Source organism: Apodemus sylvaticus, chromosome X (genome assembly GCF_947179515.1).
Source record: "Apodemus sylvaticus chromosome X, mApoSyl1.1, whole genome shotgun sequence".
Taxonomy (NCBI): Eukaryota; Metazoa; Chordata; class Mammalia; order Rodentia; family Muridae; genus Apodemus; species Apodemus sylvaticus.
Window position 1 is genome coordinate 32,385,242 of NC_067495.1, and position 144,179 is coordinate 32,529,420.

A 144,179-nucleotide genomic window follows, 5' to 3' on the forward strand; every position below is an offset into this window, starting at 1 on the left:
TGGTTCTCCAGCCCCTCCCCTCTTTCATACCATCAACAGCTTAGAAGATAGGCTATTTGTTTTTTTAGACCATTCTTTAGATTTGTTGAGTGAATGAATGGTTACGAATGTAATCTTTAAATTCCTTCTATGGTCTTAAACTGGACTTACATGAATATCCATAAAAACTGTAGAGGTGGGAGGCTGAACATGCACCTCACTGCTATAGTGAGGTTGCTCTTTACCTGTTCAGAGGCCCTGGGATGGCTTGCTGGCAACACCCCACCCCCACGGGTGCATTTCCTCTATACTCCTCAACACTTTTATATTAGGATAAAACGGATGTCCAAATACTTACCTTTTTTCTCAATTTCCCTCTGATGTGGCACAGCCTCTTTACACCATCGAAACACATGGCTTCTAATCGTCCATTTCCCAACATTTTGATTACTTGAGCATATTCTAAGGGGGAAAAATGCAAGAAATATTGCCTACTTTTTTTGATTAAAAACAACTCTATAATAGTCCACTGAAGATAAAGAAGAACATGTGGTTTCATTTATAAGGAATAAATATACAAAGGGCAAATATGGAATAAACGGAGGGAGTTAAACACTTGGCTAGTTAATGGTTGAACGAGAAATAAGACTTTGTAATATAATAACCTGGGCCTGTTATTAGATGCTTTAATTATACGGCTCTTGTGACTGTGTTCTACTTCTAGAGATCAAAGGTGTCAGTATATACACCATACCTCCTCAGAAATCTCAGACTCAGATCTTTACTTGTTTTATGCCCTTACTTTTCCCTCTTTGAATCTTAGAGAAATCTCATTGACCTTTTCAGTGCAAGTATCTTAAATGTTAGTGGTATACTTGCTGAATTAGTATGTCAATACTTATTCTTGGAAAGCCAGAATCTTCTTTCACTTGGGTCAAATGCCAAACTATTTATTCATTTTCTTGTCATATAGCCTTGGTTAGTCTGGAAGTCAATAGATCCCCCGGCCCGTCTCTCTGCCTCTTTGCCTCTTGAGTGTCTGAGTGTCGAGATTAAAGGTGTATATTATTATGCCTGGCTTAAAATGCCGAATTCTTTTAAGAAAAGGTAATACCCAAATGTCGGTGTAAATAAATTCAAACATAATCCGAGGCAGCCAGAAACTGTTCCCAACAAAGGAAAACAAACAGGAAAGTCGAACCGGAGCCCAGCTTCCCCAGCATCCTACCTTGTCCATCCTCCTTGAACACAAGCTCTCGCTTTTCCGATTCATTCTCATTCTTCCCTCTACGTCTGTTCTTACCTCCTTTTCCTAGTGGTTTTGATAAGAAAGAAAAGGAATCAGTTATCTGCAAAACACTATGAAAAGAAAAATGTTAGACAAACATTGTTTAACAGACTCAAGAAACTGTTGTTTGTTTGTTTATTTTGGAGACAGGGTTTCTCTGTGTAGACCAGACTGGCCTGGAACTCCTAGAGATCCATTCACCTGCCTCTGCCTCCCATGTGTTGGGCTTGAAAGGTGTACACTAGCACCACCCAGCTAGAAATGCATCTTTATAAAGTCAGGTAAATTTAAAAATTGATGCAATCCAGTTAATCATGTTAAACTTACTATGTTCAGGTGTGTATGGTTAGTCTATTGACGCCTCATGGAATTTCCTAAGGAATACCCTTTTTTCCTCATATATTCTGTGTCTCAGGAGAAAATAAAAGCATCTAAGGAATAATACAAGTAAAGACACAATAACAAATAGGAATGACAAAACAACCAAGTTGCATCTAGACAAAGAGCCAGTCAGGAGTGCTGCAGAAGCCCAGCCCAGACCCAGAAGCCCTAAGATTCAAGCAAAAGGAACTGTTAGGTAGGTCAGAAGATACCCCTCCCAAGACTCCGGAGTTCCTTTTGTGTTGGCAATGCTGCTGGACATGGAGCTGCCCTTGAGATGGTTAGATGAGTGTGGTGGCCATGCTCTTACCTGCTATTTCAGAGTGCCACCCACTTGTCACAATCAACTTGAATATTATGTCATCTAGTCCCAGTTTACCAATAAGTTCACTAAAGTTCAGGGATTAAATAAGTCACTCAAAAGTGTAGTCAGGGAGTGTGGGATCCCAGACCCAGTGTCAGGGGTCCTCTGTCCTACCAGGGCTCTCACAGTAAGACTCCTTTCCAGAGAATTTGGTTCCATGATTGTAACCACACAGGCTTCAGCGTCCTTCTTCTTCTAGACAGGGTCTCTCACTATAGCCCATGCTAGCTTTGAAACTGGGGCAATCCTTCTGTCTCAGTCTCCCGAATGCTGGGAGTACAAGTATGTGCCGCCATACTGGCTCCTGAACCCCCCCCCCCCATGATGGCGAGAGGAAAATGAAGTTGTTGCTTCTAGAATGGAACATACTGATTTCATAACAGCAGCAGGCTAGTAAGCCCATGAATCTAAACTTTATCTTGTGAAGTGAACCATAACCGAGATATTGTAAGTTTAAAAGCAAGGTGTTAATTGCCTCTAGAGCCTCTTTTTTTTGCATGTCTGTTTGTCTATTGGGGGCATTCCTGGAGCCTAAGGAGGCATGGAAGAAGACATTGGATGCCCTACAAATGGAGTTACAGACAGTTGTAAGCTGCCATGTGCATGCTGGGAGCTGAACAAAGGACCTCTGAAGAGAAGCTAGCGCTCTTAACTGCTGAGCCATCTTTCTGTCTAGCCCTACATATCTTAAGGGTAAGCATATTGACAGTGGTGCCATACAATGGAATAGTATACAGGGATAGAAAGAAACAAGCAAGACAGGTATAGTGGTGCTTGCCTGAAATCCCAAGAGTCCTCACTGTCCCCCCCCTTCTATTTTACTGCCATGAAATCAAAGTGCTTTTTCACATTCTCTTTGAAAGAATGAAGGCCAGTGTATCATTAATCCCAGAAGCAGGTGGATCTCTGCTTTGGGGCCAGCCTGATCTACAGAGTGAGGTCCAGGACAATAAGGGTCACACATAAAATTCTGGTTTTTCTTTTCTTTTGATTTTTGGATTTGGTTTTTTTGAGACAGGGTTTCTCTCTGTAGCCCCCGCTGTCCTGGAACTCGCTCTGTAGACCAGGCTGGCCTCAAACTCAGAAATCTGCCTGCCTCTGCCTCCCAGGTGCTGGGATTAAAGGTGTGTGCCACTGCCGCCCAGCTGAAAATCCTGTTTCAAACAAAGAATGAAAAGAGACCAAGCCTGAGTATGACAGAGCAGCAACAAAAAGAATAACCGCTCTTTTCTTTTGAATGCTACTCTCTTTCTAAAGGACTTGCCTAGTTCTTAAACTCAATTACAATTCTAAAATCCTTTCTTTAAAGTAGAGGTGTTTCAGAGAAATGAGCTCAGGTAGGATACTTCTTAAAACACACCAGAATGTGATTTAGTGTAGAAGTTCTGTCTCCTTGGAGCCAAGTGGGAATCTACTATTCACCTATGGGTGGAGCCGCCAGAATGGAGGTGAGTAAGTCCAACAAATATTTATTGAGCATCTTTTAGGCTAAGTACGACTGAGCCAGTGTGATTATGATTGACACCATTCCCATCCACTTAGGGCTTACAACTAGAGTGACAACTGGAAATCTAGTCACTAGAATTAGGGTGAGATTAAGACCCCTCACCTATTGAGGTGGTCCAGCTGCCATCTCGGAATAACGACATCATCTACAGGAAGGGATTTTAAAACTTTGAACATATTGTGCTTATAATCACACCTTTCTCAGGACATTCAGCACCAATTCTTGCACAAAGACTGGCATCCTTCACTTATGAGGCTCAGTAGTGAAATGGAGGCAACTTCAAAGTCAGCCGGGGCCGTAGAACAAGACTATCCTTTTTTCCCCTGGCCTAACTTAATTTTTTTTATTTATTAATTTTTATTTACATCCCCAATGTTTCCATTCCTAGTCCCGCCTCTGAGAGGGTTTCCCCGCCCCCACCATCTCCTCTCCCAGGCACATCCTGTCCTTCTGAAGTCAGACAAGTCAGTCCTCTGCCACATTTGTGGGAAGAGTTAGGGGAAAGACTTCAAGACTATCTTAAATCAACTTGTTCACAAAACTGTGACCAAGGACTCGGAGGGCTAGTGTAAACGGGTGACAGGCACAGAGAGTAATTAAGTAAGACTTCTTGGAGCCAACTTTCAGGGAGAAGAGAGAATACTAGTGGGTGTGGGGCAAAGGAGAAGGTCCCAAAGACTTAGTTTTTTTTAATGTGTGTGTGATTATGGAGGGGGGGGCTGGCAGAGGGCATAGGATCCCCTAGAGCTGGAGTTACAGGCAGTCATGAGCAGCCCTATGTGGGTGTGAAACCTATCTCTGGTTCTCATAACCAGGAAGATGTGCATCTCTTCTGCCCAAAGACTTTATTATTTTTTTTCTAAAGAGGGAGTTTTTCTGTGAAGTCCTGGCACTCACTCTGTAGACCAGAACTCGGAGATCCACCTCCTGCCTCTGCCTTCCAAGTACTGGGACTAAAGATGCACAACCCCTCCCCTATCCAAGTTCTTAAGGGCCTTGTGTTTGTTCCTCTCCTGTAGGAAGTGAAAGCTTTTCACTCCTTTTTGCTTTATATTTTTTGAGAAATTACGAGGACAATGAATATAGCAAGCCTGCAATTCCAGCTACTCGGGAAGCTGAAGCAGGAAAATCCCAAGTTCCAGGTTAGTTTGGGGTAAAGTGGATTCTGGGTCAGCCTGGGGGCAGACAAGAGCAAAGCGCTGGTAGGTGTGGATTTGATCCTATTTAAAAAATACTGTAAATATATAAAAATGAGAATGACCTCAGGAACGCTGCACTTCTGCTTAGAATTTGTAATCAGTATTTTTTCCATCAAAACATATACAACGATCTGAAGCAAAAGTGGAAAAGTTGGCTAAAAATGGGTCAAGTGTTCTGGAAAAAGTTAAGCCAGGTAAAACTATGGAGCAAAGTGATTCTCTAGGGATGAACTTTAAGACTGCATCAAAGTACTGGCCACTGGCTACATGGGAGCGGCCTCAACAGTACCAACTAAGTGTCCATAAAGAATCCTAGGGAGGAGGTGCCAGATGGGCACGAAAGCAAGCAAGGCATCACCCTTTTTTCAAAGTTCAGGCTGGCTCCCAGGGCTTAACTCCCCAGGTGTTGGAAGCCCAAGAAGTGCGAGGCAGGTGTTCCCACTGGTCCCCGCGGCGCCGCGGTCAGTGTGGCGCGAATCGGGGGCACGAGCCCACATTCTCACACAGGAGGCCCTACAAAAAATGGCGTCGGCTCCACCCCAATGTGGCCAAACTGGGAGCCAGGAGTAACTTCCCTGCGCTTCTGCTGAGCTCCGGGTAGGACGCGGAGAATGCAGCCCGAGGAGAGGCAAGGAAAGATGGCAGGAAGGTCACTGCGGCCTGGGCTGACCTCGAAGCCGCGAGTAGAGCCCAGGGAGCCGAGCCCCGGTCCAGCGTCGTCCTTACCTTTATTCTTGGGCATGGCGGCAAAGACTGGCTGGCTGTGTGCGGGACCTTGATCAGGCTGGCGGCAGGAATGGTGGGTGACTCCGGCGGGCGACGCTCAGAAGTGCGCGGGATGAAGACTGTGTGGTAGATCGAGAAGCGCACTCGGGAGAGGTTGGTCACCGGAGCTTGCAAGGGCTGCCCGTACCCACGCTCGGCAGTGGCAAATGGCGTCGCGGCAGCAGGCGGTGCTTCTCCCCGCCCTCCTCCTCCCCCGCCCGCGGGGCCCAGCCTCCCACCCTCCCTCGGCTCTAAGGCGCAGGCGTGGCCAAGGGGCAGCCCTGTGGTGGGAGCCGAGGGAGAAGCCTGCCAGGGAGGGGTTCACTGCTGCCAGTGGGCACACAGTGGGTGGAGCCGGGCCCCAGCGTCCGGAAGGGGCCCTGCGTCACAGTGGAGGAGTGGAGGAGAGGAGGGGAAATTGAGGTGGTGCAGGCTGCTGGCTTGGGCATCATCTCTGCTTCCTAGCCAAGTGAGTCCCAGGCTTGACAAGCTGCTGACTCACTAACCTCATAGTTGAGGTTTAATGGGGCCCTTTCACCAGCCCAACCGAGCTGGAGATCTAAGGGGAAGGAGAGAAGGCACGCTTGCCATCTCTTTCCAAACTTTAATCGAATATTTGCATGGTCCTTAAAAATAAATCTCGTCTTTAACTCACTGTAGCCAGGTCTGTTTGTAACACTTAACAGAATGTCTGCACATGGTAGGTTACTCAGCATACACAGGATAAAAGGGATAGACTAAAGTCGATGATAGGGTCCAAATCTCCCAATATTCATGGTGAAGTTCTAACACATATGTATATTGCTGTGTTTGGATATAAGGTCATTAAAGAAGCTATATTGAAATGAGATCCTTAGACTTGATGCCAAGACTTGACATTAAGCTGGGCATGGTGACAGGCCTTTAATCCCAGTACGAAGAAAGCAGAGGAAAGTAAGCTATGAGTTACAGGCCAGCCAAGGCTATGGAGTGAGACCCTATCTAAAACCAAAACCAAAACGAATGTAATTAGCAACCAGGCATAATGATGCATAAAGAAGAACAAACAGTTCCCGAGCCAGTAATCATCTGAAAGCCATGGCGACCTCAGAAGAAACCAGATTTGTCTCTGCCTTGACCTTAGACTTGGAGTCTTTGAAACTGGGAAAAGTTTTCAATTAGCAATAATCGCGCCTCAGATAAACCTCATTGGCTACGATACTGCCACTGCGCAAAGCTGGAGTCTTTGAAACTTAATAAAAGTACTAGGCAGGCCTGGGAGTTCATGCCTATAATCCTAGCACCTGTGAAACTGAGGCAGGAAGATTGCTGCAAAATTAGGAGAAAGCTGGGCTACGTAGTGAGTTCCAGGCTAGCCTGGGTTACATAGACCCTGACCTCAAAACAAATAACAGTCAACAGAACGTACTTTTTTTTTTTTTTTTTTTTTTAGTATAGAATAGAGTTTATTCAGGGCATCGGGAGGGGAGTTAAGAGGATAGGAAAGGCAGAGAGAAGGAGTGGAGAAGTAGAGGCCGGCCATGACCACATAGAGAGGGGAGGGGAGGGGAGGAAGAGAGGGGGGGAGCTGCGGGGCAAGAGGCAAGAGAGAGAGTAGGAACAGAAGGTACATTTTTGATGTTTAAACAACTCACTCTCCCAGTCTTTGTTCTGGTGGTTCCTGCAAAGGAATACTGCACTCCTCAGAGCAGATCACTTCACTTCAAACTAGGGTTTATTCAGGCCAGCAAGATGGCTCAGTAGGGAAATGCACTTCCCAGGAAAACCCAGCAAGCTGAGTTCAGTTTCTGGAACCCATGGAAGCAGAGAAGCAACTCTACAAAGTTGTCCTCTGCCCGCCACACATAGCCCTCCATTCTGGCAATAATATAAATGTACAGGTAGGCTTATTTTAAATGACCTTTTTGGAAACATCCGCATTTTAGCATTCTATAGGGAAGGAGACTAAATGAGAGAGAAAGAAGGTCTAATGATCTAACAGTACTTCTCCACTGTGGACATTTGGCACTGTCTGGAGGCATTTCTGCTTGTCAGGAGTGGAGGAAGGAAGGGATGATGTTGATGCCTGAATAGAGGCCAGAGCTGCTGGAAAACATCCTACAGCTCCTGCCCCGCTGAGAAACTCAGCGGCAGATAGATTTCTCAGAGTATAATTAAAAGATGACAGGGAAAGCAGGCATGTTACTACACACCTTTAACCCAGCACTCCGAGTCTGAGGCAGCAGGAGACTCTGAGTTTACATATACATATACAGTGAGACCAGCTCTCAAGAAATGAAAAACGACAGGGGAACCAAAAGGTTCCAGTGTTCTCTTTTCATTTGTATTTTTTCAACCTACAGGCTTTTGGGGGGCAGGCAGGGCTCGCTGTGTAGCTCACGCCTCCTCCATCTCTACGGTGTGGAGATGGCCCAAACTCCAGACGCCCCTAAGATTGGGCTTTGGAGTTTATAGAGACCCAAGTTAAAACAGATTTTACAAAACTTCTTACTCTATGATCCGAGACAACTAGCTCATCTTTGTCAGCCTCAGTTTTCTCATCACAGGAATTAATGCAATATGCCAGGTGTTTAGCCTAGAACACAAGTAACCAGACCCGAAGTGTACAACTGTATGTTTAAAAGTCAAGTACTTAATGTAAAGTCTCATAGGAGAAAATACAAATCAGCTTTTTTTTTTTGGTCTCCTTTAGCGAGATCCCTACATGTGTTTATCAGAATAACTGAGGAGGAGGATGTCATGTGTATATTGGTCAGAAATGTGTAGGTAGGTGTAGTGGCTATTCCTGGTTGTCAACTTGACTATATCTGGAATGAACTACAATCTAGAATTGGAAGGCTCACCTATGATCCTAATCTGGAGGCTCAGAGATATAAGTTTCTGACCTGGATCTTGGCATGGAGATCTTGAAGCATAGTGGCTATGAATTCCAGAAGATTAAGACAAGGAGATCTCCGAGTTCAAGATCATCTGGGATTAAAGGTGTGGCCTTTAATCTGGGCCACACCCTCTGATGGAGATCTATAAGGACATTGGAAGAAGGAAGATTTACTCACTCTTCCTTGCCTGCTTGCCTTGTGGGACTGAGCAACTGCTAGATCCTTGGACTTCCATCCACAGCTGCTGCTGCCCATTTTTGGGGAGTTGGACTATAGACTGTAAGTCATCGACAAATTCCCTAACTATATAGAGACTGCCCATACATTCTGTGACTCTAGAGAACCCAAACTACTACAGCAGGGGAAACAGGAAGGGCAAGGGCCCCGTGTACAGCACCTACACTTATGGTCAAGAACGACCCAGGCCAGTGTGCTGCTTAGTTTTTGCCAACTTAGCACAAACTGGAGCTACAGGGGAAGGGAGAATCTCAACGGAGGAATTACCTTCATGAGGATGTCTTTGTGGGGCATTTTGATTACTGTTTGTTGTGTGATGTCCAGCCCACTGTGGGCTGCTCCTGGGCTGGTGGACTTTGGCTGTGTATGAAAGCAGGCTGAGCAAGCCATAGAGAGGGCAAGTCAGCAAGGAGCATTCTTCAGTGCCCTCAGCTTCAGTTCCTGCCCTAAGTTCCCTCTAGGACTATGATCAGGAAGCCAAAGAAATCCTCTCCTCCCCAACTTGCTCCCCAAGTGTTTATGGTGTTTATCACAACAGACAACAAATTAGAACAGATGGCATGACGATGAATGCAGCGAGCCAGGGAGCAGTTTGGGAGAGAAGACCAGGATTAGAGATGTAAGGATACCAGATCACTTGTAACCCTTGGTAGCTTTAAACAGATCATTTGGCTCATGTGTTAAGAATGACGGTAGGGGACAAAGATAGAAACGAAAACTATCTATGAGGTATTGCAATTGTCCACGAACAACAGCTGTGCTAGTTTAGGATACAAATTTTCTTTGGGGATGATGACATGTTCTAAAACTATGCTATCATGATGGCCCTGCAACTCTGCAAATGTGCTAAAAAGACTGAATTGTAAGTTTTAAATAGGCAAACTGTGATATATATGAATTATATCTCAACAAAAATATTTTGAAAACAAATGGGCCTCAGAGGGGTGGTGCATGCCTGGAATCCCAGCACTCTGGAAGCCGAGTCAGGACTGCTGCAAGTTTGAGGCTAGGCTAGTATATATGCTCAGTTGCAGACTGAGATTTACTGTGTGAAATCCTGTCTCTAAAGTCCAAAACCAAAGGAAACCAAAACACCTCTCTACCCCTCCCCAACAAACTTATTTAAAAAAGAAAATGAAATAGGAGAGCTGATTTCAATAAGGAAAACATGATGGACAAATACTGTAAGGACTTAAGTGCAATTAAAAACCAGAAACTTGCAGTGCCATTTGCATACTTGTATAGTTTCATGCAACACCTAGAGATGCAGATAGACTTAACCAAGAAGCAAAGACTTGAGTTTTGTTCCATAGGTACATTACAAAAGCAAGGAGGTTTGGGTGATCAATTCTGAGGTTACCAGGTTCACTATGGATAGAATAGAAAACCCAAAGGAGAACTGAGATAACAAAGGAGTAGGGGAATTTTTAGGGCCAAGTCTGGTAGTTGTGGACTCCTAGAAAAAGATTTTTCTAGATTTTTCATTTGTGCCTGGCCTAATGTTGGGGAAGATGTTCTGCCCACATAATTCTAAGATGATGCATAGCAAAATTATTTTGCACTTATTAAATTAGAAATATTCCTGATTTAAATTCTATCAATACAATTTTATAAAAACAATTTGGATAGAAAATTTTATATTGTAGAGTTCTAATCACATAGCTAAAATAATTAGATAAAATGGACGTACATGCTTTACTTGAAACTTTATTATATAAATTTCCATTTCTTTTAAAGATTACAAAACCTGTTCTGTGACAGGATTACAAGCAATATTGTTCCAGGATTATTCATGGATACATTGGAAAGAGATTAGATTACACATTAATAGTATGATTTGCAAACTTCCCAGATTAAACTCTTAAGTAAAACAAATTAGTATTCAGTGAAATCTGATCCTCACAAGCACTTCATAACTATGGCCACAATGCCAAGCATCTGATGCGATTTACCCACCAATGAAAGGTACAGCACGTAAGAACCCTTGATATGGTACCTTGCTTGGGCTTCTGGCATGCCTTACTGGAGATAAACTAGTATAAAGGAAGATCATATATAATAGTAGAAAAATATTTCTGATTTTTTTCTTTTTTAAAAACTGCTCAAGTAGATACCCACCCCATTCCCACCCATGGCCAAAAATGCAAAATAATTACATCTTTTAGGTGTACACCTTCCCTTTTATTTAGGGCAAAAAGTTAAGATAAACTAATACATGTATATGATTTCAAGTTACACACTCATCACTCATAATCATTAAGGGTGCTAATGAATGGCAATACTTTGAAACCATTTTTTAAAACTTAAGAAACAAAGCTTTATATGGTAAAATACACTTACAGAAACACAACCCAAAGTCTTTATCCTCATGCCCTTGCTCTGTACTTAAAAGTTCTACTTTAAATACTTGTTTGAAAAACTCAGTATACAGTTCATCCAGTACTATAATAATATAGGAATAAAGATGTTCACTTTCATTGGACATTGAACTAATCTACTTAGAGAGAACTATTATAGTGACTCTCTGCTCAAATACATTTCCATATATTGTACTTAAATGGTATGTGTGTTTAGAAGACATTTTTTGAGGTTCATACATCTGGACTTAAACCTCTAAATTTTCCTTCCCACTAATCTCTAGCCAAAATTTCATATACCTTGCTAGTTGCTCTGGGAAAAGTCATGGATATTTCAACAGCTTATCATGCAGTTCAAGGTTATATGGCAAAACAATGAGGAAAGTGCCTTAAGAGGTAGGAAGTAGGCTCTCACTCCAACCCTTGCTATGCCCATTATGAACAGTTAAAGACTGGAATAAAAGTGGTATTGTGAGACCTATAGTGACACCATGTTTTACAAAAATTTAAGTTGACTTAATCACTAGAAATTTTAAAGAACGGTCACTTTGGAACCAGTTACAAGTCACTTGGCAACACAAAATACAGCAGTGTCAAAAACACACAAAGCACACTGTAGATACAGATTCTTCTTGGCCATCCATATTTCGGTATTATTGTGTAGATTCTTCACTGGAAAAAGTGGTTAGGTGTGGCTCTGTAGAATACCACAGTTTTAAGAAACTGAATTCACTCCTTCATTAATTGGTCTCCACCAATGATCTCTTGGGGGAGATCAGCAAAATGTAATAAGTAACCTGGGGTTGAAAGAGGACTGTTTTCATTGAAATAAAAACACTGAATTAAGTCAACTTCTCTGAATTAAATAAGGCTCAAAGTATACATCCAGGTTAGTCACAGGAGTTGGATCTTGCAGAGGAACAGATAGAGTTAGACTGGACCTTCCTGGTTTAAGCACCAAGATCAGCCATGAAATCCATTGTTTTTGTGAGTCACAGAAAAGAGAGCCGTTTTGATCCTTTGCATTCCAGAGCTCTCTGAATACTTTCCCAAGTCTCAAATTTTCAACACCATAGTAAGATAGAAATTATTTTATAAAATACAGAAAAACAACCTGAAAGTGTAGGTAATTCATAAAGCCAGGGAATGGAGACTACCAAAGTCATGTTGAAATGTGTGTTACTGGCCCCCACAGTAATTAAGGACATCTTATACCAAGGCCCCAAAGTCTAGAAAGCCTTTTGCAATTATCATTCCAGGATTCACCAACCCTGGTCCTTTCCCTATCAAACACATGCCTTCTTTTGAAGCTTCTGTACCTACTCTCTGTTCAAATTCTTCCTAGGCTGACAGTATGTGCACAGCTTAGAGGACAACCCCCATTTCTCTTGATGTCTTCTGATCCCAACAAAAGCCACATCTAAAGAACAGATGGGAAATTGTTGACCCCCCGCTCCTGCTCCCACCCTGTTCTTTGGCGTGCAATGTATGTGAAATGTGGAAACTACTGCAAATACCCAACATCCTCCCTCCAGACACTCAGAACTGACTCTTCCATATGCCAGCCTCACAGCTTCTTGACTTTGGGTCTTGCTAAAATTATTTTTAGACTTTTGGGTGGCTTGTGAGAATAAGATTTACTTCACATCTGTTAAATTTAAGGGAATATGCACTTAGAAGATACCCTTTTAAACAGAAGGAGCTGAAATGATTCATAAAGAGTAAAAAAAAAAACTTACCTTAATTTAATATCATCACTTGAAAGGGAAGATGCAAAACACACAGTATTGTAACTCATCGTTTCCAGTGTGTGCTTGACTATGTTAAAATGCATTTCTATTGTCTGGGATATTATTTTGCATCGTAAACCAAGAGATGTCTATAAAGAGGCCTGTTAGTTTAGTTCCTTCCTTCAGTGAAATATAAAATCTGGACCAACAACTCTAGGATAAGTCCTAGAAACTGGCAGGGATGGCTGAAAGGTGGAAGACTTCAGGAGCCATTAAGTACAGTGGCCAGTGACAAATGGACTTTGTGAAGGGAAAGGAAAGGCTAACCCAGCACAAGCACTACATTGTCAGCTGCATCTGCCCAAAGACAATGTGAACATGAAAGCCACAGATGCAATCACTTATGCTCCTAACCAGCTTTGTCAGTAGGAAGCCTTCAGATTTATGAATGTATTGCTTTTCTCCAATAAAACTGCAGTTTGACTAGATAAAGGAGGCAATTCTTCTTAAAGGAAATCAACTTCGCAATATAATATAGTAGAAGACTGCCATGAAGAAATAATGACTTTAGCTCCTGCTTGGGTGATAATATGAAGGAAAGGCAGCATGGTGTTATGAGGAAAAATTAAATGGGAGATACAATAAATAGAAGAACTGGACACATTGACTAGAGGAGGGGGGAAAGGCTTTCTTGCTGGGTGATGGAAAGCAACCTTGAATAGTTAGCATCCATATACTCAAGAAATTAAATAGATGGTATGTAGAACTTCTTTCCAGTTAGAAAAGGAGCATACATTTGGTTTCTATGCAATCATCATTTTGTGTTGCTTGGGCAAAGGGGGAATTAAGAGATTTTCTCTTTCTCTTTAGTAGCAGAGAAAATAAGGACTGCTTTTTATGAACTGCAAAAAGCAGTAAAGGACTCACATGTTTTGGGGCACATGCCTGATGAGTGAAGTTAAGTCACTTTTTCTTTGCTCATGTTTATCACATCACATATTAATGTACACTGTGTAGTGTGTCAAAGATATGGGTAATGATGGATAGAGGCTTTTTGTTGTTGTTAAATGAAACCAGAAACTACCAAGTTAGATGTAAATACTGAATAGTGCACTTGAAGTGCAGCTAGGGGCCATTATGAAATCTGGTGACTACTGTAGTCAAAGGAAAAATCGTATGGCTATAAATCATCAACAGGGATTCAGAAAACAGTGCTGATCATTCAGCCTTCCACGGCTATGACTTTAGGTTACAACAGATATTGTTTGATGAAGAATATTTTATTCCCTAAAATAAGAAAGTTTAATCCAATTTTATATGGAGGCCTGTGGCCTTTATTACATTCAAATCAGTGTTTAATATAGAATATCTATTTAAACATGAAATATCCAATAAGGCTTTTATTACCAATTGCTAAGATTTCCTTCTCTAATTTCTTTACTATGATTCTTTTAAAGGCCTTTGATGTATAAAGGCAATTTTTCAAATTATATGCCAAATACTAATTATGAGGGCTACATAAGGTTAAAAGTGCAAGGACTACTTTTTTTAATTAGGGGAAAGAAACCCTAAGAAATCAAAGTCTATGGACTGACTTCATAGGTATATTACTGATTTCGTGCCACGTACACACACCAACTTCCTCTCCTATTAACAGCTCTCTAGTTAGTCTGACAGAGCACCTGACTTGAAGAACAAATGGATCAACCTGTGAAACAGATGGGGCGATATGTACAATTTGAAAGAATTACATTCAATAGCTGTTCAATCAATCTGGCCATCTTTAAGGTTTTCCAACAATACTGTTAATCCAGGTGAACTATTTATCCAGATTTAATAGTCAATTGATTAGTAGACTCCAAGTTAAACAAGGCATGTATACATTAAAGAAAGCAGTACAGAAATGTACTGTATATGAACTGTTTACAAAAACATACAAAATGTTGGATGGCACAAGGGATACAGTGCTAATATAAATGAATTGTTTAAGCTAAGTGCTTAACATAAACTGTCCATCCCTATAACTAACAAAGAATATTTAGGGGACATGAAATATTTCCTATAAAAATAATGCTATATGGTGTAGAGTACTTTTATTCAGTGTATTTTAGGTGGTATTCATGTGTTCATTATTTTTATTGATTCAGTGAATAGATCTTCATCATGTTTCCATTTTCATTTCGGAGCTCCAGGAAAATCTAACTTGCTAACAATCAATTAAAGCGAGAAGAGATGAAGCAGGAGCAGCAGGAGCAGCAGCATTGTGGGTACCAGCTGGGACAGTGTGTGCTTGCAGGTGTCTCTCAGGTATGTGCTACCTGTCGCCAGAACTTGTGCTATCAGCTTACATCATGGTACCAAACATCTCACTGAGGTCACTTCACAGGGCTGTTGAGGTGATTTTTTTAATCCCTCTCCGCTGAGCAAGAGTAGAGCGGCCCACCGGTTCCAACACTGGTGACTGATTGCGGTTTAAAGCAGAGTATGTAGCTGCCATGGCACCCTGGGAAAAGGAAAGGAAGGTTACAACGAAAATGCCAGGGACGCAAATATAAAATAAAGGTTTGCCCCTAGGAATTGTTCTTATGTAAACGAATATAGATCTTTACCAGTCTCATAATGAGAATGACATTTGGTGAATATTTCAGATTTAACTAAAACTGAGGCCCACGTGAGAGGTTGAAATTTTATATGAGAAAGAACAGAGAGGGGCTCAAGTAGAGCACTCCTCATTTTTCTTAGGGCCATTTGATTTGTCTTTATAATCCTGTAATATGAGAGGCTATAAACCATGATATTTCAGTTGGAAAAATTCACAGATTCTGTCCTTACTGATAGTGAACATCTGTGGACAGAATGACAGAAAGCAAACATTTTCTTTAGTTAGCTTAATTACTGACATTCTGGTAGGCCTTGTGTCCCCACCCCGACATGTTAGACACTCATGGATTTGACTCCCACACTAGAACTTAGGAACAAGATGAAAGAGAAAGTTTCTCAGGCATGGACAAAGGATCCTTGGAGGCTTAGCTGGCCTTGCCCACCCTGGAGGCCACACAGAAAGCAATGACTGGGTATACATAGGGCTGTTCACCTTTACGAGATGCGGTGCATCCTGTCTGTTTAGTTGGTATTGTGGTAGTTGGTCCCAGTGGACAATCCAAGGATGTCTGAGCACCAGAGCAGCAGTCAGTCTCTGATGAGGATCTACATGAAGCATCTTTGACACCAGGTCCTATCAGGTGAAGGAGAAGAATAAGACAAGGTTAAGTTTCCTTTTCTTCTCCCATATCTCTGGCATCAGCACTTTTCTTCAGCTTTTATGATGCTGTGTTTCCTGGAGGCAGTCCTTTGGCCATAAAGCATTTTTTGCAATAGGTTTGTGAGAAAAACAAAACTTCAATCTCTCCTCTCTTTTCCCTGAGTACCATAATGTTGTGGTGCAAAGGATCAGTTTACTCTGGTTTTTCTTAGCTCTGCTCTAATTCTAGAGGTTTATAACATTTAGAGAACTCTGGACTTAGGGAGCTGTACTGGCCGGTTTCGTGTGTCAAGTTATCACAGAGAAAGGAGCCTCAGTTGGGGAAGTGCCTCCATGAGATCCAGCTGTAAGGCATTTTCTCAATTAGTGATCAAGGCTGGGAGGGCCCCTTGTGGGTGGTGCCATCTCTGGGCTGGTAGTCCTGGCTTCTATAAGAGAGCAGGCTGACCAGTCCAGGGGAAGCAAGCCAGTAAGAAACATCCCTCCATGGCCTCTGCATCAGCTCCTGCTTCCTGACCTGCTTGAGTTCCAGTCCTGACCTCCTTTGGTGATGAACTGCAATGTGGAAGTGTAAGCAGAATAAACCCTTTCCTCCACAACTTGCTTCTTGGTCACGATGTTTTGTGCAGGAATAGAAACCCTAAGTCAGGAGCATTAGTTCAGTGAAGGAGAGACAAAGAATCAGTTAGAAAGCAAGGGACAAACAGGTGCCAATTGCAGCTAGAAGAACATAAACCAGGAGATGGCTTTAAAAATGTCAAGTTTAGATCTTCCTGAAGACCCAGCTATACCACTCTTGGGAATATACCCAAAAGATGCCCCACCATGCCACAGGGGCACATGTTATAATATGTTCATAGCAGCCTTATTGGTGATAGCCAGAAGCTGGAAACAACCTAGATGTCCCACGACAGAAGAATGGTTCATTTACACAATGGAATACTACTTAGCTATTAAGAACGAGGACATCCTGAGTTTTGCAGGCAAATGGATGGAATTAGAAAATATCATCCTGAGTGAAGCAACTCAGACCAAAAAGAACATGCATGGTGTGTACTCACTAATAAGTGGATATTAGCCAAAACAAAACAACCCCCCCCCAAAAAAAAACCCAGTACAGACTACCTGAGATACATTCCACAGAACTCAAAAAGGTCAACAAACTGAAGTGCTCAAGTGAGGACACCTCAGTCCTACATCGGAGGGAGAAGAAAGCAATCACAAGTAGGGAGGGAGGGAGGGACTTGGGAGGGAAAGTAGATGGGGGCTGGGGAGAAGGAGGAGAGGAGAACCTGATCTGACATTGGGGGAGGGAAAAGGACTGAAGCCCTGAGGGCCAGCAGAAAGAAGGGAAACAGGCAACCTCAGGAGATAGGAGGTTGGGGGACCCTCCAGAATGCACTAGAGACTCTCAGGACTCAAAGGGAGGGTCCTTAGATGAAATACCCTACAGTGGGGAAAGGGAAATTGTAGAGTCCACCTCCAGCAGGAAGACAGGGCATCAAATGAGGGAGAGGGGGAGCCATCCCACAGTCACAACTCTGACCCATAATTGTTCCTGTCTGAAAGAATTACAGGGATGGAAATGGAGAGGAGCCTGAGGAAAAGAAGGTCCAGCAACAGGCCCAAAGTGGGATCCAGCTCAAGGGAGGTCCCAAGGCCTGACACTATTACTGAGGCTATGGAGCAGTCACAAAAAGGGTCCTAGCATGACTGCACTCTGGACAACCCTACAAGCAGACGAAAGAGTCAGATGCAGATATCTGCACCCAACCAATGGACAGAAGCAGCTGACCCCTGCTGTTGAATTAGGGAAGGCTAAATGAAGCTGAGGGTGGCGACCCTGTTAAGAGGACCAGCAGTCTCAATTAATCTGGACCCCTGGGATCTCTTAAATACTGGCCCACCAAACAGGCAACATACACCAGCTGATGCGAGGCCCCTAGCACACATACAACAGAAGACTGCTGGGTCTTTCAGAGATGATGTACCTAACCCTCAAGAGTCTGGAGGCCCCAGGGAGTTTAGGTCAGGTGGGGTGGTGGGTGGGAACATCCACATGGAGACGGGGAGGGGGAGGAGGTATGGGATGTGAAACAGTCGGAAGATGGACAGGGGTTGGCAGGGCGGGGAATAAAATATGGAGTGTATAAAAGTAATTAATAAAAATATTTATTAAAAAAGGATTAAAAAATATCAATTTTGATTGTTACTTTTTTTGAGATAGTTTTGTCATGTACTTTCAAGTGACCTGGTACTCTTAGCTTAGCCTCAAACTTGAGGCAATCATCCTGCTCCAGCCTCCTGAATGCTGGTAAAAGTGATTCTTTTTTTTCCCGTGTTTTTTTTTTTTTTTTTTTTTTTTTTTGATTTTGGTTTTTTGAGACAGGGTTTCTCTGTGTAGCCCTGGCTGTCCTGGAACTCACTCTGTAGATCAGGCTGGCCTCGATCTCAGAAATCCGCCTGCCTCTGCCTCTCAAGTGCTGGGATTGCAGGCATGCGCCACCACCGCCCAGCACAAGTGATTCTAAAGAGGAAGGTAAGACCTGAAGAATAGGCAGGAGCTCGGTTTGAGAAGGTATGGAGGAAGCAGAACATCTCAGGTAGACACAAGAAGAAAGCCCTAAGATACAAGAGAACATGTCTGTGGTGCTTTGAATGAGAACGGCCCCCATAAGTTCCTATGTTCCAATACTTGGTCCCCAGCTGGTAGAATGTTTGGGAAGGATTAGGACGTGTGCTCTTGGAGGAAGTGTGCTCTTGGGGGACAGGCTCTGAGGTTTCAAGTTAGCACCCTCTGCCTCCCTGCTTGCAGTTTGTGAGCTGCTACCCCTGTCAGCATGCTTCTTCCATCATGGATTCTAAGCCTCCAAAGCTCAAACACCTTCTAAGTTGCCTTGATATAGGGTTTTGTCATAGCATTAAGAAGTAACTAATACAACATCACAGTTGAGGAGCTCACTAGAGTGCAATGTGGACACAGGAGAAATCTGTTGTCAAGAAGAGCATGGCAGTCGTTAAAGTGGAAGTGTGAGAAGAGACATGAGGAAGGTCTTTGCAAGCCATATTAACAAACATAGACTTATTCTAGAGCAGAAAACCACTAACACAGGATGGTAAGGCGGTCAAGTTTGTAATTTGGATACTCCTTGTGTATGGAGGAAAAATAATTGGAAGGGGCAAAAGCCTGGAGATTTACATTGCTTGTTTGTTTTGAAGACAAGATCTCACACAGGGCAAGCTTCAAAATCAGTAAGCAGCCACTGATGACCTTGAACATCAAATCTTCCTGCTTCAGCTTCTCAAGTGCTAAGATCTTAGGAATGCACCGCCCCTCCTGGGTGGAAAAAAATGCCCTGACAGCCCCTGGTGGCTGACTAGATACTGGGAATTAGGGAGCTACTGCTCTGGCTACTCTTCAGTTTTAGACACTTGCGGGCTCTTTTGGCTATTATTATTATTATTACTAGTACTACTATTGCTGCTGCTGCTGCTACTATTACTATTCTAAGAACAGAAATACCCTCTTGAACAGAATTAGAAATAATGAATGAACCATGTGTAGTGGCACATGCCTGAAGTTCTTGACACTTGAGAAGTTGGAGGATTCATTAAACCCAGTAGTTTGCCTGTAGCTTAGGCAACACTTGTGACACTCTGTATCAAAAATGAATAAGTATAAATAAAAATAGGTAAAAAAATTAAAAAATTAAAAAAAGACCTTTCCTATCAAATTCTGAAAATGGACCAAAGAGCTTAAAGTAAATATAAAAGTTCCAGGGGCAAAATAAAATTCAATTATAATTTTAATAACATCTCTGTGTTTGGGCCGAGTCATTTCAAACTTTTCTTTCTTTTACTGATAGCAGTGATTAAGTAGAAACCAGCATCACTGAGGTGAAATCTTCTGGGAAGTGTTTTCTGAGAGCACAAAGAAGCTATGTTCCAGAGATAGCCAAGGTTGTACCTCATGCTGCAGCAGTACTTGATACTGTAAGAATCACCCAGGTGGCACTGATTTTGAAGGTATAAAGGGGTCATGAAGAACAGCTGAGGCTCGGCACTGTGAGAGGCCATGGAAGGCCACTGGTGAAGGTGCAGCCTCAGTTGCAGTTGTTGGCCCAGGACTGAAGGGGTCATGCAGAGGAGTTGAGGCTTGGCACAATGAGGAGAGCTTATGAGAGGCTATGGATGAAGCCTAGTTGCAGTGGAAGACACCAGCGTACTGGAGATGTCAGTACCATGGGCTGATCACCAAGGACAACAGCAGTGGAGTGGAGTCAACCAGATTCCACTAGAATGTTAGGGTGTTAGAGAGGGCAGAGTAGAGAAGTGGTCCCAGCTCCAGAAGGAGCCCAGATCATGTGTGGATCCCAGCTGTGAAGCTGAAGTTGACTTGAAGATACCAACAGGTTAGAGCTATCAGAGCTGTGGGGTACCTGCTTAACAGGTAGTGAAACCAGCCCATGAGAAAGAAGTTTGTTGCAATCTTCAGATGAAAAAGGAGTGGAGATCTGAAGACTGCTTTGACATCAGACATGAAGATGCAGAGTTTAGATGGTTCTTTTTGGAGTTCAAGATATTTTGTAGTATCACTTCAACATACTACTTTATAGACAAAACCTTCTGTTAGTGTTTCTTCTCCTCCTTAATTATGATACATAATTTTTCTCAACAGTTTGTAAGAGGGGCTAGGGAGATAGTTCAGTCAGTATATTTGTAAACTTGACATAAACTAGAGTCATATGGAAAGAGGGAATCCTTTTGTGTTTTTTTGTTTTTGTTTTTTCCTTTGGATTTGGTTTTTTCAAGACAAGGTTTCTCTGTATAGCCCTGGCTGTCCTGGAACTCACTCTGTAGACCAGACCGAACTCAGAAATTCACCTGCCTCTGCCTCCCAGAGTGCTGGGATAACAGGAGTGTGCCACCACCGCCCGGCAAAAGAGGGAATCCTAAGGATTTGCTTCCATTAGACTAGCCTGTGGACATGTCCATGGAACAGTTTTTTTTTTTAAAGAACTAATGTTTTAGATTTACTTAATTTATGTCTATGAATATTTGGACTATATACATGTATGTACACCACATGTGTGCCTGGAACTGGTAGAGCTCAGAAGTCATTGGGTCCTTTGTAACCAGAGTTACAGACTGTTTTGAACTACCATTGGTGTCGGGAACTGAGCCCAGGTCCTCAACAAGAATAGCAAAGTACACTCAACCACTAATCAATCACTCTAGCCCCCACATCTTCCTGCTTAATGATTGGTGTGGGAGGCCCCAGCCTATTGTTTTCAGTGCTATCCATATAAGAAATCAGATTGACTCCTGCTCAGGGGCAGGCCACACCAGCCAGAAGAAAAGCTAGATGCTTAGCCTAATTGTCATTAGAGAGCTTTCATCTAGCGACTGATGGGACCAGATGCAGAAACCTGTAGAACATTAGACAGAGCTTGGGGAACCCCACAGAAATGCGGGAGGTGGTAGAAGTACAGAAAAATTCTGCAGAAGCCAGAGGGGTCAAGAATACCAGGAGATTTTAACCTAGGTACATGGTATCTTTCTAAAATGTTGTCCATTTCATCTAGATTTTCCAGTTTTGTTGAGCAAAGGCTTTTGTAGTTAAGAGTTGATGACTTTTTGAATGTCCTCAGTTTCTGTTGTTATATCTCCCTTTTCATTTCTGATTTTGTTAATTTGGATATTGTCTTTGAGCCCTCTAGTTAGTATGGCTAAGGATTTATCTATCTTGTTGAGTCTCTCAAAGAACCAGCTTTTGGTTTTATTGATTCTGTGTATTGTTCTCTTTGTTTCTAATTGGTCGATTTCAGCCCTGAGTTTGACTATTTCCTGCCTTCTATTCCTCTTGGGTGTGTTTGCTTCTTTTTGTTCTAGAGTGCTCAGGTGTGCTGTTAAGTTGTTAGTGTAGGATCTCTGCAGTTTCTTTATCAGGGTACATAGTGCTATGAACTTTTCTCTTAGCACTGCTTTCATTGTGTCCTATAAGGACCCAAAAGGACATACATGGTATATACTCCCTAATAAGTGGATATTAGCTAAAAAGTACAGAATACCTAGGATACAACACACAGAATTGAAGAACTTTAACAAGCAGAAAGGCCAAATGAGGATGCTTCAATCTCATGTAGAAGGGAGAAGGTAAGGGCTGTGGTGGCGCATTCCTGTAATCCCAGCACTCTGGGAGGCAGAGGCAGGCGGACTTCTGAGTTCGAGGTCAGCCTGGTCTACAGAGTGAGTTCCAGGACAGCCAGGGCTACATAGAGAAACCCTGTCTCAAAAAAAAAAAAAAAAAAGGAAGGAAGAGAAAAAAAGGGAGAAGGTAATGATCTTGGGAGGCAGAGGGAGGGAGGGTCTTGGGTGGGAGAGGGGAGGGGAACAGGGGAACAGGATCAGGTAAGGGGTGGGGGTGGGGGTGGGGGGGACAGTAGAATGAATGGAAATACACAGCCTCAGTAGGTGGGAGGTAGAGAGATCCTCTAGAACCTACCAGAGACCTGGGAGGTAACTCCTAGAGCTCAATGGAAGTAACCTTAGATGAAGTCCCTAACAGGGGGAGAGGGAACTCAAAGAGTTCACCTCCACCAGTAGATAGATAGGGCATCAAGTGGAGGGATGGTCTTACCAACCTATAATCAAAATTTCTGACCCATAAGTTTTCCTGTCTAAGAGAAATGCAGGGGCAAAAATGGAGAAGAGATTGAGGGAAAGGTGGTCCATTGTCAGGCCCAACTTGGATCCAACTCACGGGGAGACACCAGGGCCTGACACTATTACTGATGCCATGATATGCTTACAGATGGGAGTCTGGCATGGCTGTCATCTGAGAGACCCAACTGCCAGCTGACTGAGACAGATGCATATACTTGCACCCAACCACTGAACTGAAGATGGGGGCTGCTGTGGTTGAATTAGGGAAAGGATAGAAGAAGCAGATGAGTTGGACGACCCCACAGGAAGACCAGCGTTCTCTACTTAACTGAACCCTTGGAAGCTCCCAGACACTGAGCCACCAACCAGGCAGCATACATAAGTTGGTTAAGGGTCCCCAACACATATATACAGCAGAGAACTGCCTGGTCTGGCCTCAGTGATCCAAGTCCTAGAGAGATTTGAGGCCCTAGGGAGGGCGGAGGTCTGGTGGTGCGGGAGGTCTTTTGGGGATAGAGGGAGGATAAATGGGGTGAGGAATTGTGGGAGGCTGGATTTAAATAGCTAGCTAGCTAGACAAACAAATAATACTAGGAGAACATGGCCCACAGAATCAACTAAGCAGGGCTCATCAAAGTGGCTCTCTCTCTGGCAACCACAGAGACTGGTAATGGCTGGATTTAAATAACCAACCAACCAACTAAACAAATAAATAAGAATACCAGGAAGACATGGCCCACAGAATTGACTAAGCAGGGCTCAAAATGGCTCTCTCTGGCAACCACACTGACTGTATGGGTCTTCCTCTGCATACATGTTATGGTTGTGTATCTTTGTGTTCTTGTGGGACTCCTAACAGTGGTAGTGGGAATTGTCTTTGGCTCTTTCACCTGCTCCTGGGACCCTTTTCCTCCTACCAGGTTGCCTCATGTAGCCTTGATATAATGGTTTGTATCTAGTCTTCTTGTAACTTGTTACGCCATGCTTGGTTTACAGCCCTGGGAGGCCTGCTCATTTCTGAAGAGAGATGAAGGAGGGGTAGGTCTGCTGGAGAGGGGAACTGGAGGAGAGGCTGGGAGGAGTGGAGGGAGGGGAAACTCTGGCAAGGATGAGAGAATTAAAAGAAAAGAGAGATTAGCATACCACCACAACAAAAAAGAAAAAAAGAAAGCAGGTTGAGAATTTATGCTTATCATAGATGATGTCCTGAGTCCAATTCCAACCCTTAATAATAAAACAATGAGACAGCCATGTAATCGGAAGTCACACGTACCTTTGCTGTGTCTGAAACAGAATTCCAGTAACCACCACTGAGTGAGAATTTTCCACTACCTATTCGTGCCAGTATTTCCTCTGGAGTATCATCAGGACCATTTGCAAATGGAGTGTAACTAGATTATAATAAAGTTAAAATATCAGTGAATAAAATTTCTCTCATGGTTGGTAATATTTAAATTTACTTGTATTTTTTAAAAGTATTCTGAGTGATTCAGTTAATGTAATACTTTATTGGAGTCTATCAAGTGTAATACTTTATTGGAGTCTATCAAAATGAATAAAAGACAGTAAAATGAAGTTTCATTGACCAAATAATAGGCTCTTTTAATTAGACTTAATATATAATATTATATGTGTTTTAAATTATGACAAGTCTCTGATATTAAAGCAGTATATGCTTATTACATAATCAGAATAAAAGTTTAAAAAATTAATTTAAGACCATAAGACATTAAACACAGCTATAGTCAGGTTTGATGGTGGATCCCTATAATCCCCTAGCACTGGGAGGCAGAAGCAAACAGACCTTTGTGAGTCAGAGGCCAGCCTGGTACACATAAGGAGTTCCAGGCCAGTCATGACAACACAGTGAGACCTTCTCTCAAAAAGGGCAAAAAAAGGAAAGCTAATTTTTAAAAAAAGGATACAGCTATAATTATTATAGGGCTATATACTATATACACATATTATATACATATAATATATACTGTATATGTATATTATATATGGTATATAGTAATATGAAAAACATGAAAAATATTCCAATATAGGTATTAAAAAGCCTCCATCATATAACTTTATTGGTGAATAAATGTTTATGGTACACACTTACCCAGTAAGCATTGTATAAAGGAGGACCCCGAGACTCCATATATCACAGGCAGCATCATAACCTTGTCGTTTTAAAACCTAGAAAAGTAAAAGATGAGTATTACCATCCTTTTATTTATATATTTGTGTATGTATGCCAGCTTGTCTGTATATACACACCACAAAGGCCAGAAGAGGGCCAGTTAGCTGCTGGTCCTTTGCAAAAACAAGTGCTCTTAACTGAAATCATCTCTCCAGCTTCACCACACTGCATTTTTTGGTATGTATTTGGACATTAAACAGAATTACATTTTCCAAATCAATACACATATGAAAAACTTCCATAAAACAAGATTAATAAGACCTTATAGTAATCCAGTATTAGAATATTCTGCTTTTGTTAATTTACACACACACACATATACACACACACATTTAACATTGGTACTTGAATATTTATTGTGTACTACTGTACGTAGAGAGAGGATACAGAACAAATCAATGATAATTATTTTTGTCTGTTTCTTCTTGAGACATAGTTTCACTATGCTGTTCTGGCTGGCTTGGAAGTCGCTATGGAGACCAGGCTGGTCTAGAACTAACAGAGATCTATGTACCCGCTTCTGCTTTAGTGCTGTGACTAAAAGTGCCTGTGCCACTACACCAGGTAAGTTCCTTATTTTAATGAATATCGATTTTGCATGGGGCTATAGAAATTACTATAAATAATACTTTTGTGAGAGGATCTCACATTCTAGCCCAGGCTTGCCTCAAGCTTCTTATACTGTAGGGGCGGGCTGTGAACTCTTGATCCTATTATTCAGTTTCCTTAGTGCTAGGATTACAGGTACACCTCTCATGCTTGGCAATTAACAATACTTTTAAGAACATATGTAACCTCATACAAATGATACCGTGTTAAGACTACAAATTCATATACAATATGAGTCACTCAAATATTTGCTCATAATCATTATCAGTCATGAGCTATAATAAACTTTGAAAAAGGATCAATTTCTTTAAAGACTCTGATATTGAGATGAATGTTTATTCATTTTTGTGGAGATGAGGATCAAATTCAGGGTTTCCTATTGGTTAGGAATGTATTCTCTAATGGAGGTATACTTTGAGTTCCAATTTATTCATGATATGTGGAGAGAGTTAGCTAGTTTATATCCTAGTAAGATGTCTGTAGACAAAGAAAGAACAAAGCTCGCTGTGGTGATTCACATTTTTAATCCTAGCACTTGGGAGGCTAAGGGAATTACAGCAAATTCAAGGCCAGGCTGGGGAGAGAATAAAACAGGAGGCCAGAACACAACAGGAGGCCAGAACACAACAGGGGGCCAGAACACAACAGGAGGCCAGAACAGTCTCAATGATAGGCAAGGAAGTGTGAAGTGACTAAAACTTCAGGTAGAGGATATTAAAGAAACTCAAGAGCTTTTGTAATATTTTAAGGAATTTAGATTTTTCCCCCTAGATAATCTGATGACATTGAAGTATTGAGCAGAAAAACAAAGGGCTAACATTTTATTTAAATGATCAGTTATGTCAATTAAACAATAATTAACTATTTTATGGTAAAGATAACCAAAGAGTTCCTAAATATAACCAAATACTGTAATCATACTCTATCACAATTACCTCTGGTGCAACAAAATTTGCAGTATAACAAGGAGTCATGAGAAGACCATTTTCTGCTCTCAGTTGTTTTGCAAAGCCAAAATCACAGATTCGAATAGATTCTGGATTACCAGACTCATCCACATAGAGGATGTTGCTAGGTTTCAAGTCTCTGTGAACCACCTAGATGAAATAAGAATTATAAATTTATGTTAATAATATATTTCCCCAGTGAAATTTCTTTATTCTTATACTGCCAAACAACACACCTAACAAGCTGATAAGTACAGACCTTTAAATTATTCCAACATTATAAAATGCTTAAAATAAGCAGAGCTTTCTACAGAAACTGTGTAAGACCCATAAGATCTTGACTGTTTCATAGTAGCTGCTTGCAGTGTAGTGGAAAGGACTATGACAGACACGTTCAGATGACTCATTTTAAAGTATAGGAGAGTTTCGAGAGGAAAGCACATCTTCTCTAAGGTCTAAATTAGACAAGCCATGAAAACAGTCGGATAAAGCAATTCTAAAGTGAGGGAAAAGTATGTGTGTGTGTGTACATACACACATATATACATGTATGTACACACACAACAAAGTAGAAACAAAATTAATATATGCACTGGCATGTTATTTATATGAGTAAAAGTAAAAATTCAAATCCAAACCCAAACAAAATATTATTTATTTGATATACAAATCAAGATGTCACACATGCAAAACCATTTTCTTTTTAAAAAGAGAGTTCTGACTTGATTCCCTTTTCTTTTTTAAAGATTTATTTATTAAATGTATATGAGTACACTGATCTTCAGACACTCCAGGAGAGGGTGCCAGATCTCCTTAAAAGTGGCTGTGAGCCACCATGTGGTTGTTGAGAATTAAACTAAAGACCTCTGGAAGAACTGTCAGTGCTCTCAACCTCTTGGCCATCTCCCCAACCCCCTGATTCTATTTTCAATCACCAAACTTGGAGCCTATGCTTTAATCACCTTAGTTTTAGTTCCTAACATCCAGAAAATTAATTCTATTTTACTAATTAAGTGATAAGGCATGGGGAAAAATAACACAAAAAATTTAAGATAACTGTAAAGCTATCAATTGTTCAGTAATATTGTGTCTTCTACATATTTCAAATTACAGTTCTAGACAAATCTTGACTAGTTCACAAGCAGGGAGCTGTAGATCTAACTCATTCCATTTGTTAGGGTTTAAGAACTAAACAAATGAACAAGCAATCCACCCCCCAAATGAGCAAACAATCAAGATGAGAGTACTGCACTGAAATGAGCTCCTTTTTTCACATTGTTTATTAGATATTTTCTTTATTTACATTTTAAATGCTATCCCCTTTCCTGGTTTCCCCTCCGAAAGCCCCCTATCTCATCCCCCTCCCACTGCTCCCTAACCACCCACTCACTCCCTGCTTCTCTGACCTGGGCAATGAGCCTTCCCAGGACCAAGGGCCTCTCCTTTGATGTTCTGCAAGGCCATCCTCTGCTACCCATGTGGCCGGAGTCATGGGTCCCTCCATGTGTACTCTCTGATTAAGAAGTATTTTTTTTTTTGTATTCACAATAACAAAACCAAGAGCACCTGGAGGTTGGCTTAGTTGGTAAAGTGCTTGCCTTGAAAGCACAAGGACCTGAACTCAATCCCCAGAAACCATATAACCACGCCAGGCATGGTGCTGTGTGTCTGCAATCCCAGGGCTGTGAAGGCAGATGAGGGGATTCCTGGGGCTCATCAGCCGTGGGTTTAGAATTAATTGGTGAGGTTCCGGCCAATGAGAGACCCTGGTCCAAGAGAGATAGTGTTCCTGAGGATGATGCTAACGTTGTCCTCCATGTTCCATATGCAAGTGCACACACATTCAAGAAATGGGTGCAAGTGCTTAAAAATCCTTAATATATACTACAAATGTATTTCTGTCAATTAAAAAATGTTAAAAAATTAAGCAAAACTCCCCCTGATATTCTTTCCTCGTACATTCTCCTTATTATGTCCTCTCCCCTGTTCTTCCATAGACCACATTCTTTTTGAAAATATTAGTGTTTTTTTTTTCACTTATTAAAATACATATGCAGGAGGAAATAATAAGACCATTCAGGTGACTACTTGATTTTACTTGTGCACATGGACACAAACCAGCATTCTCCTTTTCTGCTTCTAACTTGAAGTGGGCCTAGTTGCCAAGGATACAGAGAGTTTAACAGGTCTGAAGATGAACTTTTCTTGGAAAGCATAACATATAAGCATGCTAAGATCTCAAAGTACTTAAGACTTAATGAAGATTTGTGTAAAGGAAGAACAGTAAGATAATGAAGCTCATCATGGTTTTCCCATTACTTTTACACTTCTAATTTTAGTCTGAGTATTAATAAAAATGTGCATACACATATGTGTGTGCATAATTTACATTCAAAAACTTACCCCTTGTGCATGAAGATACTCAACAGTTTTGGTTATAGTAAACAGGACAGCACTGGCCTCTCGCTCTGAGAAAAACTTCTGTCTAAGAATTTTATCCAGCAGTTCACCTCCTTTCATAAGCTCTGTTACTACATACACATATTTTCCATCATCATACACCTATAAAATGTAATATCAAAACAAAAACATTGAAGCTTTGTATGTCCCTAAATTACTACTTAACACACTAAAGGTAAGTAAATATATTAAAAGAAATATAAAAATTGCACATTCAATAAAACTTTTGTGAAAAACCAATGTAGGACATGTGGATATTGTGTTAAAGAGTCGTTTACAGTAAATAGTTTCATATTTAATGTGACTAAGTCAGTATTCTTTATCTAAGGCAAATTAGTCTGAGAAAATTATGTTTTGACCATAGCTAGATAGACTTTGAGCCTATGTGAGCACCAGCAGCAAGAAAGAGCTGACTACTCACCTGGGAAGTGGATATTTATTACTCAGTTATAATAAAAGCTATGGGAGATGGAGGTATCAGGACAGCCCTGGGAGTGGTAATGGTCAAGAAAGGTTTCCTGGGAGAAGCAGCCTGTAGCGAAATCTTAGTTGTGGTAGTGCATCAGGCAAAGAAGGGAAATGATATTCCCACTTAAGGATCTACACACTCAAAGAGCATTTGGAGAAAATAAGGTATGTTTGCTTCAAAAAAATCTACATTCCAAATAAAGCATGGGCAGAACACGTATAATAAAGTATGAAGAACTACTACAGAGGAAGGCAGGTGGAAAGAGAGTTTGGGAGCCTTTAGAGAAACGAATCAATCTTGAATATTAACATTAACATTTTATATGTTCAAATTCATATACTATAAGCAATTATGTTAAAATAGTTTTTAAAGCAAAACCAGAAAACTAATTAAATTATTTTAAGGTTTTATTTTTATTAATTTTTAAGATTTATTTGTGTGTGTGTGTGTGTGTATGTGCACATGCATGTAAATGTGAGTATTAGTGTCTGTAGAAGCCAGAATCATCAGATCATCATCAGATCATTGGTGCTAGGAAGTAGGCTCAGGTCCCTTAGAAGAGCAACAAGTACTCTTAACTACTGAGCTGTCTCTCTAGCCACCTATATTTTTCTTTTTTTTTCTTTTTTTTGGTTATTTTGTTTTTGTTGTTTTTTTCTAGACAGGGTTTCTCTGTGTAGCCCTAGCTGTCCTGGAGCTCACTCTATAGACCAGGCTGGCCTCGAACTCAGAAATCTGCCTGCCTCTGCCTCCCAGAGTGCTGGGATTACAGGCGTGCGCCACCACAGCCCGGTTTACATTTTTCTTTATGAATTAGGTCATCAATATTATTCTCAAATCTACCATATATATACATACATACATACATACATATATATGTTAGTATACAAATTATTGAGTTTCATCATGGGATTTTCACATATATTGCTTTGTTTTTTAAAATCAATCCTTTTCTTCCACTATATTCCCCTCCAATCTCCTATCTCTGTCCTGCTGGCTCCCTCCTTCCTACTCTCAGTTCCCTGTTATTTTTTTCTTGGATATTTTCTTCGTTTACATTTCAAATGTTATCTCCTTTCCTGCCTCTTATGATCTCATTCCCTTCTCAAACTTCCCTTAAGATATGTTTATTACCTCTCATAGTCACCTTTCTAGTTTCATGACCTATACCCCTCATTTGTACACACACACACACACACACACACACATGTAGGATATTCTTATGAAACTATGCAGCATTTGTCATTCAAAATCTGGGATACTTTGCTTAAGATAATAATTTCCACATTCATTCATTCTAAGTTATTTTCTAAGCTGATTATTCTGAAGTAGCCTTTGTCTACATCAGAGTATTGAATATTGAAAAATATCTCCAACATGAGCTTGTTAAACAATCTACTTACATCCTTTAGGGTAATAATGTTTGGATGCTGTCCATAACGAAGAAGAATTTCAATCTCTTCTGTTGGGTCTCTCTTGCTTTTATCAATAATCTAAAATGAAGATATTTACATAAAATTTTACAAACATAAACCTTAAATGTTTATAGTTACAGACCTTAGGTATCATCACATGTAAAGATTATACATACAAATAATGTATCAGTCAGTTGTAGTTGACAATTTGCCAGATTATTTAATTAGAAAGCTAGTCTCCATACAGTTGGCAAAGCTAATAAGGCTAATCATATGACACATTCCTATCAGGTCACTCCAAAGTAAGTTTGTAGCACAATTGTGTCTTACTAAAAATTCAGAAGCCTCAGAAAAAGCTATCAAAAACAAAGTTATTATAACATTTTTTTCATCTTTGAATTTCTCAAACATTTGAGAATTCAGTTAGTTTCCAATCCCCTATCAATACAGATGACTTTGAGATAAATGTGTCCGAAATACCAGCATTAGCATCTGTTTGAATTGACTTCTTTTAATTATTTTAATGGACTATCACATTGGCTGTAAACTACTTATAAAATTAATTAAGTAAACAAGCTTATTTTTGAAGTATATATAAGCTCTATATAAAATCACCCCAATTACTTGACTATGTTTTATTATAATAAAGCTCTTTAAAATACTAATATAGCTTTTAAACTTATATGTCAGTTGCTTAACATTTTTTAATGTTTTAATATTTTCAAGTACTATACAATACATACATACATACACATGTACTTCTAAATTTAATTTCATGTGTATAGGTGTTTTGCCTAGATGAGTATATCCCCATACCGCATGCATGTCTTGTATCCAATGAGGCCAGAAAAAGGCACTGAAGCCTTTAGAATTGGAGTTACAGATGGTTGTAAGCTCCCATGTGGGTTCTAGGGAAAAAACCTGGATCTGCTAGAAGAATTGCTCTCTTTCTATAATTTTTTCTAAAAAATTTTTTTATGTGTATACCACGTGTGTACAGAAGCCCTCAAAAGGTCAGAAGTTGGTGCTAGATCCCCTGGAAATGGAGTTACAGACTGCTACAAGCGACCATGTGAGTGCTGGGAAACAATCCCAGATCCTCTGCAAGAGCAGCGTGTGCTCTTAACTCCTAAGCTCTCTTTCCAGCCCTAAGAAACACATTTTATGAAGACAGTTGGGCTTCGTTTTCTGAGACAGGGTCTCCTGTCAAGTTTCTCTTTAGCTGAGGATTAATTCCTCTTGATTTCTGCCTCCATTCCCAAGTGCTGGGATGCCAGGCATGTGCTACCACATTTGCTCAATCCTGGCTTTTGATTCACTCAAAGAGTAGTCTGAAACAAATTTTGTGGTCTTTATGTTCAATTTTATTTCATTAGCTTCAATTTTTAAATGTTTTGTAGACAGATTCTTATTTTGTAGTCCAGATAAGCCTCAAAATTCCCACACAGCTCAGGCCTCATAGCCTCCTGCTGGCAGCAGTCTTTCTCAAATGGGCCCTCAGGGCATGTCTACTGTTGTTTATGGAGGCATGATGCATTCTTCAACTGCCTACAAGTACACCATTCCCCCTTTCTCCTTGCATATTACAAATATGAAATTTCTGGTGACTCCAGATTTCAATAGAACAATGTATGGCAGAAGAGCAAGTTGAATACATTTCTATGGTTCATTTTTGTATTTGCCAGAAAGCCTCTGTGACACTGGTGTCTCTTTAAAGCAATTATATCCAGTTTGACACAGTAATAATAATCTGCTACTTTCTTGTTAGCTAAACATGAACTACTCATTCTTATAAACTACTGTGAAAGTTATAAGGTTAGTTGGAAGCTCTAGGCATTACTTCAATTACTTGAACTGGGAAAGAAGAGATTACTATCATAAACAGTGAAAAGGCAGATAATTTTAATATAATGCTTGTTCATTAACAGCTAGTGGTTTGAAACTCAAACTTCACAAAGTTTTTGTGCCCAGATTTTAGCTTGGACAGTTTTGTCTTAAAATATTTTATAAAATTAAAATGAGTAATGCTAAGAAATGATCATGGTTCTTATTCTCTTAGTGATTCAAAGATTCATTTTAGATATAAAGAAAGGTATGGACATTTTCAGCAGAAATAATACAAAACTTATACACAGTTGAGGAATTCCCTAACACTCCGATCATAAAGTAGGGACTAGTATAGAGTATCCTATTAAAAATCATGAGGAATAAACTAGCATCTCCCTGGCTTAACTGGCTATAATATCTTGTTGTTTATTTCATGGGAATCCATGATTCTGCATTAAGATCTCTGAAGATCACTAACACAGATATTTAAATTTACCTTCAATTTATTTTATAACAGAAAGCACTTTTGCCAAAGAGAATGTATTTTGTCTTAGGGAGAGTCTTGCCATACTGGCTATGTTAACTTCTAACTCATCATTCTCCTGCCTCAGCTTTCTGAGTAGCTACATTGTAGTCACATGCTACTTATGTGCATCTGGGTTAGAAATAACCTATAGACATGTATGACTGAGACTGCTAGAGTTGCATTTTAAATATAAAAATATTTACCTTCACAGCAAACTCCATGTTTGTGGCTTTATGTATACATCTCTTACAAACAGAGTATGAGCCAACGCCAATATCCTCTTTTACTTCATATCCATCAGTAAACTGAATACTGTTCCTGTGTAATTGCTACAAGCAAAAATCATAGGTTGAAAAAGAGTTCTGTACTGTCTTTGATGCATTTTATAATGGGAACTATTTTACTGAGCACATATTGATGATGTTATCTACTAATAAAACTATTAATAATAAAATGAGTAAAAATAGTATTCATAGTATATATTCTTCATGCACATATTAATAACAAGAAATAGGCCCTTTAAAATGGTTATATTAATAAGAGAAATACCTTCATTTGTTTTTCTATTTTTTCTTTTTTTTAATTCTTTAATCTTTTTTTACAGTCCAGTCTTTATCCCCCTCCCAGTCTGTCCTCTGACTGTTCCACATCCCATACCCCCCAGACCCCACCTCCAAGAGGATGTCCCCACCTCCCACCTCCACCTGTGTTAGGAAATTAAGTTAGAGAGTTTAAAATTGTCACATTCATGGCTTTAGAAAATAAGAGACAGACTACTGCAATGTAAGTTTTATTTAAAACATGCTGTTTTAAACTGGTGTTCTTGAAAACCGAATGATAACTAATTAAAAAAACATTTCAGAGTAGGGCTGAGGGTGTAATTCAGAGATAGACAAATTGCCTATCATTGACTGAGGACTTGGGTTCAATTCCTAAACAACACACTACACCATTATTCCACACTACACACACACACACACACACACACACACACCCATAAAACAAGACAATTAGAAAAAAACAATTTATCTATCAAGGAAGTTTAACAAATTCAATCATCAGCAATATCCTAAAAGCAATTTAACTTTTACAAACAAACCTTTACTCTTCAAATTTAATTCTAATTTGAATCTATAAAGTAAAAGATGAATTAAAAAGTTTCAATGTACTTTTATTTTTTGACACAGTAATTGCATATTTATGATGTCTACCATATCTCAATAAACGTATGCAATGGGCAATGATCACACAGGGTGAATTACAATTATCTTCCCACAGTGCTGTAACAAAAAGAACAAAATTTCATAGATTATACTCCCCTTTAGCAATTATTTATCAGTTTAGTTTTCTGTTGCAAACACTCTCACACACATGTACTTAGAAATCTAATTCTATGTCCTTTACCTACTTTTTCTTAATATGTAATAATCAGATAATATGAAGGGTTAAACGTACAATGCTAGATATTTTTATTTTTGTCAACTTGACAAAAACCTCAACTGAAAAAAACCCTGCCTCCATGAGATTGGTCTATGGCACGCTTGTGGGACATTTTCTTGATTAATGGTTGATGTGATAGGGTGCAGCCCATTGTGGACAATGCCACTTCTGAGTAGGTATTGGATTCTATGAGAAAGCAGTCCAAGCAAGCCGGCTTCTACTTCATTCCCACCTCCAGGTTCCTGCCTTGAGTTCATTTACTACTTGTTTTTATAAATGAAGTTTTAGTGGCACCCAAGAATGTTGGTTTGTATATGAATTATCTATGACTGTATTTTTTGTGAGTTTTGTTTTTTTAAGTTGGTCTTGATAAGCAGCCCAGGCTGGCCTTGATCTTACTTTGTAGGCCCCCACTAACACTGAAATGTTAGCATCCTAAATGGATTACCCAGGTACATCACATATGGCACCAGGGCTGCGTTTTTGCAACAATAGCAGTGTTGAGTAATTGTGAGAATAATTCACAAAGCTTCATATGTCATCTTGCTTTTTATAAAGTCTCCTAAGCAGGTATAATGAAACTTGCAAACCTCAATCTGTCATAGCTGACCTGACAGAGGCAAGCGATGAAATATACTAGGCCTAAGAAACATTCTGAGGTATAGAAGATCGGGTAACAAAATAGTGATGCTTATCTCAATTCTCTTAGCATTTCACTTTCAAACCACAAATATGATTTTGATTCATGCGACCGTTGCAATGATATATGAAATAAATTTCTCTGATGTAAATGATCTAAAAATATATGTTAAGGGGTTCGCTTAAAAGTCAGCACATAAAATCTAATCTTACTATTCACACAGTAAAATATATATTAACATTTCAAATTCTAAGTTATTGATGTGTTACTTACCTGAACAATTGAATGCACACCAACTGTCTGCATAGCTTGGCTTTCATCATCTGAGGTAATAGCAACAAAACTAAACCCCCGAAAAAGCTGATGTGCATTAGCACTTGGTGGAATGCCAGGTGAATCTAAAAAGAATGAGGAATTAGTAAGAAGAGTCTCTGGATGATATTTAAGGGAAAAACTGTTGACATTTTGAACATTCTTACTTATTCTGGAGTTCTCAGTTACCTAGTATGTGTACATGTATAAACACATACCTATGTACCTCTTCCTATGTAAGATAAATCAGTGAGCAGTGTATTACCTCTGTCCTGATCACTTATTGTAATCATCAGCCTACTAATTTAGTCTCACAGCTTAGAAAATAGTTAATGTTTGAAGATCATAATAAATCAATGAATTATTGGGTTAATGGTATTTGAAATTAGTATTATACCATTTACCTTCTTAGAACAAGAAAAATTTTCTTTATCTGTGCTGTCCAATATGGTAAGTAGCCACATATAGTTACTGAATATTTGAAAGATACCTACTATGCTTAAGAAATTAAATTTTAATTAAATTCAACCAGTCATGCCTGATTATCATACTGGACATCACAGCCCTACGTGATGATCCATCAGTGCTACGGCTCCTCATGTTTACTGGGGTTGGGGATGTAAGGTTGATTGATATACAGCAAATTCAGGAGATTCAAAGAAAAGACTTTTTGATTGAACCATAAACAGAGAGCCATCGAAGCAGAAAGAGATAGCCATTGTCTTATATTTGAGTTTTCATGTTTTCTCTTTACCTTTGGGAGTTTTTGCAGTAAACTCAGGATCAAAATAAAATGTATCTTCAGGTCTGCCAGTTGCAGGCTTAAAAGGTGGGTGAATCTCTCTTCTATATAGTTTCTGGTGGAAACAAGAAAGACTTACACATGGGTTGGGTTAACTTTACAAAAGAAAAAGGAGTTCAAACTTTTCATTTAAAGTAGTACTGAGAAGCCAGAGCCTTGGAAATGCTCCCTCGATCTCCTCAAGTGTGTCTTTAGACTATACTTACATTCCAGTCTATTGTTGAGAAAAAAGAGTGTCTTTTAATTTCTTCAACTCCATCTGGTCCAGCACCTATCAGAAATTAATTGGTAATAGTTTTGATTTTTGAGGACAAATGTGCTCATATTGTTCAGTCTTTGCTTTAGATTAAGTATATGAATATATAATAGCCCCACTTAAAAAAATATCCACTTTCTACTAAAAAAAAACATAAACTCATCAAGGAAACTAATTAATTCAATGTCTTTACCTAATCTGTTTGCAGGATTCCGTTTGAAAAGCATTCGTAAAAGACTCTGGGCTTCAGGACTCAGAAACTGTGGCATCCCGAGTTTGGCTCTAAATATAAATCCATGTCACAACATTTAACTTTTGGAGGCATTTTTCATCTTTAAACATTAAACATCTTATTATGAAAACGTATAGATTCATCCTAAGTTATGAGAGATAATAGTGATCTGTGCATTATCCTGCATTTCCTACAATGACCTCAAATTATAGAACTATTATGTAGTATCATTACTGGGGTATTGACTCCGAGATAATCTACTCAGATCATTCAAATGGCTCCAGCTTTATTTGCACTTATGTTTATGTAGCTTTAATTTTATGCAATGCTCTCATATGCATGAATAATCTCCTATATGGATATACTAGTTTATTTATCTATTTACCTTCTGAAGGATACCTGAGTTGTGTTCAGTTTGGATGACGATGAATAAAGCTGCTATAAACATTCTTGTGCAGGTTTTTGAGTAAACACATTTTATACAAAATCAATACTATAAGAATAAGGTCACCTGAGACTTAGTTATGGTGATTAATTGTCTGCCTGTTAGCATTTCTTCATAAGCAAAAGCTTTAACATGAAACATAGTAAAGGACCTGCAAGTAATTTTTAAAATTAAAAAAAAATGTTATGTGTGTGACTGTTTTGCCTGAATGCACGTCTGTGTACCATGTGCAGGCAGTGCCTGAGGAGGCAGAATAGGGTACTAGATCCCCTGGAACTAGAGTTACAAGTGGTTGCATGCTGCTGTGTGGATGTCAGAAATCAGATATGGGTCTTCTGCAAGTACAAGTGCTATCAGCCAGCTAAGTCGTCTCTAGTCGCCCTTCAAATGAATTTAAAGGTTGAATTTAGTTTAAAGTTACTCATTAGGCTAGTGCTGCCCAAAATGTTACTAAATAATACCCACCTAGATATTTGGTAACAACATTAAAGAACATTCTATAACTCAGTAAGCTTATGGATTATGATTTATTATAGAACAGGGAATAAAACAGTCATAAGAGGCAGATTAAGGGAGGAAACTGGGTGGGACAGTGGATGGGGAAGGAACTGGGGGGTCAGGATCAGGTGTGGGGAGAGACAAGAGAATTGGTCAGAGGGTCAGGAGAATGAATGGAAATCTGCAGCTGTCTAGAGTGGCGGAGGGGGGTAGGGAATCTCTAGGAAGTCCCAGAGACCTGGGATAGGGGAGGCTTCCAGGAGTTAGTGCAGGTGATCTTAGCCAAGATGCCTGACAGAGGGGACATGGAACCCGAAGAGGCCACCTCCTGTATCCAGGCTGGAGCCCCAGTGGACAGATAAGGACACCAACTCACACATAAAACTGTTGACCCTATTTTTTTTTCTGTTTAAAAGAAATGCAGTGACAAAGATGGAGCAAGGACTGAAGGAATGGCCAACCAATAACCAGCCCAACTTGAGACCCATCCCTTGGGCAAATACCAATCCCTGACCTTATTAATGATACTATGTTATGCTTGCAGACAGAAACCTAGCATAACTGTCCTCTGAGAGGCTCTACCTAGCAGCTGACTGAAACAGATGCAGACACCTAACAGCTAAACACTGGACAGCAGTTGAAGATCCTTATGGAAGAGTTGGGGGGACGATTGAAGGCCCTGAAGGGGATGGGAACTCCGTAGGAAGACCAACAGAGTCAACTAACCTGGACCTCTAGGAGCTCCCAGAGACTGAGCTACCAACCCCAGAACACACATAGGCTGTACTGAAGCTCCCTGATACATATGTAGCAGACGTGCAGTTCAGTCTCCATGTGGGTCTGCCAACAACTAGAGCGGAGACTGCCCCTAAAGCTGTTATCTGTGCATGGGGTATGTTCTTCTAGCTGGGCTGCCTTGTCTGGCCTAAATAGGAGAAGATGTGCCTAACCCTGCAGACACTTGATATACCAGGTAGGGCAGATAACAAGGAGGGCCACACCCTCTCAGAGAAGGGGAAGGGTGATTGGGGAGGGACTCTGTGAGGGGGGAATTGGGGCAGTAGGGCAGGGATTGAGATATGAAAAATTTAAAAAGGCTAAGAAATCTAGAATAAATAAATCATTTTCTAAATACCTATCTCTAGCACCCCCTTTTGAGAGGGTTACTATTTGTTATAGGACGAGGGCTCTTTTGAGAAAAACCAGAAAAGCACTGTTGTATTCAGTAACTAGGAGGGTATGGCAGAGGTCTTGAAAAAGTGGTCTAGCATCACCATACTTATTTCAAGATGATGACTCAAGGGTAGCAGAGAACAATCTGGGATGGAAAGAGGCACTATACTTAGAGTGCAGATGAACAGAGTGTGAGATATTTTCCCATGGCTCGAATACTGTGAACAATGTACTGTAGAGGAAGGGCTAGAACAATGAAATAATTCTAAGATAAAACCAGAATATCTGGATATTAAAGAAGAAAGACTTATTTATTTATTATATATAAGTACACTGTAGATGTCTTCAGACACTCCAGAGGAGGGCATCAGGTATCATTAAGGATGGTTGTGAACCACCATGTGGTTGCTGGGATTTGAACCTAGGACCTTTGGAAGAGCAGTCAGTGCTCTTAACTGCTGAGCCATCTGTCCAAGAAGAATGGAGGAGTGTCCCCTGGTTCTGGAAAGGCTCAGTGTAGCAGTATAGGGAAAAACCAGAACAGGGAAGTGGGAAGGGGTGGGTGGGGGAACAGGGGGAGGGAAGGGGGCTTATGGGACTTTTGGGGAGTGGGGAGCCAGAAAAGGGGAAATCATTTGAAATGTAAATAAAAATATATCGAATAAAAAAATAAAAAAAAAATAAATAAAAAATAAAAAAAGAAAGGATAAATTCTAAATCACTTAAAAAAGAAAGAAGGAAGAACACGTTTCTGACTTGGACAATAGGATATACGGAAATGTTTACTGGGCACATAAGGATAGGAAAAAATAGCAATCAGGGACTTAGTTTAAAGACATTGAGTCATGCATACTATAAAATTGTGTGGGGAAGCCAGTTTTACTACAGGTCTTGTGCTTGGTATACTGATATAAGAACACTTTGAAGGTACAAACTAGTTTGAGAGCAGTTGAAGGAAAGGCTGAAGTCAAGGAACTGAATACAGAGAGGGAAGGGAGGAAGAAAAACACATCAGAGATGGAATCCTGGTGAGAAGATAATTTAAGGGGTAGTTAGAAAAAGAGCATTTTGAACATTAAAAATAATATACATTGGGAGCAGAGTTCCGAGGTAGGGCATATATGTTAGCATGCACAGGGCCCTAGGTTCTATTCCAGCATCAAGAACCAATCAACCAAACAACCAACCAACCAACCAACCACAACTGGTTGAATCATGCTGCTTATTTGATGAAGAAAAGTTCATCGTTTCATGAAATACCATCTAATAAGTTGAGGAAAAACATTAATAGAAAAATCACCCGTTGGAATCTTTACAATATTTTAAAGTAATGATTATTAATAGATTATATCATCAGACAATGTTTAGAGAATATTTGACAGGAAACTATGCTGGTGGGCTCAGCTGGAATCAAAGTGAGACAATCATATAAGGCCTCTGACATAAAATAGGGAGTATATACATTATAAGCCATCAAATAAGAGTACCAAGAAGTTTGAATGCTCAAGTATGATGGCACATATCTAGTACTTTTACAGGCTGAGGCAGGAGGATTGAAAGTTTGAGGCTAGTCTAGGATACTTGCATTAAGTTTCAGATCAGTCTGGACTACACAGTGAGACTGTCTGTCACAAAACTATAAAACCAAATCAAGTACTATCACAAAAACAAGAATTTAAGCAAAAACCAGGAAAGAGGGATAAATTACTAAGTTATTGGCACAGTTCTCAAAGTAGACTCATTGTTATGTAACCAAGGTAGTTAAGTAACCACAGAACTGGTTTTAAATCCATTCAGTTATCAATGACAATTTGCTTGGAAAATGTCCACGCCAACTGATCATTAAGTGGTATCTCTGAAAATTAGCAAATCAGGAACAGCTTCATTCATATAAACACACCTGAAGTGCCAAATGATTGGCAGTCCTACCAAAGTAATTATACTCTTATATACGATGCCAAGACACTTTTGGACGTGAAAACCTGTTAATACTTGAATCCTACCATTCCCTAAAACATGTGTAAGAACAGTTGGGGTCTGATGCTTATATTCCCAACACTTGGGGGCTGAAGACAGAGAATAAAAATATGATCCAGTCTGAGCTACATAATGAGACACTATCTTAAAATAACACACACACACACACACACACACACCAAAAACCCAAAACCAAACCAAAAACAGAGTGAAAACAACAGTTAGAGGGGTAAGCCAAACAGATGAAAGTAGGAAAGAACTAACAAGACAGCTAGAGTGTGTGTGTACACACTAATAATGTCAAACACTCCCTGGAGAAACATTCCTTAATTCTCTCTTGTAAAATACCTCCTGATTTTTCCTTCACATTGGTCACTAACAAAGTAAGGCCACCCTAAGTAATACCCCACAGCAGCTGATATGTTTATTTAAGCATCAATTCTATACTTCCTCTACAAGAACAGAAGGTCTGCGAGACACTGAAGATCTTTTCAGTATTGTTCATTCTACATTCTCAGTATTGTAGTAAGTACTCTATTACTTGTTGAATTCATGAGTGAATAAAAGGATTAATTTCTGACAACCTGTCATGATTTAGCCACTAGAAGGGCAATCACAATCAAATGAAGAACAGTTTTAAGTGCGAGGTATGAACAAATAGGCTATGGAATAAAAGAAACTGAAGAATGGTAACAAAAATCCCCAACTACACTGAAAGAGGCTTTGTTGAAAGGATGAAAGAAGATGAAGCAGTAAATGGAAAGGAAAGCCAGGTCAAAGAAAAGGCTTGGCATTTTTTTTTTAAACACTAGAGAGTGCTAGTTGAAACTACAGGGTAGGCACTGAAATTTTGATAGTGTGAGTTCAGTGAACATTCATTTATTTAATATGTAATATGTACTTTTAAATTTTTTATTGTGTAGAATACCATGCCAAAAACCTGTCAAAACAAACAAGTGCTCACCCAAAGTACACAGCTCAATAAACAGCTACCAGGCCAAGAAACTCTCATCTAACAGAATCACCTGTTTTAGTTTGTTTCTACTTTGACCATCTGATTATAGACCTTAAAGCATAGAATTGTTTCTTTTGGTTCTAAGTCTTATTTATTCAACTTTCTTGTAAGATATCCAAATTCTTGCATGCAATTGTGGCATCTTCATTTTCTTTGCTATATGGCATAGTATGCTCATATAAAGGCCCAAACCTGATTTTATATGACTCCTGAGTAAAGACTTGTTTTAGTCAGGCATAGTGGTACATGTACACAGACCTCAGTATCGAGGAGAAGATTGAACAATCATGAATTCATGACTAGCCTGGGCTGCACAGTGAGACCTTGTCTCAAAATACAAACAAAAACAAACTGTTTATATTTGTATAATAGTGGATAAAGAAATACAACACAGAGGAATGTAATAAAGACTCAACTCTATGAATATTATCACAATCTACTCTATTATTACTAGTACAATGTCCACTATTACCAGTAACATTGTTATGAATATCTTCACATTTATTTCTTGAGTGCACTGTCATATAAACATTAAGTATATGCCTAGGAGTAAGGTAAACAGACATAGGCATGCATATGTGGTGTATGTGTATGTGTGTGTGTGTATATATATATAAAATGTGAGTACATCGCTGTCTTCAGACACACCAGAAGAGGGCATCTGATCCCATTACAGATGGTTGTGAGACACCATGTGGTTGCTGGGATTTGAACTTGGGACCTCTGGAAGAGCAGTCAGTGCTCTTAAACACTGAGCCATCTCTCCAGCCCCCTGAAGCATTTATTTTAAAGTCTTACCAAAACATATTTATTTGGGAGTACTTACTTAAGAATCATAGTCATTGTTTCCTTACGATCTTTTCCTTGGAAAGGTAGTGTACCAGTGAGCATTTCAAACTACAAAAAGGTAAAAAAGGTATTAGCCAAGAAGTATAACGTTTCAAGACTAGAGGTTAAAATTGCTAAACCATTTTCTCCTTTCTTTTGTTTAAAATTACACAAAATCATTCTATTATAGTGTTACTGAATATGCAAACTGTATCACAATAGATTAAATATACTTTTCATTTGTTTAAAGATTTATTTATTATATATAAGTATACTGTAGCTGTCTTCAGATACACCAGAAGAGGGTATCAGATCTTATTACAGATGGTTGTGAGCCATCATGTGGTTGCTGGGATTTGAACTCAGGAGATCTGGAAGAGCAGTCAGTGCACATTAAAAAAAGATTTATTTATTTTATGTATATGAGTACAGTGTAGTTGTACAGATGGTTGTGAGCCACCATGTGGTTGCTGGGAATTGAATTCTGGACCTCTGCTTGCTCCAGCCCCACTTGCTCCGGCCCAAAGATTTGTTTATTATTATATGTAAGTACACTGTAGCTGTCTTCAGAAACTCCAGAAAAGGGTGTCAGATCTCATTACAGATGGTTCTGAGCCACCATGTGGTTGCTGGGATTTGAACTCAGGACCTTTAGAAGAGCAGTCAGTGCTCTTACCCGCTGAGCCATCTCAGTAGGCCTAAATACAGTTCTTAAAATAAACATTACTTGTTTTTAAAATAAACATTAAGTTTCTATGGAGCTTTTTGAAAATTCACAAAACACAAATAACTATACAAAATATGGCAAAAATCAGCCATATTTTAAATGGCATTTGAAAAATGTAGATATGTGACTGGTCTAATAGACTTAATTTCCTATTAAGCTTTTAGAAGGGTTATTCCTAACAGACTCTAAGAGGCTTTTTGCGAAGGATAAACATTATTAATGCCTTCCAGTTTGTCTAACCTAATGACACTGTAACACAATGTTGTCACTTATAAAACTCATGCTTTGAGAACCACAAAATCAAGCAATAAGTAACATCCCCCAAACCCTAGTCTCCTAACGTTTTAGGTAAGTTTATGATTTTTGGGTTGGGGTGTATTCATCCATATTCTGGGATACATGCAGCCCATGGACTACAAGTTTGACACATATGTTAAAAAAAATCAAAGGAAATCTATTTTGGATTTACTGAATTAGGATGATATCACAGCAACCAATAGGTTCCCTAGTCCTACCCTTCAGACAACCATTTGATTTGGTTACTTAGTATTTATAACAGAAAATACTGAAAACCAAAGCACTCATTTTTCCCTCATAATATGCCCTGGTAAAACTCACTTAAAAAATAACTTCCAGCCCTTAAAAGTCAGAAATTCAAATCTTACCATCAATACACCAAAAGACCACCAGTCAGCACTCTGAGTGTGACCTCTACGGTTGACTACTTCTGGAGCCATGTATTCCACAGTGCCACAAAAAGAGTAAGCCTTCTTCTCATGGTCAATAGACTCCTTACTTAAGCCAAAATCTGCCAAAATCAATTTTGAATTAATAAATATCCAAAGTATTTTACATGAATTTTAAACTCTGAATTCCAATACTTATTTATATTTAAAAATATTAACTTAAAAATATAATAGTTGCTACTCAAAACTTTCATCATAATCAACCTTAAAGGAAACAGGAGAGAATATTTTAATAAAATGAGGATTTTTACCAGTTAACTTGATGTGACCTTCTTCATCAAGAAGTATGCTGCAAGAAAACAAAGTCAGAAAATACCTTTAAAGCACTCTACATAGGGATGTACAGAAGCAGAAATGAAAATTATTCAACTATCAGCTGACCATATTCACTCTGAATGGTTGCTTTGGCCATGAGTAATTGTAAGAAAACAATTAAACAAGCTATACTTTTTCAAGGTGCTTTAATGCTTTTCTACCTAAATCTTCTTGTCCATACATACTAGATAAGAAGTACATATTCAATCTAAACTCTCTTTTTTTGACACAATATCAGTATCTTACTTGCACTCAAGGCCTTTCTCCTGCTTCAACCTTTCAAGTGCTGGGATTACAGATTTATTTTATTATTTTATGTGTATGAGTATTTTGCTTACATCTATGTATGTGTACCATGTACATGCTTGGTGTACATGGAAACTAGAAGAGTCCATTGGATCCCCTGGGACTGGAATTACAGATGGTGTGAAGCCTCTGTGTGGGTGCTGAGAATCAAATGCAGGTCCTCTATAAGAGCTACAAGTACTTTTAACTGCTGAGCCAAATCTCCAGCCAAAGATGCTTATATTTTTTGAGATAGGTCTTGGCTATGCCATACAGGCAGGTCATGAACACCTGGACTCAAGTGATCTTCTCACCTTAACTTCTGCATACTAGGTCTACAGGTATATACTAATGTGTTTGGGTAACTTATAAAGCTATAATGGATCAGTTAAATAAATGACATGTGGCTCACACTTCAACTAATTTGTTTAAAATTATTCTTTGTATATCAGAAAAAGAAAAACAAAATAACTCCCATAGGCATGTTATATGAAATATCAGCTTCTTGATGAATGCCACTATAAGAGCTGTGGAAAGTTTGCTAAATTCACATTTAAATATTGAAAACTTAAGAATAGAATTTCTTTGAGACAGAGTTCTATGTAGTCGTGGTTTCCTAGAGCTTTCTATGTAGACCAGGATGTCCCCAGAGATCCAGCTAGTTCTGTCTCCCAAGGGCTGGGAATAAAGGTATGCATCACCAGGCCTGTCTAAGAAGAAATTTTCAATAAACAGCATTTTAGAGAAAGGATTCATTCTTCACAGAGCTAAGTAAAAGAAACAGTACAATTAGAAGAAAAATATCATCCTGAGATTGGAAAAAACTCTTCTACTAATAAGTCTTGAGACCAACTACAAAAGATTAGTTGGCCCAATGAGGAAAAAAATGTGTCTAGATTAAAACAATCTAAAAACATTTATAATGAAAAGATTTGTAATATATATGAAATGATTAAAGTTCTTTTCTTCCTTTCTGTGATAAGGATATCAATATATTTCTAGGATGACATCAGGTCTGTGCTCAAGTAATCCTCCTGCCTCAGTTTTCCTAAGAGATGTGACTATGTGAATGTTCGACTGTTCCTGGATAAATGGCTAGAATTCTTAGTTTGGGGCTGGAAACATGACTCAGCGGGTAAAGGTACTTGCCACCAATCTGATTTCAATCCCCAGGAAAACTGATTGTTGTTGGTTGTCCTCTGATTTCTACATGTACACCACTGTGTATGTGCATGCCCATACAAAATAAAGAATTGAAGATAATTTAAAACCCTTTTTAATTTGTAAAATTCTCTTTTAAATCAATGGGAAAAAAGTTGAAGCCATGAATAGGAAATCCATAAATACAAACTGCCACCCAGTAGACTTTAACTTCATTAAAAATCAACGAATGTAAGTGAAAATCAGGAGAGCTGGGCAGTGATAGTGCACTCCTTTAATCCCAGCACCCAGGAGGCAGAGATAGGCAGAGCTCAGAGTTCAAGGCTAGCCTGGTCTACATAGAGAGTTCCAGGACAGCCAGAGGTACATAGATGGATCCTGTCTCAAAACAAACAAACAAACAAAGTAAAAGAAAATAGGTTAATAAGCTGGGTGTGGTGGCCCACGCCAGTAATCCCAGCACTTGGGAGTCAGAGGCAGGTGGATTTCTGAGTTCGAGGCCAGCCTGGTCTACAGAGTGAGTTCCAGGACAACCAGGGCTACACAGAGAAACCCTGTCTCAAAAAAACCAAAAAACCAAAACACCAAAAAAAAAAAAAAAAAAGAAAGAAAGAAAATAGGTTAATAGTGTTGTTTAGTAACTAGTTTAAAAGCTTAAGATCATACAGTGTTAGCAGACATGCGAACCACAGCACTCTAATGAAGTGCTCTTGAGATCTATGGAGTTACTACATTTTATAACCTCCTTTACAACTGTATCACATTGAATTCAACTTAATAGCATGGCTCCTTACTTTTCTGGTTTTAAGTCTCTATAGATTATTCCCAGGCTATGCAGATGGTCTAAAGCAAGTGCAAGTTCAGCCAAGTAGAATTTGACATCTTCCTCTGTGAACATCACCTAAAACAAAATAATATTTCTAACTTTATTTTCTTTTTATGTCTATGATTTTTATGTAAGATCCTACATAAGACTTTAACTATTCAAACAATTTGTAAATAAGTCAATCAGATAAAGATTTAGTTACAATTTACTCATCAAAGAAATTTGCAAAATGATTAATCAGTCAAGTATAGTCACATGCTAAATGTTAACTATGCCCCATAGGAAATTTTTTTTAGCATATTAACATTTTTGTATGAGAAATGAACTTGAGAATAAATGCTAGATTGATAGTACCAATGATTAAGGGCAGTTATTGATCTATTATCAATTCCAAAAAATATGAAAGCAGCAGATTTAAAGTAAGTTTTTCATGTAAAGCACTGCTTTCAGTATAAATTCAACAGATAGGGATATAATTCTTTATGACTCAGTTTCTTGAATGACAGAATTTTGTACTACAAGAGAAATTATGATACATGCAACACTGAAATAAAATTTTAATTGAATGAGAAATAAATTAAAAAATATACATTAATTATATACCTCTTTGGATAAGCGTGTAAACAAATCTCCTCCCCTGAGAAAATCCAAAATAAGATACAACTTCCCTTCAGTTTGAAAAGCTGAATGAAGAAACAAAGTTTCTGTTTAAACCATTGTAGTTTACTTTTACAGCTTATATTAAGTCAATTCATTCACAAATAAATATTTTTAGTAAGTAAATAATACCAGAAATCTATGCTTATTTCTCCATGCTTAATTCTACACGAAAGAAAATGTTGATTCTCTTAGTTTCCATGAGAAAACATCAAATACAGTGTCTTAATATGGACCAAAGTTTTCTACTGGTAAGAGCTCCTCAAAAATGCTACCATTTTATAGATATTATCAGTAAGAAAAACTTATGCTAGAAAGTTTCTTTTTTTTTTTTACTTTTTTATTAATTGTTTTATTTATTCAGAAAGATTTCTTTAACCATGATCTAAAATACAAAACTATGCCACAGCATGGGTTGGCTATATTCAATCACATAGTATATGGATTCTATGCTTTTACACACTAAGAAGTAGCACTTGACTTTCAGAGAAAAAGAAAGGTAGGTGGTAGAATGCTGATACCGGATCTCTTCCTTGTTTTCACTTTGGGCCAACACAAATGGAATATAAAAACTGCTGCAGTGTTATTTATTTTAGTATATCTGAATATACTCAGAAGGGAAAGAAAGGGATGAGAGGTGGTTCAAAACTTACCATAATGCAATTTGACAATGAAAGGATGATTGACTTCTACCAAGATATCACGTTCCATTTTTGTTCGAACACGGTCTCGAACTATAAAAGATTACACACATGATACAATATAAGTATTTTTAAAGATAATATTAAAACAAATTATTTTTAGATCCCATTTTAAATTCAAATTTTCTTATGTGCATAAAACATGAATTTTTATTGCTGTTGAATTTTTAAAATCTTTAAAAATAACTTTTACTATATTACATAATCAAAAGCAACTGTGTATTTAAAAACTCTATGCTTTAAGTTAAAAATATATAAAGATATATTAGGTATTGGGTTTACAAACATTTTAGTTGGAGTTGTGGAAAATGATATAAAGCATGAGAGTTCTTTAAAAATAAGGCATTTCATGAAATATTCAAACAAAATCCTGAAAGAGGTTTCAATACTTTTACTAACTCTATCACCTCAATAAATAAATCACCTTAAATTCATTAAGTCTCGATAAAATGTTGCAGACTTTGTAAAAGATATATATATATCTTTATATATATATAAAATCAAATCAAGAGGTCTATTTTGAGGGAGGGAGAAAAAAGGGAAGAAAGGTGTATTAGAAATGTTATACACGTGAAAGACCAAAAGCTTTTTTCTTTTTTCTTTTTGGATTTGGTTTTTTGAGACAGGGTTTCTCTGTGTAGCCCTGGTTGTCCTGGAACTCACTCTGTAGACCAGGCTGGCCTCGAACTCAGAAATCCACCTGCCTCTGCCTCCCAAGTGCTGGGATTACAGGCGTGCGCCACCACTGCCCGGCGCTTTTTTCTTTTTTAAATTAGAAAGATATGGATTCAAATTTGTATAATCATGAGTAAGTTACTTAAACTCCCTGGAATATCAGTTACCTTTCAGATATAAAATTGGGTAATTTGACTGTATGGTTGAATTTGTGATCACTTGGATAAAGTTAATAACTAAAGCCTAGTGTGTAAGAGGTATTTAAGTAATGGATACTATCATTATTATATCAAAGCAGTAGTGTGACTAGGATTAAGGAGAAGTTTATTAGCAGTGGTAACTATTCTAGGAGTTCAGAGAAAGGCAAGGTCAGTTTTATTTGTATAGAAAGACTAGAAGTCTAGAAGAAGAGGCATGGTTAGAATACAAGCTTTAAGACTCCCAGTGGGATGGGTTCTAACAGAGACCCAGTATGGAGTGCCAACACCTGATTAGACATGGAAGCATAAATGATGACTTGGAAGGAGCTCCATCAGTGTGGAAACAGAGGGTCACTGCAGGGGAGACAGCGCAAGGAGGATTCAGACTCGTGATGAATTGAAATGCTGGGAAGAATATGGGGTTGTGGCAGAACTCTTTTTCAGAAACGAACATTTCCTGAGCAAAGCCTATAAGCTGGCTCTACAGTACATCAAAGGGCTCAGAATATAGGGGAGGGGTGAGGACTTAGTAAATGATCAGAAAACATTCCGAAAGTCGGATATAGTGGTATGTGTCTGTAATCACAGCAGTTCAGAGGTAGAGGCAGAAGCATTAGGTATTCAAAGCTATTCTCAGCTCTGTGGTGAGTTTGAGACTATCCTGTGTTACACCAGACTCTTGTCTCAAAAAAACAAAAAACAAAAAAACCCCAAACTGAACCAAAACAACAAAACCTTCCAACATTTACGTTAGTGATTAAGATAAAAAAGTGATTAAGACAAAAAAGAAAGATGGGGTGGAGGAGACAAGGTGAAACTTTAGTTTTATTCTCAAATTTAAGGGAACCAGAGATATTTAAAAAGCCTGAATACCTCACTTTGGTCACTAGGAACCATACAATGGATAGAGAATCAACTCTAGCAAGTTGTCCCCTGACTTCCACACTTGACCTCTGGGACAGTCCCCATCACACACATGAAATGTACAAATAATAATAATAATAATAACGACAACAACACCCACTGCTTTCTCCATCCTATCTTCCACCCAATTGAAATTAATGAGTCAGGAATAGGAATCAATTCCTCTTCTTGGCTATGCAGCTCTGCCTTATTAATTGAAACATTCACCTAATGTATCAAATTAATTATCAATCTGTGATTTCATTATCTTGTCATCCTTATTGTATCTAACAGGCCCTGTTTATTTTCATGTGAATGAATCTTATCATAATGGCTGCCTGATAATTCTGTTCTAGCCTGGTTTAAGTCTTTTTTTCTTAATTGTGGTTAACTATATCATTTGTGATAAGTTCCCATTAAAGTTGAATTCTAAAATTCTAGCTCTTAGAGTACACAAAGTTCATGCATCATTTAAATACCACCCCTTTGCCTAATTAGTAGTAAAATCACACACCAACATATCTATTGTATGTACCCTTTTCCTTTCTTCCACAATGAAAAGCTTTTTGTTTTTTTTTCTTTCTTAATCATGGTCTTAGTATGTACCCTGTGGTAGCCTTGAAGGGGAGATACTTTCCTCTGCCTACTGAGTTCTGGAATTACAGGAAGCACCACCATGTTCAACAACAACAACAAAAAGACTCATTTAGGAGTGAAGAACTACAGCTTACTAGCTTTGAGTTATCTTGGTCATGGAGATTGTTTTGTCAGACAGAACTATAATAACACTAACCTGGTCCCTTTTTGTTATATAAAAAAATTATACTATAATCTAGAATTTTGGTTATTCACATTTTATTTTTTAAAGATTTATTTATTATTCTAAGTACACTGTAGCTGTCTTCAGACACACCAGAAGAGGGTGTCAGATCCCATTACAGATGGCTTAACCGCCGAGCCATCTTTCCTGCCCTTGTTGAAATGTTTTTTAAAAAAATTATTATTTATTTATTTGTGGTGTGTGTGTGTGTGTGTGTGTGTGTGCATGTGTGTGTGTGTGTCCGTTCTGGAGCTGGAGTTACAAGAGGGTGTGAGCTGCCAGACATGGGTTCTGGGAACCAAACTCCAGTCCTTTGGAAGAGTAGTGAGCACTCTTCATGGCTGAACCCTCTCTTTAGCCTCATGGTTTATTTTTTATTATCATATACTCACTGTATAAAATAATGGGTTTCCTTATGACATTTTATACATGTAACATATTTTTATTATGTTCATTACTCTATTACGCTCTTTTATCCCATCCTCTCCCAACCTCTTTCCAAGTAGTCTCTAGAACACATAGTACTTTTTTAATCAGATAACTTCTAAAGTGTTAATGCATATTCAACATGGCAAAGTGAGATTTCTCTAACAGTTATTAGATTTAAATCTCTTTGTCTTGAATATGAGAGTGAATAAAAAATGCTGTTTGTATTTCTAGGACTATATAGAGAAAACTGTTTTAAGTAATGATGCCTAGTCTTTTAGGCTGATAGACCAATACAACTCCCCATTAAATTGATCTAATGCCATTAACTTCTAGTTGATCGCACTCAGTATTTTAGTAGAAACTCAGAAATGTAAAGAGACTTTTGGGTAAACATGAGTTAATTATTCCTAGAGCCCCACCAAAAGGACATTAATAGAAAAATAATAGTAGCAAGCTCTTAGATATAAGGTCTACATTTTGAGACTCTTCATGGGCGCCTAGCATCACTGAAATACCAACCATACAGATACAGATGTATGGAAAGCCCCAATTTATACATTAGGCCCAGGAAAAGAGAAATAAAAACAAATAATAAAGTTCTTTGAGTGTGTTCTCATGTCAAATTTTCACTTAAAAGAAGTACTTTATGGATTCTCTTTGGCATGTCTGAATTACCAACTTCATCAATTTTGTGTTTTGGAGCAATAATTAACATATTTTTCCTTGAAATTTCCTAGAAAACAAGATAAAATCAAATATCAAAACAAAAGAAAAGCCAAAATCCCAGAAAGGATAAAATTAATAAAGCTTAGGAAATTATCCAAGAATCTCAGCATACACAAAGACTAAGTGTTATAAAATAAAGAATACATAACAAAAAACTTCCACAAAATTAGAATATATGTGTTCCTAGTTTCAAAGGAAACACACCACATACAGTATGAAATTTTACATTACACATCAAAAGATACTACTCCATAAATTTCAAGACACAAGGATAAAGAAGATTTTACCCATAGACTTCTGGAGAGAAAAAGTTGCTTACATACAAAGAACTGGCAAACATTTTATGTGTATGAGTGGTTTGCCTGTATGCCCATGTCCCACATTCATGCAGTTCTTGTGAAGGCCAGAAGATGGCAGTCGAGTCCCTTGAAACTAGAGTTATAGACAGTAGCTGAGCTATCTTGTGGATACTAGGAAATGAACCTAGCTTCTCTGGAAGAGCATCAAGTGCTCAACAACATTTATTTTAATCATATCTTCTATTAATCGTGATACATCAATTTTGTAAACATTCACTTTTCAATATCTATAACTATAAATGTTTCTGTGAATATTTTCAACTCATTTTGTGATTCTATTTCCTCAGGTTAATTTAGCAGCATTAATAACTTTGTACTTATTGCAAAACTGCTTTCTAATGATCCTATCATATGAAATAACTCATTATTATTTAGCATGTATTTAAATATGCATATTATTTAATATGTATTTCTATTTTAAGCCACTAAGTCATTTCCCCAAAGATTTAAAAATATTATTTTATTGTTTTTTAATGTGTATGGGTCTTTTGCCTGCTTATATGTCTCTGCATCACTTGTGTGTGTTTAGTGCCCACAAAGGTCAGAAGAACACAGTAGAGCCTCTGGGACTGGAGTTACAGATGGCTGTGAGCCACCATGTTAGGTGCTGAGAACTGAACTGAACCCGGGTCTTCTGGAAGAACAGCCAGCATGATTAACCACTGAACCCTCTCATTAGCCCCTCCTTAGCAACTTTTACTCAAAGTCCTTTACTTAGGTTGTAATAGTATGTCTTATCAATTACCTTTACCATTAGTTTTACATTTACTAATTGCAATTGTACTACAAGGGATTTCCTTTCTTCATTATTTATGGATTAACTACAGATTATTCTTTAGTAAACTATTACTATTATTAATTATTGTAGTAGTCAAACTATCCCAGATTTATTAAGTAGCAGTACCTTAGACAACTCTGTATGTATATTTTTTTCTGTGTAAGAGTGTGTATATATGATATATGTGTATGTGGTATGCACATACATGTGTATGTGTGTGTGTGTGTATGTGTGTGTGTGTGTATGTGCGTCTATGCATGTTAGTCAGTCAGAGGAGGCTATTGGGTGTCCTGCTCTGCCACTCACTGCCTTATTATCTTAAAATGGGAACTCTCACTGAACCTATAGCTAGAGAACCCCAGATATTCTCCACGCTCTGCCCCAAACTGCTGAGGTTCCAGGCATGCATGTCATCACACTGAGTTTTTGTGTAGGTGCTGGGATCCCAACTTGGGTCCTTATACTTTCCCACTAAGTGCTTACAAACGAATCCATCACCCCAGTACCTCAACTTTGGACATTAATACAATATTTGAGGTCTAATTTTTTTCTGTTCCCTATTCAAACTAATTTATATTATATGAAAGGTTAATTAAAATATTTATGTGCACAGCAAAATTTTGTATGCATGCCTGGGTACCACATGTGTGCCTGATATCTGAGGAGACTAGAAAGGCTATCAGATCTCCTAGGACTGGAGTTACAACTACTTATGAGCCACCATGCAGGTAATGAGAATAGAACCCAGATCCTCTGTAAGGGTAGCTACTAGTCTTAACCACTGAGTCCCTAAATTTTTTTATTGTCAAACTGCTTGTTGAAATTTGTACATCTCCTTCTAATGTTTTTTATGTTAAATAATTATGAAATTTAGATAGGATGAAGTCTGTTATGGTATAAGATTTAGAATCTAGACTAATGGTTTTTCAAATATTTAAAAATAACTTGTGAAACCATTATTTCCATTTCCCACTGTTGTACATACTGGCTTTAGCATACAGAATAGCAGGTACTCAATATTTGTGACAGATATAATAAAATTTAATATATATTTTAGTATTTTATTTGCAATATTTTTCCAAATTATCACTGCTGTAAATAAGCTTTAATATTGGAGAGAGCTGTTCCTTTCTTATTTTTCTTTTCCAAAATATTCTTTAAGGTATATTTTCAAGCAAAACTTTCCTTCATTTTGTTAAGTTTTAGGGACAAATCAACTGGAATATGGATGCTAAGCTAACTAATTAGAAAGATAAAGGGGTATATAATCAATAACTTTCTCTCATAGGACTTGGGTATTTATTTATATTAGGTTTTCAGTTTTATAATTTCCTCCATATATTATATACAACATTAATCTTTTTTTTTCCGAGACAGGGTTTCTCTGTGTAGCCCTGGCTGTCCTGGAACTCACTCACAGGCTGGCCTCGAACTCAGAAGTCTGCCTGCCTCTGCTTCCCAAGTGCTGGGATTACAGACATGCGCCACCACTGCCCGGCTAACATAAATCACGTTAACTAAAGAACAAGAAACTTCTCTTGCTTTTGTGAACTAACTGTCAGAGTTCCACCTATGTGAATATGAATTTATGACATGGGATTCAGGAGTATAAAATTTCAAAGGCAGGAATTAAAAGCTAGAATGCTGAAAACTTTAGTTACCTAGTTCTAGCAAGAGTCAAGTAAGTGGTAATGCCACAAAAGTAAAGTATATATAGGGCAGGATAAAGAACAAGAAAAATGAAAACAAAGGAGGATGATTTTTTTTAAGAACATGGTTCTGATTTAGAAATTTCTTGGCATTATATCTACACTGAATGACTGGGTACACTTGAAATAATAAATGATCAATACAGATATTTTCTTGGGTATTTTAATGTTTTATTGATTACAGGTATATTTAGGAGAAAACTCCCCTGGCATTAGGAATCAATATCTCAACTATTTAGAAACTGAAGATGTGGCAAGTAAGCAGTACTAGTATATAAAAGGAGGACTGAAGTATTGAAAATCTATGTGTATCTCTTCTAAATGTCTCCTTACCTACCAGATTCACGTCCTATATTACATTTTTTTTTTAAATCAGTCAGAAACTTGTTTGGAGACCAGAGGTCAGGACAACAAAATACTAAAAACTTAAAGCTATTTTGCATCTAGGTAATTAGTACATTTTCCAAAAATATTCAGCTAATTATTTGAAAATGAATCAAAGTTTTAATCTTTTCAACTTCTACTTGCCTAAAGCCCAAGATGAATTCATAGTCCTTCCTTTCTAACATGACAAGCCCTGCTCTTAACAGTAATATGACTCTTAGTCCAGTAGGAAAAAGCCACTAAAAGCCAGTCTAAATTTAAAGTGTTAACAAGAGCCAATTCAGAACATTAGTAAGTAGCCCCAGGGTCACGGGAGCACTCTGGAGGCCTGTCAGTTTGTTTAGGTTACATGAACATGGCGAACAGCGGCAGCACTCACCTTTCAGTGTGGCCTTCTTTAATACCTTCATGGCATAAAGCTGTCTAGCATCAGAGCCTGAGATTTTTTTAACTAAGAAAACCTGCATTTAAATGACAGAAAATAAATATTACAAAGAATTACAAGCCATATTCCTTTATTACAGCCAAGACCCCATTTATATATGTACACACATATATACACATATATATTCTACTATATCATAGATGTATTTTGTACAAAATATTGAAGTTTCAAACAGTTGTTATAGATTGATATTTCAACGTAAGTTCATCATTTTTTCTTTTTCATTTTGTTGTTTGCCAGTTCCCTAGGAGCATGTAATACGCAGAATAAGACAAATAACTCAACTATGACTATAGAAGCTAAGAATAACTCCACACACTCAAAATATACCACAGGAAGTGTTGGATATGCTTTATCAAAACAAAATTCTTCTGAGTCCCTCAATTTTTCCAGGTGCTAGGGTTGTAACTTAAGGTCTCATTCGAACTAGGCAGACACTTTCCTACCAAGCCATAGCCCGAGTTCCACATCACAATTTCTTGCTTCTTCCGTTTTTTTAAAACTCATATTCACCTCCTCCATGACCTTCTTGCCATCATGCCCTTCCTAAGCTGTCTATTTTCAAGTCTTTTTATGGTGAGCCAATGAATTTAATTAGGGTTGCTCATGGGAGCATGGACAGCTTACCAGTGGCTATGCTAGTAAAAAACAATGCCTCCCTTCCTGAGCAAACATCAATTGTCTGTGATTCCTCAGGGAGGGGCGGGCTCTCCTGAATGGCCTCTATCAAAATTCTACACTGGGGTATCTTGTGACAAACTTCTGTTGACACATTATTTACAGATGAAGAGTCTTTTCTGTGTATGAAAAGTATACACACATCTATGTCACTGCTAGAGAAAGAGTAATTTAAAACATTGCTAATGAAGAATATTAGTCAAATATTTAATATAACACTACCTTCTTACCAACAAATCATCATATACATCAAAATATGAAGAACGAGGCTTAAGATCATTATTTAGCATCTTCAATTTCTGTATATTTGAAGATATTTTTTAAAAGAGTGTAGGGTTTAGGCAAAATAAATAAGATATGCTTTAAACAGCTCATAGTTATTCTGTAATATGGTTGACACAAACACTATCAAGACATCATACTTATTTTAACTACTACATTCTTGACCATTTCCACTAAGCACTAAAGAGACCTGCAAAATAGACCTGAAATTTAGTGTGTGTGTGTGTGTGTGTGTGTGTGTGTGTGTGTGTGTGTGTATGTGTAGTATATGATAGAGAAAAATGCTGGGTGTTCTGTTCCACCTAATTCCTTTGAGACAGAAGCCAGCAAGCCCTAGTGACTTTCCTGTTTCTGCCCTTCCTAGTGCTGTGGTCACAGATACACAGGGCCACACTGGGTTTTTTACATTGGTGCTTTGGATTTGAACTGTGGGCTTCAATGCTTGTGTAGCAAGTGCTATTACTGAGTCATCTCTCCAGCTTCTGAGCCTGAATTTTAACCTATTTCCTCTACCTATTCTTTCAAATCAAGCAAAGTTCCTTTTTTTGTTTTGTTTTGCTTTTTGAGATTGGGTCTTATTCTGTATAACACTGGCTGGTGTGGAATTCAGAATAATGGGCCAGCCTCAGCTTCCCAACTGCTGGGAATTCTAGATGTGAGCCGCCACCATGCCTGACTGAAAGCAGTGTTCTCAAGCTGCTACAGTGGGAAGAAGAGAAATAATTACAAACAAGATTTAAGTTTCGGGTCAGCTTTCAATGATCTGACTTACTCTATGTGATTAACACAAAAATCTCAAAATAATTTATCTAATTGATTCTCAGGCAAGGTAAAATTTTGTTATTTTGCAAATCAGTACAAAGGCAATGAGTAATGAAATCAAAGGAAAAGCACCACATCTGACTGACACCAGACCTCCAGAGGCAGAGTGCAAACTCTTGCACTGTCTTCTCTCTGTCAGCACTAAGCCCCACCTAACAGCTCTTTTAGTCAATTATGTGAAGCTGATCTAGGAGGAGAAAAGCATTTTTTTTAATAAGGGTGGTTCTAAGGTAGACTGCTGTTCAAATGTTAAAGGTAATCAGATATTAGTAATAAGTATGAATAAAAATATATTCTAACTAGGTAAACTTAATTATGAGATTGCCCTATTAATGTCTATCCCATCCTAAAAGGAAACTTTGTATAGCTTCTAAACTTGTTACAGTTCTTTGAAAGTACCTTCTTAACTACTTTTAGCACTTCTGAACTTCCACAGTGCCTTCAAAAGCATCTGCAGTGCAGCATCATGACAATCTGGGCAAGTAGGCCCACTAAACAATGCCAGTTTATAGTTGCCCAAATCAGGGCTTAGAGCAATCAAACCATTTGCCTGGCGTCACAGTGGAACAAGATCCAGGTCAGATATCCAGTTCCGGGTTCCTGCTCAAGGAATTCTTTAACTTAAGCCAGTGAGCCTCCAGGCTCAGTGAGAGCAGCAGGGGTCCTCACTTGCCCACGCAGCTATTATAGACTCTGACAGGTCATCCTGCTTCCTTGGTTTACACTGGCCTTTAAGGATGAGTAAGAAAGAAGACACCCTATTTTAATGTTTGCTATTTATAGTGAGGCATTTAAAGTACTTTTACGGAAATAAAGGGAGAAGCATTCGAATTCCTTGGAACTTAAATATTGTGTTCCCTGAAACCTAATGTATAAAAATAAACTCATCTATTTGGGTTTGTTGAACAGTATGGCAATATGGTTAATGCCAGACATTATGTGTTTGGCCTTGTATCATTTAATTCTCACCATAACCCTGTGAGGTCAGCACTATGACTCATTAATGTTTTTCAGAATTAGATGTTAGGCGTCGTACTACTCAAGGGAGCTCTAGGCTAGTGGGAGAGATACCCAATAAGCAGTTTCACAAATGAGGAAGTGCAACTGCAGTAAGTGTCAAAAAGTAGAGGTATAGAATGTTCTTAGAGGGTATCACAAGAATGACAGGTAGGGTGGCAGGGAAGTCTTCGCTAAGATCACAGGCTCAACAGCCCACCAGGTGAAGAAAGATTAGGCCAAACTAAAGGCCAGCAGGGGTCAGAACAGAGTAGAACAGAAGTATAAAAACTGGTGTTTTAGAGGGGTCTAGGGGTTAGACTAATGAGCTCCTCTGCAATTTTAAGAAATTGTCTTTATCATAAAAACAAAGTAGGGCAGCTGAGGAAGTAAAGGGGGTACAATAGTAGTTTATGGTAGTTCTCATGTACATAATTGGGGTTAACTTTTTTTGGAAGATACTCTTAAAATACTCTTTGACTAGACCAGGGGAAGGTAGAGACCACATATTCTAGAGAGGTGGCAATGGAGGATAGAATTGTATGAATCCAAAATTATTTACTAAATCCACAGGATCTGGTGACAGATCATATTGGCTGGGGTGGTGTATGACATGGCGGGATTGGGGGTGGAGAAGGAAAGGGAGGAAGGAGCAGACTTGGAAAGCTGTTAAGAAGGCCTCTTTGGTTTCTGGCCTGTTTAACTGGTTGCCATTCATAGTGACAGAGAAAAACTGAAGTAGGATAGGTTTGGGGGTAGGAAAGATTATGAGTTTCGTCTTAGACACACCAAGCATAAAATAAAATGACTTTGAGACATAAATGGGGGTGAAGAGTAGCTATGGAACGAGTTCAGACCTTGGAGAAAAAACTTAGGTTGGAAATATAAATCTGTGACGTCAGCAGCATGTGAGTTACAATTAATACAGGAGCATGGAGAAAACCAGTTAGCGAGTAGTACAAAGAGATGGCAGTTTAGAATCCAACATCAATGAACTTCCATATCTAGTGACATAGTAGAACATGGTTTACACTTATAACATTATATTCTGCTGTCTATTGAGTCTATATTTAGATTAAAAGTATGCTATATGTTTAAAAGTGGTTAAACAACCCTAACAAATTATCTGTTAGCAAACTGCTACTAAACAGCTTCAATAAAATACACAAGTGAGATCTGCTAATGCCATTTTGATGCTTACAGGCCATGACATCTTCCAACATTTTATTAAGAGAGAGGTGTTAAGGAAGGACTGTACTGTCAAAGTTGTGTGCAATCTCAGAATATCTTTTTTTCCTGCTGAGACTCTGTCTAGAAAAATCAAGTGGGAAGTGGAGGCAGGAGTGCTGTTGGGAATTCAAAGTTAGTGTGGGCTAGAGGAGACCCTGTCTTATAACAATAATTGCAACAATAGAAACAGAAAGAGGAGACTATATGAAGGGAATAGCTTGTGATTTTTAATCATTTAGAAAACAAGAGAGCTGGGAATGCAGTTTAACAATAGCCCTGAAGCCCTAAGCCTTATCACAGACACAAAACAAAACCGACCAACCTGTCTATACATCTACCCAAGTAGGGTAACAAGAAAGGACAGTCTTAAAAGATAGAATGAGTATGAACATTGCCAATTTACTAAGGTTTCTACTGCAGTTCTGAATAATTCTATTCATCTTTTTTTTTTCTACTTAGTAAAAAATATAAAAGAAAATGTTGCTGGTAAAAAGACTGGTAGCATTTCATAAAATATTTGTTTTCCAACATGATAAAACATCCATGAATTCTAAAAACTCTTCTCTTTTTTGAGAAAGGTTCTCACTCTAGTCAAAGTTGGCCTTGGATTCACCAAATCTCCTAGGCTGGCTTCAAACGCATGCCAATCATCCAGTTTCATCCTTCTAGTTGTTGGGATTACCAACCCAAGACATTAACTCCTTTTAAATCTGAATATCTTTTAATTTGGATTCAGTTCCTTTTAACATTTTTTTGAGATAGGGTCTTATGCAGCTTAGGTTGACCTCAAATTCTCTATCATTCTTCTGCCTCTACCTCTTGAGTGCTGGGATTATAGGCTTATGACATCAGGTCCTGCTTTCCTTGTAACTTTGTTTTGTTTTTTGACATAGTCTCTCTATAGTCCCGGCTGTCCTGGAAGTTGCTATGTAGATCAGGCTGCTCCTGAAGAACTCACAGAGATCCTCCTGTCTACCTGAGTACTGGGATTTAAAGGCATGTGCCATTATGCCAGGCCTCCTTGTAACTTTTAAATCTAAATCTTATGAGCTATAGCTTTCTTTAATATGTATATTTTGTTATTTATAAAATATTTATTTTCATTTTTTATTTACATTTATCTATGTCTACAGCTGTGAATGTTTCCACAGAGGAGAGAAGAGGGTGTCTGAGCACTTGAAGCTAGTTGGAGTTACAGGTAGTTGTGAGCTGTGCTAGGAACAAAAACCTGGTCAAGACACAGTCTCAGAAAACACTCTGATGTCTGGCTCTTAGAATCTTTAACCACAGTCTTCCAAAATATTCCCTGGGCCTAAGGTTGGGGAATGTTTGTAAATTTATTCATGGGAATACATCTCTATAGCATTCTACATTTTTTATTGGCCGTGATTTTCTCTATTACTCTCCGTCTTTTACAAAGAGAAGTTTCCTTGATGAAGGGTTCAGACTTCACTATCTGTGAGAACAGCAAACATTCTTAATGACCGAATCATCTCTCCAGACCCATCTTGTACATTTTAATGGATACATAACTATTTATGGGGCATAATGTGGCAATTTGATAATTCTATACAATGTATAACGGCTACATCTGAGTAATTACTATTTTTGTATCTTTAAACATGTATAGCCAGTTGTCATGGTCCATGTCTATAATCCTTAGAACTTGGGAGACTGAAACAGGAAGACTGTATGTTCAAGACCTGCCTGGGCTATATAGTAAGATCTTATGCTCCCCAAATATTAACTTTTTTTTGCTGAGAACCTTCAAACTTCTCTTCTAATAAAACATATCATGAATTGTTATTAGCTCTAGTCATTCTACTGTGCTATAGAACACAAGATCCTATTTCTTCTCTGTATCTAATGTTGATACTCATTAGCTAGCTTCCCCCTATCCCTAGCCTTGTGTGATTAGCACTCTACTTTCTACTTTTATGGAATTTCAATAAACATTGTTTATAGCAAACATCTATGACTTACCTTTCCAAATGATCCCTGCCCTAATACTTTTAAAAGCTCAAACTGGGAAGGATCTGCCTTTTCATGTCCTTCCTTCACATGATGTGTGATTGCAATTTCTTTGATACTGCCTTCTTCCTGTTAAGGGAAATATAGAGACAACACACTGTCAGCCAGAATGACTCTCATTAGGAACCAAAAAATCTTAACTTAATATAGCATATAAGAATCTCTTGAATTAATTCACAAAACTCCTCTTTGTTGATTTATCAAGTAAACAGGAAATGTACAAGTAATTATACTTTCAAGTTAAATGCTAGAGAATATTAGACCATATCAGCTTCTATATGATATTAGCACTAATTATTTGCAAGTCTTCATTCTTTCTATTGGAGATAATTAGAATAATTTTGAACAAAAGTGTATGAGAACATTTGAGAATACCCGATTAGAGTACTGTACTGTGTCTGGTGTATGACTATATCAGGTGGACCAAATGCCATATATTAAGACATGTTTGTTAGGGAGAGGGACTAAAAACTGTTCTAGGGTAAACATGGTTCTATCCTTCACACAGCTGTCTAAGAAAGCATACTGAAGAGGAGTGGGAAAGTGGAGTGAAGTTTAAGGCTTGAAATACCTAAGTTACTTCCTGTCCTCAAAGGAGAGAAAGGGCTATTAACTGTGGTCAGAAAAAGATATAACATTTGGATATAAGGATTAAACATGGGGGTGGAGATGACTGTTTTACACAATAAAACTGAAAATTCTTTGGGCCTAGGGAGGAAGAATATTTTGAGGTAGTGTCTTTTTTATGTAGATCAGGCTGGCCTCCAATTCATAGGCAATCCCTTTGCCTTAGTTTTTCCAGTGCTGGTATTACAGGCATGTAATACCACATTCAGTCTTAAAAAGGATCTTTAAAGCCCAATGTGAATACTAGAAAATGTATAGCATATACATTGAATTTCAATTACCTATTTGTGTAGAGATAAACACATGAATTGAGACAATACTGTGTGTTAGACAAAAGTCACAACAAAAAAAATCAACAAAACCAGAAGTACAAGTCTTAAATATTGTCATTTCCATTCTATTGACTATAAATGTGGCTTTTTCTACATGCATAAGTACTGGCAGAAGAATCTAAATGTTATACAAATACTTTTGTTTTTGGAGCTAGGGCCTCACTATGTAATCCAGGCTAGCCTCAAACTCATGATCCTACTGCCCCTCGTCCTCCAGAGCACTAAGATTAGAGGCATGTGCCATTATACTTGGTCTCATTATTTTTAGGATTATAGTATTTTATTAAAACATTTCCATTAGCATTTTCTCATATATCCTTAAAAGGCTGGCAATAAGCTCAGTGGTAGAATACTTGCTTAACATGTGGGAGGCCCCAAGTTCAACCCCAGTACCATAAAAATTGACAGACTAATAAACAAACAAAAAAGCCAAAACCAAAAAAACCCAAAACAACAAAACAACAACAATAAGAGAACAACAACAACAACAACAACAACAAAAATCCCCACTACATCAAGATATCCTAATATAGTTTCTGGAAATGTTCAGCAAAAGGAAAAAGAAGCTCCAGGGTAGGAATCTAGAGACTAGGCTGTAAAGGAACCGATCCTTCCCCATTGTCCTTTCCCAGGCAGAGGCAGTGTGCAGTTGGTAGGCTAGACTAGTACTTGGCAGCATACTCATTTTGGACTGTCTTAGAATTCTAGAAACAATAACATTTTCCCCAATATTTTCATGTATTTTGTAACCTCCCAGCCATTATTCCCTTTAATTCTCATGACAATGCCAAGTGTTTGAGGTGAACCAAGCATTAACAGATTCTTAGGTGTTACCCTCATTCTGAGCAGTTACAGTAAGAAAAGCAGGAAGAGAATGATCAAATTAAAAGAGAAAAAAAACTTATGTAGGAGTGATAAGATCTAGATAAAAATACAGAAAATAGTTGTTTTTATCTTGTATCAAACGCATATTAGGTATTTTTTCACCTTATATAGTACATTTATGATTCATGACAAACCTTTGACTTTTTCTTTTTTTTTTATTCAACATATTCTTTGTTTACATTCCAAATGCCTTCCCTTTTCCCGGTCCCCCCTCCCCATAAGTCCCATAAGCCCTCTTCCCTCCGCCCATTCCCCAAAAACCCCCCTCCCACTTCTCTGTCCTGGCAATCCCATACAATGCCTTTCCAAGACCAGGGCCCTCTTCTTCCTTTTTCTTGGGAATCATTTGATATGTGAATTGTGTCTTGAATATTCAGAGCTTCTGGGCTAATATCTGCTTATCAGTGACTGCATTCCATGTGTGTTCTTTTGTGATTGGGTCACCTCACTCAAGATGATATTCTCCAGATCAATCCACTTGCCTAAGAATGTTTTTGAGGGCTGATGATAAAATAGAGTAAATTCCCTGATCAGGCAAAAGCATTTCAGAATTCATGTGTTTCCCACCCTGTGACCCCATTCACCATGAGAAATTTAGCATATCTTTTAAAGCCAAAATGCTTTGACTACTCTGTAGTCTAAAGTTTAAAGAGATTAAATGAGAGCTAAAGAGCACAGTTAGTATACTGCAGACTCAGGGCTCAATTCTAGTTTTCTACGTTCCAAACAAGGTCTAGAAGCTGGCACTCCTCTAAGGCTGGTGGATGCTCTTGGGGGTTTTCCACCTAAGAATAATGACAGAAACCTACAGGCTTATGCCCTGAGGCTTTGTGCTCTTTGTTTCTGAAACAGAGTATCACTCTCTGTTGAAGCTGGCTTTGAACCTGCCTCAGCTTCCTAAATTCTGCATTTATAGGCATGAGCCATGATGCTTGGCTTTAACTAGTCATCTATTTCTTGCTTCACTTATTCAGTAGCACAACCCTAACAACAACATGATAATCATTGAACCAGTATTTGTATGCTTAGAGATTTATAAATTATACACACATAAAAGAAGTTCTCTTTTTTCTCCATAACCAAAGTGTCATCACATTGCATTTTAAAGACTAATGATGGAGTGTAAAACTTGCCTCGTGGAGCCAAGTTTGCTGGTTAGATTCTAGGATATATCAGTTGGTTTCTATAGATTCTACAGAATCATTTATGTCTTTAAATATTATGGCCATGAAGAACTACATTCTGTAAAAATATATTTTTATAATTCTTTTTCTTTGGTAAGTGGGATGTGATTTAATTCTGTTACAATATTTTTGCATCTTATAGTCCTCAACAAATACCTACTACAATGCCTTTCACACGGATGTAATATAAACAACGAGGAGCAGCTCCTGAATAAGTATTTAGCAGATTGCAGCAAGCAAATAGGATCAAGGGTAACTGTTACAGTGCAGGCTCCAATCAGGGAAGGGATCTCAGAAAAAAACAGCAGTTACTATTCTCATCTTTGATGGTTACCCTTCCTTTCCTCTCAGGTCAATTAAGTCAGTAAAAATGCAGGCACCCTCTGATCTCTTCGGTTAATAAATATATACTGAAATACCAGCCACATATCAAGTGGAGTGCTCGGAAGACCTTTCAGCTTTACTTCTTCCATTGCCAATAGTATCATGCAGATGTAACCTTTTACTCTTTCATGTAAAAAATGAAATCAGTATGGTTATGCATAATACCTCGTCTTGCCTGTGTCTAGCTCATCTTTTCTGATACATTTTCTGAAGCATTCAGCTCTAGGTATATGACCAGATAGCTTAAACACTTCTCCAAGCTCCCGCAAATTCATGCACTACTTCATCTTAACATTTGAGGTCCTTTGCAATATGACTTCAATCTATTTCTTTATTATACAATAGTCTTTTGTGAGGCTGAAATACTTAGTTTTCTTTTTTTATTGATATATTTATTTACATTTCAAATGATTTCCCCTTTTCTGGGTCCCCACTCCCTGAAAGTCCCATAAGTCCCCTTCTTTCCCCCTGTCCTCCCACCCACCCCTTCCCACTTCCCCATTCTGTTTCACTGAGTCTTTCCAGAACCAGGGGCCACTCCTCCTTTCTTCTTGTACCTCATTTGATGTGTGGATTATGTTTTGAGTATTCCAGTTTTCTAGGTTAATATCCACTTATTAGTGAGTGCATACCATGATTGATCTTTTGAGACTAGGTTACCTCGCTTAGTATGATGTTCTCCAGGTCCATCCATTTGCCTAAGAATTTCATGAATTCATTTTCTAATGGCTGAATAGTACTCCATTGTGTACATATAGCACATTTTTTGTATCCACTCTTCTGTTGAGGGACACCTGGGTTCTTTCCAGCTTCTGGCTACTACAAATAGGGCTGCTATGAACATAGTGGAGCATGTGTCCTTATTGCATGCTGAAGAATCCCCTGGATATATGCCCAGGAGTGGTATAACAGGGTCCTCAGGAAGTTTCTATTTTTAAGATTTTTATATGTATGCGTGTGACTCTCTGCACATGAAAGAGCAAGAGTGTAGGTGCTCCGTGAGTTTCCCAGATCTCGTTACAAGCAGCTGAGAGGCGCCTGATGTGGGTACTATTTTTTTATTCCCTAAATTTTTTATTTCTAAATCAAATTTATATATGCACATGAATAAATCAGAGAGTGGAAGAACAGCTTACCTAGAAACCTGTTTCCTAGGTTTTCTTATTTATTTATATATGAGACAGAGTCCTTTGTAGCCCTGGCTGGCCTGCAACTCACTATATAGATCAGTCTGGCCCAAACTCGAGATCTGCTTGCCTCTGCATTTTTAGTCAGGGTATTAAAGGCATGGGCCGCCATGCATTGCTCAACACAGATTTTAAAAGCAATTAGTTTTGCACTTCTTTTGATAATTTATTAAGCTTAAGATGTCTAATGTCTTAAAAATAAGATAAAAGCTCACTTACATCTCTTCCTTCTTTAACAACCTTCTTTTGTACTGTTTGACAATATTACTTTTACATAAACCTTTTTATTTTCCTGTTTTAAATATAATCTTAACTCCTCACTTTGTGAAAGTCAATAATGCCCACATATTCCTTCTGTGACTCCCTCCTCCACCTATTGGTAGCTATGTTTTTACACTGTTGAGCCCAGTAAGAAAACTCAGTGCTCTGCAGCAAGTATGCTAAGCTCTAGCAAGGCTGAGGCATGAGGAGGAGCGCTTCAAAGTCATCCTGAGCCAAGGTGTGTGTGTGTGTGTGTGTGTGTGTGTGTGTTGTATATTTGTATGCTGAGAGGAACACCAATGCTCTGTTTTCTGTTTTGCAATTTAGCAAGCACTCTTTATAGCCTGGCCCTAAGTTAAAGTCCTATATAACAGTACTGGCATCACAAGTGCATAATAGGCAATATAGTAGATTTTCTTTCATATGGGCCTCCAATAGTGATTCCAAAGCCAATCCACGAGGACTTCTGCACTGGCTGAATCTACTATTTTGTGTTTTTTATGTCTCCCTCTTTTAAGATTATCCCTATAATTTCCTATGAGAAGAAAACATTTTTTTTGATTCCTAAGACAAGGTCTTCCTATGTAGCCCAGGCTGGTCTCAAAGTCACAATTCTACTTCAGCCTCCTGAGTGCTTACAAATATATAGTTATGCCCTGTTTGAAGACAATTTTCTGGACTGAATAAATCTTTTCTTTATTTTGTCTCATATTTGTAAAGTTTGGCTTGGTGTCAAATTTCAGGCTGAGAATAATTTTGTCTTAGAAATTCGATGAACTTTGTACATTGTCTTCAAGCAACTGTGTGGCTTACAATATGGGTGATGCTAGCCTAGTCAAACTTTGCAGATGACCTTTGAAAGTCACTTTTACATAGAATATATTTTGGTTATGTTTCCCTTTTCTCAACTCTTTCAGTTCCTCTCCACCTCCCTACCCCATCCAACTTAAGTTTTTCTCTTGCTCAAAAAAAAAAAAAAAAAATCACAAAACTTAAAACAAAAAAGCAAACGTCAAGACCAATAAACCAAAAAACACCAACAAGACAAAAAACAGCAAAATGAAACAAAAAGTACACATTTAAAACATGGAGTTTCTTTTTGTGTTAGCCAACTCTCCCTAGGCCTTGGACCTGCACTGGAGTGTGGTTGATGTACCTGGTACTCCACTGGAGACAACTGATTTTACCTTTCCAGCAGGCACTGATTATGGAAAGTGTCTTGGTTAGGGGTGGGACTTTGGTGGGGCTACTTCTCTGTGCTGGCTTTTTAAAAAAATATTTTATGTGTGTGCTTTCTCTGCATGTATGTCTGTACACCATGGGTACACCCAGGGAGGCCAGAAGAGGATATGTAATCCCATGGAATAGATGTCTACAAGGTGATATGTGGTTTCTGGGAATCAAACTTGAGACCTCTGGAAGAGCAGTCAGTACTCACAATCACAGAGCCATCTCTCCAGCCTTAGATGTCCTTTAAAAATGTACTTAACGCTGATTTGTGGTGTGTATGTGACAACGTGCAGAACGGATGCCAACTTCGTGGAGTCGACTGTCCCCTTCTACCATGTGGTTCTGTGGGACTGCACTCATGGAGCCAGTACTGGCAGCAAATGCCACTGAGACAGCTTGCTGGCCTTTATTATTTATTTACTTTTTTTTTTTTTTTTTGAGACACGGCCTGGAGTTCAATAAAAAGACCATTCTGGCGTCACACAGAAAACCACCATCCTCTGCCTCTTGAGTGTCCAACCCTTTTTAATTTTTTAAAACAGATTTTCCTTTGTCCTTATTTTTTTAAACTCTACACCAATTAGTCAGAGTCCAATTTTTCTCAGAATGCTAGGTGCTTAGATAACTTTTATCATCTATGAATTCTCTATCTCTACAGTGAATTCTAATACTTAATAGTTTTTCAGGGCCTTTACTTTTGCGATTTCCCTATGGGATGAGTTTGTAATTATATATTTTAATCTCTTATGTCTCTGCTTCTTGAGAAATTTTCATGACTATCTTCCCAGTTTTACACTGAAAAAAATCCTTAGACAAAGTTTCTCTGTGTAGCCCTGGCTATCCTGGAACTCTGTAGAGCACACTGGCCTTGAACTCTAGAGATCGCTTGCCTCTGCTTCCCAAGGGCTGCATGTGCTACCACCACCCAGCTTGACCTTTTCTTTGAGAAAAATTCTCTCAGTTACAAAGCCTAGGCGGGCCTTGCTCTTGAACCCATCCTCCGCCGTGAGCCTCCCAGGGCTGGCATTACAGGTGTGCACCAAGACACACCCAATCTTATGTGGTAGCCTATCCTCGTATGTGATGTTTTAAGTGATACAAAAGTACTTTTAGTCACCACAAAAAAAAATCCTTATGTTGTGCACCTAAATTCTAATGCTATTTTTGGTTTTTTACCAAATTCTCTTTATTTGTAAGCAAAGGTTTTATGATTGCCAAATGGGCTAGAAATGAATCTAAATCACAATTCTGTACATTCTTCGGCAAATCCTACCGGCATGCGCCACCACAACCGGAGGTTCTGTACATTCTTTTAAACCTCCCTGATATGTCACTCATAGCTTAAGGGTACTGAACACCTTGTACTACTATTAAAGTAGTAAGGTACTATTAAAGTAAGGACTGGGCTCATTCTCAGTCCTTAAAGCTCACTCTTCAAGTGAGAAAAAGCTAATGTTATTTCCTTTTCAAGCTAGGTGCGTTGCTCAAACTTTTCATCTCAGCACTGGGATGCAGAGGCAGGCTTATCTGCAAAGCAAGTTCCAGGATGGCCAGGGCTACAGAAGGAAGGAAACTATGTTTCAAAAAAAATCATTTTTAAGCCAGGAGGGGAAAATGTAATCTTGACCCTGAAATATAAAAAGAATTAAAAAAAAAGAGTACTTAAAGATAATTCTATCTTCTTGAGTAATTAAAAACTTAATAGCACTAAGAACACAAACTGGGTAATATTAACTGATTTTAAAGAATGATTCAATGTTTGGCATTATGCCCTACCTTGTATACATAATTTCCTTTTTCCTCCCCTCCCTTGAGTCAGGAAATGTATTCTTGAGGCATTTGTATTTTCCAAATTGTTTTGAATGCCAGAAAACATTTTTAAAGTTCAAAGAGAAGTATTTAAATGCTCCTTAGTTCAAGAACGTATAAAGTATTTAACTATGGATCTATTTCTTGGTGCAACATAAAAAAGACCTTACAAAAGAAATATACACAGCTCACCCCTTAAAGGTATTGTAGACTAAAGTCATGGAACAATCACTTCCTACAGAGATTCCTACAGTGCTATATTTATTTGAAAGGGATTCTTTAAGTTTTGTTTTTAATGTGATCTAGACAATGAGGCTGGTTACCCAAGCCATGGTAAGAAACAACATTTTAATTTATTCTAGAAAATATTTGATTAGATTTAATTTACTGCATGTGCTAATGAAATAAATGAGTTCACTATTTTTCTTAACAAAATACTTGAAGAGAATATCATGAGACAATTCTCCCATGTTTAAACGAGCATTGCTAGTTCTCCAGACCAACATTTTTAACACTGCCCACCCCCCCGCCCTCGCCTCCATCCCCTGCCCTCAACTTGGGAATCTCAACCAAGTTACTTAAATATAGAGCTGCTTGAAGTGCTCAAGTTTTTACAGGAACCAGTTTTAACCAAAACCTGACTAAGTGTTTGACGACTTAAAACAATACTCTCTTATATGCCAAAATACTACACACAGAATAATAATCTAATATTAGTTAAGGTTGCAATTCTGTTCATAACTAGTTTAATTTTGAGAGGTAATTTGTTTTATTAAATAAATTATAAATTATCATTATCAGGGAAAATTTTCTCTAGCACAAATAATTCAATATAAAATAAACTAAGAAAAAGCAGAGTCGAAACGTCTAATACAATCAACTAGCTTACTTTTAGTAAATAGAAATTTATTTCTTTAAAAGTTCATCCAAATCTTATTCTGAAGTTTTAAATGTTCCTTAAAAGAATCTAGAAAATGGAATGAGTAGCCCAATTATAGTCCATTCTGAATAAAACATCTTATCTTTTTAAAGAAGAAACTGAACAAAGCTTACCTGTATAGGGCGAACACGGAAAGACAAAAATTTAAACATGGCTACGAAATCATGCTGATGATAAAGAATTCCTGACGGTAAAACTTAAGCCCCTGCAAAGTTTTCTCCTACCAGCTGTTCCGGCAATTAGAAAATTTCCTGTCAGGCGGGTCCTGAAAATGCTAGAAAAGAGGCTGGACAGTTTTCCTGTGGTAAAAGAAAGGAGGAACCTGCCTACAGAGGCTTTTCATGTAGCTGATAGGTAGGGAGGCTAGAACAGGAAACTGCCACAGATCTGCTGATAACCAAATCCTGTTGAAGTTGTTTTTTTCCCTCCTGATTCCCAGCAGTCCTAACAACTTTTACAACCAGTAAAATGAACGCCATTTTAGAATCCTGAGAAACAGCAGCATTTCTTAACTTTGAGTCTTAAAAGCAAGTGAAACTAGTCACTGCTATTAAAATAAAAGCTGCTGATGCAAATGTGGGAATTTACCCTTTGTAATATTTATACCCATATACAAGATATGACCTCCAGATGACTTCAACGCTATATATAGACATGCCATGGGTGTTCCCTGTCAGTAAGGAAGGGTTTCATAACTATGGTTAGAAAATAAAGGCTACACGCAAAAAAGAAAAACCCAAACCTTAAAGTGAAGAATAAATTTTTTCCATCTTAAATGAATGTAAACTGAACTTAAATAAATTTACATGGATGGTAATCATTCATCTACTAGCAAACAAGCTATAGACTTCATGGCTCTAGTTACTAAAATTCAATTCCCAGTCGATAAAAATCTCAAAAAGTCCACCCTCTGGGTTTATTAGAGAGCAAAACTGAAGTCCTCATAAACTAAGCTGCAGAGGAAGGTGGAGTGCGGCTCTCATATAAGCTCTTGCTCACTTCACTTTACTGGTGTTTTACTGCAAGTGGCACTTAAAATAACCAAAGGATCAGCAGATATAAGAGCTGTGAGCTAATGTAAATCTAATCTATGTGGATTTAAGAAAAACCTCAAGTACTAATCTACATAGCTTATAAAATTTATAAAAGTAATGGAAATTTCAAACCAACAGACTGAAAATATCCAGAATGTGGGCTTTAGGGTATAGCTCAGTGATCATTTTGTGTAGCACATGTGAAATCCTCAATACAGGCAAAGTGGAAGGGAAGGGAGAGGAGGAGGAACAAGAAGAATAAACTAACTTTCTAGATGAAGAAACTGTGGCAGAAGTAGGCACATCTCTTGGTGACAGAGCTATCTATAGTTGGGGCTCAGCTGAGCATTTATTGATTGAGCATACATTATAGTGTCCATTATGTGAGAAGTAAAATGCTGGAGCACTTCTTGCTACATCAAATTTTCATGGCAAGGACTTCACGTAAATGGAGAATAATTTTTAAAAATGCTACACCACCAAATACATTAGAAATCAACTAAAATAAATGTCTCCACTACCTCTTTGAATTATACCCAGATGACTGCATACTTGTCTCAGTTAAAAATGGATGACTTTGTTTTTCAGTAGAAAAAGCACTTAGAAGCTTTTCATCAGAGCAGAATTATCTCAGAGCAGAATTATCCCAGAACTCAAAATGAATCATTTAGGTCTCCTTAAGAAGCTCCAACAGGGCAGCAAAGTTAGGAAGTCCACCTAATGCACATTGCAGTCTGAACATGAGGTGCCTCACCAGACTACACTAAAGCAAACACCATATTTAATCACGACCAGTTATGGAAAGAGTTCCTGGCACAGAACAGTCCTCTAGTTTATTCAAGAGATACTTTTCTTAAACAGGCAAACAAAGAACCACTCTTTTTCATTTGAAACAAAATCTCATGGCTGGCCTTCAACTCCCTATGTAGCTGAGACTGGCCTTGATCTTCTTATCCTACTTTGTCCATGCCCACCCCCATGTGCTGAGGGGTGAAGCCGAGTGATATGGCATTTTCATAGTGCGTGCAAGGTCTTTGGTTCAATCCTTAGAACCATGAGAAAAATAAACCCATTGGATTGGGGAGATTTTCTTTTCTGTTCTGCATATACACACTACACATTTGGACCATACTGCTTGTACCCAGTAAAAGGCCATGTTTTCAGTATAAGGCCAGATAGCAAACATTTTCAGCTTTGTAGGACAGATGGTCTCTATCCTGCCAACACAATGGAAAATGAATAGGCAAGGCTGTGGGGTTTTTTTTTGTTTGTTTGTTTTTTGTTTTGTTTTGTTTTTCAAGAAAGGATTTCTCTGTATAGCCCTGGCTGACCTGGAACTTACTCTGTAGACCAGGCTGGCCTCGAACTCAGAAATCCGCCTGCCTCTGCCTCCCAAGTGCTGGGATTAAAGGCGTGTACCACCACTGCTTGGTGAGGCTGTGTTTTAATTAAACTTCCTTTACAAAAAAAGGTAACAGACCCATAGGTATAGTTTGCTATCTTCATTTTTATTATTAGAAAACTTAAATGCATTACAAATGAACACTAAAAATTCTACAATACAAATCTACTGTGGGGCATTTGATTTTTTGTATCATTGTAATGTCCCTACCTTTCATACACATTCACACTTAAGTAGAACTCATTTTTCAAAGTAGTATTGTATTATCAAGAATACTGTTTTCATGCTTCCATTTTTCTCTATGTAGTCCTTTGGCTTTACAGTAGGCAGAATAAATCTTAAGCACAAATCATAGCCAGTTGTGGTGGAACAGGCTTCTAATTCCCACATGGGTTTGTGGGAGGCTGGAGGACCTAGACTTCAAGGCCAGTCTGGGCTATACAATGAGATATACCATATCTCGAAAAAGGATTTTGGAACATACACATAAAACTATTTATTTACCCACAGCTTCATACAGTATCCTAGATACATAAAAACAAACAACAAACAACCCAGTAATACAAACCAAACAAGTTAAAAGAGGTTATAGTCCTACCCAAAATTCTTTACTGGGTTCCAATCATATAACAAAATTAAATTTCTCCTTCAATGGAGATTAAAGTAAGTTATATCAAATGCTACTTTGATCTTGACTTTGGAAATATAGTCACTAAACTACTTAGACAAACACATTAAGTTTTCAGCCTTTTTGATGTAGTTTTTTAAAATGTTCAATTTTATTACCTTTTATTTTATATTAATATAATAAGAGCAGTATTTGATTTAATTTGATAACTTATATGAATAGATTTCTTAATACTGATCTGTACTTGTATTTTGGAGAAAATTGTCTTAATGTAATTCTGAACTTAATATGCAGATGTTTTGTTAAAATTTTTGGATTTGTACTCATATATTAAATTATCATGCTATTTTCTTTTCTGCACCAATTTGTGTTTTTATGGCCATAATTTTATAAAGAAAATCAGATGCTAACAAGAAATCTTTAGGGCCTGCATTGTGATTTTTGCTTATTTTAAATTATTTTAATGATTCCCAAGAAGAAGAAAGGAAAGGGCCCTGATCCTGGGAAGGCTTGATGCAGCATTGTAGGAGATTACCAGGACAGAGAAATGGGAGAGGGGTGATTGGGGAATAGGCAGAGGGAAGAGGGCTTATGGGATTTATGGGGAGGGGGGAACCAGGAAAAGGGAAATCATTTGGAATATAAACAAAGTATATAGAAAAGAAAAAAAAGAAAAAATTATTTTAAATTTTAAATCATTTAAAAATTTTAAATTATTTCTAAGACTATTAATGTGCTTGATTTTTCTGTTCATTTATGAATAATATACTTTAGATTTTCCTTTAAAACTATGCATTTCAGAATAAATTAATATAGTGTTATACTTAGTATTATTTCTGAGCATACCCAGAAATACAAAGACTAGTATAGTAAACTCTGTCCATCACAGAACTTCAACATTTTTCCTGGTTTTTGTTTGGTTTGTTTGGTTTTTTGAATACAGGGCCTCCTGTAGCCAAAATGGCCTCAAGTTCATGATGTAGATGATGACAGCCTTGACCCTCTGATCCTCTTTCCTTCACCTCCAGAGTCCTGGGATTGCAGGTCTGTACTATCACAATGGGGTTTATGTGGTATGGTGGAACCTAGGGCTTCCTGTATTCTAGGCAAGAGTTCTACTAACTGAGCCACCTCTCCAGGCCAGCTTTGACAATTTTCAACTCAGGACATTGCTTTATATGTTCACATCCCCTTCTCATGTAATTGTCTTGAAACAACTGCCAATCTCTTTTGTGTCTGTGGATATGGCCCATTTTGCTTTTCAACTGTTATATATTTGACCCCCTATCACCCACTTTCTATTTCACTGACTTTGAAGAAAAAAAGAATTTATATAATTCCCTCCTTTTGATTTTGATTGCTTTACTTGTTTTCTTTGTTAAGTAAATATGGGATTACTTTATTTCAATTCTCCCACTTGTTGAAACAGTTCTCAGCGATATAGCTATAATAATATTTAAGATAGTACTATATCCCACCCATCACCATTTATATTGAATTATCTCAGATAATTCTTGACATTTAACTCATGTTTAGATACTATTATCTGTATTACAGATAAAGGGCTTGAGGCTTAGAGGGCACATAGACTGCTGCTCAAGTCTACACAGTTTGAATATAGAAGTGCTGTACTTTAGTGGGCGCATACTAAGCAATTCAATGGAGGATGGAGTGGAAGTGAGCAAGCAGTACAGTAGGTCTCACCCTTCCTAACGCTGCAACTCTTTAAGACAGCACCTCATGTTGTGGTGACTCCCATGCATAAAACAGTTTTCACTGCTAATTCATAACTTTAATTTTGCTACTAGTATGAATCATAATGTAAATATCTGATATGCAGTATATCTGATATTCAACCTGAGAAAGGGCTGTTCAACCCCCAAAGGAGTTGTGGCAACAGGTTGAGAGCCACTGAACTAGTAGATAACTTAGCTTAAAAAAAAAAAAGGCTGAATAGTACTCCATTGTGTAGATATACCACATTTTTTGTATCCACTCTTCTGTTGAGGGATACCTGGGTTCTTTCCAGCATCTGGCAATTATAAATAGGGCTGCTATGAACATAGTAGAGCATGTATCCTTATTACATGGTGGGGAATCCTCTGGGTATATGCCCAGGAGTGGTATAGCAGGATCTTCTGGAAGTGAGGTGCCCAGTTTTCGGAGGAACCGCCAGACTGCTTTCCAGAGTGGTTGTACCAATTTGCAACCTCATGAAATTCTTAGGCAAATGGATGGAGCTAGAGAACATCATACTAAGTGAGGTAACCCAGACTCAAAAGGTGAATCATGGTATGCACTCACTAATAAGTGGTTATTAACCTAGAAAACTGGAATACCCAAAACATAATCCACACATCAAATGAGATACAAGAAGAAAGCAGGAGTGGTCCCTGGTTCTGGAAAGACTCAGTGAAACAGTATTTGGCAAAACCAGAACGGGGAACTGGGAAGGGGTGGGAGGGAGGACAGGGGAAGAGAAGGGGGCTTACGGGACTTTCGGGGAGTGGGGGGGGGCTAGAAAAGGGGAACTCATTTGAAATGTAAATAAATTATATCAAATAAAAAAAAAAGACAACAAAAAAAAAAAAAAAAAAAAGGAAGTTGCTAAACTTTCTGATAAAACTCTGAAGAAAGAAGGCTCGGAAGAGGGTCCAAGGCAAAACCATGAACACAGTCAAACCCAATTATCAACCATCTTCATCATCCAGTAGCAGATGAATCATTTTGGAAAACAAAACAATTTCTGTGACTAAAGCTGCAACTCAGTTGGTGGTCTGCTTGCTTGGCATTCTTAAGCCCTGGGGTTGACTGTCAGCCAGGCATAGAGTAGGGACTGGAGCACACACCTGGAACTCCAGAATTTCTGCAGTTGGAGGCAGGAGGATCAGATGTTCAAAGAAATGTAAGGCCAGTCTGGGATGAAACTCTATGAAACTCTATCTTAAAACACACACACACACACACACACACACACACACACACACACACACACACACACACACCAAAACAAAGAAACAATAAACACAACCAAATTTGTACGCTAATAATGTAAAATCATCATGTTCTTAATTTCTTTAGGATATATTTTTGTAGAGTAATCCAAGATCTTTAGACAATGAAGGGTTCAGTAGCTAAAGATTTTCCTCAAAGTATAAGAGTTTTTGTGCATATCTATCAATAACTGCTACTATAAGGTGCTAAAGGTCCAAGGTATTAAATGAAAGACAGAATACAAGCTTTGCAAAAAAAAACGGCTGACTTGAACTAAACGGTAGTGATCCCTGGACTGCTGTGAGCATTTTCTTTGAAGGCCTTGTCTAGATGAAAAGAAAGCACACTATGAAAGCTTGTCCTTGCCATGGGCTGGAAGAGAGTGAGGAGGCAGCATCAGGGTCCCAGGCAAGAGCCTGTCACCCCTCTTTGACCACATAGCTTTTTCTGCATACTCTTATGGTCCAAGTAATGCTTGTAGGAAATAGCTTAAAATATTTATTTAGATAAAGGGGCCATAGTTTTTCATATGTTAGCATTTCAGTTTGACCCAGTCAAGCATTCAATACTCGCTTTCCTTCTAGTCAACCTAAACAAATGGATTTTGTGATGAATACACTATAGCAGAAAGGTTACTTTAAATCAGAGGAGGTACTCTACCAGAGGCAAGCCATACCAGTGGCAAGCTGAGATAAAAGGAAAAGGAGTTTGGTTTTGTTTTATGCTGTGGTGAAGAAGCATTTTAAGGGGTGGAAAAAAGGGGCTCTAGGAAGTTAAATCTCTTGAAAGAATGCCAAAAATCAGCAAAAGGAAGCCCTATAAGCTTGAAAAGTTTGCTCAGTGTACGCATATCCTATTTAATGCTACCATGCCACGCTAATTACAATCCTATTTATCTCAGAAGTACTTTCCCTAAGTGGCATTCATTTAGATCAACTAGAGGATTTGCTCTCAAGTTCTGAGTGCTGAGCTCCACTTCTCAAGTCAATGAGATAGAATGACAGACAATAATAATGGAATTAGTCAATAAGGTTACTCTCTCACACCATGTATTTTCTTGCCAGTGAGCACTCGATTGGATTTTCCTGTTTTGCGTGGTTCCCTGCCTATTGTCTACTCTGCTCAAGATTCTGTAGTTTATTTTGTGCTTTAACCATGACTGCTAATGTTTTGCTGAACTGGTAGTTATGAGTGTTATTTAGGATGCTCAAATTCAAGTTTTAAGGCAGCTTGAGGGAGCCTAAATAAACATGTGAAATTCCTTGAAGAGGATCATTTATAACCTTGCAGCCTCATTAATTACTGAACAAGCAGGAGCTAAAATAACAGTGAAAGTGGAAGACATAAGAAACTTCTGCTAACTGTTAATACCCCAATATGACTTCTGGAGATCTGAAAAGAAGACTGTATTACTGCCTATGTCTTTCATAAAGGAACCTGAAATGTGCAGGCTCCTGAGTCCAATCCTTAACATGGCAAAAAAAGGTTTCAGAGTATTTTCACATGCCTAATAAATGAGGTATTTTGGGGATGGGTATATTTAAACATAAAATTCATGTATGTTTCATATCCACCTTATATAAATAGTCAGAAGCTAATTATATCCAGTATTTTCATAAGCCTTCATTTTTACTACAATCTGTCATATTGGTCTAAGTGTGTAATCTTTTTAATTGTACCATCATATCCATACTTTAAAGAGTTCTATTTTTTGGAGCACTTTGAATATGCTAATTTTCACTAGTTTTCTTTGCTTCTTAACAATCTTATAAATAACTGTAATATAAAAGCTGATCCAGGAGGTAGTAAGTAGCATATGCCTTTAATACCAGAACTCAGGAGGCAGAGGCAGATATCTTTATGAGTTCCGAGGCCAGCCTGACATACAAAGTGAGTTCCAGAACAGCCAATGCTACACAGAGAAACCCTGTCTCAGGAAAATACAGTGGTATATGACTTTGGTCCCAGCTACTACTTGGAATGCTGATCAGGAGAAAGGCTTGAGCCCAGGAGTTTGAAGCTGGTTAGCAGAAAGTACAATTCTGTGTCTTATTTACCCAGTCACAAAAGAATACATATGGAATGCAATCTCTGATAAATGGATATTAATTAGCCCAGAAGCCCTGAATATCCAAGGCACAAATCGCATAACAAATAACTCCCATGAAGAAGTATGGAGAAGGTACTGATCCTGGAAAGGATTGATCTAGCATTGGAGGGGAATATAAAGACAGAGAAAAAAAGGAGGGAGGTGATTGGAGAATGGATGGAGAGAAGAAGGTTTATGGGACATATGGGGAGGGGGGATCCGGGAAAGGGGAAATCATTTGGAATGTAAACAAAGAATATAGAAAATAAAAATATTTAAAAAAATAAATGAATGAATGGCAGAACCAATAAAGGACCAAAGGGGAAGTGAACCCATTTCACAATTTTGCCTAGGGCCAGGCCTACTTTAAGCAAAATAACAGAATAACTAGGAAAACACTGGCTACAGTGTTATTTCCTTAGTAACACATTTTATCTCTGGCAAACAATATGAGAAAGTAGGAGCAGCCTCTAGAAGGAACAATACAGTAAATGAACACTTACTAGGCTCTGATTTTGTGCTAGGCATTTAGTTCTCTCCTTCAATTTTCAGTCCTCAGAAGGACTTTTGCATAGTATTACCAGACCTGTTAAGAGAATCAATTCTCCACTAAACAGAAAATTGTTTTACATTATTCTTTAATGGATATCTTGAAGTGAAGACTTGCTAATTCTTCAGCATAGATCATGAAGAGCATGGAATTCTCTGGCCAGCTGAGAAATGTCAGAGAAGTCTGAAGTCTAGGAGGCTGTCTTTCTTTTGGGTACTATAAGGGATGTTCTATCTTCTGCTATTAAGGTAATTTCTCTTCTAAGTCCCATAGGAATGAAAGATAAAAATAACCCACTCTCATTAGCAGAGAAGACAAAAGATACCGGCTGGAGTTGTTGTGAGCTAAATTAATTATGCATAAATGTGAAATTGATAAGTCAACATATCTGGGGAAGGAAATGCTATCAGTTGATCTGGTGTTGAGAAATTTAAATTAGACAACTCTTAAAGAATTTTATGTGAATAAAAAAGGCAAAAAACCCACAACTCTTTTGGAAGATTAATAGCATTAAAACTTATAGAAGATAGAAGAGAATCTAAGACACAGGTGAGAGGAATATTGCAGGAAAAACACCAAATGGAAGAAAGGAATTAATGAGAAGTGAAAAAAGAAAAACCCAGGCAGAAGAAAGTGGTTTTATCACAAATAGAATGATATGCTTAAGATGCACACTGCGCCTAACTCTGTACACCAGGAAGGTCTGAGTGGAGATCTTTTTTTTCATATTCAGGAAAACCTAGGCTCTTCCTTACAACCATCATCTGTGAATGGGTTTGACCATCACACAGCTCATCTTCCCTCTCCTGTCTTCTGTTTATACAATTTTCCCATGAAAAACATTTCATCCCAATATTGATGTTTACTTCTCAAAATCTTGTATCTAGTCTTCAACACTCATTTTATATATTCTAAAATTTATAATTTTTAAATCTGATTACATGATACAGCTACTTAAGAATGTTTGCTTAAGTTTTTATTAAAGGTGAAAGACTCAAAAACTGCTGCCAGGCTTAACCCTTTCAGCTCTTTCACTATTCCCTCTGCTGTTGCTGACAGCCTCACACTCTAGCTCAGGCTGACCTGGCACTCAATATGTAAGCCACGCTTGCCTTCAATTCTTAGCATAGCAACCTTCCTGCTTTACTGCTGGGATCAGTGCATGAGTCACCATGTTTGGCTTTCCTGACATGTCATCTAATACAATTTCTGATAACATTAGTTATCCTCTTTTATAACTTAGCAATTGTAACATTAAACTATTGTGACTACGTAGAAACTGTTAATTTCCTAGCTGCATTTTCTTTCTTAAGCTTACATTATGACAGCTTTGTTTTAAAACTTGGTTTCATTGTATTTATTTCAGGCCTTTTCTGCTCTGTAACAGCTTCCCAAGTGAATTTTCAATGCTTAGATCTATTGGAGAACTCACTGCTTTTATACTGTTGGCGGCTTCCCTATCCTTTCTACAGGCAACATTCTTGGAGCAGTGTCTCAGTCTGGATTTGGTATTCTTTAAGCCTACTGAATAAACTAGTCTTCTAGAGATTCCTTTATTCATTATAATGAGAGGGGCCTTTCTTCAGCGACACTGTAGTGCTGGGTCCTTTGTGCTCCAAGTACCATGTCTCTTTTTCTTTATCAACAACTCTCTAGAAACTTTCCCTAATAGGTAATGTCTGAAAATATTGGCTGAAGATTAATTTCACTATTCATTTTAAATCACTGTTCTTTCTCTTCTATGATGCAATAGTATTTTTTATATCCAATCCTATATATGATTTTTAAAAATTTCTTTTAAAAGTTCTTAGAAATAAGGCCTAGTGATATATACCTATAATCCCAGTTATTTGTGAGGCTGGCCAAACCAAACGAAACCAAACCAAACCAACAAAAACAGGGGCAGGGGAAGCAATCTTTATTCCTGTTATTTTGTTATTTCATGAAAATGGCTATTTTAAGACCAGGACTTTTTGTTCTTTCTCCTACTAATAGTTTTTCTGGTGGGATGTTTTAATCCAGAAACTCATTCTTATTTGGGGAATAAATACCATATCTTACCTAATATAAGAACAAGAGGAACATTATATAAGTATGAACGAAAAATAAGACAATTAAAAGGTATCATCCCATTGTTATAGATAGCATTATGATTTCAGAGATTAAAATATGAAACAATAAATTTCTAATGTAGTAATAATTTCTTTCTATTTTTCCTTCCTCTTTTTCCTTTGTCTTTTTTTTAGAATTCTTTTTGTCACCATAAGGGTGGGGTATTATTCACTGAGACTTTCAGCTACTCAGGAGGCTGAGGCAGGAAAATTCCATGACCCTAGGAGTTCAAAGTTAGCCTAGGCATCTCTATATCAAAAAGAGGCACTAAATAGCATGGGAATTTTGAACCTCATCAGCTGACATGATTTCTTGCAGACTGCCATATTTTTAGCCCTATATCACAACTCCACTTCCCATAGTCCAAGGAGCACCTCCTCTTGACCTCTTTTGAGCTTCCAGGGTTATACACAAGGCTTGTATGCTGGAGTATTCCTCTCGAGTCACTTAGGTGGTTCTCTAACTTCCTATCATTAGGCTTCCATCTACTTTTTAATATATGTCTTGTGATTCAAGTTATATAAGTTTTCTGATTAAAAGAAACAAGTTTCTTTTTCTTATTTTCTTAATTGTATTGGGTGACACTTTTTCCAAGGAGAAGTGGGCCAAGACAGCTTTTTTTTTTTGCCTTTAAAACTACAAGTTTATCTTAAGATTATTTTGTATCTTTAACTAGGTAGCAGTGTACTTGGCACCTAACAAGACATGAATAACTCAGGTAATCAATGATTTGGGTGGGATAGATACAGATTACACTGTTGTAAGTAGAAGACCCCAAAACACAATGACTCAAGTAAGTGCCTATTTCATTTCTCTGAGAGCAGTCCACAGGTACCGGGGCAGTTTAGGGTGACGAGCTGTCATTAGATTACTATGTCTTTCTTCTTCCTCATTTTTCTACATCATCTGTATTGTCCTAATGAAAACTGTCTTATCATAACTCTGGATTCCAGACCATGGTAAGGGGACTAATCAACCAACAAAAACACATACCAGTTAATAATCTTCATACATTTAATTATCTCACAATTTCAGTGGACTAGGAATTTGAACCAGCTACTATGTAAACTTAGAAGCAGATCCTTGCCTAGTCAAATTTCAGATGAGTCTGTCAGGGGCCAGCATCGTGACTGCAGTCTATGAGTCTCTGAAACTCAAATGCTATGTTAAGCTGTGTATAGAACATTAAGATAATAATTGTGTACAGTTTTAATAGGTGATTAATATAGCATCTTAACCATCACCATATAAATTATTAGTAGATGACAAAAAGCAAACTTTTAATTGTATTTTAAAGGTAAGTACAATTTTTAAGTATAAGGCTAATATAAATTTTGGTAATCTTTTTAGATTTATTTTGTATATATGTGTAAGTAACTGCATACATGTAAGTGTGCATTTTCATGGATGTGAGTGTGAAGGCCAAGGATTGACAATGTATGATGCCCCTTTATTGCTTCCCGCTTTTGTTTCTGAGGCAGATTTTCTTACTGTTTCAGTTAGAAAGATGGGCCAGCAGCCTCCTAACCAAGAATCCAGCTGTCTTTGTAGTCCTCCACTGCTAAGGTTACCGGCTCATGTTACCATGTGCCTGGATTTGATGTGAGTCACAATGGTCCAAATTCTGGCCTTCATGCTGGCAGAGTGAACATTTTACCCACAGGGCTACTTCATCAGCTGGGTACTCTTTCGGATCTAATTACATTACAGAAATACTAAGTTTGTACCTAGTAACTGAACCTAATTCCATATTCACTAGAATATTCATCTGCACTGCTGGTAATACCATAGTTCTAAATTTCCCCAGCCTGTCTCAATAATGCAGTTCCTAGATGGGAGGGCTAGGGGTGTGGCAGGAGAAAGTACAAGCCTCATGACATCATATACTTTCATTGTAGACCACAAGTACAAACTTTGGAGGTTTTCCTTCTAAAAGAGTAGTTACACAACACAAAAGGTTCAGTGTTAATATTTACTGATATTTTTATGTTTATGGGTCAATATACATTATAGATGATGATGTTGAATACTTCAAATGGTTTGAGAGGAGTAGGAATCTACACAAAATCTAAAGATAGTCTAGCCCTAGGTTTTATGGGTGGTTTCTGCACAACTAAAACTTAATCCATGCATACAATGAACTAACAAAATATTTACTAGACAAAAGTTAAATATTATAAAACAATGAATAAGCCATATTTGGTCACTCTTCATACGGTTTACACTTTAGTAGGGAATGTAAACAAATGAATGAAGGAATATAGTGTTGTGCTTGCATAAAGAGATGCATAGACAACTATGTCAGGACAAAGGAAAAACGTGTACTTAACTCACAATGGAAGTCAAAGTGCTAGTTATGCCGGAAAGATGTCTCAGCTAAAATGAGATCTAAACTGGAACCTTGGAGATGGTTGAAAATTAAATGGAGGCCAGGTACATGCCATTAATTCTAGCACTCAGGAGGCAGAGGTAGGCGGATCTCTGAGTTGAGGCCAGCCTAGTCTACAGAGTGAGTTCCAGGGCAGCCAGGGCTATACAGAGAAACCCTATCTCAAAACAAACAAACAAACAAACAAACAAACAAACAAACCAAAATCAAAAACCAAAAGCTAAAAGGAAGGAAAAGAATTAAATGGAGGGGTGGGTGGTTAAGAACGGCAGATTAGAGTGTGTGGACTCTGAATAGAGGAGGTGTAGGAAGTGTGGAAGGCACACAGGGCATCACAGCTCATACTGCAGAATTTAGCCCTTAATTAAAGGAAGCAAAAAACTATTCTAAAATAAAATCATTCTTCCATAATTCATAACTTGTTTGATTTCTGAAAAATTAATTTTTGTAAACTGTTAAAAAGCCAATAGAAACATGTAACTAGGAAGGCATGATGGAGCATCCTGTAATTCTATCACATGGAGGCAAAGGCAGGAGGACCAGGAATTCAAGGGCATTAATACCCACACAGAGAGATGGAGGCCAGACTGGGCTACATTTAACCTTATCTCAAAACCACTCTACTTCTCTATTAAAGTAGAAGATAAAAACATACATTATCAGTAACTGGATTTAAGACAGCATAAACAGAAGACATTTACAGTAACAAAAATTAAAATGAGGTGTGGTAGTGTAGTCTTGTAATCTTAGTACTTGGGTAAGGCTGAGGCAAAAGAATTACCAATTTGGGGCCATCCTAGGCCACAAAGAAAATTCCAGACTAGCCTTGGAGGGGGAAAAAACCCAAAACAATAAAAGATCTATAAAATATACATAAATTATCTTACCTTAGTAAAAGTGTATAAAAACTGTATGTAAAAAGCCATAAAACTTGAGAAAAGATACATATACAATAAGTATATTGGAAAAAATGATTATGTCTAGATAAGTGAAAACTTAGTATTTCTAAAATAATTTTTAAGGTTAGCCTATACATTTGGCACAATTATTATTTAAAAATCCTAATATATTCTTCAGGAGTCACCAACAAACTGAATATAAGATTATTAGAAAATTAAGTTCATAAGACTAATTTATAAAAAGAAAAGGTTATACTGAATAAGACAGTCTCCCTAAGCCAATGGCCAGCATTCTGATGCAGGAATTTGAGGGAGACATTGACAGCAGTAACGTCATGTAATGGCATGATAGTGGAATGGTATGTCTACATGACAAAGTTTCAGACTCCTGGAACACCAGAAGCTGGAATAGGCAAGGAAGGATCCTACCCTAGAGCTGCCAGGGATACATAGTCTTGTGGAAACACTGACATCAGACTTTTGACTACCCCTGAAAACTTGTATGGTGTGTAAATTAAAATATTCTAAAAGTGGTATTTTAAATGAGTAAAGAATGAATTTCATTTATTGAATAAATAGGAATTAGGGCAATGGATTTATCTATTAAGTAAAGTCAAATGCAAACATCATACCACAAATTAAAACACCAAGTGGATGAGATTGAAACGCAAAAACAGAAAAATACAAACAAACAAACAAAAAAACCCCCACAAACACAAGAAAAATAAAAGATTACTAGGTCAAAATACAACCATTTGTTTTAATAACAGGAATAGGTATTCTACCCTGAAATCCAGAGGCCAGGTATGCTAATTTAAAAAAAAATATGTGTATATTTAATGCAAAGTATAAAATCAATGTTTAAAATACTGTAAAAAATATTTAGGAGACTGATAGTAAACATGAGGTTATTGTCCAGATACTGTACAAACCAAAAAGGAAATTAGTTATGCAAAAAAGATCATGCTAAACATAAAACATGGAGGCCAACAATATATGGATACTTAATCTAATAATCAAATGAGATGTAAACTCAAGTGAGAAAGTATTAAATATTTAGAGTGGCTCACAAAGACTGTTTTCTGATAACACTCCAGGGTGGGATATTAAATGGTCAAAGAGGTACTATCATAGGTTCAAACTTTAAACAAAGTTTTGGAAGGCATTTAGTAATGGCTATTGAAATGTAAATGTTCATACTTTCTAGGTCAATGTAACCTTTTATGTAGTCTAATGAAATATAATTTATGAAAAATTTGTGGAAATTATATTAAATATAAGATACACGAAGAGAATAGCGCGTAACCATTGTAAAAAGATGCAAACTTTAAAAAAGAGATACATTTATCCGTGTTACCAGATCCAGCTTTTGAAAAGATGTTTCAAGATATGTCAGTGAAAAAAATCAAGTTGCACAATTACTGTCATATGTATAAAATAATAAAATTATAGTTGAATTGCTAATAATGGATAGCTATTCAGCATAGAGCTGGGAACAACTTACTAATTCATTTATATATATTTAATGAGTACTTAATATGTGCCAAGTTCTAGGTGCTGGATATTCAATATTAAACAACAATTTAAAAAGGGAGGAAATGGTCAATACCCACTTTCTGTGTTAAACATTTCTTTAAAGTATGACCTTAATATGTACATACATACAAATGAGTATGTACACATATACATACTCATCTACACACCCACACCTCCACACACATGCACAGAAGCAGAGTGTATGTAACTCAGGTTAGCTTGGAGCTGATTTCTAACCCAGGCTAGTGCCAAACACATGCTTCTATTGCCTCAGTTTCCTGAGTGCTGGGATTACAGGCCCGTGTTACCAGATCCAGCTTTGTTATTCTTCTAAGACAAATCTTAAAGTTTTTAGAAAGGTCCCTGGCATATTTTGGTAAAATTAATGTGAATTCCTTATATTATAAAATGACTGCTTTGCTTAGTTTAAAATTAAGAATAATTTTATAGTATCTGATTTGTCTCTGTCCTCTGTGACACAATATTTTACTTACAGTTTGTGGGTTAATCTCCTCCTCTCCCATAGGTTCATCCATAATTTGCTGTCCATTCTGTGAAAAGCACAGCAAGGAGAAAGTTACCCAAACAGTTTTTATATCAGAATAATAGGAAGACAGACCAAAAGAAAATAAACCAACAAAACTATCACCCCATCATCTAGAATATCTCTATCCCTAAAGGGCTTCAGTGAAGTAGAACCACCGTTTAAGAATGCAGGTACAACTTTGCAACAAGTTTTGTTTCAAGAGTTCTTAGGTAATTTAGTTATTTGAAATATCTTAGCATTTTTCTATGGAACTAATAATGATTACCTTTCCAGGTGAGCTCTTATGCTTTATAGGTAAATGCATTACAAATGGTCTTAGTTAAGCCTTACCAAACATCATTTATAATACTTGGTACAGCAAAACACATTTGAAACTCCTATTCCATTCATCAGTTTTCTGATTAATTATTGTAGAGAAAGCTAAGCTCAATCTCTGCATCAAAATCAGTTCCAGATGAACTAAACATTCAAATGTCAGAAAAGTTAAGCCTTAGAATCTGGGTATTAGCTACAAGTAAGAGTAGAATCAAAGGAAAAAAGGGACATTTGCATCTATAAGTTATTCTGTCAGACACAAGTGATAACAAGACAAACTGATTACAAAAAACTAAAGCAACGTGACAAAGAGTTGGTATCCTTGGTACATAAAGATCTTTGTTTTACAAACCTGTAAGAAAAAACGATGAACCTCAACAGAAATGAGCAATAGGAGAAAAAAGAATTCAGCCTTAGTGCCAGTCATAGAAATTCATTTAACTCAAGATACCTTTGCCTTCCAAATCAGTAAGAGTTTACAAAAAGACTGAAAATGACATTCAGTGGGCATGGGGAAAAGCAATCTGGGTTTACTGGTTGAGAAAGTATAAATCAGCATAATCTTTCAGGAAGACAATATGAGTCTATTAAAAACAAACAAATATCACACATAAAATTTTAAAGTTTCCCATCCATTCTACTTCTGTTAAAATAGACAAGTATACAAAGATGTATATACAAGATGCTCACCATAATTTTTTCCAAAAAGAACTCCAAATTGGAAACCTAAATTCCTAACAATAGAGAACTAGTTAAATATAGTTTGATGCATCCATATAATGGAATACTATGTGGTCATTAACATGATAATAAAGATGTAAATTTATGGACATGGAAAGACAGTCACATATAATAAGTGAAAAAGCAGTTTACAAAACAATATGGATTATAACAAACCCATTTTAAACAAATATATACATTAAAACATGTATATATTTGCATGGGAAAACACTCTGAAAGAATACACATCACAATGCTAACAGTGGCTATCTCTGAATGGCAGAATTTCAGATGTCTTCAACTTTTATTTTGCTTACTTGAATTTTGTAATGTATCTACAGTATTTATAATAAATATGTATTATTTGTGTAATTGAAAAATAAAACCAGTAGGGAGTGATGGCCCATGCTTATAGATAATTCCAGAACCCAGAATCTTGAGGGAGGAGGTCTGTAAATTTGAGGCCATCCTGAGCTATATAGATTGCAAGCCCATGTCTCAAAAGAAAAAAATGAACTTATAATGAGGGAATCCAGGAATAGAAAGGGTTTTCTTTTATTCTCTCAGTGGACAAAAGCCCTCTAACTCGTTTTTGTTTCAACAACTATATCGGGATCTACATTAGCAATTTTTAGAGCATTATAAACTGGAAAGCAATAAAAGGCAGCCCCCAATATCACATAAGGCAGATCCTCTGAGTGTGAATTCCTGTTATGTAGCTCTATTTACCATTCACTCATTCATTCTTCATTGTTCAGTTATTCAAGCTCTTGGAACTGACCTGGAGATAAATGGAAACATGATTTTCATCCTAAAAGATCTACTAACTAAAACAAAGGGCACCTATATTCCTAGGTTACAGGTTGTCTAGACAACAACACAAAGGGTAAAATTGATGCCAGAATGCAGGAAAATGGAGGGGGTTGCATGTAAATAAATCTTAATTTCCAGTCACTTTCAGAAGCTACAATATCCATAATTCTGTGATAAGGGCATCTAAATTATCTCCAAGACACATCTTCCAAAAGGTATAACTTTTATTTAACTGACTACTGATTGTTTTTAATCCAATCTAGGGACTCCAAGGAAGACTTAAACTCGTTCTTAAGAACCCTGACTTAGAGCCAAGTATGTAGATTCAAATTCCTATTCTCATACTACTAATGGGAAGCCTTGGACAAGTTATTTAAACCACATAAGGTTTATTTTCTATACATGGAAAGTGACAATTTAGAAAGTATTATTCAGAGGTTTATGAAAATGAAAGATAAATTACACGAAAACCTAAACTGAGTATTTGGCATTCCATAAACAACCAGCATCAGTTATGTTTTCTTATGTCTAGATGTAATCATATTATCTATTGCCCACCAACCTGCTACCTTTCCTGTGTTTGCTCATCTAGTCATTGCATTTACCTTTCTCTATTACTTGGGTATTACAACTCTTGGTCTAATTGGAGGCACACTTATATTTTCCATGAGATAGAATCTCAGAACCCTCAGCTTCTTGTAAGCTTCGATGCATGCAAAACAACCATAACAACTCTAAATTTACTTTTAAAGCAAACTGGTACAACAGGAACAGCACTGAACTTGGAGTTTGTAAAGACAGAGACCTGGCACTCATAAGCCTTATGATTTGGGGGAATATCATTTTCTCTGTTCAAATGGGGATTATAACCTGTCTAATCAAAAGTTTATTATTCCACTCACAATTTAGATCATTCTTAAGAAAGCGCTTTGTTAACTAACCATACCAATGTAAAGCACTAGTAAGATGAAATAGCTTCATAAGGATAAAATGATACAACATAAAGTCCGTTTGACAATCAGTAAGAGATCTCAAAGTCTTGCTTCAACTGCATTTAATTTACTTAAATCCTTTATACCCTGATTTTACCTATGTTCGAATTCTATCAGGAAAAGAATATAGGCTCATCAGATAGCCCACTACTAGACTGACTGCCTTGGAAAAATATTGCTAGGCATAATTTGTCATTGTACAGTAATTTTTTCCTCAGTCATGAATTTGAATTAAGATTATTAATAAATGAAGATTAATTTGCCTTTAGAATACCCACAAAGTCATGGGAAGTAAATCTATATATCTATGATTATAAATTGCCCGTCTTATCTTTTTTCATATAACTCATTTCTTCAAATATTTAAGATAGAGGAGGCTTGAGATCCCATTTTCTGAGCATATCCAGGAGAGCAGTATATTAAGTCATATGCAACATTATAACTCTGGCTTTTAAAAATGCAGAAATAAGGGCATATCATCTCCCTTGTCCTAGATAATAAACTTTCATTAATGCTGTTTACATTTGCCATATTTTAGGTATGCCTCAACATATTGTTGACAAGTGCTAGTTTCTGTTTACTCAGTCCCTGTCTTTTTTTTAAGATTTATTTTATTTTTTGTTACATGTACCTACATGTCTGTGGGTGGGGATGTGAAGGTGTATGCAGGTGCTAATGGAGGCTAGATATGTTGCATCCCCTGGATTTATAGACAGTTGTGAACCACCTAACATAGGTCCTGGGAACTGAATATGGGTCTGCAAGAAAAACTCCGTTTAACTATTGATCTAGTTCTCTAGTCCCATCATTTATTTCAGTTGGTCTTGGTGGTAATGGGGGGATTATATATGCTATAGTGTGTGTATGAAGGTCAGAGGCAATCTGAAGGAGTTGGCTTCTCTTCTACTATGTGGGTCCCAGAGATGAAACTAAGGTCCAGCTTCCCAGAAGCTACTTTTTTCTTGAAGAACCATGCAGTGCCCTCCCCCCTTTTTTTTACTTACAATATAACTTATTATGTACCAACAGCATACATTTTCATCTTGAACCTGTTATTACTTACTCCCACAGAAAAAGAGCCTTATATTTTGACTAATCTTTTCCACCTACAACCTATTGCTACAGTTTCATAGGGCGGAATAAAAAAAAAATCCTGTAAACCACCCCACTATTTTCAACTTCATGTCACTTATAAATTTTGATAATGCATTATCTTCTCTGAGCTATTTAGCTAATTAACACTGAAAATAAGCATTTTAAGAAATTATTGAAGTAAAACATAAACTCAATGTTATCCTATTGTTTGTGTTGGGGGAATAATCCACTTCTTTCTGAATTTAGAAAGATTTAATCTTGAACTTCATTATTAAAGGAAAACATGAAAGACAATGTTGTCCTATATACCACTTTTACAAACCCACTTTTCTACTAAAAAAGAAAATGCCTGTCTCAATGAGCCTTTGGTATCATTCATCAAAACAAGATTCAAACATTATTAGAAATAAATGTTACTTTTGCAGTTAAGAAGTTCATCTCCCCTTTGAAAACTGGTCCTTAGTTATCACTAGAGTCTAGGATAAACAGATGGCCAATACGACTCAATGCTAAGCTTTTTATAGTTCCTAAAGGCAGAGGGAGAAGACCTACTAAGCAAAAAATATAGTTCTGTAATTTTAAGACAAATACAAAGGTATTCACTGAAGGCATCACAGGATAGTAAATGTTACATTTTCTTTCTTGCTTCAAATGATGGGGAAATGTTTCCATTTCTGCAGATAACTTCTAAAGATGTTATGTCGTGAGGAACAGGAGAGATGCCTCTCTCATCATTCACAGCAATCAATTTCCTGCCAAGCAGGATAGAAGAAACCATTCATATATGTGCTATTTTTCTGTACAATGTGGCTAAAGAGTAAGTATGGAAAAATAGTTTTAAAGTGAGTCAAATGTATTTATCCTCTCTCATCCTACCAAAATGCTTGCTAGCCAAAAAATAAACTAAACTAAACTACAGAGCTTGGCAGACTGTACATATGCAGATATGATATGAAATACTGGAAAAGGTTAGGAAATGCTAATCATGCTTTACTTTGTTACTTTGAAATGTGTAAAAAGTCACAAATTGGAATAACCCATAATACAGGTCTGATCAGAACAAATCAGATACTCGCTTCAGTTTCAGCACAAGTTGTTTTCAAAACAACTTTCCATGATATATCAGGGATCACTAAAGATCACCTTTGAGGTGCAATGTCAGGTGAGTCAGTCAGTAATTCTAAACTGAGGGTTTCAATACCTCTCCAGTATTCTCAACTATTTTAAAGAAAATGCTGACATGTTAAAAATAAAACTATTTTATTAATTAAAATTGTTTCACTTCTAGCAAAATTATTATAGAGATTATTTTGCTGCAATGGAATGTTATATCATATATTCCCAGGGAAAAAGATATGGTAAATTAAAAAAATTCCTTGACTTTCTAACAGGAGATCATCTGGAAGAAGTGTATGAAGACTAAGAAGTGATATGTAACAAATGAAATCTGGCCTTTACCTTTGTAGGCCATACCAACTACTTACACTCTCTTACCTAGAAATGAAATGCACATGAGAACACTGGGAGAAAAGAAGTACTCATAGAGAATAACAGTCTGAAGTAACAGGAAAGGAAGAAGAAAAGGGCCTGAAGCCACCATATTCTATTAATCTGGAGCACCAAGTTGCAGGAAGGAGCAAGGACCACACTTAAAAAAAGCAACCCAAAACCAAAATACCCTCACATTTCCACAAGTATATCTGCCTTGTGAAATCCCTGATCTCAGCAGTAGTTTTCCTGTTGAGAGTGTATGTAGCAGAAGTTTTGTCATAAAGGTGCTGTGCATGAGGTAGTAGAAACCTCTTTCCAACTTTGGTCAAGATACCATTGTATTGTTCAGAATCCAAAGAAGCTTCTATGCAATCACATTGAAACAATAAGAAACAAGCATTTTATATTCTTAATAAGGAATGTATATAATCCTTACCAATGTGACAGGATTAAGAATCAGCTCCTCATTTATCCTAAGGAAATATCAGAGATGTGCATAAAGACTTATGTACAGTGATATTCATTATACTTTAAAATAGAAAACAATCTAAATGACCAACAGGGGACTGGTTAAATAAATCACAATACATCTATTCATATGTAGGAACACTAAGCAATGGTTAAAATCAGGGCCTAATAAAAATGATGCAAAATATGCCTGTAATATATTACATTTAAAAGGATATAAAACTGATCCCAATTCTGTACCCTCCCTCCAAACATGGGAGCATTTAACTAGCAAAACAGAATCTTATCAGCAGTTACCTGGGCCATTTTCTTCTTGGTACTGTCTTTTCAAAATTATATGCATTTATTATGTATTTTTAAAGAGAAAAAACCAATAAATGTAATTAGAAAAATCAGTTTATCTTCTAGTTACAGTGCTGCTCTTCCTGCTTTATTAGCTATCTTGCTGCCAAAAACTTGCTAGTACTCAGGACTGTTCTATTTTCTAGACTAGGTAGGTATGACCTTTGGCTGTATCTACACTTTTAAGTTTATGAGGGCCCTTTCTTAAGTTATTTATTTATTTGTTCTTTTTCTTTCGTCCTGTTGTTGTGGCCTCAGAAAATAAAGTTTAGGCCTAGATCCACCTCATGTTTTTTGAAGTGTACCCCTAAGGGAAATTCTGTTTATGAAACAAGTTATGTTGGGAATAAAGAAATGAAAACACAGCAGCCAAAATTAAGTCTGTATTGTGAATAGCAAGTATCAGAACACACACTGCAGAAAACAAAATCCATGCCACAAAGGACAAACTTGAGTAAATGAAAAAAAAGAAAGAAAGAAAAAAGAAAAGATTTAAAAACTATGGAAGACAGACAGAAATAATCTATGAATAACAAATGTTCCTAAGAAAAAACAGAGCAGATTAATTAATCAAAAGTATAAGAAAACTTTCCAGTTCTGAAAAAAAATACCTGAGACTGCAGACTGAGAAGGTTCAACAGAGATCATCAACACCAAGACATGTCCTGGCAAATGTTTTTAAATTTCAAGGATAAAGATATAATCCTATAAGCATACAAGCAGAAAAATAGGTTATTTCAAAAGTACTAAAATCAAATTGACCTCAGAGTTTTCCTCAAAATAAAATGCCAGAAGATGATGAAGTAATGACCTATAGAGAGTTAAAAGGAAACAGTTAAGATCGAAGGCTTTCATACCTCATCCTAGTTGTTCAAGCTCAAAGGCTGTATAAAATTATTCTTACATCTGCAACATCTTATAAAATGTCACCATCTTGGAAGCATCTTTTAAAAACAAACTGTTCAAAGGTACACTCTAGAAGATCACCAGGGGGATAAAGAGCTCAAGAATATGAGAAGTAACATCCACAGATACCAAATTAATATCCAGGAATAGTTGACTAATATAATCCCACTAAAGGAGAATGTGGAAAAAATGAGTATATAATTGCTATAAATATATGAACAATGTAAAAAAATTATTTTATAGAGTTAAGATCTGCAACCTCGGAATAAGTTAACATAGACTCAAAAAATAGCAGGAGAAAAAACTTAATTATCCATCCTTCCTAAAAATGTTTAACAAACATTCTGCTTAATGTTTCTAATAGGTTTTGAATATTTAAAAAACACACAATAATAAAAAATAAGTATTTATTACAGTCCAAATCACTAAAGAAGGTACTATGTGGCAAATAACACATGATAGTCCTTTATGATGATATTATAATTCAAACCTAAGAATATAATTGACGGTATTTCACAGTTGACAAAAGTTTGTCAAATTAGTGAATGGCAGAAACAGGAGTCAAACACTTTTTAGCTCTTTTTAGCTCAATAGTCTTTCTTCTCTTTCAAAATTTCTCAAACAAAACATTCCATATGGAAGAAGAAAATAAACTCAAGGAAATAATACACAATGACAACAACCGTTTTAAAGGTGACGAAAAATATTTCAAGTGTCCAATTAAAACAACATGACTAAGTATTTGATGCTATTGGAGTCTTTTTATTTGAACTGCTAAAGGCAGAATCCAGGACCTCACACAAGCTAGACAAATATTTTACCACTAGGCTGTATCTGTAGTCTTCTTACTTTTCATTTGGAGACAGAGTCTCGCTAAGTAGTCAAGCCTGAACTTGAAACTCTTCTACAGCAGAGGCAAGCTTTATACCTGCAAGCCTCATTGGCTTCAGCCGCCCATGTGGCTGGGCTTACAGGTGTGAACCATCAATCCCAGACCCAGAATTATTTTCAAATGTAATAAGGGTATGACAGTAAGTATTTTAATTTATTTTTTAAGAATTATGATGCAAATATTTACACTAGAGTTGACGTACCTAGAATTAGTTTCAAAATATTTCATTAAAGATGTGATAAGGAAGTGGGTAAAGTAGTTTCGGGGAGGGGAATCAAATAATAAAATAGCAGGTCACAAGTTGGCCAGTTTTGAGGCTGTATTCTTAGAAAATGGTGCTTGATCATGCTGCTTACACAGTACTCTGTGTGAAATGCTTCCCCCACCCCACAAACTTTTAGTAGCCTTATATTTTGTAAGAAGGGGAAAAAACATTATTTACTGTCAAAGAAAAGAGGTAAGTATAGAAAACCATATAGAAAACAGAATGCATGCAAGTAAATTTTTGTGGTTCCAGGAACAGAACTCAGGCTTTCATGCATGCTAGGCAAGTGTTCTAATACAGAACTATATCATCTCCAAACTCTTCTTTGTATAATTAATACATATTTTTTAATAAAAATGGAAGTAGATGTTTGTAACATTAAAACTAAACATAAAATCTAAGACAAAGAACTTTGAAGGTGATCACAAAGGCCATCTGGTCTAAAGATCCCAGCACTGAATGAATACTAGTAATGGTTGCTATAATTTACTGAGCTCTTGTCCACTAGGCAAACGCTACTAAGTATTATTATCTCGGATACTTCTAACAACTCTGAGAGATATTATCATCAATTTACAAATAGAAAAAAATTAAGCCAAGATGGACTTGCCAATATTTTTAAGTACAGTCTCAGCAAAATGCCTGGCACATAGAACATGCTCAATAATACATGGTTAACACATGAGAATATCCAATATGTCCAAGGATAAAAGTAGGGCCCACATTTTGATTCAAATCTAAGCCTAACCCTATGTTCTTTAATCACACAAAACATTTTAATAATTCCACTGTAGCAAGAGTATGGATGTATGTTTCTTTATTTTTCAGGTCTTGAATAATTAGCATGCGCTACTTTTTTAAACACAAAAATAATCAAATAGTAAATCTGTAAATGTACTGAACATTCAGTCACAGACTAAACAAACTACAACACAAAAGCAGATGTATTAGGACTATAACATGAAATAAATGGAACAAGGGAGATATGAAAACTTTAACATATGAGTATCAACTAATATAAAAACAGAATAAGGACAATATTTTGTTCTAATTTATACTAGGATAAGTGAATACTACATTTTAGCATTAAAATGTAAAAAGATTAATGACTCTTAAATATCTATGAAAAAGTTATTAAAACTGTGTTCTAAGCCATAAAGCAAATATAACATTTTCAATATTTTTTATTTGTAATTATGTGTATATAGGTATATGAGCTGGAGTTTAAGTTGATTGTAAGCATACTAACAATGAGTGCTGTGAACTGAACTTGGGTCCTCTGAGCTGTATCTAGCCTCTAAAATTATTTTTGTAAGGATATACTTATTTTGTATATTTGTGAATCTATGTGTGTGTGTGTGTGTGTGTGTGTGTGTGTATGCACATGCTATAGCATATGTATGGAGGTCAAAGACAAACCATGGGAATTCAATTTTTCCTTCTGTCACATTGGACCCAGAGATCATACTTGGCTTGTTAGGCTTGGCCCATTTCAAGGGCCCTAAACCTAAAATAACTAAAAGCAAGAACCACATTATTTTCCCTGGTTATGACAAATTAAACTAGGAAAAACCCTATAGCATTCACCCAGAAACTAATGTTCTTCTAAATAACCATTTGGTTAAAGAAATAAATAGTAGCAACTATCACATACTCACTGTCTGTCTCCTAAGTTATAGTGTTAGCCAATGTTACATGTTCTATAATTTATTTCCAATTATTAATTAACCACTAGGTATGATATTATGTAAATTAGAGATGAAGAAAGGTTGAGATTGAGAGTATTTTAAGAACAGCTATATTTGGTAAATAAAATAACTGAGTCAAAGTCAAAATGCAAAACTTAGGCAGAAATGCTATTGTTATATGTCTATTAGAATTGATACCCAGGTATGCTCATTTATCTCTTTGAATAATATAAAATTTTATAATAAATTGGAGAAAACCAAAGATCTTTACACAAAATGTTCTGAAAATAATAACTTTAAAAGCATATTATTCTAATAGGTTATGATTCATTTTTCTAACATTTAATTGGTTCAATATATTTCAAATCATATTATCTTCTAAGAAGAGTTTCTATAATCTATCTATATTCTCAATAGGATCATGAAAAAAAGATAATGTAAAACTAGACAAGGCAAGGAATCAAAAGCAAACATTATTTGCTGTCAAATTTATTTCTAAAAACTAATGTGATCTTGGAAAAGTCACTTGGGGGAGTGCTTATCTACAATCCTCAGAGTTCTATGGAACTTTGGCCAGTATAGATTTGAGAGTCTCCTATAGACTGTGGGGAAGCCCCTAAGGCTGAGAGTTCCCTCAGCTTGAAAATGTTATAATTCTTTGATTTTAAAAATTAAGTTTTAGATTAAGATTATTTAAGCCTTTGAATGTTTTTTTTCCTCCTGTGAGGAAGCTAGCAATTCTGTGATTACAGCTATTTTATTATTTCTTTTTTTGTTGCTATTTTATATTTCTGATTTTTTCATCTGTATCTAGAATAGTTTATCTGTACCTATCAGTGATGCATTTGCTCCCCAGTGTAAAAAAAAATTCTGAGCAATGCATGGAACAGCTGTTGTCACCTAAAAAAAAAATAACATAAATATGGGTTTCTTTACATATGAAGTTCTCTAATTCCATTTTTTAATTTCCATAATCCAATCTTAACAGTATTTTACTAGTAAAGAAATTGGCATAGTGCTTAACTTTTTAATAACTCCTATAGATTCCTAATTCTATTGCTGTCTCCCAAGGCCTATTTCTTTTTAAGAATGGTATGTTTCCAATGACCAGAATTACTTTTCTGTTAACATAAAGTAGGTAGAGTGTTTGTGTAGCACTCATGAAGCCCTGCATTCAATTTCTAGCAACACAAATACAATATAAAATAAAATTATTTGGACTTCCTCCACACAGAAACAAAATCAGATTTTCAGAAGCTCCATGGCTCATTTATTTTTAAACAAGCACCTTGGATGGCTCCTATGATTGCACAACTCTGGGGAAGTGAGTAGTAGTAGTAAGTGTAGCCAAGAGTATTGGTTAAGATGTTTCAACCCCTGCCTTGCCCTTTATTACAGGTGTTTTTAGATAAGTAATTGAATAATGGGCTTCCCAATCCACGCTCAAATACTCAATTCACCAGAAGCTGTCGGTTGCAAATGCAAGATACATATGGATGTATGGAGTGTACAGTAAATTTCAGCTTCTCTTTTTCCTGTTAGGGGAAATATTATCATACAAGGAGCATTTAGAAGAATTCCCTGTCCTCAGAGTCCCCTCCCATTTTCAGAGTTAAAAGTCCAAAATTATTGTATTTATTGTTTAGGTTGACTAATTCAGAGATCTCTAGAGCAAGTATGATTTGTTTAGTCAGTTTCCAGAGGCTCATGAAGCCTTCATATCCAAATGAGAAATACCATCAATCTTGTTTCAAAGGTCAAACCTTTATTTTGGTGTGACTGTGGCAAAATCACCTGGACTTCTATTTTCACATTTATTATATTATCAATAGTTTTTTTCCAAACAATGAATTTAAATTGCTTTTTTAAAAAGTGACCTGTTTATCTGTTTAGATTTCAGGTAAGATGTTGAAGGCCAGAGGTGTTCCTCGGTATTTGATTTTTTCAGTACTGCATTTGTATCTAGTATATGCAGTTCATACTTGAAAGGCTTTTCTAGATTCTCTGCTTTCTCACAGTGATCACCGTGTTTATTCCTTTGCCAATACCACAGTATTTGATTACTGAAGGTATATAAAAAATCAAGTGGTTATTTCCACTGTTTTTCCTCTTCTTTTGTTTACCATCTTTTCTTCCTTCTTCCCTTTTTCTTTGAGACAGTCTCACTTTTTAGACCAGGCTGGCCTTGGACTCAAGAGACCCAGCTGCCTCTGTATCTTGAGTGCGGAGATTAAAGGCATCTGCCACCATGCTAGGGCATTCCACTTTTATTTAAATTCTTTACTTCTTTTAACTTTCCCCTTAATTTCTAAGATAAACTTGTGCTAAGGTTTTGAGTTGAATTGGGAGAAATTAAAATATGTTGAATCTTTCAATCTGTGAACATACCTATTCACCATGTATTTATTCAGACACTCTTAGGAACTTTTTATTTTCAGCACTTAAATACTACATATAAGTGATACTATAATGTACAGTTTCTATGCATTTGTTACACATACATACATTTATATCCATAATTTATACTTGTAGGCTACCCTTGTATTTTACAACCTTGATGGAATAATTTATTTCAAATATTTGGTAGATTTCTCAAGATTTTCACTAGAGAATAATATATGCTTGCAAACAGGGGCAGTCTTATTTCTCCCCATTTAAAAAATATTATTGTGTGTGAGTATATGGATATATTGTGTTTGGGGGGCTAACCATGGACAACATAATGGAGTTCAGAGGACAATTCTGGCAGTAGTTTCCTCCATTCTGTGTTTGAAGTAAGGTTTCTTTTGCTGTTTCTGGCATGCTGAGTATGTCAGGCTAGCTGGCCAATGTCTGTCTCCATCTCCCAACTAGGCAAATGAATTCTAGGATTACTTGCATGGTTTGGGGCCTCAAACTCACAGAGCACGGCTCTTCCAGCCAGTGCTTTTTAGCTGCAGAGCTAGTTCAGCAGCCTTACTTCTTTCTGTAAAGTTTACATGCCTCTTACCTCCTTTGCTTGTCTATTATGCTGGCAAGATCTAAAACTATGCTAAACAGTAGTGATAATGAACATCTCGGCCATATCCCTGGATTTTTAAGAAAAAGCACTGATTTTTGTTTATTTTTGTAATTACAACATGCCAACTATGGGGCTATCAACTATTCTTTATCAAGCTGAAAATGTTCCCTTCTCAGTTTGCTGAGTTTTCATCCTAAAATGTTTAATTTAGCATTTGTATTTCTGCATCAAAATATGATTTTGCTTTAATTTTTTAAACGTTTGGACTATCATCAATTCAAACTTTTCAGTCCTCAAACGCTTTTGTTTCTGGAATCATACCTGGTTGGTTATTGTACTTGAATAATTACTGATGGGCTTGAGGCTAATATTTTGTTGAGGATTCTGAATCTACATTTTTATGGTATACTGGTCTGGAATTTCTGTACTGCCTTTGAGTCTTAGTATCTAACAAGTCTCACATGAAATGTTCTTTATAGAATTTATGTTGCTTCTTTATTTTATTTTTTTTTCCATAAAGAATTTTTTTATTATTTGATATAATTTATTTACATTTCAAATGATTTCCCCTTTTCTAGCCCCCCCATTGATGTTCCAAGATTTCTTCTTTTACCATTTTCTTCCTGTTTTGAAGGAACTCCTTTAGCCAATTCTTTGAGGGTCTGATACTGACAAAACTCTTAGTTATACTGTACCTGAACCAACTATGATTTTACCTATATTTCCTAAAACTATTTTCACTGGGTTTAGAATTCTAGAGTAGAGTAACAGCTCTCCTTCAGAGTTTACACACTGCTGCACTTCCCTAGAGTCTGATGATAAATCCCTGGCACGTACATCACTCCTATAGGTAGTAGCACAATTCTCAAGAGCTGCTTTAAAGATTTTAATTTTCCACCTTGCTTTTAAATTGCTATGAATTATACATGAGACTTACTTTCTGAATCAATTTAAGTGTCGGGTTCAGCTGAGCTATATGGTATTCACATTGGTATGCGACCGATCTTGCAAAATTGAAATTCCATTCACATTTACCAGTAACTCCTTGTTTATAAAAGTTTGATTTTGATGACTCAGAGAATGGATTACTTTGGGCCTATCTTGTGATTACTAAAGACTCTAGAATCTGGAGGATTGTACCTTTTGTCTGATTGGGGTAAATTTCAACCATTATATTTCTTTAGGTAGCTCTCCTTTCTGGGACTCTCTGAAAACATGACTTTTAAGTCTTTTTTAATGTCCTGTTCATTTCCCCCAGGTTATTTGTTGTTGTTCAGACTGGTACTTTTTTTTGAGGCAAGATCTTGCCATGTAACCTAGACTAGCCTAGAACTCAGAACAATCCTTCTGCCTCAGCCTCTCAAGTGCTGGTATTATGGGTGTATGCTATCACACCCAGTTAGATGAGCTATTTCTCTTATTCTATCTTCCATATTATGATTTCCCATCATTTCTACTCTCTTATTGATTTCATATTCAGTTTATTTCACCTATATTTTTCAGTTCTAAAGTTTCCATTTGGATCTCTTTTATGTTTTCTTTTTTTTCTGAGACAAAAATTTCTTAGCTGTTTATATTTACCCACTTTTAAATTCCTGCTTAAAATTTTAAAATTTTCCTGACCAGGGAACTGTAACTTCCAAATCATCAGTACTGGTGGCTGCTGACTTTTCACATTTGCTTATTATTTTCTTCATGGTTCTTGATGGCATTTTTTAACTATATGGCAGACATTTGAACCGGTTCCTTTTTAATGTGCTTTGACAAGCATTTCCTTGTTGAGGTATAGTATGAGGGCAGGATGAGTGTGTATGTTCTCTGGACACTACCCAGACTACCTAAGCAACAGTGGAACAATGTCTCAAATGCTTCTCGCACATGTATTCAACTATACGCTTGCTTGTTTCCACAGAGTGAGCTGCTGACCTGGTTGATGCAAGGAGGAAGGTAGAAGTTCACTGTGAAGTATCCATGCTGCACACACTGTAAGTCTCATTTTGGGTTTTTTGGTAGAGGCTCAACTTACTGCTGACAATACACTGAGAAGTACACAACTTCCTTTTAAGGGTAGAATAACAAGAATCCAGCTTCCTTAACAATCTGCAAGTCACCCAGCAGAGGGAACCAAAGCACTGCCCATTATTTTTGCAAGACAAGAAATGGGTAATTAGGACCTAGTTCCCTTAGCCAACACCCTTGGCTGAAGGGGCAAAACACTGCCACTTCTTTCTTGGTGGTAAAATAAGATACAGCTATCAGCATTTGGATAGATTAGACAAGAACTGCCAAGAAGCTTTAACCTTACTGAGCTATCATTTCCCTGTTTGTCTAAAGAGAATCGAGTTTTATTTGAGCATCTTTTTTGTGCCTCGTAGTGCATCTTGTCTGTGATATATGGTAATCAGTAAGAAAGTCCTTAGACCTCATTACTTCTATTTCTTTTAGATTTCAAGGTCTTCAGGCAATTTGCCTTTTCCCCCACTGCTCCAGTGTTCCTGGTCTTATTTGTTGAATTTCAGTTGGAAGGGAAATCCTGGGAGCTGTAGGGCTCTTCCATCTTGGCAGAACCAGAGGTTTCTTCCAAGTGATATTTATATTGAAAATGACATTTGTTTTCTAGTTTGCACATCATCATTAAAATTGTACTATGGAAAGTTGTTACATTATAACAGATTATAATTTTCCTCTAAATATCCAATTACATCTGTTTGTATTCCTGGCCAAACTTAGCTCGTTTTATGTTATTTTGGCTGTCTGTCCAGAGAATTAAGTATTTTTAGACTATAATAATCCAAAGGAAAGACTTCTACTTAATTCATTATCACCTAGTACTATATTTCACACTAAAAGGAGCCAAGAGGAAAATAACATTCTAAAACTTACATGATCTTCTTTTTATTGATCTTATTTTTAACTTGCCTATAATATTTCTCTTTTTAACCAACGTCCTTTTACTGATACCAACACACACACTGTAATAGTTATTTTTTTAAATTAGATCAATTGCTAGCAAGAACTTGAAGCTAAGTAAGGACAAAAATAACAGAGATACATTCTTAAAAAGAATTCATTTAATCTGCTGATTTAACTTCAGAGACCTTTTTAAAAAAAAAAAAAAAAGATTTATTGTTCTTATTATCAATGGATTCCTACTTTTGCTTAAGAATCTATGGAGATTCTAAGACCAAGGGGACTATTTACTGCCCCCATTCTCAAGTGCTGTCTGTAGATTTCTATAACCAATCTATAGCTCCATGTTGTGTTCCTCAAGGAACTCTGCTCCTGCTCAGATAAGGTATACTAGGTAATGAGGTATCCTAAAGCATGTTTATAGGAACTAGGCCCTTATGAATCCAACTGAAAAACCACTGTTGTAGGGTACGTTTTGTATTTATTATGGCAAAAATGAAATTGAGAACAAAAACATATAGGGTACTTTCTTTTTCTCTAGGAAAAAACATCATTTAAACTCCCAAATCAGTAACAAGCACACAAATTAGGACAAAAAGCAAACGGAGCTATCCCTAACATCATTAGTTACTAGGAAAATGCAAATCGTAACAATGAGATACTTTACTAACTACAGACAGTTTCAGTAAAGAAATGTAATACGTTGGGGAGAATGTGGAGGAATCTTACTAAGGACAATGGAGAGTGGTGCAAATGAGTTGGAAAACAGTTTGGGAAATCCTCAAAACAGTGTAAGTTATGTAACTCCACAACTTCTAGATACTTAAGATAACCGAAAACATGCATTTACACAAGACCTTTACTTAAATATTCAAAATATCATTATTCATTATAATCAAAAAGTAGAAATTTGAAATAAATCAAATTCCATCAGTTGGTGAGTGAACAGGATGTGGTACTCTCACACAATGTGGGGGAAATGAGCACTGGTACATTCTACACAACATGGATGAACCCTGAAAACACCATGGCAAGGAAAGACAACACACAGAGGCCACATATTATAGGATTCCATTAATATGAAATGTCTGGAATAGGTAACTCTATAAAGATAGAAATTAGGTCACTGGTTGCCAGTGAGTGTGGGGAAAATGTGACAGTTAATGAGTAGGACATTTCTTTTTGGAGTAAGGGCAAAATTCTGTAATCAGACAGTGAGTGGTAATGGATAAGACAATATTGTGACTATAGTACAAGCAAATCACTGACTGTGTTGGTTCGTTTTTGTCAACTAGATACAAACCAGAGTCACCTGGGCAGAGAGGACTTCACTTGAGGAATCGTTTCTATCAAATTTGACTGTGAGTGTATTTTCTTGATTAATGACTGGTGTGGGAGGGTGTAGCCCATTGTGGGTGGGGCCACCCTGTAGGTGCTCCTGGATTGTATAAACAAAAAAAGATGAGCAACCGTGTTTCTCTACGGTCTCTGCTTCAGTTCTTACCTGAGTTCCTAGCCAGACTTCTCTCAATGACCAAGACTTCCCTCAATTATCAGAATGTGTAAACCAAATAAATCCTTTCTTCCCCAAGGTGGTTTTGGTCAGTGTCTTATGACAGCAACAGAAAGAAAACTAGGACTCACACTTTATAAAGGGAAATCTTGTAGTCTATAATTTCTATCTCAATGAAAAACTAAGGCCATTTGACTTATTTAAAAGTCTAAGGAAAGAATTAACTTTAATTTTTTCTTAGTACAGCAACATAACTTGTTTTTTCAACTTTTAACAGTTATTTTTAGTTAAAGCAGATCCTATATCCTGGTACATTAAAGAAGTATCTAATAAACTTTTGCTCCCCTGAAAGTAGGAGTCAACTATCAACAGGTAATGATTCATTTAAAAACTGCAAATAACAGGCCACATTTACTCAAATAGATACCTACCTAGGGGCTTCTATAAGGAGAGCTGTTAAGTAATGTTTAGACAGCCTCCTTCTTCCCCACTTCAAATACAAGACACTTTGCTTCATTGGTAACATAGCTCTTTAGAAATCTCAAAGCATTTTCCCATATAATATGAAATACTTTTACTCTGGACAGTTTAAAAAAGCTGTATGTGCAAAGCAGTATTAATTGTTATTGATTTTCCTAAGTACACTATTATTATGTAGTCTCTATTATGAATAGCATTCCTAGTTCACACCAGGATCATGCCCTCCATTGGACTCATCTGTGAGAAGACTTTACATACATGAACAGGTGCCCATCTTTCTAGGTCAGTAACCTCCTTAGATTCTCATAGATACAGCTACTTATGCAAACCACCTGGATACTCTGCAGTGCAGATGATTTCATCTAGATGGAATCACTCATCTGGATGTTCTCAACTCAAGCAGGCCAACTCAGGAGAAAGTTAACACAATCTGCAATCTGTGAGACTTGGGTTTGAAACGGTGACCCGGTTTACTATCTGTGCAATCTCATGAGCCGTTTATTTCCCCTGGGCTTCATTTTGCCCAGATTTTAAGGGAAGAATAATTATATACCTCATTCTAGTTAATATACACTAACTAATCAACACTGAGTAGATTTGAGTGTTCACATTCACCTAGGAGAGAATGAGTAATGACCTTGACATACTCCACACTATTTGATTACAGGTAACACTGGTTTGCTTCTTTACACCAAGGACTGGTTGAATTTTCCAAATTTACAAACTAAAGCAGACTGATTTTATTATTCTGACAAAGAAAACAAAGCTAAAATTAACAAAAAGAAGAGAAAAATAGCTGAATTTTTACACAGTGGCTCTCTAAAGTTCTCTATTTAAGACGGTTTGGGAATAATTACTTTTAAATTATGTATGTTGTGAATAGAAAAATGAATTTTAGTGAAATGGAATGTTCTGAACAGGTCTCAGTTTGTGTGTATGTATTTGTATATATATTCGAGGCATTGTTTCTATGTGTAAACCTGGCTGTCCTGGAACTCACTATGTGCCCAAGCTGTCCTTGAACTCAGAAATCTTGCCTCTACCTTCCTAGTGTGCACAACACATGGCTAGACCTATTTTCTTACACAGAGTAGGGCTAAATCGTTCTTAAATAAGTCTATACTAAATTAAAATGTAAAAGTTTCTAGTTCCACAAGACACTTGAGCCCACTTTCAGTTTTAAGTGGCACAGTAGAATGTAAAGAATACATTTGAAATCACCACGCAGCAGTCTTTCATTCAACAACACAGAATATAATTATGTATTTTTCTGCCCTATTTCTATTGTTTTTGCACTTTTGTCCACAAGCTCAGCCCACAAGAGGAAGCTTATAATTGCGACATTTTGGTAGCTAAATATTCTCATTGCTTCAACAGGAAATGCCACCAGGAAAGCTACTAAGGAGCAGAATGGTGAGTTGAGAGCATAAATCACTTAAGAAGGTTTAGGAAAAGCATCAATAAAGGAAACAGTTAGTCGTGAAAACCATGCATCAAATATATCTTTATTTAGAAAAATACCTTAGCCTGTTCATTTCAAAATACCAATACGTAGAAAAAAATGGAAAACTGGGCACTGAACCAGAAGGAAAAGGGGGTTCTATTTCTACAAATCCTTTAATCTATAAGTGCACTGGTCTATATAGTAGACAATAAGCACAGGAGACTATTTCAACTAAAAATTCAGCTACTAGGATGTAGCTTACTGATAGAACAATTTCCTAGCATATGTCTTGTGTTCCATCCCCAGAATGTTTTTCAGTCACAGAAGACTGTATTTCAAGTGAATATCAACCCACCGTTAATACTGAATTTAACAGTGCTGAGCTACAAGATTTAACTTTATAAAATTTTTACTTTATAAACATTTCAGTTTTTACTGAAATGGGGTGGGGCAGGCTGCAAGTGCATGTAGATGCCCACTGAAGCCAGAAGAGGGCGACAGATTCCCTGGAGTGGGAGTTACAGGTGGTTAAGTTCCCCAAGGGACATAAGGTGCTAGATACTGAAGCCCAGTCCTGTGGAAAAGCAGCAGGCACTTTTAACTGCTCAGCCATGTCCCCACCCCTTTCAGTTTATAAATATTTGTGTGTGTGTACAATGTGTATGTGTGCATGTATAATGCGTAAAGAGTGTGGGTATGTATGGACATCAAAGTGCACACTTGGAGATCAGAGGACAATCTTTGAAGGTCCTTCCCTTCTACCTTACTTGAAACTGGCTCTGTGCTTTTTCCTCTGCATAAGCCAGGCCATCTGGCCCTTGATTTTCAGGGGATTCTCTGTCTCAACCTTCTATCTCCAGCAGGACTATTAGAATTAGAAATGCTTATGCTACAAATTTGTTTTTTTTATGGGTTCTGCAAATTCAAACTTAGGTCTTCATGTTATACGGCAACTGCTTTTATTCAGATCCAGTTTTTCCTCCAGTTGAGATGAAGTCTCACACCTCCACCTGCCATGCACTAGTGTTACATGCATGTATCATTATGCCCAGCTAACTTCTTTTTAAAAGTAAATCTTATTTTATAGTGTTTTCAGCATAAAAAGTCACCTCTGTTAGCAAATGAGTAGAAATATATAACATTATTAATTGTGAGGATTTTACTGTTTTATAAGATTTCTAGAACAAAGATTTCTTCTTAACCACTGCATGTAAGATGCAGTTCAATTTATTAGTGCCAAAATGGTCTTTTGCTTTAGGCTACCATTCGATACCTGACTGAACTAAGTTTCCTATATCAAGCTCTGTAAACCAAAGGATTAGAGCTAAGTGCACAGAAAATCTAGATGACCAGGTCAGTTTTAAAGATCTTCACATATAAAATGATGATACAAAAATCAATTTATATGGTTAACGAAATGTAATCAACTCTTAAAGTAAGAGACTGTAGCTGAGATGGAGAAATTCTATTCAATTTACTTTGGCTATAACACCACTACTATATAGAAGGACGAAAACATCTAAAAGTGCCTTTGGATTGACCTCTAAGTGTAGAATAGCTAATTATTTGGGAATCCAGCAAAATCTCCTGAGAACAAAACTGAACTCACAGTGTGGAAACCTGACTCCGTGTGAGGAGATAAGCTAGCTTTCTACTTTACAGCTGCCTGGTCTACTTCCTAGCTGACATCTTTTAGAGAAGGCAACAATTGAGCCATTTTGTTATGCCATACCAAAACATAAATTATCATTTATAATTAGGTAATATGTCTAGTAAATACAGGATCTTCTATGTATGTCTACACCAACCCTCAGCTTATATATTTCCAGATAACTATGACTTATTTATAGATGATGGCAAGTTGCTTTATTAAAAGATGGATATCCCTGGGCAAAGCCTAACAAAAAATTGAGGATGTTCTTTTACATTATTTGGTGAATTTAAAAAAGAAAGTCAACATATTCCTATGTTAAAATGGTTCCATGTAAATATTATTAGCCTTAGCTTTCTACCTTCTGGTAGCTAGGTGTAAGCTAGAAGCAGTTAATTTTAAAAAGGAGAATGTGAGGTGGCAGGGAGACTGACAGAAGAATAAAGTCACATATGATAAACAAACAAAAAAAAAGTTGAACAAGGTAGGGTACATCTATAATCTAAGCACTCGGGAAGCTGAGGCAAGAGGAGCAGCAGTTCTAGGGCAGCCTAGTCACACAGCAAATTTGAGGCCAGCCTGGACTACAGTGAGACCTTATCTGAAAAACAAAAAGGAAAAAGAGGCTTGATATTAAAGAACTATATAACAAATGATTATCAAAAGTTGACTTAAAATTTTTAAATATTTTGTTAACAATTATGTTGTTTTTAACATGTATTGACTTGCTGGGGGCGAGGAGCACAAGCATGTCTCAGTGCTCACGTGCCATGGCACACACCTGTGTAGAGACAGAGGACAATTTATGTCTGCTGATTGCTATGTGGGTCCCAGGATAGAATTCAGGTCATCAGGATTGGTGAGTAAGCATCTTTACCCACTGAGACATCTTGTTGGCCTTAGTTTATATTTAAATTTTAGTTCACTACTGAGTTGGAAATTTATTGTACAACTTAAGATTTTAATTAAAAATGAAATGAAATTTGTGTTGACAAAGCCAAAAGCTTCAGAACAGTCAATTAAAATTAGGAGTTCTTTCCCGGGCAATAGTGAATCAAGTTCCAAACTAGTGGTGTTTGAGATTCCAATAGGTAGTTCATGAAAACAGGGTTCTGACATTAAGTCTCAAATACTGCTTTTGTTTTGTTCAAATACTAGTTAGTTTTATAAAGACAGGGGCTCACTATGTACCGCTGACTACTATACTGTTTTATGTCTTGTTTTTTTTCCCCCCACTGTGTATATCATCTTACACGTTCTCAGAAATTATGCAGTGAAGATATTCCACATTTTTACACTTACTAATACAATGTGCTCTTATTTTGGGGAGAGGGGTTGATTGCTGGGTCATATATCCTTTAATAACAACTCTAGAATTTTCAAATAGTGTCGCTAAAGTCTCTGCAAAGAACTCTTTAGTATTCAAAGTTTTTAAAATATCAACACCACACAGCAGACAAAATCCAAAGGGTTACATTTCTAGACAGAAAATCCCATTTATTCATGTCCTATCCAATAACCAAAATAAATGTACTTACAGTAATGGGAAAGTGTGCTAGATTAATTTCCCTAGAAGTAAAATGAACAAGAACCTATTACCCCTAAATTATGAGGAGATGTGTATACCTTGTTTTGTTATACTTGTATCTGTTGATGCTATATATTGACTTTAACCATTTCTGTAGAGGTGATCCTGTATTTCACTGATCATAAGACACCATCATGTGTAAAGTGTGTTATCATTTTATATATCTCTAAGGAAAAAACTAGTATGCAAATTCATGACATACTTTCTGATTAGAATAATTAAAAATGTGAACATACTTAGAAAATATCCTTTTCCTTACATGTCCCTCATGATACTTTTTGTTGTTTTTTATCCTTTAAAGATAATATTTGGCAAGAACAATATGAAAAGAATAAGATTATATTGAGATATTAAATGATTCTGTTTTAAAGAAGCAAAAAATTTTTATCTACTTTACACAAATCTGGAAAAAATATATTCAAGGCAGTTCTTTGAGTGAGTCATTTATAAATATTATTTAATAAATACAAATCACAGATTAAACAATTATTTTATATGTATTATTTAATTCTTACCACAACTCTAAAGTCAATATTTTTATACTTAATTTGAAGACTGAAGAATAATCAGAGTAAATAACCTTGATATCGTTAGAAAGTTAAGAGGCAAGGCCAAGACTCAAAACACAGGTCTTTATAGCTTCAAAGTATTTTGTTTTTTAAACATTTTGTCATGAAGGAAATGATGTGACAAAGGTTCCTTCTAAATTTCAAGGTGAGAAAGCTGAAATTCTTAACTGTAAATAATAACTGGTTAATTCACTTAAATAGATCAAATACCCTAAATTATCATTATATGCTACATAAGCATATTTTCTTTTGAACTTGTTTTATATGTGCATTGTATATTTTTTGTTGAATTTACTTACTTTGTTGAATTTTGACACATTTTACTTAGTAAGTAAAGTATTGTTTACATTTTTCCTTTGTGTTTATGGTTTTTGGTATTAAACTGATAAATCAGGCTGTCTAGCAGCTGATCTTTGCTAGATTCATGAGAAGTCACTGTATTAAATCTAAACAACACACTGGTGGGAGCAAGGATGTATTAATACTAGGGATTAAAATGTAATCACTTATTTTTCCCATGATTCAGAGAATGGGATTTAAACACACACACACACACACACACACACACACACACACACACACACACCTATTTTGAAGCTTAAAAATGTATTTTTATTTAAACACATTAACAATTGAACACTATTATGCTTAGGCATCATTAGAGGCACAACGAAATGTTATTATCCTTTATTACAATTTACACCACTGGGCCTAAAGCATCTAATCTGCAATGAGTGAACTAGGCCACTCTGATGTCACTCATCATTTATAGCCTGCCATTACACATGTTCTAAAACATGAAGGGTAGAACAAAGCTTGTTAATTGTGACAATAGCATGAAGTTTTTGCTACCTGATAATTAAAGGAAAACTTTACAAACAATTTTGCAATTCAGAATTCTAGATAAATAATTTGCTCTACTCCTGCTTATTTAACAACTTACCATGTCAAGTCCTTGCTTCAGGACTGCATATCTAAATTATGCCATTTTTCTTATGTAAAATTAGGATATATTTACTGTGGTTTCCAGAAATGTAATAAAGAAAAGACCAAGTGTGCCTATACTTGCTTCCTTGAATAAACACTTCGATCCCTTTATTTTAAGGCTCAAAGTAACATGGGAATTTTCACGTTTTGGATACTCTACTAATTCAGGATCTGGCTGCCAAAATAAAGCAGGTTTCTAGATTTTCAAAAACTTCTGTCTTATATCAGAATCACTGAAAATGATGAAGTATTCAGTAATGAGTCACAGTTACTTGACAGTAAACATGAAGTAGTACCTGACTTTGCCTTAGATCTTCACTTGGGTAAAATTAAAAAAACAAACAAACCCTGCAAAGTGGTAAAAATGAAACAGGAAGCAGAAAAGAACCTTATAAAACACATGTTCAAAGTCAATCATCATAGTTAAATAAAACATTTTCCCAAAAGATGAAACTTAAGAACCCTATATATCACATACTAGAAACACTGTAGAAACCCTATGGTACATTACCCTAAGGATTACTTCATAAATTTTGAGGTTTAAAATGGCTACATGTTCACCAAAGTTGATCTACAATCCAAAGTTCTTGTCTTTTGTTATCAAATATAGTAGTTTTCAGTGCCTGTTAGGTACTTGTTATTTAAAGTAAGTCAGGTGACTATTTCTATGCAAAACAACATACAAAAACATTGTTTATATTATATACAATACATTGCACTGTGACCATTTTTAAAGGGCAAAAATATCCTTCATTTTATTACTTTGTACACGGTTTCTTTAGATTAGCATTTACCCAAATTCCACTGCAATTAAAGAAAACCATATACTTTAAGTTAGGCTTGTCATGTGATATTTGTCACTGACAGCAGTGACAATGGATTTGTAGAAAAACCATAATTCCTTTATATCTCTCCCGTAAATAGTCAAATATCAAAAAAAGTACTTGCAACTTTAAGTAATCCATTAAGGATTTCTGAATTCATCTAATTATTTAGGAAGTGATTGATTTTTTTTAATCTTCTAATAACCCTCACTATGCTTATGTAGTACTTCATTATCCTAAATTTGCCTTAAATATTTGGCCTAGTTCTAGGCTATCATGCTATGACCCATGTTTGAGTTCAACCACAAGGGTTTTTTGTTTTGAACACCATGAGATTTGTGTGAGGTCTTAAAGCAGGAAGGCTGATGTGAAGGAATAAGAAACTGTCTGTATTTTTAGAGGCACTCAGGTCTTCTAAAATTGTTCATATTTCAATAAGGAATTAAAATGATAAGAACAGAGATAAGAGTCATAAGCATCCTATTCCTGACCTTCATGATTCATTTAGCAGACATTTACTGAGTTCATAATATGTATGTGCCAGGCATTGTGTTAACTGCTGAGGATTCAGAGAAATAAGTGTTTGTTTTCAAGAGCTCAGTTTAACTAGCAATGAGACCATAAATGCAATCTTATATATACAGCCCTAAAATCTTTTAGCATGGAGAGAAAATTTCTGATGCATTTGCTCAAGTAAATATTTCTTTAGAAACCCTGATGTTTCTCTGGTAAAAAACAATTATTCCCTGATGTGAATCTACTGATGAGAAGATGGCATAATAATAGGTATCAATATTAGACCTCTTTATAAAAATTCTCAACTCTTCTCTCACTGGTTTCAGTATTGGAAAATCATATCAGAAGTAATTTACTCCAAATACCTTAACAACCAAAGGAAACAGTATCCAAAAGTAATTTGTTGAAATGTACTTTTAATAAATCTAAGCAACCCTTGGCTCTAACATACCTTGTTGCCAGAATAGAAGGAAAACTTTTAGAAATAAAAAATTGTGAAATCTTATCCATCAGGCTTTGGAAAACATGACACTGATACACACATGCATATATATATACATTAATATAAACATATTAAGGCTTTGCCAAATCAGATCATATATTTGCATATAAAATACATGCTCTCTAACTATTAACATGTCTGTGCTTTAACTCTTTCCACAAATGATCTGAGGAACCTATTCTAACATAAAGCAAAGCATACAATTTGTTATCTACCTGGCTTCAAATTATGACTCTGCCATTTTCTATGTATAATCTTTGTGCTTTTAACAATTGAATTTAGTTTCCTAATCTGTAATAATGGGGACCACAATCCTCCCTGCTGGGTTACAGGGAGGATAAAATGATACAGCATGTTTAACACAGTACTTTTGGATATAGTAGATGCTAAATAAGTAGGCTTGTATTTTATCTAAATGCATACTACACAGAAAAAAAGGATAAAGTAGAATTTTAAATGATTTCTCCCTGCATATTGACACATGCCAAGGAAAACTGTGGATTAACAATAAAAAACAACCAAAGGAACAAAAACTATTCAAAGGCAATTTGTTAAGGTATAGCTTTAACAAATCATTTTTAATATATCAGTAGATTCATTTTTGGATCATAATTATTGTGTATATTTAAAAAGCAGACTCAGAGTTAGGCATGAAGGCACAAGCCTTTAAATCCCAGTTCTTCGGAGGCAGAGGCAGGTAGATCTCTGTGAGACCAAGGTCAGCCTGGTCTACATTGTAAGTTCCAGAAGAGTCTGGGCTGTTTCAAAAAACTAAGGGAAAAAACTAAAATAAAAAGCAGATTATAAACAATACAATTTCTTCGACAGGTTTAGCAATTTTAACCACCTTTATAGCTGTATTTTAAAATGCAAGCTTTCTCTTTAGGAAAAAATGAAGAGGCTCACTTGCCATACTGTTTTTCCACACTCCCCATTCAAATGATGGTTAAGCATTCTAAGTTTAACTTTATTATTACAGATTTATAGTGTCATATTGGCTCGAAATTAAAATAAATTCTTGTATTCTGCCAGCCTTAAAAACACGATTTCCTTTTTTACACCAGCCTTTCCTTTTAAAAAAAAGTAACATATACCTATATCTTTGCTATTGTAGAACAGCATTATCCAGTAGTAAATTATTAAGCATGGACTCATAAGCTTTATTACAACTCTTTCTGTATTTAAGAACATGTAAATATTTTTATATGGTAGTGGAAGTGACTGGGGAGAAAACTTTGAAAAAAAAAAAAACCCGAACTGAATGGATTGCTCCCTCCTCCCTCCCCCCTCCCGGAGAATGTCAGGGTCCCACATCTCACACCAAACTGAGCCCGAGTTTTACTGACGTAACCAGTAACCCTACCCACCTCTCATACTGCGGAGGCCGATGGGGGCAGTAGCTGCCGCCAAGTACACCACTCTTCAGAGCCTGCCCCATTCCACCCCCGCGTTTCAGTCATGCTTTCCAGAAATGGGGTCACTCGCTCAGTAACTATTACACACACCCAGACTATCATTCTGTAATCCCCTAAAGTCCGCTGTGAGGATAGAAGGCAGAAAGTCAAGAAAGAAGAATCACAGACGCGCCACCATCAGGAACTGATTTTCCACTCTCGAGAGGAGCGCCGATGCCCTGGAATGAATCTTGTCTGCATTATTTTCTTAGATCGCCAGTTGATTCTGGGACAGGGGCGGCTGAGAAAAGCTCGGTGCTGGGATATGTCCACGGAAATTCTGTTTTCCCTTGTTTGGGTATACAGTTTGGGTTTCTGACACTGGGGTGGGTATCTCAGGGACGATCACCAGATCCCGGGAGAGGAAAATCAGATAGCCCGTTTACAGCGTCCGCGGTTCTTGAATTTCACCCGCTCACCTCCATTGACTGGAAGCAAAAGTTATACTGGGGTCTTCCAACTCAGTGACCTCAAAACCTGGGAGTAGGGGACCTAAGGAGGTCCGTTTTTCTTTTGCAGCAGCAGCGGTAGCAGCAGCAGCAGCAGAAGAGAGCGCTGCGGCAGATGGACGGGGGAGGAGGGGTCCCTCCGTTCTGGACCCCTTACTCAAACCCTCAGGACTCACCACCCTGCCCTGTGTGCGCCCGTCTCCCTGCAGCAACCCCCTCCCGCGGCCAGACTCAAGTCTTGGCTCCTGGCGAACCGAACCCAAAGTCGCTAAGATTCCAGAGAAGCCCCTAGAGCCAGCAGGGCCAAACTTCCCAACTCCCCACTGCCGGCTCCGGCTTCGCCTCCTGCTTCCCCCACGCAAAGTTGATTAAAACAGGCTCTTTGCAAAGCCTCAGCGCCCACTCCAAACCCCACGCGCCGCCACACCGGCACCCCCCCACCCCAAAAGCAGGGAGAGGTGAGGGTGCGGGAAGGAGGAATAGACAGATCGGCAAAGCCAAACGACCCAAAACAGAATCCCGCACCGGGAACAAGATGTGAACCGAGGAGGTGGTCTAAGGGGCAGCTCCGGGGAAGAGAGCTAGCGCCGGCGGGGGCGTGGGGAAGGGGCGCGCCTGCCCTGCTGCTTGGCTGCACTCACCTCAGCGCTGTCGGAAGGGCTCTCCACAGCCATCTTCTGCCACGGGTCCGCCAGCTGCGCCAGCGGCATCTTCCCCCCTCCCCGGCCCGCCGCCGCCTTCACCGCCTCCTCCCTCCCCACCCGCCCCACAGCCGGCCCGGCTCCTTCGCCGCTCGAGCCCAAGGCAGAGTCAAGAAGCAGCGGCAGAGCAGCCGCGGCTCCCGGGAGCAGGCTCGACGCCGACACTGACCACCCGAACGCCCAGCGCCTAGCCACAGCCGCCTGCACTCCGAGCGAGAGCCTTGCGCCGCCGCCAGGCACCAGGGCTCGCCCCTTTCTTCCTCTCCTCCTTCCGCCGCCCGGACTACGGCTCCGCCCCCCACCTCCCCTCCCCGCCGGTTCCCGCGCCCGATCCTAGCAGAACAGCGACGGCCGCGCGCTCCCCCACTTCCGCTCACAACATGGCGTCTAAGCGATACCTGTCTCTCAGAGCGAGGCAGGGCGGCCGCCACCACCACCGCGCGCACCCAGGGGCGGGGTTGGTGCAGGACACGCCCCCTGGCCGCTCTGCTGGGCTCCGCCCCTTTCCCACCCCCACCCCTTCCTCCTCCTTCTCCCCAACCTCAGCTTTTGGGCCTCGCCTACTTTCAGGAAGGGCGAGCCCAAAAGATTTGGGGGCGTTGGCGGGAGGTTGGGGGGGGGGCAGAAATGGGCTTTGCTGGGAAGACTAGAGGCTGGTGTCTTTAACTGCCACGAGTCCTAACAGCTTGGCGGCTAGTTGAGAATAGGAGAGCAGAGGGGTTCGCACTCAGCTTGAGAAGCTAGGCAAGGCGCTGGGGGCGCAGTCCCGTGGTAGCAGCCCCGGCAGAGGCAGGAGGTGTCTTTTCGGCCTTTCTCCTCCAGGGGTGCGCGTGGGCGCGCCTAGGCTATGGGCACATCCCCTCCTGGCCCAAGACTCTCCTTCAGGGTCGCAAGCTGGGTATTCACCTGACCCCTTTCGTCCGGCTTGGACAGGGATTCAGGAGGCTTGTTTCCCAGGAGCTAGCCACCCGTAGGTTCGGCTCCTAATTTGATTCAAAGCTTTTCAAGTTGACTCTCGTGTTCAATGTTTAGTACTCTGGAAATTTTTCGTCCCACCCTACCTACCTCCGCCCTAAAAACCCTTCCCAAGCGCATAGAGCCCTGGAGTTTCGGCTCATACTGTCACCCTCCTCCTTTGCTACCTAAATCTTAAAAGAAAACAGAGGTTCCTTAAGGTTGCCCTTCTTGGCAGAGATTAAGGAGTTAGTAAAAATATCTTCTAGGCAGGAGCGCGGGGTTCCTGCTTCTCCGTTGACTTTAAATAAAAGATTAGATTTTTTTTTTTTAAATCAAGCTGGTCGTAGGCGGAGGAGAAAGGGAGGGGAGGTTGTGACTCCTCCTCCTGCCCAAGAAGAGGAAGCCCTAGGTTAAGGGAACCCAATCCTCAGTAGACAACCGAGCCACAGAATTCTAAGAGTTTGAGAATTAATGCCTGGGCGCTCTGAGTGGATTCCGGGAAGGTTCAATCCTGGGTTCTTGAGCCTGCTGCTTAGACGCGCTGAGCCTGCTGCTTAGATGCGCTGAGATGTGTAAAAGTGGCTGGGCTGAGTGGAAAGCTACTGCAGCCCCTGGCTAACTGCCCTGCATCGGAAAGACACACACACACACACACACACACACACGGAAATCTCTCTCTCTCTCTCTCTCTCTCTCTCTCTCTCTCTCTCTCTCTCTCTCTCTCACACACACACACACACACACACACACACACACACACACACACACACACACACACAAACACTCACACGCACTGAAATCTCCGGCCAGCTCCTCTCCCTAGTCCCCAGGCCTGGAGGGAGGCATCTCCAGCCTCCCACGCTTGGCTACCACAGCGCGTCCCCCCGCTGCGCTCTCCCCGCACGCCTTTTAACAGTTTCCTTTAATCATCCCGGGATCCAGACACCTGGAGTGTCCTTGTCTCCCTCCCTTTGGCAGGTGTGAGAATGACCTTACAACCCCACACCTAGTTAGCCAGGTCTGTGAGGGCTGTGCGAGGTTTCTTGCTTGGTCCGACAGAGCCAGGTGCTGGGCTCTTTTCGCTGCCATCTGCAGTGTGCCCCTCCAGGCCTGGGAGCCTCGGCTGATGAAAGCTCCAACTGTTTTAGGGAGTGCAGCCGGAAATTCTTGCTAAGAGCCCACTCGCTCAGCCTTGAACTCAGGGACAGATCACGTTAAACAACAACTAGGCAGGCTCAGAAGAAACTGGAGGAGGGAGGCAGGTGGAGATTCTTGTCACCATATTTGATTCGGGTGCTGGAAGTGCAGCTAGGGCCCTAACTCAGATTAGTTGGCTGCACTGTCTTGATGTAAAAGACAAACAAACAAGCAAAAAACAAAACAAAAAAAGTGCTCACAGAAGTTTGACGATATGGAATTATGTATCATTTTGCATTTATACACAGAATGCCTAAGTCATGTGCCCAAACACTCTCTGGCAGTAATTACCCCATAGAAACCATATAAAATAAGCATTTTTGAGCCAGCGAGAAGGTTTGTTTAGTGGTTAAAGACACTCGTTGCCAAGCTTGATGACTTAAGTTTTGATCCTCTGGACAAGAATGGTGGAAGGAGAGAGCTGACTCCTAGAAGTTGTCCTGTCATCTCCTAGGCTGGTGCAGATAGGCACACACATATATAACAAATAAATTAAGGTAATTAAAGAAATAGATAAAGCAAAGCACTGTGTGTGTTGTTTTCAGAACCAACTTTTGCTGGTTTCTGTTTCTCCTGAAAACAAACCAAAGTATAATTCAATTTTATTTTTTGTAGTCTCTGGAATGATCTTGGGGACTCAACCACAGTTTGCAAGCATTTACCAAGCCTCTTTCTTTCTTTCTTTCTTTCTTTCTTTCTTTCTTTCTTTCTTTTCTTTCTTTCTTTCTTTGCTTTGTTCTGAGTCAAGCTCTCACTCTGTCTCCCAGTTAAGATTAAGTTTTGTAGTTTTCCCGCCTCAAACTACTAAGTAGCTGGGGATTACAGGTCAGTAGCATCAGGCCCTGCCTGGAATAATGTTGAAAACAAGGTTAATTGCAATTTTGGGACTGACTGGTCAGAATGAACACCCCTATCACAGATGTCTTCTTGAACGTAGGATAAACTTAAACTGGGAACTGATTTAGAAAAATACAATTCTCCCTTTTGCCTCCAAAAGGAAAGAAACCGAGGGGGGGGGGGGCGTTTTCCCCCGTTTATTTAATCAGATCCAAAAGTAGTGCAATAATCCTCTTTGCTTGGATAATTTAGGAAAAATCGACTAAGAGTACAATATTTATCCCTGGCCCATCCCCTGTACACTTGTATTTGTTTTCCATCAATCCAGGAGGGGTACAGCATCACAGTCTCTGTCTGATGGCATTCATTAGCAGGAAGGTTGCTTCGAAATTTGGAATTTCGCATGAATCATGCCACTGTTTCCATGGGCCCAGGTTACCTTTCGCCAGATTGTGCTGGCTTTGTTCAGTTGGCCTCCAGACTCAATGTGTTGTTTTTTGCTTTATACACATAAGCACATCTCTTGCCTGATTACAATTCAGTTTCATCTCAGGCATAAACACCTTCTATTTTAAGAAGAATCAAGTGCTGTGGTTCTGGAGACCTCCTTTACAGCCAGCAAAATGGTTGCATTGTAGCTTTTGAGACATATTTGCCTCTTAGAAGTCTTGTTCTCATCAGGCACCAAGAGAGGGACCAGCAAGAGCTCAGGATTTTGAAAGAGAAGCTAATGCTGCCCTGGACAAGATTGCTTTTGTTTTTCCTAACAAAGAACTTCTTGCTATTCAAAGAAGAGTTGCCTCCTATCTCTAAGAAGAGTTTGGGAAAACCACAAACTATTAGCCCCATGTAACTACTGAGCTATTCTGGTCCAAATTCAGATGTGTCACAATATCCAGGTGGTTGTGGCACTTGCCTTTGATCCCAACAGGTGGGAGGCAGAAGCAGGAGGATCTCTGAATTCAAGGCCAGCTTGGTTTACTGAAAGAGTTCCAGGACAGCCAAGGCTACACAGAGAAACCCTATCTCAAATAACAGGGAGTGGGGTGGTGGAGTGGTGGGGGTGGTAAGCAAACAAAGAAAACAAGATGAGCTGGTGTGCTGAATCTTAAAAAAAGAATATAAAATAGATGATATGACTCTCTTGTGTTAAATGAAATTTCATTTATATTAAGTTCCCTTTTGATTCGTTTATAACAGAATCTCATCACCTGCCCCAGGCAGGCCTCAAACATCCTCCTGCTTTTGTTCCTTGAGTACTGGGATTACAGGTATGTAGCAACACCCCCCCACCCCCCTTGGCTTCTGACTTTACCTTTACAACACATAAACTCACTCTTACATATGTCATTTATGAATAAATGACAGCCTTTTATGCCTTTTATGAATGCCTACAGGTCCTATAACCTTGAAGCCATAGCTTCAGATTCATTTCTCATTCTCTCTCTCTCTCTCTCTCTCTCTCTCTCTCTCTCTCTCTCTCTCTCCCCAGTGTAGAATCAGCAGAAAGGATGGATTCGTTTATCTCCTAATCTCCCCACCCTATGACTCCAGATCCAGAATACTGGAAAGTTATTACTTGAAACAAAACAGCTGAGGAATCAGCAAGCCCGAGCAAAAAATCTAAACTAAGTTTCCAAGAAATGATTCTTTTTTTTTTTTTTTTTAAGAAATGATTCTTAATGTATGACAGGATACCTCACTTTAACCTCCTCTGCCCCCAACAATTTCCTGCTATAACTATAATCTTTGTGTACAAGTTTAAATGGGCACTCATTTGACAAAATAACATTTGTCAAAGGAAGGAGTTACCTCTGTCTGGAAAAATCACAACATCACTAGCTGTGACTCGTGGTGCAACTGCCACTCAATCCCAGTTCTGTGCATATGGACCTGCCGCTGGTATAAAAAACTCACAAAGCATAATCATTGTCACGTCCAGGAAAAGGCTTTTCCTTTTATGTTATTCAAAGTATATGTGTTGTCACAAAAAGAAAAGGTAAACAAGTACTAGACACTTTCTTTTTTTTTTTTTTTTACAGAAGGAATGATAAGATTCAGGCTTGTATCGTGCATCATTTAAGACAAGAGTTTAACAAAAAGCATGGTAGTGCATCTTTCATGTATATGATTTTTCTTTGAAGCTTCTGAAATAAAGACGTTATCAAGGCCAGGTGTGGTTTCAGCACTCCCGAAACAGAGGCTTCTGGATATTTTATTTTATTGAGAAAATTCAAATAGTCGGAAATCTATACATTTTCTCTTAGGTTCCTCTCCATATAAAAAGTTCAATAACATGATGAAAAGCATTAATAAGTTCTGTAAGGAACAAGAGTAAAAGCAATTCTACAATACAAATACATGGAATGCTTCCTTTTAAAAGTTCATTTATTTATTTATTGTGGCTGGGGAAAGGGCTCAGCAGTTGAGAGCACTGACTGTTCTTCTGAAGGTTCTGAGTTCAGTTCTCACTAACCAGATATGGTGGCTCACAACCATCCATAGTGGGATCCGATGCCTTCTTCTGGTGTGTCTGAAGACAGCAGCAGTGTACTTACATATAACAAATAAATTTTTAAATATTTTTATTTATTTGTCTTCACATGTGTGACTGCAGGTAGTGATGTGTAGATGTCAGAGGACAACCTCAAGTGTCTGTGGTCCTTGCCTTCTGCCTTGTTTAAGACAGGGTCTCTTCTTTGTTCTTCACCACATGTGTGCCAGGCAAGGTGGCCTTTGAGTTTCCAGGGACTCTTCTGTATCTTACCTATGGAATGTTGGCAGCTTTTATATCGGTTCTTAGAATTCAAACTCAGGTTCTCAGGCTTGTGTAAGAGAGTGCTTTATCTGCTGAGACATCTCTAGCCCAGAGAACAGTTTACTTAGCGTTATTTCCATGAAGTTAGGATGGGGTCATGGTAAGAGTAGAAACAGGCCCATACCTACATTTCAGATTAGTTTATTTCTCTAACCTTCGATTTTGTTTAAAACATTGGCATATAAGAGTTGCTCAATAGGCATTTGCAAAACGAGCTTTGATTTCCTCCTCTGAAATGAGAATAATAGTGCTCTTTTCATAGGATGGTTGGGAAGATTAAATGGGAGTTGTGTCTATTAAGCATGTCATTAACATTATCATTCAAAAGCCTTCAGTAAAAGGAGCTTTTGTACCCATTTCAGAAAGGTCTTATTCCTGAATACCTAATGTAACTCTTGAAAGTTAGCTCTTGCCATTTGTTGAGTGATCCTTTTATTGTAGTACTATCTGTTTCTTTAGGGTACTCATAGTACTGGGGGGAAAAGTACAGTGAGTAACTTCCTGTGGGATTCAAATAAAAGAGCATGTAGGGTAACCGGCTCCTCTGTGTTTCAAGCTACATGTGTTGAAATGCAAATGATTACAGGTCAGTTGCCTCATAGGCTATGATCAAAATCTGTTTATAGAATGCTCAAAAGAAACTAACAAATGCCTGATTCAAAGTTAACAGTACCTGACTCATACTTATGGAGGGAACAGGAGCAGGAGCAGGGAGGGAGCGGGGAGGGGGAACAGGGAGGGGGCAGGGAAATATGGAGTCTGCGTCAGGCATGCTTTAATGTTTTCCTCTTTTATTGGTTTCCAAAATGTTTAATCCTTGGAGGTGTCATTCAGTTTTGGAGTCGTTTGAAGAGAAAGAATTATGAGGCTTTGAGACTAGACAAGGAACCGAGAAGCCGTTCTTGGAGCATTAATAAGCCACTGTTCCCCTTTAGTTTTTGACTAGAGCAGAAAAGACCCTCGAAATGTTCTTGTCTGTAAACACTAATTCATAAGAGGGAGATAATACATTCAAACTTCATTTTCAAACCAATATTAAAAACGGCTGCTTTAACATTAAGCAAAAATCACAGTATAATGTGTTCCTTCAGAGGCCAACATTTCTGTTTTATAACTATCAATTTACTGTGCTTGGTTAGAACAGTGGTTCTCATTTTTTTTCCAGTTCACAAACCATTTTGAAGCAAAACCCCAAGGACCACCGGTTTCTATTTATCACTGTTTTAAAAAGAAGGAAAATTTCAAAAACGCAAAGCAAAGAAAAAGAAACACCTAAACATGAAACTATGACTATAAAATGTGGCTGTTATTGTGGTTATTTTAAAGTTTGTGCTTGTTGTTTTGAATGTAAATTTGAGTTTGCAATTATGAAGATAACTTTAAGAAAACACTCTGGGCTTTTCTTCTCTCTCTCTCTCTCTCTCTCTTTTTAAGAGATTTGGATTTTAACTCATTCTATAACCATTGCTCAATTGGAAGTGATACCATGGAATTAAATGGAATTGTACTCTGTGGCTACTAACCAAATCCCAAATATCTATGCTTCAGAAATCTGCAACTTCAATCACAAAACTGTGCAAGCGAAGCGGTGTTAGATCAGTTCTGTTGCTAGAAAAACTGGTGATTGATTTAAGGACATGTTCACCAATAACCACGTCGACTATGATTTCAGCAATTTATTTAAACAGATAAATGGTAATAAAAAATGCTTTGGGGGTATACATATAAAAAACATTCTTTCAAAAACCTGCATATAACTTAAAATTGCTTACTAAATAAGGAGTGAATCCTATAAATAGCTTTATTTGAAAATGTAATTAACCCCACCTAATAAAATTGTATACATTTCAATTTTTTTTTACAAGAAGTTTTGTGAAATGTTTTTTAGAAAAACAGAAAGTATTTACTGTTTCCAAAGGGCAATATAATATTTTGTTGATGACTGGTGAGATTGATCAATGGTAGAATGTTTTTCTGGGTTCCTTTCTCAATAAAATGTTAAAAAGAAAAAAAAATCCAGGTATTTTGAAATCATAGTAATAAAAAACTTTCCTATAGGTCTCTAGACAACTGTTAAGGGTTGAATTATGCTACTGTATAGAATGACACTGAATTCCTAATTCCTAGTACTTTAGACTGCGACCACACTTGGTAATCCTGTCTTTTACAGGTGTAATGAATTAGAGCGAGGCCATACTTTAATTGGGTGGGCCTCTAATTCAATATAACTGGTGTGCTTATAAGAAGATCTCTCTGTTAACAGAAGCACTGGAAGAATGTTGTGTAACAAAGGAAGACTGAAATCTTGCCTCTGCCAGCCAAGGAATGTCAAAGCACCAGAAGCTAAGGAGGGGCTAAGAAGAGTTTCCTATAAGTTTCAGAGGGAGTTAGATTCTGTGGGTTACCTTCATCTCACAGCTCTAGCCTCTACAACTGTAAGACAGTCAGTCTCTTGTCCCCTCTTGTCTCTCCCTCCCTCTTTCCTCCTCCTTCTCTAGCCAGGCCCCCATCCCCCCCCATCCCCCCCATCCCCCCCCCCCCTCTCCCCGCCAGCACTGCTTCTGAAGATTAGGCCCTCCATTTCTCAGGTCTGCCTTTTAAAGCATTTCTCACTAGTTCTGATCTATGGCCAGAGGATGCATTCTTAATGAAATTCTCATCTAATTCCTTAAAATCCACAAACCAAGATACAAAGCAAGTATTTTTGCATGGACAGGTCTTAGGAAAAGGAGAAAAGAATCCTGTATTTGGGTTTGGAATTTCCATCAGATATTGTAAGCGTGGGAAATAGGATAGATGGTGTGAACCCTAGTCTGGAAAGATGAAAGTCCAGATGAGCTAGCTCTCCTTTTCTACTCCTGTAAGCAAAGAATGTGTTTTGGAGCCCTTTATCTGACAATGATATGTAAAGATAGAGGAGTAGAAACCAATTTCCAACCCCACTTGTTAGGTTGGTTTCCATTAGTTTCAGACATAGCAAAAAGAGTTTCTTTTCATTTTCCTTTTTTCCCCTCTGTCCCAATTATAAATCATGTATAAAGTTTAGTCTTTTCATAATTTATTTTTGTGACAAAAATATATCATACAAAATTTGCTATCTTAATCATTTTTAAGTGCACAGTTCAGTAGTCTTTTTTTTTAATGTGGCAGTTCACACTTATATTCTTTTTTTAAATGTTACTTTTTTTATTCGATATAATTTTTTATTTACATTTCAAATGATTTCCTCTTTTCTAGCCCCCCACTCCCCGAAAGTCCTGTAAGCCCCCTTCTCTTCCCCTGTCCTCCCACCCACCCCTAGTAGTCTTAAGCAACTCACACTGCTGCAAACTCTACAGAACATTGGGGTTTTTGTTTGTTTTTTTGTTTGTTGTTCAGAGCTTGAAACTCAGCAAACAACTGAGTAAACAATTATGCTCAGTAAACAACTCCCCATTTCCCCCTCACCTCAGGCCCTGGTTGCTATCATGATACTTTCTGTCTCTGGGATTTTGTCTACTTTAGATACCTTATGATACCTTATGTAACTGGATAAATATATCATTTGCCTTTTCTTTTGTGATTGGTTTATTTCACTTAGCACCATGCCCTCAAGATTCACCTCTGTTGCAGTGTGTGACAGACTTTCCTTCTTTTCAGGTTGCGTGTGTGTGTGCGTGTACACACACACACACACACACACACACATGGTTTCTGCTCCTAATTCTTTACAGAGAGCTCTCAAATCTCTTGTAATTTTGTGAGTGGTAATAAGGTGGCTCTGGTGGGCTCTGAATATGATTAGAAGCTTGCAGCTTTCAGCCTTGCCATGCTCCAGGGAGAAGAGAGCGACTAGAGATTGAGTTAATAACTAATCATGCCTATATGATGAAGCAGCCATTAAATTTTCCTAAGCTGTGGGGTTTTGAGTGTTTCCAGGCTGATGAACACATCCATGTTTCAGGAGGGTAGTGCATTCAAACTTCACAGGGATACAGGCTCTTGCAGTCAAGACCCCTCTGGATCTTTTCAGGATCTTCTGAGAATTCCATACATGCATGCAACGTACTTTGATAATATTTACCTCCTAGTCCTCCCTCTGACTCCTCCCATATACACCCCCATCTCCTTCTGATCTTGTGTCTTTTTTTTTTTAATAACAAGCTACTAGTTCCAATTTGTGTGACTCATATACTCACGGGTCTGGGACCATCCAGTGGAGTATAGTCCACCTATGAGGAGCCATAACCTTACAGAAAATGAACTCTCCTTCCCCTCAAAGCCATAAACTGTGAATAGCTCCCCACTTAGGAGGAAGGGATGTAATAGAAATGTCCCATTTATGGTTGAACATTCTACAGATGTTCTCTGCACATTGTCCGGTTGTGATTTGTAATATTGTTTATTGAGTATGCAAATCTTAGTTATATCCTTCATTATATGGTAGATTACAAATAACACGCTAAACTCTTATCCATCTGTTGTGTAACAGTCTCCTCCGAGATTAGAACATTCCATCCTGCAGGGGAGATACTTAAGCAAGGAGGTAAACAACTATAACATAGTTTCAAGAACTCCCTGAAACTGACCAGATTCACTAGGCCCCTCCCTGCTAGAATAAACAATAAAAAACTGATCTTCAAAGAAGTTTCTCAAAGGAGGAAAGCTGCAAAGAAGTCTCTGAGACCGGCCCAGCTGCCTGGAAGAAGCAAAAATCCATTCAAGCTGATGGCAAGATGTTGAAACCAGAGTCACTTGGAAAGGACACTCCCCAAGCTGTTGAGCTACCTTCAGGTACTCCAGGTTCTCAGCTTTTGTGAGCTAGGGTGGGCTTTGGTGATGCAGCTGTGTTTGAGTCATTTCTGTTCCTATAAGTAACCATTTACCCATATTCCTGTAAGTGACTCCAATACAATTTATTGGTCTGCCAAGTTGGACTTTTGGTGCTCTCTGTACTTTGGTCTGTCATGGGCACCCTTTCTGGGGTGAGGAGACAAGTGTGTTTTGTCTCCCCAGGAAAAGTTTTGTCACAAGATACCATGCTTTTTGCAGAATGACTTTTCATTTTGTCCCATCAAGGCATAGTTAATTTTCTGCTATTTAAACAGGGGACAACCTGATGGGTACCTTAAGCCAATAGAATGCGATGGATGTACTGTGGTACAGGTTTCAAGCCTGAGCTGCAGCAATACTAAACACCTTTTGCTTCCTTTCTTAGAATCCACATGAATACATTTAGGTCAGAAATATTCAGGGAAAACAAGCAGAGGAAGTAGAGATAAGACATATTAGATGAGGCTCAAAAAAAGTGTGAGTGCCCAGCCAAGGTCTGGACAGCTAACTATACACGTATCAGTGGATCTACAAAGGAATAGAATAAATGTATATCAAAGAGCTGAATTCAGCCCAAATTTCCATTTTATGAAATTTTAGGCCAAATAAATGGTTTCTGCTTTTTTGTTGTTTGTTTTAAAGATAGGATCTCACTATGTAATCCAAGCTAGCCTCAAACTCGAAATGTTCGAATCTCTGCCAGGATTATAGGCATGTGTTGCTTCTTCTAGCTTGCTGTTACTTTAAGCACATGGTAATTGTATTTGTTTCCTGCTAAGATACTTTGACAAAAGCAACTTAAAGGAGCAAAGGTATACTGGCTCACAATTCAAGGGTATGGCCCATCAAGACAGATAAGCAAGGCCACAGGATCTTGAAGAGCCTGGTCACAGAGAGCAGTAAGTACATACTTCTGATCTGGTTTTTTTTTTTTTTCCTCCAGGTTTGCAGTACAGGATTTCCTTCCCAGTGAATGGTCTCCCAGACAGTTAACATGGGCCTTTCCATATCAAGTAAATGTAATTAAAATAATCCTTCATGGGCATGCCCAGAGATTCTAGATCTTGTTAAATTGACAGCACTAAGCACTATGCATTTGTTATCTTTGAAATATCCACATTCTACTTTGCAAATCTAATTTAATTTCCAAAGGCTTCAGTAATCCATATTGACTGGCTCTGAATTATTTTTCGTAGGCTTCACTCTGCCCTTTTGCACTATTCCATCTTGTATTTGGGACTCTATGTTGGACACTTCCTCATACTGTCCATGAACATCGTGTTAACATTTGAAATTGAGTATTTCCCAACCTGAATTTCTATCCTCTATCCAAGTTATGTTTTCCACAAAGTACAGTTTTGCTAATTGACAGCTTCCTTGCTGTTCTCCTTCATCTGGCCTTTGTTTCTTCAAATTCATCTCATCTACTGACTTAAATGATTCATTCTCCTAAGTTATGAAAGAATGAATTGATTCCTCAGCTTTAGACACTGTGAGTACATTTCCCTTTTGGATGTTCATTGCAACATTTTCTTCATTGTTTATTATTTCTCTTGAGCATGGATCCTGTTTTCCTAGTCAACTATCTACTGATAATGGTTTATATCCTACATATTGTAAATGCCATGCCTGGGGAGTCTGGATTAAGTTTTGGTCTCTTTTGTTTGTTTTTACAGGCAATGAACTACGCTGAACTCAGATTCCAAACTGAGCATCAGCTGACCTTTTAGCCCAGATCTTTAAGCTTGAGCTGGTTAGCTTGTTCTGCCATGCACATGTGTTTTCAGGGTCTTCAGAGATTTAGACACAGTTAAAATACAGAATTTAAAGCACCTGGTATCTGACTATCTTCTTTAAGAGATTTCTGCTTTGCTCTCTAACTGATTTCTGGGTTTTCAGCAAATATTGCTAGTTATATCAACTCTGTTTGGAGAAGACCAGAACTTTTCTCTGAGCAAAAATGTTATAAATATGGAAACTCAGAGAACTGGTATTCAGATGTTTACCCATTCAGCACTCGACAGTTTTTGTTTGTTCTCTGGTGCCTTTACTAAGATGATGATGGTGATGGTGATGGTGATAGTGGTGATGATGATGATGATGATGACGATGATTTTGTTTGTTGAAGACAGGGTTTCTTTGCATAGCTCTGGCTTTCCTAGAACTCTGTCTGTAGATGGGACTGACCTCAAACTCAGAGATCTATCTGCCTCCTTGGAATTAAGTGTGTGTGCCACCAAAATTTTGTTTCATGTTTATAGTTATAAAGAGAATGGTGGTCATATGTTGGGGCTGCTCAGATATCATCAGAAGCTGAAACTCTCTGCAAATTAAAAACCTTCCATGATTCTTCAGTTGAAATCTGAGGATTCAATCTAGGATTTGTCCCTCTCTAAGAATTACTCATGCTCTTCTACTGATGCTAAACTTGTCTTTAATGTAGCTTTTGTCCACTGTGTTCTGTATGGTTAGATGGCATTTATATCACTGTCTATCGAAGTATTATTTATCTTTCAAGTACTCAAGACTTGGTTCATGCTTTCTTGTACTACTGTAGTCATGTTTTGGTAGCCATGTTTTCTCCTTATTGGTCTTATCCAAATCCATGGCTTTAAATAGTATTTATTATATGACGGTGCTTCATCAATTGGTATTCTCAAAAACATTCTACAGATTCAATGAAATTATTCAAAGACCTAGAAAACACAACCACGACATTGTATGGAATCACAAATAATCCTTAGTAGCCAAAAACAATTCTAGGGAGAAAGAGGTATCACAACACTTGATCTCAAATTATATTGCAAAGCCACAGTTACAAAACCAGCATGCAACTAGTGTAGGAACAAACACTAAATATAATAAAAAGGAAAAATAAACCCTTGACAAAGGTGTTGTCATGCAGCAATGTCCTAGAAGTTGAAACATTCCATTTGGGCAAGAGGGTCTGTAGGACTTAAAAAAATTCTAAAAGGAGACTAAGATTCAAGAAGTAAAAATTTCCTAAAGTTTACTGGAAGCACAGAGAACCTCTCTCCTCCAGTTTAAGTAAATACCACCAACCATCAATTGCTCTTAGCTCTTTAGCTAGGGGTGGGACTCCACAAACCCCCTTCCTAATCCATGCTGGGATTGTGTCTAGCACCATCTTGCACAGGGTTTTTTTTTTTTTTTTTTTTTTTTTTTTTTTTTTTTAAGGTTTATTTATTTTATATGCGTACACTGTAGCTGTCTCAGGCACACCAGAAGAGGGCATCGGATGGTTGTGAGCCACTGTGTGGTTGCTGGGAATTGAACTCAGGACCTCTGGAAGAGCAGTCAGTGCTCTTTACTGCTGAGCCATCTCTCCAGCCATTGCATAGCTCTTATGCATGCTGTCATAGATGCTCTGAGTGCATATGTGCAATAGCTCTGTTATGTCTGTAAAATGTTGTTTCACTGCAGTCACTCACTACTTCTGGCTCTTGTAATCTTTTTGCCCTCTCACTTGTGAGGATTCCTGAGCTGCAGGAGGAAGGGCTGTGATCTAGCTGCCCCACTTAATTCTAGCACTCTATAGTCTTTGGCCAGTTATGGGCCTCCATGTTAATTGGCATCTACTGCAAAAAGAAACTTCTCTGGTGTGGGTTTAAAGGTGCACTAATCTATGAGATTGAAGATAAGTACTTAGGGGTCAGTTTAAGGCTACATCCATTTAGCAGAGTAGTAATAGTAGGTTCTTTCCCAGGATCTATGACTTACCAAACCATGGATTCTTTAGCATTTTAATGATGCCAGATATGAATTCTATCTTGTGGAGCATGTCTGAATTTTATGCAGAAAGTGATTGATTACTCTTATAACATTTGTATTGCTACTGTATAGGGGTATATCTTGCCGGGCTACTTATTATTGTAGCTTGCAAGGATCACAGCTATGTTTGTTTTTTTTTTTCTTTTCTCCCGTTAGCATGCCTAACTCTTTCCAGCACTATGAAAGCAGCCAATAGGGGTGAACTTTCTATGTTAGTACCAACTAGATTTTCCATGTTCTATAATTTAAGCATGTGGCATTTCAGTAATAGAGTCTTATCCTCCAGTTGCGTAGTATGTGGATGGCAATAGTCTACAGTGTTTAGTCTACAATGTTTAGGAGGGGGTCAAGGAGGACTCACTTTCTAAAAACTCCAAAAGAAATAATTTGTTCTGGCGTTGGGCCTTTTATTTTTCTTCTTTTTTGAGCGTCTGTTGTCTAATAGAGGCATTGCCACCCCATTGCAGGGTAAACATGTGTAAACTCTTTATCTATGTCTATATTTTAGGACACTTTCACAGTAGTAAGTTTCCATATGACATTTTAAAAAGGTCTTTCATATAGTTATCCCTTCCCATATTTCCTTTTCTACCCTGTCCTCTGATCTCTCACTTCACTTAACCTCTCTTGCTCCATTATTTCTTCTTCCCCTTCCATACTAACTGTCCTCTATCTTCCCTTAAAAGCTACCCCTATGTCACCTTACTACTTTCATGATTTTTATGGGTACTCCAACTTAAACACATCTAAATGTTCATAGCTAACATCCATGTCTAAGAGAGAACTTGTGGCATTTTCTGACCCCTGCATATATAAGTTTAAGTAACCCGAAATCCTCACTGACTTACCAAGGTGGACTTGGATGTTGTTGCTTAGGTCTGTTGTTTGTTTTGTACCTGGGGTAACTGGATGCTTGTCCACATCTCTCTAGAAATAGTGATACACAGCAGCTATCAAAAGCATACACTAGAGAAAAATCAGCCACTTCAACAAAATGGTGTCAAGAAAACTGGGTATCCACATATAAAGAATGATATTAGATCTTTATCTTTTACCCAGCACAAAATCATTTCAAATTGGATTAAAGGCCCCTAATAGTAAGACCTGAAACTATAAAACTGTTGGGGGAAAACATTTCAAGACACAGATGTGGCAGAGATGCTCTGAAAATAACTCCAATTGCTCGGGAAATAATAGCAAGAATTGACACATGGGATTGCACATGACTTTAAAATCTGCATAGCAATACAAACGATTGTCAGAGTTCAGAGACTACAGAATGAGGGAAAATATTTGTCAGCCATGCATCTGATAGGGAATTGATATCTAGAACGGAAAGAGATACAACAACTGAACATTAAAAAGCTGAACCATCCATTAAATAAATGCCTAAATGCATTGAACTGACAGTTCTCGACAAAAGAAACAAAAAATGATATTTATGAAAATGCTCACCCTAACTAACCATAGGAGAAATGCAAATCAAAATTGCCTTGAGAGACTCAATCTCACTATTCAGAATGGCTATCCATAAAAAATGATAACAAATGCTGAGGATTTGGGAATATGGGAAAAGAGAAACACTGTATAGACATTAGTCAAGGAAATAAAAATTATACTTCCATATGACCTAGCTATACAACTCTTGGTAGAGTCTATAATAGTGGAAGGAGGCACAGCAGCAGGCTATCAGGAAGCAAAGAGATCACATTTCCAACTACAACACAAAGCAGAGAGTGAACTGGAAGTGATGGAAAGTTCTAAACCTTCCTGGGAAGCTCTCCTTGCTAGAAAAAACCGACACTCAACATCAGTGTTCATTCTTCACAAAGCCTCTATTGTATCTCCCTCCTACAAATGTACTCTTACTCTTTTTAAACGTCATCTCCATGTTTGTCATGGTTTGAATATAAAATGCCTCCTATGGCCTCATGTAAATTGAGAGTTTGGCTTTGGCTTTTGGGGAAGTAGTTGGATCCTGATAGCTCTGACCTAACCAATGGATTAATGGATTAATTAACAATGGATTCATAATGCTGTGGTATTATTGGGAGATTTTTTTAAAGGAGGCTGGCTGCATCCTGTAATCACTTTTCCTCTCTGCTTTCTGGTCTCTATGACATCAATTGTTCTCTCTGCTCTACCATGCACCTGCTCTTTTGTTGCCATTGTGGACCAAGTCCTCTGAAACTGTGAATTAAAATAAGTAATTTCTCTGAGTTGTTTATGTCATGTACTTGGTCACAGTTCTGTGAAAGTAACTAATACTATCATGTCTCTTATAGTATTTACCACTTCCACCCTCAAGTTATAGTCTTGTGGTTGGAAACAAGAAAGGGCAGAGTTGCCACCTGATTCATTTGCGTTCTCTACCTGATCTACTACAGGGCTTCACTCAAAATCATGCTGATAGATATTGAATGAGTGAATAAGTAACCAAGTTAATATTTATTTCCATTGAAGGGAATTGACACTAACATTAAAACAGTGCCAACAATGTTCTTAGTTAGGTCATTCCCAAGTTCCTTTGGAAGTAATGTAACATAATTCATTCACTTAAGCCTATATTATGGAATATTTTTAAGTGGTTATTAAAGTTTTAGTGCCTCATTACAAATGTTGGAGAGTACTGAAGTATTCCAACTGAGGTGAATTTAAATAACACTTCCTAAATATTAGGAATATCTAAATGTTATAAATATTATAAAAACATGCCAATGATTCCCAACTAATTCAGCAGCAGATTCCCATGGGTATCTTGACATAATGGACAGGTAGCAATTTTGGGGGGGGGACATATTTATAAAGTTTTAATGCTGATTCATGTAAAAATCTATGTAAATACAATGGAAATTATTTACATTTTAATTACACACAGCAGATCTCAGCTTTTTAAGATTTCACCTTCTTCTTTGACTTCATTTCAGTTTTTCTTCCCATTTTTCAGCCTTTGCTAGTGAACTATGCCTTTTTCTGGTGCTATTTCAAGCTCATACTCAGAATCTAAACTTACTCCCCAGATCCATTAATGCTACAACAGCTTTATGTTAGAGAGAAACACTCTTTAAATATTTTTCATGTAATAGAACCTTCTATGTATTTTAACACTATACTTTGCTGGTCATTTTTGGCTCTTTGAACATTATTAACTCTTTGTACAGCTAGCTTAGTGATTTAGGTTCACCGTTTCTTATATGGAAAGATTGCTTACTTGTCTAGATATTCTCTGCTTTTGTATTCTGTATGTATCTTGTGGTGTTTAAATTTAATTAATTAAAAAGCACAATTACCAAGGCAAAATACATGATGAAAAAAGATCTCACGTGATTCAGGTAAATTAAGCAGAAAGCCAAGTTTCTTATTATCTTGACCTGAAAAAGACATTACTCATAAGTGACATTGTGGAAGAAAGTATTAAATAATTCAAGACCATTGATGTCATTGTTATCTGCCCAGATACATTTGACTGAGGAGGAATAACCTTTTCTCTCTCCCAGTAATTTTATAGAAAAGATTTACTCCATTTCATACAAAAACTCAATTCTATTCATCATTTTATCTTGGAGGTTAAGCTTTAAGAGAAGTGCACAAAAGTTCATGTAAAATCAAGCAAAAAAAAAAAAATCCCACTCCTTTATATTATACTAGGCGAGATTTCTCAACTGTCCTCTCTCTCTCTCTCTCTCTCTCTCTCTCTCTCTCTCTCTCTCTCTCTCTCTCTCTCCTTTTCTTTTCTTTCTTACTTTCTGAACTGCAGAAAGCTGGATAACCATCTAGAAGTAGCTTAAGAATTAAGGGCATTTTTTTTTGGTACAGTTAGTGCACAAGGGAAGAGGGTGTTCACAAGATTAACTGATGACATTGTAATTGAGATCCTACCTTTACATCAACTTATTTATTTGCCTGTGTTTGCTTGTGTTGTAGCCTGCTTGTGAATGAATGCATATACGAGAACTCACACATGCACACTTGAACATACATACACATGTGCATACAAGCACATGCACATGGAGGTCAGAGGACATCTTGTGGGTTTCAGCCCACCCCTTCCACAACATGGGCTCTGGAGAGGATTGAACTCAGGTCAAGTTGTCAGGCTTGGTGGAAAGCCCCTTTACCCATGGAACTATCTTCCTGACCTTAAAAATCCCATAAGTTTGACCCACAGTTCTCAGAGAGTTGGTTTGGACTTCTGGCTTATCTGTTACAGTTGCAAGATATTCACAATACTTTCAGTTGTCATATGTAGAAAAAAATAGTGCCTTAAGAAGGAATGCGGACCTTTCTCCTCATAGAACTATTCTTCATCTTTAGGTTATTTACACACACTATTTGCAGTGCTTGGCAGTTTGTCCTTCAGCTATGATAGATTCTACATCTTACAGGTGAGCAGAGGTCACTTTATGAAAAATAACAACTATCACCTCTGTTGTACTTTGTATTTTGTTCTTTCTTTCTTTCTTTCTTTCTTTCTTTCTTTCTTTCTTTCTTTCTTTCTTTCTTTCTTTCTTTCTTTCTTTCTTTCTTTTTGATGAAGGATCTCATTATGTACCCTAGACTACTGGCCTTGAACTTGTGATCCTCCTATCTCATTTCTACCCAGAATGCTGGGATTATAAGCATTTGCTACCATACCAGGCATCATCCATTATTCCTTATGCCCATCCCTTGCTTTAAGTTTTGATGACACCTAACACCAGTGTGTGTGTGTGCCAGTGTGTGTGTGTGTATACATGTGCCACAATAGAATTGAAGACAACTTGCACTTGCAGCAATTAGTTTTCTCCTTCCATCATGTGGGCTCTGGGAATTGGACTCAATTTGTTAGGTTTAGCATCAAGAACCTTTAGCCACTGAGCCATCTCTCTGGCCTCTCAGTACATTTCAAGGTGCTTCTAATAACCATTTGTCCCATCTTCAGTTGGAAAATGGCTATCCTAAATTAAGACCACACTTTCCACTTTCAGTTGAAACTCCATGTGGTCAGCAGGATATTGGCAGAAATCATGGCTATCAATTTTCAGGATTTTGCTATAAGACAATTTGTGCATGCATTTTACTTCTTAAGTTATTTATCTTTTGCATTTCTTGTTGTCTAAAGCATGTAAGTGATGAGTGTCTCTCTAACCACTATTTTAGACCGTGAAGATAAAGGCTACATTGCTCACTTCTCATTTTGTTATGTGAGAAAGAAGTAAGTTTTTATCTTGTTAAACTACAGTTATTTGGGTCCATCTTATTTGCTACCAAATCTAATTCTAATTGGTAGACAGAAAGATTTTAGAATGTTACAAATGGAGGATGGCTTAGTTCCAGAGGTCATAAACCAAGGGCACAAAAATAGAGTGTAGGTAAAGCCAGATCCAAAATACAGTTTGTTTCTGCTCTTTTTCTTACTCTATTCTGCCTATCAAATATATTTAAATATATATTCAAATATGCATTTGAAATATTTATACATATGTACTTATATATACACATCTTTTGAATATATACATAGAAAATATATACATATAATATATTTTGAATACATATATGTATGTATATAATAAAATATTTGTATATATTCATATTTCAAATTGGTTTGGAAACTGATTCCTGTTTTCACATTGACTTTATTTATAATATTATAAGAATTATAAGCATATAATCTTTTAGTGCATAAACTCAAATACTTCCTGAAAAGAGAATTTTTTTAATCTGTTGATTCCTTAAATACATGCTTTAAACCCTCCATTATTGAAGTGCAATTAGAAGATTAAGCTGAAGCAGTGTAGCTGGAGTGTAAGATAATGCTTCACCAGTTGATATAGGTTTATATGATATGAAATGTTAACACAAAGTAGCTCTTTCCTGTGTGTGAAGTTTATTTTTTGTTGAATATATTCTTCGTTTACATTTCAAATGCTAAAACCTCTCCTGGTTTCTCAACTCCCCAAAAACCCCCAACCCCTCCTCCCAGCCCCTGCCTCCAAGAATATGCCCCTCCACCCAACCCACTCCCACCTCTCCCCTTCGATTTCCCTTTGTTGGGGCATCTATTGAGCCTTCACAGGACCAAGGACCTCTCCTCCCACTGATGCCCTGCAAGGCATTCCTCTGCCACATTTTTGGCTGGAACCATGTGTACCCCTTGGTTAGTGGCTTAGTCCCTGGGAGTACTTGGGCGTCTGGTTGGCCAACATCATTGTTCTTCCCATCAGACTGTAAACCCCTTCAGCTCCTCCAGTCCTCCCTCCAGCTTCTCCATTGGGGACCCCATGCCCAGACCAATGGTTGGCTGCTAGCATCTACCTCTGTGTGTGTGAGGCTCTGGCAGGGCCCCTCCGGAGACAGTCATGGCATGCTCCTTTTAGTATGCTCTTCTTGTCGTCCATACTAGTGTTGTGGTTTGGTGACTGTTTATAGGATGAATCCCCAGATAGGGCAGTCTCTGGGTGGCCTTTCCTTCAGTCTGCTCTGTGTGTGAAGTTTATTAATCACTCATGTGTTCTGCATAATATTGGGTGGGTAGGGTGGCCATAATGTAGTTTTGGGAAGTTATTACTACACAAATAAGCTCAGAAAACAATATTGGGAAAATATCAACTATTAAATATATTAATAGTGATATAATCATCAGGCAAGGGAAGGAGTTTCTCTTAAGAGATTTCTTTCTTAATCTCCAACAGTTTATATTTCATTTATTTTGCTCTTTTAAAAATTATTCTATTTTGAGATAGGGCCTTGTTATATACCCCAAGTTAGCATCAAGATGCTGCATTGTGTTTCATTTCTTGTTTTCAAGTGGAATATGTTCAGCTTTATTAATGATACTTTTCATACACCATTACAGTGTTTAAGGAAGGATATGGGGGTAACAATTATTAATGATATGCAAAACTTCCAAATTCCCTTTTTGTATGTGCTACCAAGATCAGAAAGCCATTATGAAATTCCATTTTGGAACAAGGGTTGACATTTCACATAAGGATGTTGTTTAACAACTTTTCACAAACCAGCCCTGACTTTTAGGAAATGAAGTAAGAATGGTAGAATTATCAGTCTAAAGAGCCAAAGTCTTTTAGAAAAGGATCCACTGCTCTTCTGAGGAACACCATTCCGATGATATCATTGCAGGGTTCAAATCACTCAACATACTTGGTTAAACCAAGTTTAGGGGATTAGATCCCTACAGGTCTCTGGTTTTAAGAGAGTTAAGTCTATGTTGGTGATGGAGAGGGGGGTGCGCTAGGTATTTTGTGCCAAGCGGGGTGTGTGTGTGAATATCAGGAAATCCCTCCTGAAGCTAAGGCGAGTCAGTCAAGATTAGTAGGAAGCTGTTTTCCCATAACTCCAGCTTGGGAGACATTTCATTAGTGGCATGTGCCCTTGCCCCAATACCCTCAAACAGTGAAATGTTCTGTGTGTTAACAACACAACTGTTTTAAAAAGTAAAACAAAATTATGAATTTTTCTAAATTTGATAAAATGGTATTTTGAATTGTACAGTCAAAAGAAGTACACTGTTATTTAAGCAATGTACTCTCTTGGCATCTGTAGTAGCCCAGGTCCTTCGTTTGCAGGGGTATTGTTTATTTTAGCCTCTGGCTTTAAGGACCAGTCTGAGCAGACCAACCACCTTGCAGATCGTCTCTATGGCTTGTCTGTCACTTTGGCTTATCTCCTTTAGAATACCCTTCAGTCTTTCTTTCTTTTTTTTGGGGGGGGCACGATGATGGCATGGTAAGGGGGTGATAGGCCCTGAGTGCAGAGATATAGTAGTGCACAGCTTTGGTAAGTTGAGGGGTCTTTCTAGTCCCTCCATGCTGCTCAAATCTTGGGACTGTCATGATCAGGCATTTAGTTTTTTTAATTGAATATCTTCATTTACCTTGCCAATGGTAAAACCTTTCCTGCTTTCCCCCTCCCCAAAGACCCCCAACCCTCCTCCCACTCCATGCCTCCACATTTATGCCCCTCCACCAGACACACTCCCTCCTCCCCCCACTTGGTTTTCCTTTGTTGGGGCATCTATTGAGCCTTTACCTGATCAAGGACCACTCCCCCCATTGATGCCCAACAAAGGCCTTCCTCTGCCACATTTTTGGATGGAACCATGTGTACCCCTTGGTTGATGGTTCAGTCCATGGGAGTCTTGGGGCACCTGGGTGGCCGAAATCATTGTTCTTCCCATGGGGCTGTAAAGTCCTTCAGCTCCTGCAGTCCTCCCTCCAGCTCCTCCGTTGGGGACCCCATGCCCAGACCAATGGTTAGCTGCTAGCATCTGCCTCTGTATGTGTAAGGCTCTAGCAGGGCCCCTCTGGAGACAACCATTGTATGCTCCTTTTGGTATGCACTTCTTGTCGTCCATACTAGTGTGGTTTGGTGACTGTTTATAGGATGAATCCCCAGGTAGGGCAGCTTCTGGGTGACCTTTACTTCAGTCTCTGCTCCACACATTGTCCCCATTATTGCTCCTGTGAGTATTTTGTTCCCTTTCTCAGAGGAAACAAAGCACCCCCACTTCAGTCCTCCTTCTTGAGCTTCCTGTGTAACTTGTTCATTTTGAGCTTTTGGGCTAACATACACTTATCAGTGAGCGCATACCATGTGTGTTCTTTTGTGATTGGGTTACTTCACTCAGGATGACACTTTCTAATTCCATCCATTTGCCTAAGAATTTCATGAATTCATTGTTTTTAATAGCTGAATAGTACTCCATTGTGTATATATACCACAGTTTCTGTATCCATTCCTCTGTTGAGGGTTATCTGGGTTCTTTCCAGCTTCTGGTTATTATAAATAAGGCAGCTATGAACATAGTGGAGCATGTGTCCTTATTATATGTAGGAACATCTTCTGGGTATATGCCCAGGAGTGGTATAGCTGGGTCCACAGGTAGTACTATGTCTAATTTTCTGAGGAATCACAAAACTGATTTCCAGAGTGGTTTTACCAGCTTACAATCCCACCAACAATGGGGAAGTGTTCCTTTCCCCCCACATCCTCTCCAGCATCTGCTGTCCCCTGAGTTTTTCATCTTAGCCATTCTGACTGGTGTAAGGTGGAATCTCAGTGTTGTTTTGATTTGAATTTTCCTGATAACTAAGGATGTTGAACCTTTAGGTGCTTTAGAGCCATTTGAGTTTCCTCAGCTGAGAATTCCCTGTTTAGCTCTGTACCCCATTTTCTAATAGGGTTATTTGACTCTCTGGAGACTAACTTCTTGAGTTCTTTGTATACATTGGATATTAGCCCTCAATCGGATGTAGGGTTAGTAAAGATCTTTTCCCAATTTGTTGGTTGCCATTTTGTCCTATTGACCATGCCCTTTGCAGTTTTATTAGGTCCCATTTGTTGATTCTTGTTCTTAGAGCATAAGCCATTGTTGTTCTGTTTAGGAACTTTCCCCCTGTGCCCATGTGTTCAAGATTCATCCCTGCTTTCTCCTCTATAAGCTTCAGTGTGTGATCAGACATTTATTAAAGAGCAGCCAGCTAACATGATGGCTCATCTTGTGTCAACTTGACACAGACTAGAGTTATCTGAAAGAAGAGAACCTCAGTTGAAAAAAATGTCTCCATAAGATCTGTCTATAGGTCATTTTCTTGATTTATGACTGATAGGAGGGCTCAGCCCATTGTGGAGTGGTACCATCACTGGGCTGGTGGTCCTGAGTTCTATTAGAAAGCAGGTTGAGCAAGCCATGGGGAGCAAGCCAGTAACAACATCCTTCCATGGTCTCTGCATCAGCTCCTGTCTCTAGGACAGTCATGTAGGTAATGATAGTGCTTTTTCTAAGCAAAAGCATGAATTGATGTCTCTCATTATAGTGAACAGGATGATAAGGTAAAATCAGGAAAACATTTATACCACAAAGGGACATTGTCTATGGGATCTCTGGTATGACAAAATTGCTGGTTTGGATTCAATTATCCTAGAGTTAGTGGCAATCTCATTTGTATTTATCTCACAAAATCTTTAAGAAAAGTAAGGTTTGAGAAGAAGTGAGGCATAGTGACACATGCTTGTAATCCTAGCACTTGAGAGGCTGAGGTGGGAGGATTGTGAGTTTAAAGCTAGCTTGTGCTACATGCTTCCCAATGGGGGAAAATCAGGAAATATGAAGAGAGTATATCTTATCTTATCTGAGTTAGAAGAGTGTTTAAGAACATAAGCTACACTAAGGCAGAAGTTTATAAACACTGAGATTTTAAAAAAGTTTTACGGATTCTAAGAATTCCCATGAGCATTTGAAAGAATTTGTTCATATCCAAAGAAACTAACTATACACATGACAGCACAAAGAAATTGGGTTGTCTGCTTACTGTCTTCTGTCTGATAACTGCCTTTTCAGCTACTTGATAATCATAAGGATCACAATGTTTGTACAGCCATTCCTGCTAGGTCAGGTCAGTTAGCTGATAGATGACCACTTCCCCCAAGTCAAGCCAATCAGAGTCTGCAACTAAGATGTTTTAGAACTGGAAAGAAAAGTGAGAACCATTATCTCTTCAGAGGCTTGAAAAGCATAGCATAAAAGCCAGAAGCAGCAGAAGTAGAGAATAAAAGCTCTCCTTTTCTTATTATCTATGCTGGGTTCATGGTTGAAGACTCTGAGACAAAAGACAGACTTACTAAAGCACTGTTTCTCAATCTGAGGGTCATAACCCTTTTGCTGGGGTTCAGATTAGAAATCCTGTATATCAGATATTTACATTATGGTTCATAACAATAGTGAAACTACAGTTATAAAATAATAATGAAAATAGTGTTATGGTTGGGGAGCACCACAGTGTGAGGAGCTGTACTAAGGGGTGGTAACACTAGAAAGGGTGAGAACCCCTGGACTAGAAAAGTGCATACAAATTTATTTAACATACGTTTTATGTGCTACAGGAGCCTTCATAAGAAAATGAAACCCAAAGAAATAGGTTAAACCTGTGTATTTTCATGCTGGGTTTGGTGGAAGAGTAGATTGTCATGAAGGAGATGATTGGATAAAACGTTATAATCTACTAATAATAAATGGGGTAGAGGCTTAACAAAGAAGCCTGTTTTCCAAGGGTTTTCTTCTCTTTGTTCTTGTACATTTTTTTGGGATGGGGCAGGGTCTTTCTGTGTAATCCAGGCTGGTATGGCCAGATGGCCTCTAGCCTCTTGCTCCTGCTTCCCGAGTCTTGGAATTATCTGCTTTTTGTTTTTGTACTTGTCTTTTTATGGATAAGAGCTCCTTATAGGTACTTGGAGGGCATCTTTTTAATGAGGGTTTATGACCTGCTTTAGAGGAAGGTAAGTGAATACTTCCTAGACTTTATGACCTGCTTAAGAAAAGAGAGGCACAGTAAGGTCAGTAAGTGTCCTTCCTGCTTCTGTGGTTTGCTTGAATGCCAACATGCCTTATTTTGGACCAGTTGTGTCCTAAACCCTATCATTATTTATATTTTCTGTCACATGGAGGAGGCCAGTTTGCAGTAGAAAGAAAAAAGCCAAGGAGGAGGGAGTGTAAGAGACTCAACCGCCTATCCTAGCTCCTATTCTAGTAGCTTATTTCTTTTTTGAGATGGGGTCTCTTTATGTTACCCAGGTTAGTCTTGAAATTATGAGATCAAGTGATCCTCATGCTTCAGCCTTCTTAGTAGGTGGGAATACAGTCATGCATGGCTGCTTCCTGGTGTAGCAGTTTTTACAACTAAGCCAGCCATGTATCTGAGGGTTTTGTTGTTGTTGAAATTTTTTCTTGATCAGGTTAGATCCTATTATTTCACACAGAAAACAGAGAATACTACTAACATACAAGATATGTGTGAGACAGTTCTTGCCATGTAAGTTGGTTGACTTAGGGGCTAAGAACTTCTCCTTGTATTAGTGTAGTGATCATGATCAGGATTTGTTATAGCTCAATGATAGTGTGTCTATCATGTGAGAAACCCTGGGTTCATTCCTCAGCACTAAAAGATAAAGTTCTCTTTATCAAATGGGTTTAGCTAATTCAATATGAATTGTCTTCTAACTGAAGCAAGTTTAACGTGCCTCCTATTTATGAAAAGTCTACTATTAGGTTATATTGTTGTACATAGGCATTAAACAAACCATTTTATTTATCATTGTTCTACAATTCAGACTTCCCCATAATATTTGTCAAGATATTTAAAAAGTTTTAAGTGCTTTTAACATTAGTATATTGATTTTCCTTTTGAATATGCCATGAGAGAGAAAAGAAGCAACAGCAAATTAGTTTATTTCCTTCTGCTCTGGGAAGCAATCAAGTCTCTGAAAACCATAAAATAAAATTTATAGATGTCCTGCTCATGAAGCAGAATGAGCTTTATTTATTTATAGAGGGGTATAGACTTTTCTAGTGACTTGAGCAGTAAAGCCTTCTCTCCAAGGCACTCCCTTCCCGGTATACCTGGAAACTATTTTGTTTATCAGAAGATCGTGCTGATGAGGGTGGAATTGAACAGAACAGAAATTGGCTTTTGATCAGTAATATAGTATTGAGCTGTCAAAGATCCCAATCAACTTTTCCTGAAAACAAAATTGTCAGTGGAAAAGTTCTAGGTATTCTTCTCATTGGGTTGACAATTGTTTTCTTGATCATCTTTCCTGCTCCCTGGGTTGAGAAGTCTTGGATTTTATTAACCTTTTCTTTAAATAAAGACTACTACTGTGGTAAGAATTAGCTGGCATTTGGAACGGTGGTAGAAAGCAGCGTGATCTTGTATATAGTTCCTTATTCATCAGTTATTCCTTGCTGAGTAACAAATTACCTCAAAATTAATGCATTGCAGCAGCAAAATAAAAATGCCTATTATCTTTGTCTGTGGATAAGCAATTTTCAGTCTGTTAGGAAGTTCTGCCTCTTGATCTCCTAAGGTGAATGTCAAGATATCAGCCAGAAGTTCAGTCAACAGAAGACTAGGCTAGGTTGAAGGGCCTACTTGTAGGATGGTTTCCTCATAAGAACACTGCAATAGATACTTGTGATTTCACATTTCTGATGCCAGTTTCTAGTTACTGTTTGCAGTAAAACCTTGAAGTGTGTTCAGAGCCTTTTTGAGTGTATTTCCTTCAATATTATATTAATTTTGAAAGACTTGTTTTGAATATGAGCCTATATAAATATCAAACCTTGGGTACAAATATCACACACAGCCCTTGAACATTTCTAAAGCATTAAAGTGCTCTCTTTGGGGACTCATCTATTTATAAAAGAGGAGGAAACACAACAGTGTTTATATGATCAGGAGGACAGTAAGAAAAGAAGCATGGAGTTTTCAAAAATGAGATCTGACCAAATAGAAAGATACTCTAAATCTTGGGGAAAGAAACAATTTTAAAACTGTGATTCTAAATTAATTTATTAATTTAATTATTTCTATTTAAAATGCCAATAGTCAGCATATCCTTTTCTAAATGAATGAAAGATCTAGTTTTCCTTGGGTAGCAGAATGCCTGAGAAGTCAAATTTAAGAAATTAATAAGGGCTGGAGAAATGACCCAGCAGTTAAGAGCACTGACTGCTCCTGAGTTCAATTCTCAGCAACCACATGATGGCTCACAACCATCTTTAATGGGATATGATGCCCTCTTCTAGTGGGACTGAAGACACCAACAATGTACTCACACAAAAATAGATAAGTAAATAAAGGAGTAAATTCTTTTAAAAAAATAATAACTAAAAAGGGGCAGTGTCTGTATTATTCACTTACTTTTTAGAGGCAGGATCTCCCTATGTAATCTATGCTGGCCTTGACAATCCTGCCCTAATCCTCCAAGTGCTGGGACTACACATCTGTTCTACCACACCCAGAGCAGAAGGACAATGTGTGTTGTCATTTTTACTGAACAAACTGTAAACCCAATCATATGGAAATTAAACAAAAATAGGCTAATAGTTCAACAGAACTGAACAGCGTCTGGAAAAAGAATGTAATATCTTTAAGAATTTAACACATGACAAGAAATCCTGAGAGAGAGAGGTTTTTGAGAACAATATAAGAAAGTAAAAGAAAAGATAAGGCTTCAGGAGCTGATCCTGTGCCACAGCTCACCATATCCCAATACCATTGGGGGAGAGCTGGTCACCCAGGAGTGCAGACATGCCTGTGAGCACAGGTAAGACCACCACTTCTGCTCCAAGGGACCTTCCAGGAGACCTCAGGACACAGTAACCGAGGGAGCAGCCTGGAACAGGATCCTTCCAGTTTCCATCTGTGTTGGGAGCTGATCCTGTGCCACAGCTCTCCATACCCAAATTCTGTCAGGAGACAGCTGGTCTCCCAGTAGTGCTGACACACAGGATTTCAGGAGGGAAAACCACAGTCAAAGCCAGCAAGACCAGCTAACACCAGAGATAACCATATGTCAAGAGGCAAAGGCAAGAACAAAAGCAACAAAAACCAAGGCTACTTGACATCATCAGAAACCAGTTCTCTCCACCACAGCAAGCCCTGGATACCCCAACACGCCAGAAATGCAAGACTCTGATTTAAAATCACATCTAATGATGATGATAAGGGATGTTAAGAAGGACATAAATAAGTCCCTTAAAGAAATACAAGAGAACACAGGTAAACAGCTAGAAACCCTCAAAGAGGAAACACAAAAATCCATTAAACAATT

General features: G+C 37.8%; 2 protein-coding genes and 1 pseudogene across 7 annotated transcripts in view; all 3 read right to left on the reverse strand.

The window, feature by feature from the left end:
- Window positions 1–5,684, reverse strand: part of Eif1ax (eukaryotic translation initiation factor 1A X-linked) — a 13,327-nt gene extending 7,643 nt beyond the window's left edge. Inside the window, exons 1-3 of the mRNA XM_052170760.1 lie at window positions 5,445–5,684; window positions 1,208–1,291; window positions 338–441 (exon numbers count right to left, since the gene is read on the reverse strand). Coding sequence (XP_052026720.1) covers window positions 338–441; window positions 1,208–1,291; window positions 5,445–5,460 — 204 coding nt within the window. The 5' untranslated portion in view covers window positions 5,461–5,684. The remainder of the gene's footprint in view (window positions 1–337; window positions 442–1,207; window positions 1,292–5,444) is intronic.
- A 935-nt stretch (window positions 5,685–6,619) lies between these two features.
- Window positions 6,620–6,701, reverse strand: LOC127675987 (uncharacterized; annotated as a pseudogene).
- A 3,585-nt stretch (window positions 6,702–10,286) lies between these two features.
- Window positions 10,287–115,435, reverse strand: Rps6ka3 (ribosomal protein S6 kinase A3). 6 transcript variants are annotated; one of them, XM_052170424.1, is made up of 25 exons: window positions 115,097–115,170; window positions 93,428–93,521; window positions 92,443–92,479; window positions 88,345–88,396; window positions 86,528–86,584; window positions 61,514–61,630; window positions 55,457–55,538; window positions 48,047–48,127; window positions 47,340–47,419; window positions 46,705–46,811; window positions 44,401–44,438; window positions 44,069–44,211; window positions 42,675–42,745; window positions 36,702–36,790; window positions 36,459–36,523; window positions 36,205–36,307; window positions 35,412–35,536; window positions 33,262–33,387; window positions 30,694–30,783; window positions 28,765–28,923; window positions 26,350–26,511; window positions 24,725–24,801; window positions 23,888–24,005; window positions 15,781–15,921; window positions 10,287–15,189 (listed from the first exon to the last, which is right to left on the reverse strand). In XM_052170424.1, exons 4-25 carry the CDS (start codon window positions 88,345–88,347, stop codon window positions 15,067–15,069), a joined length of 2,157 nt encoding a protein of 718 aa, XP_052026384.1. In that variant the 5' UTR covers window positions 88,348–88,396; window positions 92,443–92,479; window positions 93,428–93,521; window positions 115,097–115,170; the 3' UTR covers window positions 10,287–15,066. The 6 variants fall into 6 exon arrangements, with proteins under 6 accessions (XP_052026384.1, XP_052026386.1, XP_052026388.1 ...); XM_052170426.1 differs by lacking the exon at window positions 88,345–88,396; XM_052170428.1 differs by lacking the exons at window positions 88,345–88,396; window positions 92,443–92,479.
- Window positions 115,436–144,179: the final 28,744 nt, after the last annotated feature.

Coding starts and splice junctions, on each gene's coding strand:
- Rps6ka3 (XM_052170423.1), bottom strand. CDS start 115,165: ATGCCGCTGGCGCAGCTGGCGGACCCGTGGCAGAAGATGGCTGTGGAG. Junction 86,585..115,096: donor GCCCTTCCGACAGCGCTGAG/GTGAGTGCAGCC, acceptor TGCTTTTCACAG/AATGGACAGCAAATTATGGA. Junction 26,512..28,764: donor AGTATCTTCATGCACAAGGG/GTAAGTTTTTGA, acceptor TATTTCATCTAG/GTGGTTCACAGAGACTTGAA.